Genomic DNA, 144179 nt, shown 5'->3' with positions numbered 1-144179 from the left:
CCAGTGCTGCCGCCTCATCTGCTGGACTACTGCTGGTGAGACACACACACACACACACACACACACAGCAGCAGCAGCAAATCAAAATTAATTTATATACTGTAGCACATTTAAAAGAACTGAAGTGTATATATATATATATATATATATATATATATATATATATATATATATATATATATATATATATATATATTATATATATATATTTTTTTTTTTGCATTATACCAGGTTGTAGGACTTATGCTAATATACATTAACCGTAGAAAGGAGAGATGCATTATACCAGGTTGTAGGACTTATGCTAATTTCCACCTGTAGTCCCTGGGCAGGCTAATGACAAATAGATACACATGTTAATAATACATTTACCCCAAAACAGCATTAAAATTACCACATTTAATTTAAATAATTCATGCTAATAATTCATAAAAACTAACTTGAAGTGCTAGAAACACATGAAATCTAGAAGTTAAATTCTGAAATTCTGTTTCTCTCTATTTATTCCTTTATTTATTTTAATAAATGATGATTTATTTTGCTTAACAATGGGGGCCTTTAAAGGAAAAGGGTTCAAATCCACTGAGCTACAAATGTCTTCAATAAGAAAAACTTACAAAATGAAATTTTATCTACATAAAAATAAAATAAAATAAAATAAAATAAAATAAAATAAAATAAAATAAAATAAAATAAAATAAAATAAAATAAAATAAAAAGACACAAGCAGCAACCTGTTTCAACCACTACTGATAAAATTTGGTTGAGTAGAATTAAACTGAGTTGGATTTGGTCCACTAAAACTTTTTAGTTTGGCCACTAATAAAAATGATTACTGATATTATTATTAATGCATTAACAGGATTTTTAAATTAAAGTGCTAAACTAAAAAATCATATTTCTTGTTTTTATTGTTTTTTTTTTATTCGTAAATAATAATTATTATTCAACATTGTAAAAAACAAAAAGCTAAAAAAAAAACATATATAACATATACACACACACACATGCACACACACACACACAAAAAAAAAAAAAAACACACACACACACACACACACACACACATCTTCAATAAACAACAAAAAAAGAATAAAATAATGCAGGATGAAGTCATAAATAAAAATTAAAGGGATTAAAAACTGTTTACTATATATTAAAGGAATTTAAAAACTGTTTACTATATATGTGTGTGTGTATATATATATATATATATATATATATATATATATATATATATATATCACACACATACAGTATCATTCAGGTAATAAATCCCAACCTCACGAGTGTCAAAATGTAGAAAATGTTTAAAAAAAGGTCTTTAGATCAGTGATTAAAACAGTGTAGATGAAACACATCCTGTGTGAATGCTGCCCTAATTTCACTCATTTAATGTTTTTAGCGCACCGATGCCGTACCTCATTGGAATTCACTCCAGCCTGGCAGAGGTACGACGTTTCCCTCTTCCCATGGTTTTCTTTCACACCAGCCCTTTGTCACACAAACACTCACATTACAGTTTGTTCTGTGTGTTTGCATGCGGCAGAGAGTGAGGAGTCGCGCACTTGAGGACGTGGTCATACTGAACGTGGACACCAACACCCTGGAGTCGCCCCATGAGGACCTGAAAAAGATCCCGGCCGACGTGGTGAGATACTTTTCCTCCTCACAGATCTCTGACACTCAAAGGATGAAGGTTTATGGCGAACTCTGTTGCTGCAGGGTGGCGGGACTGAAGGTCAGGCTGAAGAGACAGGCGGCGTCGTCGGCCGGGTCAGGGGTCGCGCACAGCTTCCTCCGAGCGCAGGCTCTGCTGTTCGGAGGATACAGAGATGCCTTACAGTCGCCTGACGTGAGTGACACACATCCACATTAAAAAACATTACCTTGAGTTTTCTAAATGCTTACTGCAGTGCTCCTCTCTCGTATGTTGAAGGAAGGGCCGGTCGTGTTCTCCACTGAGTTGTTTCTGAGTCATAAGTCTCAAAGCATGCAGGAGTTTCTGGAGAGCGCGGTTCACCTGCAGTGTTTCAAAGAGGTAACTGCAACATCAGCCGTTTTCTTGAGGCAAGACGCTACAGGCCGTTGTTTTCATGCAATTTCAGTGTCTTCTTTCAGACCAGTGGGGAAAAAAAATTTAAATAAATCCAAAATACATATTTACTTTTTTCTGTTTGCATATGGAGACTTAAAATAAAGTACATATATTTAAAGGCTGTTTTCTCAAAATAAGTCAGAAACATAGTGAATTTTTTAATGTTTAAAAAGTTATTAAAAGTGATATGGAAAATCCTTTAATATGTCAACAAAATGAAACAAGAATTCTGTGCCTGGATTTATCGAATGTTCATATTTCTGTTCTGGAAATATATGCAAATTAGCACATTAAATTAGTGCCTTATTTGTACTGTCAAACGATTAATCGCGATTAATCAAAACCAAAATAAAAAGTTTTTGTTTACATAATATATGTGTGTGCACTGTGTAGATTTATGTATATATAAATACACATGCATGTATATATTTAAGAATTTTTTTATATATATGAAATATTTATTATATGTTTGTATATATACACACACACACACAAATGTATGTTTGTGTATTAATATATACATAATAAATACACACATATATTATGTAAACAAAAACTTTTATTTTGGTTGTAATTAATCACAATTAATCGTTTGACAGCACTATTAAACATTAAAAAAAAAACTTGTAATACAAAACAATTGTCTAAATGTACTGTGATTGATTAACTGGAGAAGTATGGTGAACTATATTAGTTAATTCCTCCTATGTTTTGGAAGAGTATACCAAAAATCATTTACTCACCATCATGTCATTCCAAACCCACATGGCTTCCTATTTCCTGTGTAGCTTTTTTTCCCCCCATGGAGATGTTTTGAAGAATGTTCATGCTGCTCTTTTGCTCTGAATGAGGTCTGAGGATGTTGAGCTGCAAATCTAGCACCATTAAAGCTTTAAAACGCACCCAAATGTACCTCAAGTGTTCTAAAGTCTTAAGATCGCTTTTGTGAAGAAAGCATTTGCAACTTGAGCATCCACATATTCCAGTTACACATGATTGGTCACAAAGTATGCATCAAACCAATCTTGAATATAGAAGAGCAAATGGCATTTGAGTTTTACAATGGAGGACAAAATAATAAGAGAAAAATATATTTAAACAGACTTAAATGTGTAACTATGACATGATCCATAGTATCTTCCATTATAATCTCATTTTGTTCTCAGTTTATTGACGGCCGGCTGAAAATGCTGAACCAGGGCAAAGAGCCGGATGATGTGTTTGAGGAGGAGGTGCTTCAGTGTGGAGCTTCATCCGGTGTGTTTTTACGTTCATCACAGAATTAGACTTGTTTGTTCGTTTGCTCATTTTAACATCCCTTCTGCTTGTGATTCCTCTCAGGTAGCTCTAAATTGCGTCGGCAATTGGTGGGAAACTTAAAGGTACGTTTTACTCGTACAGGAGCTATAAACAAGATGTGGTTCTGGCAGACAACCATACTACTCTTACCACATCTGCAGTATGCATACAGTGCACACTATTTTCAGTATACACTGATTACATGTATGATCTAGTACAGTAATGTTCAGTTTACAGCAGAGCATGCTTGACCTTCCATTTCTGCTCTGGCAATTAAACTAGAATAAACAAACTTGGATTAAAAAAAAAAGCCACTTTCTCTTCCCACAGAAAGGGGGAAAAAAAAAAAAAAAAAAAAAAAAAAAAAAAAAAAAAAAAAAAAAAAAAAGCCACTTTCTCTTCCCACAGAAAGGGGGTGGAGCCCTGATCGTGACATGGAAGTCTACAGCTAACAAAGCAGTGAGTATTTATACACTGCTGTTCAAAACTTTAGAGGCGCAAAATGTTTTTGAAAGAAGTCTCTTTTGCTCACCAAGGCTGCATTTATTTGATCAAAAATACAGTAAAATAACGTGAAATATTACAGTTTAAAATAACTATTTTCTATGTGACTATATGTTACAATGTAATTCATTGCTGTGATCAAAGCTGAATTTTCAGCATCATTACAGAAATCCTTTTAATTGGCTGATTTGGTGCTCATGTTGAAAATTTCAAAAGAACAACATTTAATTTAACTCTTTTTAATTTGATTTGACATTATAAATGTCAATTACTGTCAATTTTGGTCAATTTAATGCATCCTTGCTAAATAAAAGTACTAATTTCTTAAAAAAAAAAAAAAAAAAAACATTTGAAGGGTAGTTTATGTGTATCATGTTAATTTAAAATGTGCTGTTTTGCATTATTAAATATTACATATTCTCCATATGGTTTCCATTTTTCAGACCAAATATCATAGCAAATTTGGGCTGAAAAACCTCCTGTCATCAAAGGTGAGTTTATATTTCTTAAGCAGCATATGGTTCCTCTGTGTGTACAAAATATGTGGTTTGTGTGCATATTCAATGTTTGGATTTTCCCTTTCAGGACCAAACTGCACCTCATATGCTACAGAGGGGCGGGTCTGTGTGTGGAACGCACACGTATCGCCTCATCCAATCGGATTGTCTTCAGAACCGTCTACCAATCACACAGCACTTTGGCAGGGTGAGTGACACCTGAAGGCATCCAAACTAAGCTAGACACACACACACAAAAAGTTATAAAGCTAATATACTGCAAGTTATCGGTCAAAAGTTTGGAGTATCTTCTGCTCACCAAGGCTGCATTTATTTGATCAAAAAATACAGTAAAATCAGCAATATTGTGGAATATTCAAATAACTGTTTTTCTATGTGAATATATTGTAAAATGTCATTTATTTCTGTGATCTAAGCATCATTACTCCAGAAATCATTCCTATATGTTGATTTGCTGCTCAAGAAACATTTCTGATTATCATCAATGTTGAAAACAGCCGTGCTACTTTATATGTTTGTGGAAACTGTGATGCATTTTATTGTTCTTAAATGAATAAAAAGATCAAAAGAACAGAAATTATTTAAAATAGAAATCGTTTGTAGCATTGTGTCTTTACTGTCACTTTTGATCAGTTTAATGCATCCCTGTTGAATAAAATGATTAATTTCTCTCTTTTTTTATCTTACTAATGTGTCTACACTAATACTAAACTAATGTTTATAATTCCTGGCTCCATCTTGTGTTCAACCACAGTACAGCACATTAACTTAACTTTTAACTTTTTAAAATATGGTTTATTTGTTTTTCTACACTCTCTATGCTGCTTTGTTTCTCAGTCTCGACCACGGCGGCCGACACAGAAGAATCCCAGCCTCCAGGGAAATGAGCAACAGACAGAGGACGACAACACCAGCTATGAGGACAGGTGAGATGAGAGGACACAGATGCATGGACGCTTTGCCGCTTCATGTGTGTTTTACAATGCATTTCCCTTCCCAGTGTAACAGAAGATCTTCAGCAGTGCTCTGCCAGCAACGACTTACAGGAAGATGATGATCTTTCTCTGTTGGCCGACCCGGAGGAGATGGACCTGCTCGGAGAGATCTTCGACACGCTGAGTGCCCAGAGCTCCAGAGAGCCGGGTTTACTGTACAGCACACGCAGCCTTGACCTCTTCAGCTCCGACAGCAGTGAATTCATCTCACATGTAAGGCCTAGATCCTCTCACACATTATATCTAAACGGTGTCTGACTTAACCTGCAACAAACAGCTCCATTCAGTCTTTAACACTGGCATCACAGTCAGAAGGTATTTTTTATGGTATGGTATTTATTATAACAGTGGAATATTTTTTCACATGCGATTTTTGATATAAATTAGCTTTAATGATAGTAAATAGTAAAATTTATTCTGATTAGAAAAAATGTAAAAATGTACTAAATGGCATGTATGTATCACAATGGAAAATGGGCCATTTATTTTTAATGATCCATTTCTGCTTGATTTAATTTTTTTTTAATTGATGCATTTTTACACTTTGAACTTCTAATTGAGTAGATCATTACACTGAAAAAAGAATGTACAGCCACACACGCAATTATTTCATGGTAAACTTTCAAAAACAGTACCTATAAAAAAAATAAATAAATAACCCTCAAACTTCTGCTATAATTGCCAAGACATGTAGGAAGTACTAAAATAAAGTGAATTTCAAATTAATAAAAACTATATTATCGCATAAATTATTTTTTTTTAATTTTTTTTTTTTTTTTTGGGGGGGGGGGGGGAAAAAAAGTAATATCATTATACTAAAATAAGACTGAAAAATAAATAACCCATGTGGCCTCATATTACTGCTTACTTTAAAGTCCGACTTTTATTTCCAACAATTGTTTTTTTTTTTTTTTTTCGTAAAAGTTGAAAAAGTAAGTGCAACATTAAATTGCTATAGGGCTACATATTTATGGTGAACTGAGAAAATAAAATGGCTTTGTTGCATGAAAATAACATAAACAAAAAAATCAAGTGATTAAGTGTTGTGTCAGCCTTACCTGACTGCTGTTGATTTTTTAAAACTTGACATGTTGCAGAAATAGTCCAGCACCGGGAACTTGTTGGTGGGAAAAGTTCACACACTCTCACCATTTCATTTCTTTTTCAGAGGAGTCTGACCAACCCAAGTCAGGAGAGTCTAAGTGCCTCGTTTGGAAACAGTGGCAGTCTTGTGAGCTGGGAGGAGGAGCTAGAGGAGGGGCCTGGTGGTGAGGGGGAGGAGCCTGCCGTCCTGACTGACAGGCCAGAAAATGAGCTTAACGAACTAGAGAAGGACTTGACCGAGCTAGGGGTAAATCTGTGTTCAGATCTACAAGTTCTAGAAGAGGCTTTACTGGATCCCCAAGAGGGTTCTCAAGAGGTGCAAGAGGACAGCCGGTCGAAAAATGATGGACAAATGAACGGAACAATGGAGGAAAGCTTGGAAACCGAGACAGTAATTGAAGAGAGTACAGAGACGCAACCTGACAAAGAAGAAGAACGTCAGAAAGAGCATAACACGACAAATGTCTTGGGCTCAAACGGACCTACAAATGAAGGAATCACCTCTGCTGTTTCTCTCAATGTAAAGATAGACACAAGAGAAGAGCCAGATAAGAAGAGCGTTGAACCTCCATCACCGAATGTTTTGTCTACCGTAGCTCTGTTCCAGTCCAAGTCCTTGACTGACACTTCTGGTTCCCGAGGGTTGGATAAATCTGTAAAATCTCCCATAAGCACCCACAAAATCAATGTGGGACCAATGACAGGCCTGCAGACTGAAGAACAAAGTACAAAATCGCCCATTTCGTCAACTCCAGAAGAGCAAACCCAGGCTCCCATTAAGGTCTCAGAGCTGAAGAAGAGATTTGAACATTAGACCATCATAAATCAAGCATATTGAAGCAAAACAATGTTCAAGAACTAAAAATGACTTTTTTTTTAGATTGTCAATTACAAGTCTACATGAAACAACATTTGCACCCTATTTTGATTCTTGTGAAGCAACACTGCAGAGTCAAACGAGATAAAATTATCCATTGGGTTTTTAGTGGATTGTGGAAGGTTGGCGTTCCATACTGAACTTTGTGTTTGTGGAAGGATATTTGTCTCATGTATCTGTTGGTTAAAACTCAATACCGACATCAGTCAGTAAAGTCGATTCAAAGGCAGTGCAAGTTATTACAAATTGGATTTTTATTTTTTCCTTTGGAATAATGTACCCTGAATGTGCATTAAAGTAAATCAGGTCAATTTTAACTTTCACTGAACTGATAAAAGCACCAATTCTGCCCAATAAAGAAAGTTCAGCCTTTTTATCCAAATATCTATAATCATTAATAAAAATCTTATCAGAGAGTGCAAAGCACCGGCTGCTAACTCTGAGCAAACACTGACACAGTCAAAACCAAAAACTCTTAAATGACACGCTTTGAACAGTTCACAAAACTGAGGACAAAGCTGTTAATTCACAGATGCATTTTAATTAATCATCCACAGTTACACAGTCACTTCATCACATTATGATCAACGTCATTCTGAATATTGATGTGTTACAGACATTACAGAAATGCAAACCTAATACAAAACAACATTTGGCAAAGTGCAATATATAGTTCTCTCTCTCTACCTTAGAAAAAACTGAAACATAATGTTCGCTTTTGGACATTTAAAGTATTCGATATGATAATGGTAAACTGTTTTGAAGGTAAAGCTGCCATGTCTCCTTCACGAAGACTCTCAGGTGAGTAAACTTAAAGTACAGATAAAGTAAACAAAGTCAAACTGGTTTGGCCGTCCATCTAAATCTTCTGGTTTCTATTCTTATGATTACTTATGCACTTGCCAGTGTCTTCAGATGTCCCAAGTGTGACAGCAAAACATCTTAAGGCATACTTAAATTGATTTATCGACTTTAATAGTGCATTATGATATGAAAGTATTCTCACATCTCAGTCAAAAGCGTCAAATAAATACCCACCACTTCAAACGATCTCCATCCATGAGCCTCACTTGTTTGCCATGACTGCACACATGAGTGGACTCCACATAAATATCGATATGAAGTTGTAATGAGAGTTCTGTTTAGGTTTACCTGATCAACTTAAACAGTGGTGTGGTTTCAGCATCTTTTGAATGAGGGCTGCATTCAGATCAGTCTCTCCTCTTTGGGCAGTGGAAGAGCAAGACCAGGTCTCTCGGCTCCGTGGTTCTTGGCTTGTTTCCGCTCTTCCGAGCTGGGTTGGTATGATCCCTCCATCTGCCGCTTCTTACGGAGAACGCACGAGAACAGAACCAGGGCCAGAGCCAGAAGGAACAACACCGGCATGCACAGGCCCGATGCGCTCACCGAACTCATGATGCTCCACACACACGTGAAAACAAACACAGACTGAGAATATCTGTGTAAGAGTGTTCTAAGGGTGTGTCCGTTCAAGAGAGGCAAAGTACCTGGTAAGTAGTGACTACACAGTGGTCATCCTTTTACATTTTGGAAGGGAACTTTAACCTAGTGGAGGAGGAAGATAAAAGCGGGACGTGAATTCCTACAGTACACAAACACATTCAGAGATGAGAAGATAATTTCGAATGAGTCTGCTGTTCGGCTGTGGACTGATGGGGTTAATTATTAGTCTGGGAGAACAACACTGACCTACAACTACAAGGAAATCCACAAAAACACTTTGAAGTGAACTCACCCTCGAGTCGTTCCAAAGCCAAATGAGTTTCAGTAAATGAATTAAACTGGTGTCTTTTCCTCAACTATTTATGACTTTTAAAAAGACCTGGAATAGAGCTCATGATGTTATGGACTAATGTTGCTTTTGTGTCCTTTTAAAGTTAGAAACCTTCAGTGCTCAATCATTTTAACAAGTACAACTCTTCTAAATAAGTCAGACGAATAGAATTCTGAGAGTTCAGATGCAAAAGCCTCCAAGCGCCATCTGAAATTTTCATCTAAAATTAGCATTTTTGTAAGGCTCCTATATTTATGTTCAATTATTTCACTATAATGGCAGAGAAAATGACCTGCGCATTGCCATTAAAGTAAAATTATTGAACCTAAGCATAGGAGCCTGATAAAAATGCTAATTTAAATGAATATTTCAGAGAGAACTCTTCATATACTACATACACTGCCCTATATTGAAGTAGCCTTCCTGATACCTGGTTTTATAAGGGACTTTCGTTGATCTACTCTTCAGAAATGATTTGACTTCGATGTAAATAATTACTGTTTTTGGAGAGCCAGTTGTAAGCATGCAGCGGTTGGGTGGGAGTGAGGTGCGCTTTATCTGAGGTGAATCAGTCAGTCACGGAATGCCGGTGGCGGAGCCGGTTTGACGAGCTGTTTTCAAAACACCCAGAGACGAACAAATATCCGATTGAAAGAGAAACGTAGCTCACCTGAGAAACTGCTGTGATATCCGCGAAGGACCCGCTGTTGTTGTTATTTTGAATCCCAAACAATCAAGACCTCCGCGTCCAAGCGCAGAGCGTGAGGAAGTTTCGTTTGACCCGCGCGTTCATGACTACAGCTCTCTCACCTGCGGCCGGAAGCGCGTCAGCTCGCTCTACCTGTTCCACTCACCAAACTCAGTGAAACGCGCTCAACAATCTCAGCGCCCCCTTTTTTCCCCCAAAACGCGCGCGTTCACGCGTGACCTTATCCCTGCCTTAAACTGCCTACATGACTGTCAAGAGTTCCACAATAATAATAATAATAATAATAATAATAAAAATTTAAAAAAATTGTAGCTACATGGCAAATTGTGTTAAATAAAAATAAACTTAAGCCACAGCCTCTCCCCATTTAATTTAAATTTAAAAATGGCTAACATATAGTACATTTTAATTATGTTTAAATTGCTTGTCTATAGCACCGTAAAATTATCAAAAAATGTCCGTAGCTGTAAACCTTTTTTTATTATTATTATTATTATCAAAATATAGTTAATTCCAAAATTTATATCAAATTTGATAACTTTATAAAAATATATATAAAGGCCCGTAGCCAGGGTTTTAAAGTCATCAAATTCTATATATATATATATATATATATATATATATATATATATATATATATATATATATATATATATATAGCACACATAATACTATTGGCCCGTAGCCAGGGTTTTAAAGTCATCAAATTCACAGCACCCTCTTGTAGCCATAGGAGACAAAATTTTCTCCCCCTAACTGAAATGATGACTTTTAAATTTGAACATAACAAATACTATTAATAATATTTAAGTAGAAAATTTAGTTTTAAAGCCATTTTAAGAGCCGTAATATTTGCATTTTAAGAGGAGCTGTTTGAAGGCCAAATATTTGGGAAACAATTTAAAACTATGTCAGTGGGCAGTATATTATTTGTCAATACCAGCTCTCTGCTTTGATTGATAGCATTTTCATTTTCATATTTGTCAGTGAAGAAAATAAACAAATGGTCAACTGATATTGATGTGTTTTATGAATCATTTTATTAAACAAGTCACTTTACTGAAGGCTACCAGGAAAGCTACGTAATTAAACGTAATAGATTCACAATATGTGCAGATTCATCATTAATCATATGCCTGATATATGATGAAAACGGCTTCTTTAATGTTGTGTTTTTGTTTCTTCACATTGACAATTACGAATCACACTGAATCACGTCAATTCAAATGGCGAAAAAGTCAATACTATATTATGCAATTATTTCACAAGGGGTGTCCAAACCTGCTCCTGGAGGGCCATTGTCCTGTAGAGTCCAGCTCAAACCCCAAATAAACACACCCGAACAGCTAATCAAGGTCTTACTAGGTATACTAGAAACTAACAGGCAGGTGTGTTGAGCTAAATGGGCCCCACAATGATTGCAGATTGGTAATAATAGTCTAATATAACCTATTAATCAAAGTTTTTGCAGTTTTCTTTTTTTTTTTTTTTTTTTTGCTCTAAGTTGTAATGGACTATTTTGTATTAGCGAAACCATTAAACTAATCTAAGAGATACTTTAATAATGTCATAAAATGAAAAATAAATTAAACTAAATGTCAATATCATTATCATCATAGCTAAATACATTTCTTAAGGGTTATACAAATCCTCATAAGAGTGTTTATTTTGTGATAATGACCAGCTGACTGTGCTTACATGCAGAACCTGATTTTATCAAGTGCGACATGTTCTTGGATCAACATTGTGTTGACCCTGGAACAACATTGTGATAAACCAATCGAATTTAAAGAACCAGTTTATAGTTTTTGTGAAGTTTAGGCTTGCAATCAGTGTTTGGTTCTTGTACATCAGAGGCATTAATCTATCATTTCCTCTGATTTTAGGGAATACTCATGTTCAAAGTTAGGTTTAGGTGTAGGGATATGGTCAAGACTAAATTTTGGGATTAAAATGTTGTTCCAGGGTCAAACAATATGTTGACCTAGGAACACACACAAAATCAGGATGTGCAACTGTGCATTATGTTGCAGGAGGAATGTGGGAATTTTAAAATGTTGCATTTTTTTAATCAAATAAAAATATATAAATATTATATCAAAGTTTTAGATGTATAAATGCTACAGACGTTTGTTAAAGATGTTTTACAAAATGTGTTACAACACTCCCCTCACATTCTCACTGAAGCAGCCTGAGACTTGAAAGACACAAAGTAGTAAATATGAATTCTAGGTTAAAGATGATTTTGTTAGTCAAGTTAAAATAAAGTTAAAATAAAACAAATCTCATTCCACTGCATCTTACATCTTTGGCATATTTTCATGAAAATATACTGTTCAATAGTTCTCTGGACCCCTAGAAGATCAATAGAGCAGTTGCCAATTTACCAAAGGTTGAATTTACACAGCAAGAGTAATCATTTACGGGAAATCAGAATTGCACTGCCATTAACTCTTCAAGCTCTTTATAAGTCTCCTGTCTGATAAACAAATCTGCAGCATGTATGCTGAAAGGAAGAAGCACATTGTATTTTTTAAGGTGCATTTCAGACATACAGTTGACATTTTGTTCGATAAGTATTTTCAGTTGGGATTTTTATTATTTTGGGACTTTTGAGATGCAGACTAACACATCTTCAGTTAAAAGAGACAGTTATGCCTGTAGTTCAGTATGTTTGCGAAATGCAACCATAATAGTTTGGATATGTCATTTCTTGGGTTTTTGTGTATATGTGATGCATCATAATTTATGGTTTTCCCTCACACAAATTATAAATGCAATATTTTCTAATTTGGGAAATTCCACAAAAAATGTTCAAGATCCTCCCCTTCCCAAACGTGTTGCCTAATCATCATGATGTGACGAGGTGTGCAGGAGAGAGAGCGTGCAGTTTGGACTCTGAGGGAGCTGGAGGCGGGTATAAATCTGAGCTGCTGCAGCTTCACAGACGCTCACAGGAAGAGACACACAGACAGTCAGGATGGAGGTGAAGCTGCTGTTTCTGACTCTTGTTCTGCTCTCCTCACCGCTCCTCACACTATGTGACCCGCTGTGAGTATCACACACACTGTTTTTCATGGATTCACTGACAGATCTGTTCTCAAATGCTCTGATTCGATCTCCTCAGGTATGTTCTGTCAGCTCCTAATCTGCTGAGGGTGGGTTCCTCAGAGAACGTGTTTGTGGAGGCTCAGGATTACTCTGGAGGAGACCTGATCGTGAAGATCATAGTTAAGAACCACCCAAAAAAAGACAAGGAGATACTGTCTCAATCAGTGACACTGACTGCAGCCAACAATTTCCAAATCCTTAAAGACATAAAGGTGACGCCACCTTGACATACTTTTTGCTTGTGTAGGTGTATGTGTGATGCATCATGTACAGTTTGACAACCTAGTTTGTAAAATGCCTTTTCATTTTTTTTTTTTTTTTTTTTTTTTTAATTGGCAGAGGACTAATTCATTTTCTGTCATTTAGATTCCTGATGATCAGAACTACTTCTCTGATGATCCTCTGGAGAAGCAGTATGTGTATCTACAAGCTCATTTTCCATCCGTCATTCTGGAGAAAGTGGTCCTGCTCTCATTCCAGTCTGGATATATATTTGTCCAAACAGACAAACCCATCTACACACCTGCTAGCACAGGTACCATCAAGTGCTTAAAATGTGATAAATATAGAGTGTACAGAACTTTAAATTTGTTACATCAGCGTGACATCATAAAGCAATTAAAATCACATCTGGAATGTCAGTGGCCTCTGGGTCATTCCACAAAATGGATGTATTTGCTTTTTAAAAAGGTGGTTTTTATTTTTTTTATTTTTAAACTGAAATTTGTTCAGAAAAAAAAGGTCTTTAAGTGACTATAAATTGCATTGTGTGTCAAATCGTCTGAAGCTAAGTAAAAAAAAAAAATAAAAATAAAAAAAAAGGAGTGTATTATATTTTAGAATATGAGATATGACTTTAGACTGTTGTAGCTATTACAACCGTCATTTCATGACGACAGACGCAACGCGATACTGTCATTATTTTTACCCCCTCTAGAGGCCGCTTAACTTTAAAACGTAAATATAGGTCGTAATAAGGTGCTTGCACAAACGACCTATATGGTCGTTTTTTGTTGGAGGACAGGCTCTTTATTTATTTATTTATTTATTTTTTATTTAAATAATGCTTTTATTTACATATAGCAAGGAGAAGTTGCAAAAACGGGGCCGCCAACAGGCCAAAAATCCCCTGGTGAAGAATATGGTTTTTTTTTTATTTTTTTTTTTTTTTATTTATTTATGATTATGTTGCTTCGAGGGCTATAATAATGCATAGTAAAAATTGGTGTGAACTATTTATGGTTTCACTCTAAAACATTTAACAAAAATTATAATATATTAAACTTTCAAACAAAGTATTTCAGTTTCTGCTTTGTCATCTATTGCAGTTCAGTACAGGATTTTCTCTCTGACGCCCAACCTGGAACCACTCAGTCAGTCTGGAATCACAGTGGAAATCATGGTACACACTGTTATTTCACACACACTCACACTCATTCATAACATTTCAGCTGTTCATGATTATTTATGTGTTTCTGAAAATCCACAAGGCATCACAGTTTCATCAGAGAAGATATTTCCAGTGAAAGGCATGAAGTCTGGAAAATATGCCATTCCTGAGATGGCCAGGTGTGTAAAACACTGTCAGGACTGAAGCTACTGAATCTGAGTGAAACAACAAAACTTCATTTGTATCTGTCTATTGTGTCTGCTTCAGGACAGTATCTAATAATAAATCAATAAACGGCAGGAAATCCCTAGCTGTTCATGGTCTGTTATCACATGTTTTAATGTCATGAACGCAGACATGTGCATGATTCTGGATGTGTTCTTTTTGTTTCAGTCCAGGGATCTGGAAGGTGGTCACACTGTTCTCAAACACTCCTCAGAAGACATTTACTGCAGACTTTGAGGTCAAAGAATATGGTAAGACCTGTGTCTACAAACACTTGTTGTGTAAGAATATGATAACAAGTCAAAGAATGCATTTACTTATTTGTGTGTCTGGTTTGGTTTTAGTGCTTCCAACATTTGAAGTGAAATTAAAGCCCAGTAAGTCATTCTTCTACGTGCATGATGAGAGTCTGACAGTCGACATTGAAGCCAAGTAAGACAAAATATGTTCTGCTGCATTGTTTTGAAAATTATATTTTGTCCCATATTTCTTTTTCTTTTTTTTTTCTTTTCAAAAAGCCTAATAAAAGGTAGCCAAGCTCATTGTAGAACAAAATTACCATCCAATCACAACTAATTATTGATTAACTTGCAGTTAGGTTGGGTAGAATATACACTGTAAAAAATGATCTGGTCAAAAAGTTATGATAACTTATATTTGTCATTAAATCAGACATAATTTATGAACCAATTTAGGTTCATAAATTACTTCAATGAATCACAAATTCCAGGTGCTTGAATGAACTTGCAATTTTAAATTGAGTGGGGTACAAGTCTTTGAACAAGTTCGCTATTGGTAAGTGTCTGTAGTGTTACCCTCATAGTGTAAGCTCACACACAACCCTTCTATTTATCTTAGCCTCATCATATAACCCACACCCAACTGAAGTTTGGTACCAAAAAAAGTATTGATTGCAAGTTTGAGATGATTGCATGATTGAAGTGATTATGTATAGCTTGTATTGGCTTAACATTGGTTTTAATGATAAAAAAAAGTTTTGTACTCAAATTTGTATGTTTTTTATAATTAAGTTAAAACAAGACATTATTTTAGATCATCTTAACTTGATACCCTAATTCAAAGACATTACCTAATTGAAATTACTAAGTTGAACCCACTAATGGGCAGAGGTGGGACTTTCAAGTCACATGCAAGTCTTCAAGTCATATCCCAAGTCCTCAAAGAGTTAAAGTTAATGAGATAATTAAGTGACTAATTAAATGATGATTGTGCATTAGTGATGAACACTAGAGGTGTGCGATACCGCTAGATTTGGTATCGATCCGATACCAAGTAAATACAGGGCCAGTATCGCTGATATCGATACCAATACCGATACTTTTTAATAATTAAGGTGGATGCGTCTTCAACCTAAATCTAAATGAATTTTCATGACTTTTAATTTGTTTTTGTGATTTGCATTTTGGGTTATTAATCAGTACTACAAAAGCTTTTGTTCAGAAACAACTTTTGGTTACTTCTGTTTTATTTAAATAAACAAAGTTACAAAATGATTACTTCACAAATATAAAAAATGTAAAAACAAATTCTCTTTTCAAGTAGCATGTTAACAAAAAATGTTTCTCCTCTTTAGTGCACTTCTTTTCAGGATTTTTTTCTTAAATAAAGTCACAAAGTTTTACTTCACAATAAATATAAAAAATGTAAAACAAATTCTCCTTGTAATACGATATAATGAGAACAAAATAACGTTTCTCCTCTTTACTGCACTTCTTTTCAGGATTTAAAAAAAAAATGCCAACCAGCTTTACGCACAGCAGCAACCATGTTGGCACCATTGTCTGTTACTACAGCCTGAATCTTTTCTGAAATGCTCCATTCTCCATTCTTTTATATTGATAAAATAATAAATAATAAAAATAATTAAGTCTGGTGCACATCTACGTGTAGTTTAAATATAGAAACTAGTATCCCTTTCACAGCTAACACAAAAAGGCTAATTATATTCAAATATCAAATATGACCTACATTATATTCAGTATATTTGTTTCAGTTCCAGTAAATGTATTCATTTAAATAACACGCTTCAATGGAACACATGTTTATTTTGCATGTATAGTGTGAACGGTCAAGTTGCAGCTTGGCAAACATATAGTGTGAGCACATAAATCCTGAGCTTTGGCTTGAAATCTCATGCGATTTAATTGTACAGCGAGAGCTGGCATTTAATTTTATTAGTTTTTTAATTTTATCAGTTCTCCTTGTGCCTGAATTGTCAAATACTTGCCCACCCGTCCCATATTCCACCATGAGTAATTTGGTCACCCTAGTTAGGTGTTATGAACTAGCAAACAAATGATATTAACAGCATTTATTAGTCATGGTTAATGTTAATTTCTGAATGTAATAATATAGTACAGTGCTCAAAAAAAATGAAGGGAACACTTGCACTTTTACAAGTTGCTTGAACCGAAATGTTTGTTAGCAGTGTGTGTACACAACCACCCTATAATGATAAAAATCCACCCAGTGTTTATTTTTTTTAATCTACTAATATCTTTACCCTTTTCTCAAATCGAGCTGATCTCAGATGCCTGTCTTTGTGAAATCACACAGACGGGGTCCTCCCACGATAGTTTGACTGACAGCAGCGTTTCGACACAGACTGGACTGGCACAGTGTTGCCAAGTCCGAGGTTTTCCCGTGGAATTGGGCTACTCTAACACTGTTGCTGTGGGATAATTTTCATGTCCACGGGTTGAAGCGACCCCAAAAACATGGTATTTCACCCTGGAATGTGACTTTTACCAGGGGACTCCAAAAAAAAAAAAAAATATTTTACCCTCCGGAATGTGTTTTTTACCGGGAGGCCGTCCCTGAAAAGTGATTGGGCTAGTTTTGGGCTAGATTTGAGTAGCAATTAGGCGGACTTTGCTGTGAAAACCTGTCAACCCTGGACTGGCTTCTCACCTTAGACCCACCCTGAGTGAGCTTTCATCAGTCCGCCATTGTTTCGACACTGGAGCAGGTGTAGACAAGAATGTCTCCTATACTGTAAAACCTGACAAGTCACAGTAACTCAAACCGTTTGAGTAAACAGATTGCCTTTACTTAAACCATGTAAGTTTTAAAACTTTGCAATTATGTAATCAAGTGATTAATTAAGTGCTGATTGAGCTTTACTGATCTCTAACATGGTTACTTCAAATGAAACAATAAATCAACATCTAAACCTTAGTTAATTCTCAATAAGATCTTCTGTAGACGTCTGACAGAAATAAAGTCAGTCTGGTTATTAATAAGTGGAGCTGGTGATGCTGTTTGTTAACAGCAGCTGTTCATCACTAAAGCTCAATCAGCACTTAATTAATCACTTGATTACATAATTGCAAAGTTTTAAAACTTACATGGTTTAAGTAAAGGCAATCTGTTTACTCAAACGGTTTGAGTTACTGTGACTTGTCAGGTTTTACAGTGCAGAAAAAGTGAGTATAAGGTTTTAATGAATCTTTGCAAATCGCCTTTACTAATAATGTGCTAATTAGACAGTTTCACGATGAATGCGGCTAAAGTAAACAGTCCCTCAGAGTGTGGCTCGGAAGAGAGGGGCGGAGTCAGCATAGCTCATTAACATTTAAAGAAAAATGCTACAAAATGGCTTGCTCTGAAAAGAGCTGTTTTGACAGGGTAAAAAGGGTGTTGTTTTACACTACCATTGAGATTTTAACCAAACTTTGCTACAGACTTTTCATTAAGATGCTAAAGAATCATATCAACTTGTGCAAAATGGGCATCCGATGATCCCTTAAAATCACACATTGGATCTTGATGAATGAAATATTCAAGCTGAAAACCTTTACAGTTCTTACATCATTAAGGGCTAAACGATGTGACGATGATCAATGGTAACCAAAATCTTCAACCCTATGAGGTCTGAATTTAAAACCACACCAAAAATTAAAGTAAAAAAAAAATAAATAAAAAAATAAAAAAATAAATTAAAGCATGAATTTCATCAAAGCAACGTAAGTCAGTAGCGTGTATGGCTCCCACGTGCCTGTATGCACTCACAACGTCTAGGCCTGCCTCATGCTACAAATAGTGAGAAGTACCCTAACAAAACACAAAACTAGAGACAAATCAGCCAGGAAGGGTAAGCAGAGAGCAATTGTCTGTTGTCATCACCTGCAAAACCATTCCATTTCAGGGGTTGCTGTTGCCTCTCCAGTGCACCTGTTGTCACTTTCATTTGCACGAAAGCAGGTGGAAATGATTCACAATCACTTATTCTTCCTAACTGGACAAATTTATATCTCTGGAGTTTAATCGACTTGGTGTTATACTGTGATTATTAAGTGTTCCCTTACTTTTTTGAGCAATGTATATAGTAATATATTATCCAGAATACATTAACTATGTTAACTTGTGTCAGGTAAACTGAATGTGCTTCATGTGGTAACATTTAAATTAACTGATTTTATTCAAGTCAGATATACACAATTATTTAAAATAGCTGAATCAAACAGACATCATTAGGTTACACCAACTGAAGTAAATTTGAACAAGTTCTGTTAGAAATATTCACCATTCAGTTTTACAGCAGAGATTGGATGTGCTTTTACAGGTACCTTTTTGGACAGAAGGTGGATGGAAATGCGTTTGTGATGTTTGGTGTGATGGAAGATGAGAAGAAAACAAGTATTCCTGCATCTCTGCAAAAAGTTCAGGTGAGAGACATTAAACATCTTACAAGTTTGGATCAAAATCATTTCTCCTCACCCAGAGGACAATTTAAGTGGTTAAATAGCTTTTTATTGTATCTTGTAGACTGATGTTGCTGTGTTTCTCATATATGAATAGATCATTAAAGGAGAGGGTACTGCAGAACTGACCAATCAGATGATCACTAAGACCTTTCCAAACATTAACCAGCTGGTTGGACGATCAATCTATGTTTCAGTCAGTCTATTAACAGAAAGTGGTAAGATTCAACAGATCTGTATGCACATGTTTACCATGTTTACCACGTGTGTGATTGTATGAGAAGATAATCGTGTGTTTCAGGCAGTGAAATGGTGGAAGCAGAAGGGAGAGGCATTCAGATTGTGACGTCACCGTACACCATCCACTTCAGAAAAACACCACAATTCTTCAAACCTGGGATGCCCTTCGACGTCTCGGTATAAAACATTGACTAGATAGTTGAGAACCTGAAAGGTTATAGGAACTGACAAACAATTCCATCAATATATTAACAGAGATCACTTTTTTTTTTATAAAAGGTATACGTAACAAATCCTGACCAGACGCCCGCTGTAAATGTGGAAGTGGAGGTCAATCCTGGAGGGCTCAGAGGTCAAACAAGAGCCAATGGCATTGCCAAGGTTACGGTCAACACTCCCGGAGGATCTCCAACACTGGCGATCACTGTAAGACCTGCCAAGATGTGGACAAGCTGTTTAATTATGTTTATTTATTGTCTGTGTAAATCAGCATGAATACTTTTTTTTTCTTTTTTTTTTTTTTTTTTCTCAGGCAAAGACCAAAGATCCAGAAATAAAAGATGAAAGGCAGCAGGCAGAGAAGAGGATGACGGCTCAGGCCTATATTCCCAAAGGCGGCTCCAACAACTATCTGCACATCGGCATTGATGCTGCAGAGCTTCAGATCAGTGATCCAATGAAAGTCAATCTGAACACTGGACAAAGTCCAGGAGTCAAAGATCAAGACTACACATACATGGTAAAGATAATGGTTATTTCTTATTAATCTGCACCACAAATGTATCAGTTAATTACATCAATTTGATTGCTACCACAGCTTGTTTGAAACCATACAAAGATGCTTAAGTTTATTTTTACTTGTCTGCTTCCTTTTCAGATCTTGAGTAAAGGTCAGATTGTAAAAGTAGACAGGTTTAAGAGGAAAGGACAATCACTAGTCACTCTGCCTGTGACTGTAACCAAAGACATGGTGCCATCCTTCCGCTTTGTGGCTTATTACCATGTGGGCCTTGAGGTGGTGTCTGATTCAGTCTGGGTTGATGTGAAGGACACGTGCATGGGAAAGGTGGGTTAGACATCACAAGATGCAGCTGATGTGCCAACTAGGTCTGTTTTTCTGACACACCATCTCTTGTTTTAATAACAGCTCCAGATTAAGGTGAAGAACAAGATGAATACCTATGGCACAGGAGATGAGGTCAAGCTGCAGATAACTGGAGATCCTGGAGCTAAAGTTGGTCTGGTGGTGGTTGACAAGGCTGTGCAAGTCCTTAACAAGAACAGACTCACTCAGACTCAGGTGACGGATCTTCTTCAGACTTCACAGTGCAACTTGACTTTTTTGGCCTAAAACAACGTAACTGATGTCTTTTTTGCACCTCTAGATCTGGGACGTCATAGAGAAGCATGACACCGGCTGTACAGCAGGAGGTGGGAAGGACAGTATGGGGGTTTTCACTGATGCAGGTCTGATGTTTGAGTCCAGCACTGCAGGAGGAACCAACACCAGAACAAGTATTTATTATAATAATAATAATAATAATAATTACTATTACTACAATTATTTTCTTTTACTAAATTATTTATTTATATTCATTAATTATTTAAACATGTTTTAACTGGAAAAAAAGATTCCGAAGGGTTATTGTCCTTCAGCTAAGGCATTTATAATCCCATTAACTGAATAACTTTGGCTCTAAATCTGAGGTGTCATATGTGTAAAATCCTCAGTCTTACTCTAGTAAGGTTTTTTGTATTTTGTCCTGTTGTTTCTATTGTCTTTGGTCATATCTTGACCTTCATATCATGACTTTCCTGTTGTTTGCCTCCCCATGCCTAATTCCTTTGTTTTGGAATATAATTGATGAAGTTTACTAAATAGATCATATTGCTCTTATATTCTTTAAGATCTCCCAAGTATTTATTACTATTATTATTATTATTATTATTATTATTATTATTATTATTATTATTATTACAAAAAATGAACTAATTTAAATGAATTGTCCTCTAGTGCCCGAGTGTCCTAAAACTTCAAAGAGAAAACGAAGAGCAGAGAGTCTGCTGCAGATCACTAGTACACTGGGTGAGAAGCTAGATTTTACTCCGATTTTTTGGGGATCCCCGTAGTTCTCCTACTCACCTCATTGTTCTACATGAACATTGTCTTCTCAGCTGGTAAATACACTGGTGAACTGAAGCAGTGTTGTGTTGATGGGATGAGGGATAATAAACTCGGCTACACCTGTGAACGAAGAGCCACGTACATCGTCGACGGAGAAGCATGTGCCAAGGCCTTTGTGGACTGCTGCAACAAGATTAAAGATCGCAAGAACACGGAGACTGAAGAGGAGGAAATGCTTCTGGCTCGCAGTAAGTATATGGACTGATGGCTCCGCTAGCTTGTGCTGTCCTGTCAGAAGCTATCAATGCATGAACTAAATTGAAAATGCAGCATCCCATTCCCACTTGAACTTGCACGATGTTAAAACGACAAGGATCCGGTGGCAGTAATTGACACTGATATTTTGAGGCTTGGGTACTTTGGAAAGTAGGATAATACTGAAAGTGGAAAGTCATCAGAGAGAATAATGATACAGTTTATATGATTAGATTATCTGATGTGTTTTTCCACTGTTTTTTTTTTCTTTCACAACAGGTGATGATGATGATGACTATTACACCGAATCTGAAGAGATTGTGTCACGTACACAGTTCCCTGAGAGTTGGCTTTGGGAGGAGATTGATCTATGCGACAAATGGTGAGTAGGAGACATTCAGACAAGTCTTAGACAAGTCACTGGCAGTGAATAAACATCCTGATTACAGTTGACTTAAGTTGATGACTTCCTCATGCATCGTTTCTCAATTATCTTTGATATTATGAATTTTATTTTTAGCTCAACAACATGAAATGACATCCATTAATGTCAAGATGTTAATAGGAAAGCAGTAGTGGTATACAACAGTATTTAATGTGCTTATATTTAGAAAACATCTGAATCTTGTCCCTTGTAAGACATGATGCCTCCAGGCTGCCCAGCTTATGATTCTGTATTAGGCTGATATGAATTTAGATAGTAAACAAGTGTTATAACTGTAATTCAACAGTTTCTGTTATTACTGATATTTTCTCATATTCCATATTTGTAATTTCTCATATATATATCTCATATTTCAGTCCAACCCCAGCCACAGAAAAAGTGATCTACCTGAAACACTCTATCACTACCTGGGAGATCTTGGCTGTCAGTCTGTCACCAACACTTGGTAAGGAGAAGCTGCAAACCCAAAATACATGCTCTGAATAACAACAACATCATCATCATCATCACAGGAACTGCCACCATCATCATCATCACCCAGGAGCTGCTTCTTTAAATCCTTCTGTGTGTCTGTGTTCCTCCTCAAAGGCATCTGTGTGGCAGAACCTGAGGAGATGGTCGTTTTTAAACACCTTTTTATTGACCTCAAGATGCCTTACTCAGCTGTGCGCGGCGAACAACTGGAAATCAGGGCCATAATTCACAACTACACCCCAAATAAGCAGAAGGTAGAATACATTTAATATTAAAAATTCATTGTTTTTTTGCACATTATAGTCATGTGGATTGTAGTAAACACTTCTGCTGGAGTCAAATCATCTACTAATGATAGCATGCATGGATCCTGAGACTCATTTGAGGTTTTTGAGATGCTTGTGACTCAAACTGAAGAAATGTGTAGGATACTGTCCTGTGCTGAAACAGATATATATCCCATCATCACACATTTCATCTTGGATTTATTTCCTCTAGATATTTAAGTGATTTGAGTCACATTCTCCTGTTTTATCCAGGTGCGTGTGGAGTTCATGGAGACAGAAGATGTTTGCAGCTTTGCCAGTAAGAAAGGCAAATACAGAACGACAGTATCTGTTGAGAAAGACTCCAGCATATCCGTTTCATATGTGATTATTCCCATGACGCTGGGAAATCACATGATTGAGGTGAAAGCTTCAGCATATGATGCCATCTACACTGATGGAGTGAGAAAGCCGCTGAAAGTGGTGGTACGTCTGATGGGAAATTCTGACGCTTTTTATATTATTTGGTCATTTGTATCATTAGTAGGTGTTTGTTATTTTGAATAGATAAACTAGAGCATCACGGGTAGTTAACACTATCTCTCTCTCTCTCTCTTTCAGTCTGAGGGTGTGCTGATTCCATTACACAGAAAAAATGTGGAGCTCAATCCTGTTAAGAATGGTGAGATTTATTGTGAACCATAGAAACTTGCATCCAATCAATGTTATTATACTTTAAGTCAGTCAAGACAAAAGCATGTATGAATATCATTACAATGAACTCTTTTCTTGCTCAGTACTCAAAAACCAAAAAGCATACAAAATGTGATCAGCATGTGACTCATGACTCTTCCTCCATCTTGATGTTCTTCTCTATTCCTTGAACAGGGGAAAAACCTATAGTTCTTAAATCGGACATACCAGTTGATCGGGTTCCAGACACACCTGCTAACACGTACATCTCAATTACCGGTAAGGAAAAAGACTATTTCAGTGAATGAGTGATATATTTTTTATTTATTTTTTTAGTTGTTTTGTTTAAGAAGAGGTAAAGTCTATATCTATAATCATAATGTCTATTTTTCCATGTCCACGACAAATTTGTTGCATCCGTACTTCATGCTGGGGCTGGTTTCAAATAACTGTAATCACTGTTTCTTTTAAGATTTTTATCACTTGGTCACGGCATTTGCCTCATCTGTTTGAGTTTGGACTTAATTCACAGGGTTTTGCATTGGCCAAATATAATATATATATGTATATATATATATATATATATACAGGTGCTGGTCATATAATTAGAATATCATCAAAAAGTTGATTTATTTCACTAATTCCATTCAAAAAGTCAAACTTGTATATTATATTCATTCATTACACACAGACTGATATCTTTCAAATGTTTATTTATTTTAATTTTGATGATTATAACTGACAGCTAAGGAAAATCCCAAATTCAGTATCTCAGAAAATTAGAATATTGTGAAAAGGTTCAATATTGAAGACACCTGGTGCCACACTCTAATCAGTTAATTAACTCAAAACACCTGCAAAGGCCTTTAAATGTTCTCTCAGTCTACAGTCGTGGCCAAAAGAGAATTACATAAATATTAGTTTTCAAAAAGTTTGCTGCTAAACTGCTTTTAGATCTTTGTTTCAGTTGTTTCTGTGATGTACGGAAATATAATTACAAGCACTTCATACGTTTCAAAGGCTTTTATCGACAATTACATGACATTTATGCAAAGAGTCAGTATTTGCAGTGTTGGCCCTTCTTTTTCAGGACCTCTGCAATTCGACTGGGCATGCTCTCAATCAACTTCTGGGCCAAATCCTGACTGATAGCAACCCATTCTTTCATAATAACTTCTTGGAGTTTGTCAGAATTAGTGGGTTTTTGTTTGTCCACCCGCCTCTTGAGGATTGACCACAAGTTCTCAATGGGATTCAGATCTGGGGAGTTTCCAGGCAATGGACCCAAAATTTCAACATTCTGGTCCCCGAGCCACTTAGTTATCATTTTTGCCTTATGGCACAGTGCTCCATCGTGCTTGAAAATGCATTGTTCTTCACCAAACTGTTGTTGGGTTGTTGGAAGAAGTTGCTGTTGGAGGGTGTTTTGGTACCATTCTTTATTCATGGCTGTGTTTTTTGGGCAGAATTGTGAGTGAGCCCACTCCTTTGGATGAGAAGCAACCCCACACATGAATGGTGTCAGAATGCTTTACTGTTGGCATGACACAGGACTGATGGTAGCGCTCACCTTTTCTTCTCCGGACAAGCCTTTTTCCAGATGCCCCAAACAATCGGAAAGGGGCTTCATCGGAGAATATGACTTTGCCCCAGTCCTCAGCAGTCCATTCACTATACTTTCTGCAGAAGATCAATCTGTCCCTGATGTTTTTTTTGGAGAGAAGTGGCTTCTTTGCTGCCCTTCTTGACACCAGGCCATCTTCCAAAAGTCTTCGCCTCACTGTGCGTGCAGATGCGCTCACACCTGCCTGCTGCCATTCCTGAGCAAGCTCTGCACTGGTGGCACTCCGATCCCGCAGCTGAATCCTCTTTAGGAGACGATCCTGGCGCTTGCTGGACTTTTTGGAAGCCCTGAAGCCTTCTTTACAAGAATTGAACCTCTTTCCTTGAAGTTCTTGATGAACCTATAAATTGTTGATTTAGGTGCAATCTTAGTAGCCACAATATCCTTGCCTGTGAAGCCATTTTTATGCAACACAATGATGGCTGCACGCGTTTCTTTGCAGGTCACCATGGTTAACAATGGAAGAACAATGATTTCAAGCATCACCCTCCTTTTAACATGTCAAGTCTGCCATTCTAACCCAATCAGCCTGACATAATGATCTCCAGCCTTGTGCTCGTCAACATTCTCACCTGAGTTAACAAGATGATTACTGAAATGATCTCAGCAGGTCCTTTAATGACAGCAATGAAATGCAGTGGAAAGGTTTTTTTTGGATTAAGTTAATTTTCATGGCAAAGAAGGACTATGCAATTCATCTGATAACTCTTCATAACATTCTGGAGTATATGCAAATTGCTATTATAAAAACTTAAGCAGCAACTTTTCCAATTTCCAATATTTATGTAATTCTCAAAACTTTTGGCCACGACTGTAGTTCTGTAGGCTACACAATCATGGGGAAGACTGCTGACTTGACACTTGTCCAAAAGACGACCACTGACACATTGCACAACGAGGGCAAGACACAAAAGGTCATTGCAAAAGAGGCTGGCTGTTCACAGAGCTCTGTGTCCAAGCACATTAATAGAGAGGCGAAGGGAAGGAAAAGATGTGATAGAAAAAGTGTACAAGCAATAGAGATAACCACGCCCTGGAGAGGATTGTGAAACAAAACCCATTCAAAAATGTGGGGGAGAGTGGACTGCAGCTGGAGTCAGTGCTTCAAGAACCACTATGCACAGACGTATGCAAGACATGGGTTTCAGCTGTCACATTCCTTGTGTCAAGCCACTCTTGAACACAGACAGCGTCAGAAGTGTCTTGCTTCAAAAAGGACTGGACTGCTGCTGAGTAGTCCAAAGTTATGTTCTCTGATGGAAGTAAATTTTGCATTTCCTTTGGAAATCAGGGTCCCAGAGTCTGGAGGAAGAGAGGAGAGGCACACAATCCATGTTGCTTGAGGTCCAGTGTAAAGTTTTCACAGTCAGTGATGGTTTGGGGTGCCATGTCATCTGCTGGTGTTGGTCGACTGTGTTTTCTGAGGTCCAAGGTCAATGCAGCCGTATACCAGGAAGTTTTAGAGCACTTTATGCTTCCTGCTGCTGACCAACTTTATGGAGATGCAGATTTCATTTACCAACAGGACTTGGCACCTGCACACAGTGCCAAAGCTACCAGTACCTGGTTTAAGCACCATGGTATCCCTGTCTTAATTGGCCAGCAAACTCGTCTGACCTTAACCCCATAGAAAATTTATGGGGTATTGGGAAGAGGAAGATGCGATATGCCAGACCCAAGAATGCTGAAGCCCACTACCAGAACAACCTGGGCTCTCATAACATCTGAGCAGTGCCACAGACTGATCGACTCCATGCCACGCTGCATTGCTACAGTAATTCAGGCAAAAGGAGCCCCAACTAAGTATTGGGTGCTGTACATGCTCATACATTTCATGTTCGTAGTTTTCAGTTGGCCAAGATTTCTAAAAATCCTTTCTTTGTATTGGCATTAAATAATATTCTAATTTTCTGAGATACTGCATTTGGGATTTTCCTTAGTTGTCAGTTATAATCATCAAAATTAAAAGAAATAAACATGCTAAATATATCAGTCTGTGTGGAATTTGTGAAATAAATTAACTTTTTGATGATATTCTAATTATATGACCAGCACCTGTATATATATATATTTTATTTGGCTAATGAATCTTTGACTCTGAGTACTTTTTGTTAACACAACCTCTGATTAAAAATGTAAATAATATGAAGCAACGGTTCCCTAGTTTTCTTGCATTGATTACAAATCATGCTGATTCATATGCATCGATCTTGAAATATGAATCGTATTTTTTATTTTTTTTCCATTAAGGTAGCGTACCTCGTTCATCACATATCGCTGTAGCAGCTGATAAGGACAGAACTCTGATTAACATGGAAAAGATACCTTTTATTGCGTGTCGTGGTTAGGACACGATGTCTGATGTCTCTTCAGGATGACCAGTGACCATTCAGATTCCCACGCTCTAGTGTCGAGTCAAACCAGCTCAAGCTGAATACTCAGTCTGCGTTCATTCTTTTACCTCTCCAGGTGAAGAGATCGCTCAGACAGTTGAGCAGGCCATCAGTGGAGACTTCATGGGTCGCCTTATTATCCAGCCCAATGGATGTGGAGAGCAGATCATGATCGGTATGACTCTACCTGTCATTGCCACTCATTATCTGGACAGCACCAGTCAGTGGGAGACTGTTGGCATGGAGCGCCGAAATGAAGCCATCAACCATATCAAAACAGGTGATTTGGAATAAAATCTTAACATGCTCTCAGAGATGCTCTCTAGAAAACTTTCGATCAAAAACTGATAATAAACAATACATTATTTATTTTTTGTTTAAAGGTTATCAGCGGCAGCTGGGTTACCGTAAATCAGATGGATCCTATGCTGCATGGAAAGACAGGCCGAGCAGCACATGGTATTTTAATTTCAATCAAAGTTATTTGTTTCATTTTCATTGCCAGTGATTCCCTGTGATAATGTATTATTATCATTTTTAAGATTATTGGTAGCAAGTTATTACTTGTCACTCATTTGGATTTGTTTCTCTCTGTTAAAGGCTTACAGCATATGTGGCCAAAGTCTTCTCCATGGCCAATGACTTTGCTACTATAGAGAAAAATGTGCTCTGCAGCGCCCTCAAGTGGCTGGTTCTGCACAAGCAACTGCCTGATGGCTCCTTTAAAGAGGAATCAGCTGTAATTCATGGAGAGATGGTGGTAAGTTGAATGTGACTATGACAGACTGTATTTAAACTCGTCTGGAGTACAGGAGAACAGGAATGTAAGCTAGCAGTAGAACTACATTAAATAATTACCCTTTGCACATCTGTAAGATACAGAGCCCCTAAGGGGACATGGTGATGTGAGGAAAATATACATTTTAGTGTTTCTGCATTTGCAAGTATTGCACTCCCCTGAGAAACATTGTGTTCTCTCTCAAAACTATTTAATTACACAGCAAAATCCCCAGTGTTAATTTAACACTCTGAGTGTGGACTCATATAAACACCGAAGTAGTGTTAAAAGTAACACTGAAGCAGTGTTAAAGTTAATGAGATAATTAAGAAGTTAATTGAGTTATGATTAAGCATTATTGAAGACACCTGATGTTAACAAGCAGAATCACAAACGAGAAAAATCACAATTTGTGTATCACCATTATAGTGTTCAGTGTTTGCTTTAGCTGGGATCTTGACCCTTGACTTTTTAACATTAAATTTTGTTTGGCTGATATAACTGAGTTATAACAGACAGATAAGCCGAAAGTGAAAGTCATTAGGTGGTGATGATTATGTTTTAATGTAATCATTATGTGACTTGAATCACTGAACCCATTCAGAGTCTTTTCTCTGAGTTATAGTTCCTTGATTGAATATAACAACTTTTGATGCCACAGTGAAAAAGTCTGTACCTGCTATACATTTTGTAAGGGTCCCTTGCAAACTGTTCTGATTTCTTTTTCAAGATTAAATATTTTAGGCACACACAGACATCAAGAATCAGTGTATGAATCTCAACAACGGGGACAAACAGCAAATTCAGATAAACAGATCAACTCTGAACATCACAAAACTAAATACTGATGAGTTTTTATTGGCTATAACATGCTTTTTTGATGGTCACCATTGTTGTGATGCTCACGCTGATTCTTGATGTCTGTGTGTCTAAATAAAAATTTATTTATTTATTATGCAGCTGAAACTTTTAAAAGCATCTGTCTGATTAGGCCAAAATGCAAGGTCTTGTATTTTTCATTTAACTTATGTAATAAATAAAGACAATCCAACTCAAGTATTCAGACCAAAAACACAACCAACAACACATGATCACATTTCCTCTGGTTTGTCTGTCTGTTATAACTCGAGACACCCCTCGCTTCAGACTGTAGCGCGGTGACGTCACGTACGTACGTCATGTATGTGTTTACCGCGCATGCGCAAAGTGACGTAAGGTATGTCTATAGCGCGCATGCCTGCGCATGCTCATTAACGTGGTGACAGCGCATGCGTATGTAATTTGCATTGCGTGATGACGTTAGTTGTTTTCGCATTAAAATGCATGCGCATTAAAAGAATACTCCAATAAAATGTTAAAGTATTAAAGAACATTAAGGTGTAAAAAAAAGACGGGAAAAACAACAGTAAAATATAATACAGCAAACAGCACATATCCATTATTTTAACCATGTTTCATCTGAGGTAAAATTATACGGAATTACAGAGTTTATTCTGTGTAGTATTTTATTTACAATATATTAACATTCTGTTGCACTTTACTTCACTATGTATATTGTAATATTACACTTTAATCGCACCTCATATACGTCTTATTGAGCTATTCAAGAGTAAAACAGATGAAAATCAGTCATCAGCTCCAGTGGTGCAGCTGGTGAAACGTGTGTTGTTTACAATTTGATGTTCGAGTGTTCCTTTTGACTAAGCTTTTTTCCCTCCTTTTTCAAATTTCAAATCACATCAGAAAAGCATGTATTTTCAATAAAAATGAAGTAAATAATCAAAAAGTTGTGAGGGAGGGCTTTATTGTCCCAATAAGGTGGCATCCATATAATAATTTGAATTAAAATGATAATTTACACTCAATAAGTTATTATTGCATACTGTTTTATAATGTACTACAATACTGAGGTGCAGATACTTGCCACTATTTGCAAATAAGTTGCAACCTGGAACTAAGGTTGTATTGTGCAGAAAATGCACTCCAGTTCACGACACCTAATTTACATAAAAGAACAAACGATATTAAAGCAATATTAAATCATTTTGAAGAAAGTCAGAAGAGCCATACAACGAAAAGATTTTAAATGTATTTTTAAATATATTATAGGATGGTGTTAGAAAAAGTGTTATCTGCTTTGTCTGTAAAGTGATTTGATTTATTACCAGCATTAACATCAACTAAATTAATAAAGTTTGTCAAGTCAAAATTTAGGTTGGCTTGGCTCGAGAAAGTATAGCCTGAAAGTTTGATGTTTTTTCAATGTGAAAATTTTACAGTTGAGGGCAATTTTTTTAATTAGATTAGATTTAACTTTATTGTCATTGCACATGTAAGGTACAAGGCAACAAAATGCAGTTAGCATCTAACCAGAAGTGCAGTAAGCAGTAAGTACAGGATATACAGTGTCTGCAATATGTTACAAATGTACAATAAATAAACAAATAAGGCAGTATTATGGACATAATTTACAGATTTTAAATACTATCAGCATGATATACAGATAGATGTACTATGAACATACTATACGGATGGATTATGTAAAAGTGTATGTACACTATAGGCAGAAACTATGAACTTATGAACATAATTTACACTAGTGCAATGGACAGTAAAGTGCATAGAAAATATTCCAGTGTGCAAATGGATTATTCAGTGTTTCTGGATGAACAGACAGTAGTGCAAGTAATAGCATGTTTACTGTTCTTTGTTTGTAAATCAGATGTAGTGATGAGGAGGGTGAGGAGTGTGTGTGTTTGGTGTGTGTGTGTTTGGGGGGGGGGTTGTTGGAGGGCAGAGTTCAGTAAGGAGACAGCTGTAGGGAAAAAGCTGTTCCTGAATCTGCTGGTCATTGTCCTGAGGCTCCTGAATCGCCTCCGAGAGAGCAGGAGATTAAACAGTCCATGGTCAGGGTGAGAGGAGTCCTTAAGAATGCTGCGAGCTCGACGTAGACAGCGTTTTCTCTGGATGTCCTCAATAGCAGGAATACCAGACTGTAATACAACTGGTCAGGATGCTCTCGATCGCACACCTCTCGAAGTTCACCACGACTGAGCAGTTCCCATACCAGACTGTAATACAACTGGTCAGGATGCTCTCGATCGCACACCGGTAGAAGTTCACCAGGATGGCTGAAGACAGCTGGTTCTTCTTCAGTGTCCTGAGGAAGAAGAGACGCTGGTGAGCCTGTGAGCCTCTGATACAGTCTATCAGAGAGAAAAAAAACAGAAAGTTGAGAGGAGACAGACAGAAAGATGAAAAGAGACAGACACTCAAATACTTTTTACAGTACTCACTACATGGTAAGGAGTTAAAGAACTATCTAGCCACATGAAGTGGGGCTCTTCTCTGAATTTTTTCTCACTGACAGTGTCCCTAAAAAGTCATATGAAGTCACATGAAGGTAAATTTAAGAGGTAACACTTTACAATAAGGTTTCATTGGTAAACACTAGTTAATGTATTAATTAACATGAACTAACAATGAACAATACATTTGTTACAGTATCTATTAATCTTTGATAATGTTAGTTAATGATAAAGATTACAAATATACTAAAAAAAGTTTTTTTTTTATTATTTTTTTTTTTTTGAAATCCATGCAACCATCAGTGGCATAACTTACATTAATAAAGTCTTTCTGCTCTTTTTTAAGACATCTTTAAGGCTCATTTTAGGCGAAATAAGACTTTTAAAGACCCTTTAAAGAGCAGCAGAATGCCAGAATCCCTATCACTTCGAATAATATTTCACAAAACATATCATAAATGTTTGAAATCACACACATTTGAAATGACACGCTCTATGATTATGACTAAAGCATCCTTACAATTAAAAGCCATTAACACAAACTCACATTTTTTAAGAAAACAAAAGTAATTAAATGTTTTTTGACTTTACTGCCACCGAATCTCAAAATCCACCACACCTTACGAACATCCGGAAGTGAATGAACCTGGATATGCGCATTAATGCCAGTCAGTACGGCACGCACGTGTATTTATGGTAAATATATAAACGTGACGTCACCACGTTACTGCGCATGCATTTTATAGGCATACCTTACGTCACTTTGCGCATGCACAGTAAACACATACGTGACGTACATACATGACGTCACCGCGCTACAGTCTGCAGCGAGGATTACTTGGATAACTCAGTTATCACAGCCACACAAAACCTAAAGTTAACCACTTAAGGGTCAAGATCCCAACTAAAGCAAATACTGACCACTATAATGGTGACACACAAATTTGTGATTGTATTCTTTGGTGATTCTGCTTGTTAAAATCAGGTGTCTTCAATAATAGTCAATCATCACTCAATCAAACACCTAATTATCTCATTAACTTTAACACTGCTTCAGTGTTACTTTTAACACTACTTCGGTGTTTATATGAGTCCACACTCAGAATGTTAAATTAACACTGGGGATTTTGCTGTGTACCCTGAAAAAACATTGCAAAAGTATTGCGAGTGACGCTAAAGTTTCTCAGGGGAATGCAAAGGTTTTACAAGTGACCTTAAAGTTAGGAAAAACCAAAGTTTGTTGAGTAAATGTAAAGTTTCTTGGAGGAACAAAACAGTTTTACGAGTGGATACAAATTTACATTTTGCAAACAAATATAAAGTTTCTCAGGGGAACGCAAATGCTTGAGGGGCAAACAAAGTTTCTTGTTGGGGGAGCAAATATTAAGAGCAAAAGCAAAGCTTCTTAGGGAATCACAATAATTCGACAAGCAAGCGTAAAGTTTCTCGGAGCAATGAGTGAGTAAACACAAAGTTTCTTTAGGGAACTTAAAAGTTTTGCGGGAGATTTAAATATTTTTTTTTTTCTCTTATGAATTATGAACCAAAGCACGATACATTTGCAATACCTATACTGTCACTATCTCACAATATTTTATAGTCCTGCAGTCCTGGAAAAATATTTTAGCAAGTTTTTTTAGCAAGCTTTGTTGATTTCATAATAATAATAATAATACACACACATTTTATTCTATTCTGTTTATTTGTGCTTTAATCCAGGGTGATGTACGTGGCAAAGATGCCGATGCCTCTCTGACGGCTTTTGTCGTGATTGCCATGCAAGAGGCCAGAGAGATCTGTGGTGAATCAGTTGGTGTAAGAACACCTCTTACATCATTGTGTTTGCCAGAACTATTTATAATGAACAGTTGCTTTTTACACCCTTCCTTTGGGTTTAATCCTTAACACACACTTTTATAGAGTCTGCATGAAAGTATCAGGAAGGCTGTTGTCTTCTTGGAAGGTCGAGTTCCACAACTGACCAATCCTTACGCTGTTGCGATGACGTCGTACGCCATGGCCAATGAGAACAAACTCAATAAAGACATCTTGATGAAATACTCCTCACAACATGAAGGTCAGTCAAGTCAACAAGGCATCAAGAAGAGTTGGGTTTTGTACAACATTCAACAGTACTCACCAAAGTGTAAATAATGGAAGAATTACAGATGTTTTGTGGTGTAATGTTTGATCCTGTTTCTATTACTGTGTTGTGTTTGAAACAGCCGGTCGGTCCTGGACTGTCCCTGGACAGCATTATCACTCACTAGAGGCGACGGCTTATGCTGTGCTGGCGCTTGTGAAGGAGAAAGACTTTGATAAAGCAGGAGAAGCAGTGCACTGGCTGAACAGACAACAGTCTCACTATGGAGGATCTGGCACCACACAGGTACACTAACACCTCATCATTTGACTGATAGACAGCATAACAAGTGCAGGACTGACACTGCAGGACAGGATTTGAATGCTTTTCTGTCTTTTCTAGGCGACCATCATGGTGTTCCAGGCTGTGGCAGAGTATCGCACGCAGGTGAAGGACCGACAAAACTTCAATCTGGACGTGGAGCTGTCTGTGGCAGGAAGAAGCAAACCTGTCAGATATACTATCAAAAAAGAGAATGCACATCTTACACGATCAGACAGGGTGAGGAGTAACACATCTACTAGATTCAAACTGTTTGTGCGTTATTTGTGTTTTTTTGTTGGATTATGGTAGTTTAATTGCTTATCATCCATCATTTTTAATTGTCTACAATGTCAATAGTCTTGCATTTGGTCAGTGAAATTTTCAGGTATCTCTATTATATCATGGACTTGATTCTGATGACTCAAGTATGTCTGCATTCATTCAACAGGTGGACATAAACAAGGAGTTCAATGTAACTGCTAAAGGAACTGGAACAGCCACTCTCTCAGTGAGTGTTCATGAGCATTTATACAGTCAACAGCAAGATTAAAGCATATAACATCTAATCTGAGAGGCGCTGCTGTTTTCAGGTTCTGACGCTGTACTACGCCAGACCTGTTGAGAAGAAATCTGACTGTACTTTCTTTGATCTGACTGTTAAAATGGAGAAAGACAATGAAGGTTCATGAAAGTTCATGCCCTTTCTGTGGCATTTTCCATACATTCAGAGCTAAAATAAAACCTCCATAACACTTCATTATGTGTTGGTTGTTAGTTTTGATTATTACCATGTTTTTTTTTTTTCTTTTAGCAAATCAAGGAGCCATTGAAACGTACAAGATAACTATGGATTTCTAGTATGTTAACACATATTCTAATAAGTTTATTGTTATGCCAAGAACTATTTTATTTTTCATTTATCAGCATGTGATTATTTTGGCTGTTTTCTCACTTGCACTGGTTAATTGTTTTTTTCACTGATTAACTGGTCAGTGCCCAAGTTTGACCCCACCTCACTTTTCCACATTGGCTGTATGTTCTCACAAAGAATCAAATCGCTATACACAGCTGGTCACCATTGTAACTAAATAATGTCTCCGACAGAGATTCCAGTTTCAGTGCGTTCTGACACAGAGGCAACTCGCTTTACAGAGACGAGTTTATTCAGAGATGAGCAGCACTGCTTTACTACTATATGATAATTTGGAAGTCAAATGCATTCGGGTTCTAACCAAAAGATCTAGTGTGAAAACAGCTTTAAACACAGACAGAGTAGATGGAGCAAAACTACAAAACCAGCAAGACCTGTCATTAAAATCTGCTCTTGATCTCCATCTTCACAGCTACAAAAGTGATAAAACCGATGCCACCATGACTATTCTGGACATTGGCATACCGACTGGATTTACTGTGGAGAACAGAGATCTGGAAGAGGTATTGTGATGATAAACTGATGCAGTGATGCCTCACATCTGTATAGCATTGAGTAAATTACATCAATCTAGAACGTCCTAGAAGCAAACCTTAAATATAAGGCCCATCTGACATTGTCTATCAAAAATACTCTGGCGTCACTAGCTTTTTTAATCTAAACAGCTTTCGCTAACGCAGTTCTTTAGCATTACATCAGCCTGTTAAAGGAATAGTTCATCCAAAACTTAAAATTACCCCATTACTTACTCATCCTCAAGCCATCCTAGGTGTATATGACTTTCTTCTTTTAGACAAATCCAATCGGAGTTATATTAAAAATTGTCCTGGCTCTTCCAAGCTGTTTAATGGTAGTGAATGGGTGTTTTTTGTCAATAGGCCAAAGCACATTCATTCATATAAAAAGTGTCCCACACACAAATAAAGGCCTTCAATGCATTTTTGTAAGAAAAATTGTTACATTTTCTAAACGGAAATCTCCAGTTTCCTCTAACTGTTGTACGCGCGTTCACAATAGAACGTCTTTCTGGCAGATGACGTAGGACATAGTGTAAGGTCTGGTGATAAGTGAAAAGAAGTACAAAACAAAGATTTGTAGAGAACAATATCGGAGGATTTTGATATACGCCGAGAGGAGACTGATTTTCCTTTGCTCCTGTAAACAAACGTCGGTTCTCGCGAGACTAGAATATTCTCACTGGACTTTACGTTACTCCTACGTCCTGCATCATTCGCTGGAATGAGCGTGCATACGACGGTCAGCGGAAGCTAGAGACTACAGTTTAAAAGTTTTAAATATGGATATTTTCTTACAAAAACACATTGATTCTCTACAGGAGTCCTTTATTCACTTTATTTGGATTAACATCAAACTGACTTGAGCTCAATAACAACACTGTTGTGTTCTGTAGAAATACATCTGAGTTTAACTTTTTTAATGAATTTTGCAACTTTGACAGTTGAACTGCATTGAAACAACACTGTACTGAATTGAGCAGAATCATGACACTAGAGCTGCTTTACAGCTGAAATTTTGTTTCGTAATTCATGAACATTTTAACCCTGTTTTCTTGGTTTAATGTGAAGCTGCTTTGAAACAATTTGTGTTGTATGAAGCACTATTTAAAAAACTGTGACTTGATTGTGCATGCAATCTAATAATCACTTACAGTACAAGCAGGTAATAAAGCATTTTGATCATATCGTGTATTCATTTGTGTCTTGTTTCTTTGCCCTCAGTTGTCCAGAGGGAAGGAGCGATACATTCAGAAATTTGAGATGGACAAAGTGCTCTCAGAGCGAGGATCCCTCATCCTCTACTTAGATAAGGTATTTCTATAATATATTTATATTTCTATAAAATATGTTGAATTCTTGCTTCTGATTGGCTGACAAAGTGCTCATTAATATCCAATTACTGTACAGCCATAAGGTTCCATGTCACTGTATGTTCACATTTTGTACAGTGTGGCCAACATATTATAGTCTTATAACCACAAGAGAAAGTACATATGTAACATATAGCTTATGGCTGTAACAAATGTACATTTTATTTTGTTTTATATCAGCTATGCCACAATATCTTCGCAGTGTAAATGCAGCTATAGATTTTTTTTTTTTTTCCTAATTACTTGTTTCTTGTGCAGATGTTAACATAGACAGTTTCCAGTGTGCGATATGACATGTAGCCTAATCATAAATTTGCTTTTGTTTTCTGTTTTTTTTTTTTTCAGGTTTTGCGTAAAGAGCCACAAAGACTTGCCTTCAGAATGCATAAGATGCTTAATGTGGGTGTGCTACAACCTGCTGCAGTTACAATATATGAATATTACTCACCCAGTAAGCATTTGGTTTATGCACGCACGCACGCACGCACGCACGCACGCACGCACGCACGCAACGCACACACACACACACACACACACACACACACACACACACACACACACACACACACACACACACACGGTGAACGTGATTTCACCAAGTACAACATATTCCTGGAACAACATTCCAATCAGCCAATCAGAATTGAGATATAACTTTTTAGGAAATATCTGTTTTAGGCTTACCATAAGGGTTAGGTACTTCTACACTCTTGTTAATTAGCTATCATTTCACACTGATTTTAGTAATAAATTATGGGTAGGGTTAGGTTTAATAAATAAATCCAATTCTTCATGCCTCTGACCCGTACATATTTTGCATAATAACATCTTCAACGACTTCAACAACTCAAAAATAGTTTCTGTTTTTTTCTTGAATTTCCTATCCTGCACTAAGTCCATTCAATGATTTACTCATCTGCCACAATAATGCCTTTGCACAAAATTCTTCTTTTCACTCAACTCACTAAATATAAATAACAAAAATCATAATAATGTAAAATAGCAATATATAAACAACAAATCATTTAATGGTAAATAGAGCAGAAATTACAAATACAAGTATGAAACAATTATAAATTACAGTGCCATTTATTATAAACAACTTGAATTACAAATGGCATGTCTGTACTAGTTAACGTGAAACTGAAACTTGCGGTGTGTGTGAAATGCGCTACAAATAACCATGGGCTCATGCACTTTGCACGTTTTGTGTGCTTGACATTAATTGCATTACATAAATCACTTCAGAATAGATGACAAAGTAATTTATATTCCAGAACTGATTGATTAATTAATTTTGATTAATTAGTTAACAATGTCTGTTTTGTGTGTGTTTTATAGATGCACGCTGTACAAAGTTCTTCCACCCTGAAAGGGCAGATGGTGCGATATCCAGACTGTGTAAGGGAGACCTGTGCCAGTGTGCAGAAGGTATTTTCAGCCACAAATTATTGTTTATAAAATAAATAATTTTATTTGGTCCCCTGCAGTCCACTAATGTTCGCATGCAAAAACAGTCCTAAATGTCGTAATTAAACAGTCTGGCCTTTAATGTGCTCAACAGAGACTGCTGAGGTTGAACTGAAATCATCTATAATACCAGATTTAACCCTTGAAGAAATTCTGGTTTATTTTATTCTTAAATGTGAATGAGGAAAAATAAACAAATTTGTCTGTGATTACAAGTGTGTATGTGTGTGCATGAACATTATTAACTTCTCTGAACACAGAAAACTGCAGTTACCAGAAGAAAAACCATATCGGAGATGAAGAGCGTTTCAATAGAGCCTGTGAAGCTGGAATGGATTATGGTAAACGCATTCGTTCTGTGTGTTGATTCATGTTCATGACTCTCATACTTCCAGGAATTAAGATTCACTAGGGTAGGGATAGTTCACCCAAAAATGAAAATTACCCCATAATTTACTCACTCTGAAGCCATCCTAGGTGTATAAAAAATTGCCTTTTCTCTTCCAAGCTTTATAATATAGTGAAGTGAAGTGAAGTGAAGTGACATACAGCCAAGTATGGTGACCCATACTCAGAACTCCTGCTCTGCATTTAACCCATCCAAAGTGCACACACACAGCAGTGAACACACTCACACCGTGAACACACACCCAGAGCAGTTTAATAAAGTAATATAATATAATAAAGAAACACATCATATTTAAAAAGTTATAACCACTTTTCTGTAGCTTGTGCTAACTGTAACTGTCGTACACGGAAGTTGTTTGGGCGGATGACGTAGGATGTATGCAAATTACATTTTCAAGTGAGAAGAGAGAACAAAACAAAACGCTGGTCATGAATTACGAAAGTACAAAATGATCATTAATAAACAAAAATACAAAATTACGATATAAAAATAAAGTAGACAGGATTTCAATACAAAATAAAGAAACCTTTTCTCCATTGCTAAAGTAAGAAAGCTTTGCTTCCTTTGCTCCTGTAAACTAATGTTGGTTGGTTCTTGTGAGTCCTCCTGCCCACTGCCATTATAAAGCTTGAAAGAGCCAGGACAGTTTTTAATACAACTCCAATTGGATTCATCTGAAAGGAGAAAGTCTACACCTAGGATGGCTTGAGGGTGAGTAAATCATGGGCTAATTTTCTTTTTTGGGTGAAATACACAATTAAATAAACAGTTGTTTGTTGCTGGTGGGATGCAATAGAAAAGTTTTATACATTGCTCTTTTTATAGTGACTATGTTAAGCAACAATAATTCCAAGCACATAAAGGTTGTTTTGCTCTGCAACAACATAAGGGAATAAATTATGACAATTTTGGGTGACCTATTCCTTTAACCCTTGTGCAAATGCAATAAAAAAAGTTTGACCTGAGCCTTTTAGGTCTACATGCAGATAACAATATAATGTTTTTGTCAGTTTATAAAGTCAAAGTGGTTGGAATGGATCTGAAACAGGACGCAGACATCTATGACCTGGAGGTGGAGCAGGTGCTGAAAGAAGGTACAGTTCATTATTATTCCATTATACAGTACATGCTCTACAGAAAGCTAAATTGCATTGTGGCAGAATTGTTTCCTAAACACTGTTCTGCCCAATAATCACTAATTTGAATGTAAACGGAAAACATATACCACTCTTCCAACTTCCAAAAACCAAACAATATAGGAAAAAGACAAAACGTACAACACCATACCCAATCATCTGCAGAACCTTCGACCTGCCAGATCTCGGGGGAAGGTAGGTGTCCACTGTGTTTCTTCAAGAGAGCAGGATTTACTTCAGAGAGAACTGGATGTAGTAAAGTAGGCAGAACGACACTGAAAGTTGGAGGGGTGTGTTTAAGGATGTTATGCTCAAGCCCAAGAGAACGTCTGTCAATTAAGAGGGGAAGTGCATTTTTAGATTTGGATTAAAGATTACGAAGGCAAACAATGTTTTTTTTTTTTTTGTTTTTTTTTTGTGAATTGACTTGCACGAACGAATATGTAATTGTATATAAATGTAACAGTGTGCTCTATCAAAATAATTATAGTCAATGTTTGGTTATATATACTTTAAAAGATACCCTGTACAGTTACAGAAACTGACTTGTATGCACATCTTTTATTTTGAATATATATATATGATAATCATATACATATAATATATATATATATATATATATATATATATATATATTTATTTATATATCATAGTAGTGTTCGACTGATATATCTTGGCATTTTTTAAAGTTATTGGCATTGGCCAATACTTTTTTTTTTTCTCTTTGGCCAATATGTTGGACTTTTATTTTGATGGTCAATGCCTGTTTTTTTTTTTATTATTATTATTTTATTATTGCAAGATAAATACAGCAGTTGTCAAAAAATGGTGTAGGCTAAATGTTTTTCAAAATGTACAAAACCGACATGAATATGATTTTAAAATGCATTTTAATTTTTAAACATTTTATTTTGACCCTTACACTGTACATGATGTGTAGCTAAGTTTGTCATTTTGTATGTTTTGTCTTCACTCTTCTGTTGTTTTTAGCCTGCAGTACATCTTTGGAGAGCAGACCTGGATTGAATACTGGCCTACAAGAAAGGAAAGCCAAACTCAAGAACACAGGGACCGATACATCGGCATCTCTGATCTCCAGAACAGTCTTCTCAAAGAAGGATGTGCTACATAATCATACAACCAACATTTGTTGATTACAGAAAATTACATTTCATCTCTTGCAATCTTTCCATTAATCTTCATAGTATTGTTTTATCCAAAATACAGTTGTAATTATATATACATATATATAAAATACTAACTGAATAAAAATGTTACATTTTCATTTTGGAGTGACTGGCAAAATCATTCATTATTTTCTTGCCATTCTGAATTACAAATCCAACATTATCATTTTTGTGCAATACTTTTGAAACCGTATCTCTGTTTAACAATCATAAAATACATTGCAGGAAGAATTATAGTATGTTCCAGGGGTTTACTTTTAGTATAATAATAACAATAATAATAATAAAAAAATGTCTTTAAAACTAAAGGAGTGTTTGTTCAACATTGACAAAATCAAATACATGAGAAGCTAGGTCAGACCAAAATTGCTTGGATATAGAGCAATATTTTTATTTAGTTATTTATTTATTTATTTATTCATTTGCCAGGGTCTTCTCTGCTTGTTTGAGAACATGAGCTGTTAATGTCCAAATATTAAGAAATATTAGAATAGACAGGAAATATTGTGTCAAATTTTAAAATGTGTTTCCTTTGGCTTATTGGAAAAACAATATTTCCCAGGTAAAAGCCAGGTTCTTTTCCAGTGTGTATCATCAAACAAGGACCTCTAGTAGAACGTTCCTCCTGAAGAAATTTTCCTTTTAAAATGAACACTTTGGCACACATGCCTACTGTTACATTTCTTATCTAACAGATCAATACCTTCCAAGAGTAAAACAGATTGTGTAGTAACTGTACTCTTTGGATAAAATATAGAATGGCTTTTAACAAGGTGAATTAATCCAGGTGAAATTGCTTTAACCACCATATTAAACTTTTTTGGAGGAATCTGGAAACTATGGTATGTCATAAATTGCTCATAAGACAGAATATTTCCTTAGTCATTAAATAAGCAAAGCTAAGCACACAATATTATTTTGAAATCATCTGGGGAAAAATAATGATTTATTTCTGACAGTAATATTCCTGTTATTCCATAAGAATGTTCTAAGGGATGAAAAACTGTGAACATAGCATTATTCTTCACATAGTAAACAAGCTTTCAAGTGACGAGACACTGCTGATGAAATTTGGACAAAGCTATAGCTTAGAGGGTAGATGGTTACATTTCAAAATAAAGGAAAGACTACCAATTTTGTCAAAAATGTGGTTGGGGATAAAATTCCAATTGGACTTTGGGTTAGCTAGAAATATTTTAAGCCAATTAATAAAATAATAATAATAATAATTAATCTGAAAGAGATTTTGTCTTTCCATTTCATTTTTCAAGTGCAAAGAATAAGGGTCGCAGCCTCAGCAGAATGGTGTAGAAAACTGTATCTTCCAAAATGTTTCATCCACATCTCCAGAATGTGTTTCTTGGAGAAAAAAATAAAGAAATCAAATCACTTCTCTTACACACACAAAAAAAAAATAGAACTAAACACGCAACCTAATAAGAGTTCAAATCAACCTTGAGTGCCTATATATCGCATTGTTTGTCAATCACAGTTCCGATCAAAACATCCAAATCAAACATCCAAAAAGAAGTGCTTCCTCCCATCAAATAACATGAATGAGAAACAGAATGAAGCCTGCTGACATTTCCGTCACTTTCTTCTGGATCTCTTCCCTCTTGTCGCTTGTTTTTTTTGGCCAACGGTTTCTGCGGCATCTCAGGAATGGGGGAAACTATAGCCTCTGTATCAAAGTTTTGAACTATGTCATAACACATTGACGAATCATTCTCATTAGCCAGATCCATGATTGTGAAGTTAGCAGTACTGAGTTCGGCACATTCACTTTTGCTCATGCCGGGAACACTCTGCGATGTTATGTTTAAACATTGCTTTCTTCACTTCTTACATTTACCCATATAAATCAGATTCCATAGAAGCCTGTGCTGTAAAAGTGTCATCGGTGATAATAAAGTAAGAAAAAAAGTCATGCCAGATAAATTGTATCATCACATCACCTAGAGGCCCACACTTACATGGCCGACTGTAACGCTGCCATCTTGATATGTATGTAGGCTATGTCATCTTTGACATACATCATGCAATACAACAGTGAGTTGAAAACTGTTTTTTTTTTTTCAGTTTTCACTCAAAATATGTATCATTTTTGTGCAATGTTTGACTCAAGTGTTGAAATAGTAAGAAAAGCAGGCAAATTAACTTACCTTATTTTAAATCTATTGTGCTTTAAATTTAACTGTTAAAATTGTTTACAGCTTAAAGGGATACTCCACCCCAAAATTAAAATTTTGTCATTATTCACTTACCCCCATGTCATTCCAAACCCGTAAAAGCTTTGTTCATCTTCAGAACACAATTGAAGATATTTTGGATGAAAACCTGGAGGCTTGAGACTGTCCCATAGACTGCCAAATAAATAACAGTGTCAAGGTCCAGAAAAGGTATGAAAGTCATCGTCAGAATACTCCATCTGCCATCAGACGTGCAATCTGGGTTATATAAAGCGACGGGAACACTTTTTGTAAGCGAAGAAAACAAAAATAAGTAACTAATATTTTTCAACAATTCCTTTGTCAACAGTCTCCTCTGTGTCTCTCCATATCACCGTATACTGCGTATGCTCTTCTGTATCATCCGCGCCACAAGGATCCGCTCTTTTCTTTCAAATCAAAGCTAAATAGATGTAGAAACAGTGCATCCTTGTGGTCTGGATGATACAGTCACAGGCCTCTCGGTTTTCATCCAAAATATCTTCAATTGTGTTCCATAGACGAACGAAGCTTTTACGGGTTTGGAACGACATGCTAAATAATTCTGAATCTGAAACTATTTTTTTTTCTCCAGTATGATTTAGTTGATTTCAGGCTTTCGCAAAGGTTGTTCAACATGCATTTTAGAATTTGTAAAACTGCTAAACTGTTCAATACTCCTCTGTATGCTGTTCAACGACTGAGGTATCAGTTGGATGAGGACATTTGGACATTTGAGCATATGGATGATCACCATCTATATGTTTGCATGAGCTTCATTTAGTAATTTATAATTGCCATAAATGCAGTAAAGCAGTTTCAATTCTCATGTGTCTAAGTTTTGGTCAGTAGTTCCCATGTCCCTGGAGGTCCTCCAACAGTGCATAGTTCCAGAACCAACGTTTTGGCAGGAGTGTGGTAAAGAAACAAGACTTATTAGAAGTTAGTGTAACATTGGAAACAGGCCCGGCGCCAGGACGCACGACTTGGGGGGGCTTTTATATTTCTGGGGGTGGGGGGGGGGGCTTAGCTCTCCTAAGTCTGAGTTTCAAGTGAACGCTCAATATACATTATTGGTGGCTCCCACATTTGAACTCAATGTTACAGCCAAGGAGACCATTTATAAACTCTCTGCCTGTCCTGTCATGTCCAAGGAGGCCATCCACGAACTCTCTGGCTGTCCTGCCATGTCCAAGGAGGCCATCCACGAACTCTCTGGCTGTCCTGCCATGTCCAAGGAGGCCATCCACAACTCTCTGGCTGTCCTGCCATGTCCAAGGAGGCCATCCACGAACTCTCTGGCTGTCCTGCCATGTCCAAGGAGGCCATCCACAAACTCTCTGGCTGTCCTGTCACGGCCATGGAGGCCATCCACAAACTCTCTGCCTGTCCTGTCATGGCCAAGGAGGCCATCCACAAACTCTCTGCCTGTCCTGCCATGTCCAAGGAGGCCATCCACGAACTCTCTGGCTGTCCTGTCACGGCCAAGGAGGCCATCCACGAACTCACTGCCTGTCCTGTCACAGCCAAGGAGGCCGTCCACGAACTCTCTGCCTGTCCTGTCACCGCCAAGGTGGCCGTCTACAAACTCACTGCCTGTCCTGTCATGGCCATGGAGGCCGCTCATGAACTCACTGCCTGTCCTGCCACGGCCATGGAGGCAGCTCATGAACTCACTGCCTGTCCTGCCACGGCCTTGGAGGCCACTCATTAACTCACTGTCTGTCCTGTCATGGCCACGAAGGCCATTCAAGAACCCTCTGCTGTCTCTGTCACAGCCAAGTGGTCCATACATGTCTCTGCTCCACCATGGCTCCCTACTCTGCCAGCTCCAACATGTCTCCATACTGCTCTGGATCTGCTCCACGGCCCAGGTCCCCCTCTGCTCCATTGTCTGTCACTGCTTCATGGCCCAGGTCCCCCTCTGCTCCATTGTCTGTCACTGCTTCATGGCCCAGGTCCCCCTCTGCTCCATTGTCTGTCACTGCTCCACGGCCCAGGTCCCCCTCTCTGCTCCATTGTCTGTCACTGCTCCACGGCCCAGGTCCCCCTCTGCTCCATTGTCTGTCAAAGCTTCATGGCCCAGGTCCCCCTCTGCTCCATTGTCTGTCACTGCTCCACGGCCCAGGCCCCCTCTGCTCCATTGTCTGTCACTGCTCCACGGCCCAGGTCCCCCTCTGCTCCATTGTCTGTCTCTGCTCCACAGTCTAGACCTGCCTCTGTTTCTTGGGCCTGGCCCTCCCCCTGTTCCGCCTTCGCTCCTCCACCCTCCTGGACTTTTTGGATTTTGTTTGTTTGGGCATCTGGAGCTGCCCTTAGAGGGGAGGATATGTAATGTCTGTTTTGGGGTTTTGTTTCATGATCTTGTTTTCATGTCTTTTATTTTGTAGTTTGATTGATTTGCTGTTTGTGTCAAGCTTCCCTTGCCCTCTTGTATTCCTGCTATTGGTTTCTCTGTCCAATGTGTCATGTTCACGTGACCCTCATTGTCTGTATAAGTAGCCATGTCTTTGCCATTGTCTCTTGTCATGTATTAATGTTTTAACCTGCTGTCGGTGAGTCTAGTCTGTTCATGCCACATCAAGTCTGGTTTAGTCAAGTCTGTTCAAGTCAAGTCTTCGTTTCCTGTTTGGATCACTGTAAATAAACTGTACTTGGGTTCATCGCTACGCTCGCCCCGGTCACACGCATCCACCATGTTTGAAGTTTTTAATGACTTTTATTGTTGTTTGTAGTTCTGAACCGAATCATTCCTAAAGGTGCAATGGATTGTGGGTAAAATTATGCATTAGAGTGTACACAGATCCACACTTCAAAAATCAACCTGAAATAGTATACCATCCAGGGACTTTTGGCATACTCTTTTCAACATACTATGCTTTGGGACACACTTATTCTAATCTGACATTCTATTTTGGATGCACAGTATTAATATTGGGATGCAGGGTAAGAAGCAATTTTACTAAAGATGCTGCAAAGTAAATACCAATGATGATCATAATAACCAATGTCCATCACAAATATGCAGACTGATATCTTAAATTTTTTTTTTTATTATTATTATTATTCTTTTAACTATAATTTGGATTTCAAGTCTGTGAGTCTCTACTAATGAGCAGGTGACCTGAATCAGGTGTGTTTGATTAAGGAGACATGCAAAATGTGCAGTGATGGGGGTCCTCCAGGAATGTGGTTGAGATCCACTGCCCTATCGGACAGAGTCTTGAACAGAAGAGGTGTATTCAACCTAGACGTGGTGCTGCACAGACAGAACAGTCTTTGACATCCAAGTACCGCAAGAGCAATTCGAAAGTAGAATCTGCTCTCTAATCGCTCTTGCGATACTTTGATGTTAAACACCAATCAGTCTGCATTACGACGCTTTGAGACAAAATGTCCTTACTGCGTTTCTGGGCCTTGAACATTTCAGTTGCATTGCTGTTTATGCAGAGTGAGAAAGCTCTCGGATTTCACCAAAAATATCTTAATTTGTGTTCTGAAGATGAACGAAGGTCTTATGGGTTTGTAACAACATGAGGGTGAGTGATTAATGATGACATTGATGCAAAATCATTGATGATCCAGTTTCCATTTGACTGATCACAGATTCCACTTTTTTGGCTTTTCTGGCTGCCAACATGGGCAAAAAAATTATATATATATATATAATATATATATATATAAATCTGCATTCGCTATATGAATATAAAATATACATTAAACCATGGTGTGAGTCTACAGAGTTTGAACATGAGGGGAACGTCTAGATTTTCCTGTCTGATAATGAAACCGCTTCCTGTGCAAGTTTAGCACTATTTAAAAAACAAGGTACACTTCCTGAGAGACCACAGCTCATCTGTGGACACATACTGCAAGACATAAGAAAAAATAATGGAGTCTGAGAATATTAATGTACACAGAAATGTTAATAACACATCTGGACCACAAACACAGAGTCACCGCCAAACTGACGGAAACACTCAAAAGCACAGTAAGCAGAAAGTTTAATCTGATGCAGAGATAGTGGTGCTAATGTTTGAGCAACTGAAAATTGTTAGATAATTTAATATAACTGTTTAGATCATTTGAATAGCTGTTTTCAAAGAACAATGTGTTTATGTTTCTGCTTTTATATTTAAAGTATTAACAGAATATTTTTCTTGGTTGTACATTTTACTGTATAGGCCTAGCATTTCTAGAAGCTTTGTCATTATAAGAGCACACTTTTAAAAAGCACTGTTGGTTACTTACAAAAGGTCAATTTTGAAATGTTAACAATCATAATAATCTAATAATAGTTAGTGAATTTTCATTAATTAATATTTGTGTGCTTTGGTCCTGTTTGTCAGGAGGAAGTAGATGTTTGGTGTTGATCACAGTGTTTTTCCAGATTATTTGTGTTCTTCTGCTGATCAACAACATAGTGCTGCACATCACCATCAGAACAGAGAGAGACCTGAGAAAGAGTTACAAGAACACAGTTGAAGAGTTCAATCAAACCATCAACAGTTTACAGGACAATTACACTGATCTAATGATTGAAAAACACCAACTTCAGAACAACTTCAACTCTTTGAGTCAGAAGAACCTGGAAACCAGAGTCAAAGATCTCACTGCTGAGAAAAAACAGTTACAGAGAGATTTTGACATTTTGAATAAAAAGGGCACAGTTTTTTTATTCATGTCCACTGAGTTGAGCTGGTCTGACAGCAGACAGTACTGCAGGGATCGTGGTGCTGATCTGGTCATTATCAACACTGAAGAGAAGCAGGTGAGTTTGTGTGAGTGTCTGTTAATGAATGAGAGCAATTACACTGATTTCTGTTTTATACACACACAGAGGTTCATATCTTCATTAGTCAGTGAGAGAGTGTGGATTGGTTTGTCTGACAGAGAGCAGGAGGGCAACATGAAATGGGTGGATAATTCAACACTGAAACAAGGGTAAGTGCTAAAAAAAAAATTGCTGTTTATTCATTTGTTTTAGTCTTTCTGAATATCATTGTAACTTCCTTCAAGTAAGGGTGACCACAAAAAACGAGTCATCCTAAATGTCAAAAAAAAAAAAATCATACAAATAAACCAATATAACAAAATAAATACAAACAAAACACATTATATAACAAATTACTTCCTCAAAAATTAGGTTATTAATAGCCAGCCAACCCTCCATAACCCCCAATACAATCCCAGCTTCACCCCACAAAGTAATCCAAGAAAAAAAAAAAGGAAATTAGATAAACACCCTTCAATTCCTACTACATGTAACACACAAAACAAAACCCTCATGCAAATAAATAATTCATGTGTTTTTCACTGCAAACATAACCCTCATGCAAATAAATAATTCATGTGTTTTAAAGCTTCAACATGTATAAAGGGTAAAAAGGTTGGCTGGCAACACTAGGCTGGGAAGATATACAACAACAACAAAAAAAAACAAACAAACAAATTCAAAAAACAAAACACTCTGCTAGCCAGTCTGGTTCACAACAATAATCAAATCTTAATTGGTGCTGGAGGCATACAGCGCACACACGCAAGGACCAGCTAGCTGAGGAAATGCAACATAAACACTGGAGGAACAGCAATCAACTAAACCTGAAAAACAAAAACACACACAAAACACAATATTCAGAAGAAAATAACCCCAATACTTAATTTTCATTTTAATCCCTTTTAAAATAATAATAAATGCAACACATTAACAAATCCTATATAAAACCTATTATCTGCAACATCGGCATCAATCCCAAACTACTTTCCAAAGGTTTTCCAGATCAAAGAAGAATGAATGTGACCAACGGCAAACAAATCCACGATGTTTACATCTACCTTAAAAACAAACACCCTACTTTAATAAAACAAGGCTTTGTTAGCAAAACAACCAATGTTCGTTTTGCATACCTGCTCACCATGTGCACAATCAAAACACAGAGGTACTACATGTACAAAGGACAGTACAATAGGTGTCTGCATTAAGAACAGAATAACATAAAAGCTGCAAGCAGCGATGAAAGGGCCCTTGCACCCGGGCTCACCACCACACGGTGGCCATAGGAGATCGGTGAACGTTGGACCATATGCTTTTAAAATGGTAAATATTTGTGCCAAATTTCCTGCTGCCAACAGGTGGCGCTATGATTATATTTGAATATCGGCATGTAAATGTCTTCAGGCCAGGACTTTTACCAAACATGCAAAGTTTCGGACAGATCAGACATTGCATGATTAAAGTTTAAAACAAGTAATTTCTTGTCACCAGCAGGTGGCGGTATGATTATAACTGAAGTATTGGCCTTAAGATCTGTTGAGACCAGGAATCTTATCAGACATGTGAAGTTTAGGGAAGATCAGACATTTCATGTTTAAGTTAGTTTAAAATAAGCCATTTCCTGTTGCCAGCAGGTGGCGCTATAATTATAATTGAATATTGGCCTTTAGATGCATTCAGGCCAGGACTCTTATAAATTATGTGAAGTTTGGGGCAGATTGGGCATTGTACGCATGAGTTACAACAAATTCCTGTTTGATAGTATTAATAGCATGCTTTAGCACTTAGTAAGTGTTGCTAGCATGTTTGAGAATATTTCTAGCATGTTTAGCACACAATGACATATTTTACTGTGTTGCTAATAGTGCATACCAGTGTAAAAGATATCACTTCCTTTTGCCAGTAGGTGGCGCTATAACTATAACCAAATATGAACATGTACATGTCTTCAGGCCAGGACTCTAATCAAACTTGTGAAGTTTGGGGCGGATCGGACATTGCTTACCTGAGTTACAACAACTTCCTGTTTCATAGTATTGATAGCATCCTTTAGCACATAGTAAGTGTTGCTAGCATGTTTTAGCATGCTTCTAGAATTTTGACAGCCTATTTAACACTTGTTGATGCTTTTTATTATTTGCAAGGAGTCCATAACAGTCTTAAACATGCCACTTCCTGTTGCCAGCAGGTGGCGCTATGACTATAATCGAATTTGGGCATGTTGATGTGTTCAGGACAGGACTCTTGTTCAACTTGTTCAATTTGGGGCAGATTGGACACTGTATGCATGAATTACAGTAACTTCCTGTTTCACTGCATTAATAGGATGCTTTAGCATTTATAGGGTCCTCACACCATCGGTGCTTGGGCCCTAATAATAAGAATAATCCTTAGGGGAACATCGGTGCTCGGGCCCTAATAAAAAGCTTTGAGAGTATGAAACCAAACTACAAACATTCACTTAGCCTACCTATTCACCCAGACCATGTCCATGCACAAACGAACATGGAAGCACTACCAGACAGCACGCTTCCACACAAAAAGATCCAAACACTGGCTGCATCCGAAAACTTATCAGGCAATGTATCAGGCAATGACTTTGCAGGCAGCGTTTTTGCACGAAGGCACCTCACGAAACTGATTTTGGACAGGCTTCTGAGGCAGTGTAACGGTTAAATGATCTACAGCTAAATATAGAGAGCTTTGGTGATAACTAAGTGGATATTTAATTACTGCAATATTAATTTCTCGCTAGAAATTACATCAAAAGTGGAAAAATTTGATCAAAAACAAACATTTACACACAAGGCAGTGAAGGATACATCTATGCTGCCTTCAAAAATCGGCCAGATGAAGGCATCTCAGGAGACAGGAACTGAAGCTAACACTGAATTCGGACGTGCCTTGATGCCTTCCTACCTTGGAATGCGTCCTTAGAAGGCAGCATTTTTCAGTTTTCGGATGCAGCCACTGTCTCCAGGCCTCTTCTCCTTCTTTTTTTCTTTTTAATGGCGGTTGGCAAACCCACTTAAAAGGTGCATTTCCGCCACCTACTGGACTGGAGTGTGGAGCATTACGGATATTGGTAAAAACAGATTGAAAAAAAAAAAACCATTACACAAGAATTTAATTATTTTATATGCTTCATTATGTCATTTTCAAATTCTATTTATTAAACCTATGTCTCCAGGCCTCCTTTCAGATGCCTGCTTAAAAACTCAAACCAGTTACATGGCCACGCCCTCTACTACTAGCCACCTCCCCAGCTACAACATTATAAAATCACCTTCAGAAAACAACAGAAAAGAAAACTTAAAGACATTTTAAATACTATAAATTCTATTAAGAAAACTCTTATTTTCTCTTTTAATTTTTTTAGTTCTGTTCCAGCTTCTGTACTACTTTAGTTTACTCTCGAAACATGCTATTATACTGAGTATTGTTGATTCATAAATTTGTGCTCCTGAAAAACTGATCCGCTGATGCATGTTGTTCAGGTTTTGGCTCAAAGGTGAACCAAACAACTCCGGTGGAAATGAGGACTGTATTGAACTGAATTATTATAGAGAGAAGATGGAATTATCACCGCTGAACAACTGGAATGATCTGCTATGCTCTGAGAAGAAAAGGGGGATTTGTGAGAAATAGGGTTCAACCCATCTTGTTGTTTTGCTTCTGTTATCTAAATTAATCATTCTTATTGCACACACATAAGTTCTGATTGTGGTCCCTGCCTAAAAAAAAAAAAAAAAATCAGCTGATCTGAAATTTGTTAGAAGGATATTGTCAAAGCGTCATTATTTTCTTATTGCTATAATAATCTTTGTTTCTCATGGCGTGAATTCAGTACACAAAACCTCTGATGTGTTCATGTTTTGCTCCATCTTAAGCAGCTCTATATTAATATGATCTTATTCTAGCTGTGATCATGAGTCTCATTTGTTGGTCTGAAGTGTTGAGGAGACAATCACAGTAAACTACAGAAGTCTAAAGTGTCTAGATTACTCTGATTCACCCTCTTATTCTGATATTGAGTGTCTTTTGAGGTAAATTGCTTTCTGTTTGAATAAAATGTTCAATTACTATCATTACCAGAGTAAACTGTGCATTTTTGTTTTCATTTCACAGCTTTATTGCTCTGTTTCATTCAGTCCAGCAGGAAGCAGCAGAGAGCAGGTTTATCAGACTGAACTGATCAGAGAGGAAGAGAAACATCAGAGCCAGCATTTTATTTCTACCAATTTATGGGTATTTTTTATCTTTCAAAAAAAATTCCCCAAAAAACCTTTTGACACCAAAGTACTTTCATAATTGACCATTAATGAATGAAAACTATATACTATTTTGGCTTAAATCAGCCCTGAGGATAAAAATCAAGTAAAAAAGCATTGAGACTGAAGAAACCATTTCACAAAGCTGAGTGGGCCCCCAATGAGGCCAACTGTGTGCCCATAACATGCCCACAAGTATGTACACAGTGTGGGCTGGGTGTGGGCACAGTGGGGAGAGTGTGGGTACAGTGGGGAGAGTGTGGGTACAGTGTGGGCTGGGTGTGGGGACAGTGGGGAGAGTGTGGGTACAGTGTGGGCTGGGTGTGAGGACAGTGGGGAGAGTGTGGGTACAGTGTGGGCTGGGTGTGAGGACAGTGGGGAGAGTGTGGGTACAGTGTGGGCTGGGTGTGAGGACAGTGGGGAGAGTGTGGGTACAGTGTGGGCTGGGTGTGGGGACAGTGGGGGAGAGTGTGGGTACAGTGGGGAGAGTGTGGGTACACTGTGGGCTGGGTGTGGGGACAGAGTAGGGAGAGCGTCGGTACAGTGTGGGCTGGGTGTGGGCACAGTGGGGAGAGTGTGGGCACAGTGGGGAGAGTGTGGGTACAGTGTGGGCTGGGTGTGGGCACAGTGGGGAGAGTGTGGGCACAGTGGGGAGAGTGTGGGTACAGTGTGGGCTGGGTGTGAGGACAGTGGGGAGAGTGTGGGAATACTGTGGGCCAAAAGTATGCCCTCTATTTGTCCTAAGTAGCATCCCAGCTGAAAATGTGTACCTAGGACCCCAGCAGAGAGATTTAATGTATTTTATTTCAGTTGATTTCATCTAAGGCTGTGTCTGAAGTCAGTTGTAGTTCTTGTGTTTCTCTTTTCTTCAGCAATTCTGTTTGTAAACAGCAGGTGTTCATCACTAATTCACAATTATCACTCAATTAATCACTTAATTACTTAATTGCAAAGTACCTGTATATCTTCTTTCAGTGAACTCAACTGAATTAAGTTCAGAGTACTCATAACTGTTAGTTTTAAAACTTAAATGGTTTAAGGATTCAGTTGCCTCAAACGGTTTGAGTAAACTTAACTTGTCAGGTTTTTAAGGATATCTGTTTACTCAAACGGTTTGAGTTAAGTTACTTGTCGGGTTTTACAGTGTATGTAATAGCTTGTAGTTGCATGTTTCAATACATTTTAGACCTTCTCTATTTGCATAATAAGAGCAAACTATTTAATAAATGGTTGAAATTGTCAATTTAGTACATGACTGGTAATGGACCAAATGGTTTAGGTTAATAGGCAATTACTTTGAGTGACACAATTTTAGCACTCAAGTTAACTGTTAACAGTAACTGCTATGCAAGTGCATTTGAGCACATTTATCTCAAACTGACAAAAACTGTTGACATTTCAACTACTGGGCGCTTCTTAATATCCTAAATGATGCTTCCTCGCACCTTCATCCTTCAGCAAGAAATGGACAGAAGAATGTGGAAATAAGCAACTGAAGTCTTGCACTGGTGGGTTTGTTTTGCCATGTCACCCTTAGTTTGAAGACTAGTCTAGACAAAGTGTGTTGTGAAACTGGGTTGCGGACATGCAGTTGTCTTAACCAATGCTTTTCAATTAAATGGTGTTGCACAACATAAATACACACCAATAGTTGCTCTTCTGCTCGATCATACTCCAGTTTCTCTATCCGAGTTACTCAACAGTTTGTTCTGTGGACGATAATGTCTTGAAATGAGGCGGGACATAGATGAATGATAAAAGTCGAAACAGTGCTCCGCTTCTACTAATGTTGCTAATGCAGCCAGATGATGAACACGATGCATGTGGACATAGTGACGCTGACTGCCGTCGTTCTTTGCTTCCCTTTGCTCACAATATGTGCCCCACTGTAAGTACATTCATTTTTTTTAAACCTCCAAAAATGTGGTTTCTTAAATTCATGAAAATGCTCTTTCTGATAGACAAATGTAAATCTTAAGTATTGATCTCCTCAGGTATGTTCTGTCGGCTCCTAATCTGCTGAGGGTGGGTTCCTCAGAGAACGTGTTTGTGGAGGCTCAGGATTACTCTGGAGGAGACCTGAACGTGAGGATCATAGTTAAGAATCATCCAAAGAAGAACGTGGAGATACTGTCTAAATCAGTGACACTGACTGCAGCCAACAATTTCCAGATCCTTACAGATATAAAGGTGAGAGTGCAGTAATTACAGTGCAGTTATGTCTCATTTATTTTATTAACAGTTATAACTGACTGGTTATCTGTTCTACAGATCCCTGATGATCAGAACTTCTTCTCTGATGATCCTCTGGAGAAGCAGTATGTGTATCTACAAGCTCAGTTTTCATCCGTCACTCTGGAGAAAGTGGTCATGCTCTCATTCCAGTCTGGATATATATTTGTACAAACAGACAAACCCATCTACACACCTGCTAGCACAGGTACCATTTAGGTTTATTTTAGGCATGGGTCACAATGCTTTTTAATTGGCTTATAAAATTAAAGTCTTTTAAAATGGTTTTAAAAAATTGTGTTGTTACATTCAGTGCTTTAATACTGGATATTCTAAATAAGTCCTTTTCATTATAGAGAGGATGCAGAAAACGTGATATATTTCTCAGCTGTGTAAAAATGATTTTTAAAGAAGACGTTTGCTGTCACCATGCAGTCGCATCATGACAATAGGATACATGCATAATGTTTTACATAAAATAAAGCTGTAGTGCACATAGTAATATTTGATGTAACATTATTATTATTATTATTTTTTCCAGTTAATTACAGGATCTTTTCCTTAACTCCTGATCAACACCCATTTGATGGAACCTCCATCTCGGTTGATATCATGGTATGGAAATAAATGTTGTATATTCAAGCATAGATGAAATTAATGATGCTCTGAAAGGAATTTTTACCAAAGCAGAAATTAAAGGCACCATTGGAGAAGCACAATTTAAAAAAAAAAAGAAATCATTTCTGAAAATTACTTTTTTTGGGGGGGAAAATATTTTCAGCTGGAAAAAAATTGGTGCATCACTACATTAAATAACTAAACCAGCTTGTATGCTGTAACAAGCACCAGAATTATCCCATCACTGGTGAAAAAAAAAAGAAACTTATTTTTTACTGTTTAACGAATCCTCAAGGCATCACACTGGACAGAGATCAATTCCAGCCAAGGCAAGGCATCAGGACCAAAAACTTTGCATTACCTGAACTTGCCAGGTTTGTTTATTGTTGAAGTGCACCATTCAGTCATAATGCAGGTGTTCTCTTTTAGTAAGACGGTTGTGTTTTCTGCACATTCTGTTTTGAAGCTTTGGGGTTTGGAAGTTGATCGCAAAGTACACAAACACACCACAAAAGAACTTCACCACTGAATTTGAAGTTATGGAATATGGTATGTTTACTGCCTCCTCTGGAGAACAAATGATGTTGGTAAAGTTGTAGGAAATACTGAAGAATGGCTGAAATTTGTTGTATTTTTTTGTAGTGCTGCCGAGCTTTGAAGTAACCTTAAATCCACGCAAACCATTCTTTTATGTGAATGAGGACTCTCTGACAGTAGACATATCAGCTAAGTATGAGAAATTATATTTTTCTGTTTGAGTGTGCATACTACTCCAATTAAGTACTCTGAAGTAGTCTAGTTTTTTTATTGCATATGACATATGTACTGTCTGTTCCTGTGACCTCACTGGTTATTTAAAGATTTATTACAAGGGATGTTCTCAAATGTTTGATATGTATATTTGTTTCTTTAGGTACCTGTTTGGTAATAAGGTGAGAGGAACTGCATTTGTGGTGTTTGGTGTGATAGACAATGAGAAGAAGATCAGTATTGCTGCTTCACTGCAAAGGGTTCAGGTAAGTTAAGACAGAGATGTGCTTTATAACTTTATTAATTATAATCCCACATAATGCACAACTTCATTTGGAGACAAAAGGCATTGCTTGCATGTTTGTGGTTCAACATAACTGCTGTTTCATTGTGAATTGTATGCCTTTTTGTTTTGCTTAAGCAACAGACATGAGATGTACAATTCATATCGCAATCCTAATGTTATTGCAAAAGAGGGGGTGTAATCAGTGTTTTACAGTCCTACAGAAAAATACCAAAAAAAAAAAAAAAACTATTTAAAAAAATGTAGTAAAAATATTCTTATTGAATATAAAATGTATAAATTGTATTTATTAATTTTATAAAAAAGAAAAATTATAATGTAATTGCAGGGGGTTTATTACCACAATTTTACAGTTATTGTGTAAAAATAATAAAAATAAGAAGAAGAAGAAGAAAAAAAATATTTTTATCTAAAAGTAATTTTATAAAAATATAACTTTATAAAATGGTTTTAAAAAAATTACAATATTACTTTATAAAATAGCAAATACTACTGTACAGGGAGTACAGTATTTTGCCATTTGACTCTCTGTAGATAATTGATGGAGAAGGAGAGGCAGCGCTGACAAGACAAATGATCAAGGGGAACTTCCCAGAAGTCCAGCAGCTAGTTGGGAAATCCCTCTACATTTCAGCCAGTGTTTTAACAGAAACTGGTAAGAACCAGACTGACCTGAGAGTCTGTGTGATGGGTTGAGAGTTGGATTTTAGCTTGAGAGTTGCTGGAAGGTTTTTATATTTTACCAGCTCAAAACGATTTTGTCTAAAGTTGATTTCACCTCAGAAAAGACCTGATGACTGTGTTTGTGTGCGTGTTTCAGGCAGTGAAATGGTAGAAGCCCATAAGAAAGGCATTCAGATTGTGACGTCACCATACACCATTCTCTTCAAAAGAACACCACACTTCTTCAAACCTGGAATGCCTTTTGATGTCTCGGTATGAAAAAAATCACTAAACATTTAAGAATGGGATCATACTCACCTCTACTGAGCTCCGATACACAGTGATATTGGTTATATACGATGATATTCTTTTTAATTTCTTATTAAGGTCTACATAACAAATCCTGACCAAACACCTGCTAGAAATGTGGAAGTGGAGGTCAATCCTGGAGCGGTCAGAGGTCAAACAAGAGCCAATGGCATTGCGAAAGTTACTGTCAACACTCCGGGAGGATCTTCAACACTGGAGATCACAGTAAGACCTTAGCATAAATGAAACATCTCAAAGTCTTGGTCGCTTTTTGAAATTTTGCAAACCAAAAAAATCAATATGTTTATGTCCAGGCAAAGACCAAAGATCCACAATTAAGAGATGATCAGCAGCAGGCAGTGAGGAAGATGATGGCTCAGGCCTACAAGCCCAAATCCGGCTCCAACAACTACCTGCACATCGGCATTGATGCTGCAGAGCTGCAGATTGGTGATCAAATGAAAGTCAATCTGAATCTAGGAAACAGCCCTGGAGTGAAAAATCAGGATTTCACCTATATGGTGAGGAACACATGACACATTCATCGCTCATGCGCTACTTTGTGCATCCTAGTTGTTTGATAAAAATGGTGCTTTTTTACCTCCTATTTAGGGATGAATTAATGTACAAATTGTATTCATACTTCTGCAAGCACTATGAACATTTTTTTGAAAACCTACACCAATTCTGGAGTGTGACTGCCTAAGCATATCACCTACAAACTGGGATCCTGACCATTGACCATGAACCATTTTGTCAGACTGTTGGGCAACGTGAGAAAATCGAACATGCTGTCCTGTCTGTCTCTAATAGTGTTAAAAGTTCATCATTTTAGCACAGCATTTTTTTTGTCCTTTTTGTGGAATAGATATTAAGTTTATCAGAGTTTTATTGATTTATATAAATTAAGTTACAATAATTATATGTGTGCCAGTCAAATGCCACTCTTGTTTTTTTAAAACAAATTATAATTTATTAGTTAAAATATATTTTAATCAGGGGCCAAGCATCGAAGGTAATCATTAATCTTCTTCTTCTTCTTCATAGAACCATATGGTAAAAAGTTGTGAAATGCTTGGCCCAAGCTGATTCAATTGCAAGCTATGGCATAATTTTCTGCCATTTGAATCTTCAGAAAACCCCACTTTTTCGGAGTCCTCCTAGACCATTTGTCCAATTTTACCAAAAATATAACCACATCATCCTCAAACCATGCCAACAACAAATTTTGTTGATTAGTCAAACCATTCTCAAATAACACACAAACAAATTTAACAAAGAGTGAAAATGGATGTAAAGTTGTGTCTCTGCAAAGCTTTACTGTATTCAGACCAAACTTGGTGTGTGTTATAATGTTCCCTGCACAGTTTTGGCATAGCGTCACCTAGTGGTCAGAAGATATGTAAAATGTTTAGATTTGCTTATAACTTAATAAAGACTAGTGTCTTTAGAGTCGGAGAAACATACCAAGTCGAATGGTACTCAATTTTCCCATGCTGGCCATTTTGGGCATCTGCCATTTTGAAGTTTTGGGGCAAAAAAACTATAATGCAATTTCAAAACATGCAAATAACTTTTGATTAGTTTTGCCTATTGTCATGGAACTGGAAGATTCATTGGATCATCCCAAGAACATTGATTATACCAAGTAAGCCATTATCTATCGGCCGAATTTACTGTCGAATTTCTTTGAAAACCTACTATGTGAAAACTAAAAGCTTTCTTATATTAACATCAAACTTTATTTTGTAGCAATATCACATTACACTGACCACAGCAAATAAATTTGGTAAGAGTGCCACATATTGGTCAAAATGATAAACCATTAAATCATATTCTTAGTGACTGCATTGATGATTTTTCAGCCATTTTGACTAAAATCATCATGTCTTTAATTACTCATTGCTGCAGTTGGTCTGATGCTCCCTGCTATGCTTATAGCTCCTTGTTTTGGCTCTGTTGTGCTTGGCTCCTTAACTGCTGTTTTGTAGTTTATTTTTTATATATTGAATTGTACCTAATTATGTTTTCAAATGTGTAGCTGGCTATGTCATTATAGTATAAAAACCATTAAAAAATAACGTAAAATTTCAACTAATTGCTAACATTTCTCATTTTCATTTAGTTTACTCTGTACTAAAGTAACTAAAACTGAAATAAAAATGAACAAAACTATATAGATGAGAAAAACAAATAAAATGACTTTCTAAAACAGTGAATATAAAAAAATCTATTCGTGTAATTCATCCTGCCTGTATTTGTCATTATTCCCACAGATCTTGAGTAAAGGTCAGATTGTTCAAGTGAAAAGGTTTAAGATGACAGGACAATCTCTAGTGACTCTGTCTCTGCCGGTAACCAAAGACATGATGCCGTCCTTCCGCTTTGTGGCTTATTACCATGTGGACTCGCCTGAGGTGGTGTCTGATTCAGTCTGGGTCGATGTGAAGGACACGTGCATGGGAACGGTGAGTGAACCCAGAAACCATGAGCATGATGAGTGCCTGTAGAAACCATCAGCATTTATGAGCATGTTCTTACTGCTTTTAATCGCAGCTCAAAGTCGAGGTAAAGGACCCGGCACAATATGGCCCAAGAGATCAGCTCAGCTTGAAAATCACTGGAGACCCTGGAGCTAAAGTCGGGCTGGTCGCTGTAGATAAGGGTGTCTATGTCCTTAATGACAAGAACAGACTGACTCAGACTAAGGTAATTAACCTCACATATAATAGCCTCAGTAGTTTCAGACTTAAAATGACCTGGTCTCTTGTTGCTCTAGATCTGGGACGTCATAGAGAAGCATGACACCGGCTGTACGGCAGGATGTGGGAGGGACAGTATGGGGGTTTTCACTGATGCAGGTCTGATGTTTGAGTCAAATACTGCAGGGGGAACCAACACCAGAACAAGTACTTGAACAGTAGATTTAGCTGGAATTGAAGTGTCAGTGTTGTCATGCTCTGCATTCCCAAGCACATCTTTCATGTTCTTGTAGATATCGAGTGTCCTGTCCCATCAAAGAGAAAACGCAGAGCACAGAGTCTTCTGCAGGTCACCAATACATTGGGTAAGGCAGCTGTTTATGAAACTATTTATCAAATTGCAAAGGCTGCGATTTAATTCTGTTATATTTCATGTTCTTTTACAAATGAGCAGCTCATGATCCGGTGTTTTCAGCGTCTCAGCTCACATTAAATGCTGCTCCATATAAACTCATCTCTGCATCTGCTCTGAGTCTGGGTTGCTTGTAACATGCACCAACCATCAGCCCAAAGTTTTGATGAGAAGCGCTTATCAACAAAAGAGAAGCCTTTAAGGGCTTTCTGCAGTTTTGCATCAAAATAAGTTTAATGTTTGCAAAAGAAGAAATTCATTTTTATTTTTGAGTAATAATAATAATTATTATTATCATTTTAAAGCCTTTTTATTTTATAGCCATAACAAAATGTGTGCCAAGTAGTGCAGCCCTACATTTTTTAAAATCTTTTAAATTTTTATCAGAAAAATCACAATTAGATTTTTCTCCTAAGTCATGCAGCCCTTTTTATGCTGTTCCTCTCCTTCTGTCCTCGTTGTTTCTACACTATCACTGTCTTCTCAGCTGGTCAGTACTCCGGTGATCTGAAGAAGTGCTGTGTGGACGGACTTCAAGATAATTATCTCGGTTATACGTGTGAACGGCGGACTTTATTCATCAACGATGGAGATGAATGTGTTGAGGCCTTCCTGCACTGCTGCAGGGAGATGCAGCGCCACATAGTTGACTTCGCAGAGGAAGAGTTTTTACTGGCCCGCAGTGAGATTTTAGCCTCATTTGCAAAATACATTCTCACAGCTCTCAAACACAGGGATTTCAGCAAGAGAATTATCCACCTACTTACTCTCAAATGCTTCTTTATTGCTATTTCAAGTTAAATGGCATTTTCACATTATGATAATATAGAAACAGTTGTAAAGTTTGAGAGTGCTTGTGGGTTAATTAGAGCTACAATGATCACAGATTCTCATTTTATTACATATCAACAGAGAATAAACTTATCAATAGTGTGATTTCAGATTAATTGCTTTAATATCATATCACTTGGACTCGCATCTAATACTTTACTATAGCTTAAATTTGAAGTAATGCTATTATATATATATATATATATATATATATATATATGTATATATATGTATGTATGTATGTATATGTTTTTGAAAGAAGGCACGCTGAGACTTCTTAATGTGATGCTTCTTTTAGAGACTGCAGTTCTCTGCAAATACACACATACACAAGGAACACGAAAACAGCTTGAACAGTATGAAGACTGGCGTAAAACAGTAATATTGTGAAATATTATTACAATTTAAAATAACTGGTTTCTATGTGAATATTTTGTAAACTGTGATTTATTTCTGTGATGTGCAGCTGAATTTTCAGCATCATTACTCCAGTCTTCAGCATCACATGATCCTTCAGAAATCATTCTAATATGCTGATTTGCTGCTCAAGAAACATTTCTGATTCTGTTGAAAACAGTTGTGCTGCCGAATATTTTTGTGTAAACCGTGATCAATTTTATTTTTAAGGATTCTTTGGTAAATAGTTATTTGAAACATACATATTTTGTGAAAATGTAACTGTTTTTACTATCACATTTGATCTAGTTAATGCGCCCATACTGAATTTATTTAAAAAAAAAAAAAAAAAAAAAAAAAAAAAACACTTGTAAACCTTTGAATAGTAGTGAATACTAGTTTGTTTCTTGTTCAGGTGAAGAAGATGATTTTGATGAGGAACTAGGTGAAGTGATGGTACGCACACAGTTTCCTGAAAGCTGGCTTTGGGAGGAGATCGATCTTCCTCCCTGCCCACAAAACCAGTTGTGGTGAGAAAATGTTTTATGATATTTTCATTTACAAATAAATCAAAAACTTTTTGTGGGAACCAAGATGTTGTTGTTTCAACAAGTTGGCAATATTGGACACAGTTTTATCAGCTATAAATATGAATTTTGAAGTGAAGATGAAAACTATAGTGGCGGTGGGCAAAAAAGTGTCTGCATTAATATTTGTTTGAAAAATCTTGGAGGGACTGGCTGTAGATGTTGAAGAGATTTGACCATGACAGTGTCTTGGTTTGTGTCTAGCACTGAAACATCCACCTTAAGAACTGGAATATTCCTTAAAGACTCCATCACAACCTGGCAGATCACAGCCATCAGCCTGTCCAAGACCCTTGGTAAAATGCCACTCTTGTTCATTTGTTATATAATATTATTTGTTGCTTTTTGACGCTCCCTTTGTTTCCCTGCAGGAATGTGTGTGGCTGATCCTTTTGAGATCCCTGTTAAGAAAGATTTTTTTATCAGTCTGAAGATGCCTTATTCAGCGGTGCGCAATGAACAACTGGAAATAAAGGCTGTTCTTCACAATTACGGCAATCAGAAGCTGAAAGTATGTGCAGTTTACTGGCATGGTACATTGTACTAATCCTGTAAAAGCTACTGTAGCATATTCACAAATCCTCTAAATGATCGACATTATCAAAACTTTGCTGCTGAAGCTGTCGCACACAATCTACTACATGCCTTCTGTTGTCTGATTGAGAGTTTAGACTGTTATAGTAAGTAAAAGGCCTTTTAGCATAATTGTAAAAATGTCAACCTTAAGCTTGTGCTTTACACATCTTTAGTGATTTTTTTTTTTTTTTTTTTTTTTTTTTTTTTTTTTGTAAATGTAAGAATATCTTTGATATTATTAGTAGTATATCAAGATGAACATTTACTGGACTGAAGCAACTCAGGTTTACTTGATAATCCAGATCATTCTTTAGAAAAATTGCAAAAATAAAAAAATCTCTTTAGAAAAACTTTTTTTTCAAAAAAATCCCACAAAAAAAAATATATCATTGCATTATATGTTTTCAAACTACAGAGCTTTGATCATAAAACTAAGCATTTAATTATGATCTTAAGATGTATTAATGGGAGATATAGAGGGACAGCTGTTATTAATATGATTTTATGTAAGTATCTGCTATACTGTTATAAAGATTTCATTGATTTACAATACGAGCCTCAGAATTGCATCTTACTTTTTGCTTATATAAATATCAGCAGCTTCAGCAAATTTCATATTTTTCCTCAGTTTCAGCCTCTGTATAAAACTGAGTTTTTTTTTTTTTCATGCTTTATGAGGTTAAACTGTACAGCAGTGGACTTCACTGTACTTTTTTTTTTTTTTACAGACGGTTCAAATTAGATTTAAGACATCAGAGGGTATTTGCAGCAGTGCCAGCAAAAAACAGAAAGGCAGGATAACTGTTTCTGTTGGCCCCATGTCCTCCATAGCCATCCCTCTCATCATCATCCCCATGGAGCTGAAAGAGCAGTGGATCGAAGCTGAAGCATACAGCTCGAATCGCAATGACGCAATTAGAAAGAATCTGAAGGTGGTGGTGAGTCTGCCTTATCAATATTTAGAGGAAGGCTCTGGTGATTTTTTTGTAATATCCTCATTTGTAAGTCGCTTTGGATAAAAGCGTCTGCTAAATGACTAAATGTAAAATGTAATGTAAATGTGATTTCTGCAGGAATCATTCATGAACTATCCTCAGTCACTTTATTTTTAGATTTTCAATACATCCAGTAAAATTCATTTGTGTCCATCTTTCTTTCAGCCTGAAGGTGTGCTAACCGAAGTCCGGGAGAGAATTGTGGAGATCAACCCATCCCAGCATCCAGGTGCAGCTTCTTTAGAAACCCTGAATATGCAGTGAAAATGTTTGCAAATGACAACTGAAATCCTCTTCAAACACCCTATGTCCTCATGACTGAACAGGCGGCTCGCAGATCGTGCATATGAGGAGTGACATCCCAAGCCGAAAGGTTCCAAACACACCTGCTTCCACAGTGATCACAGTGATAGGTGAAAATCTCATTGCACTGTTCTCCTCTGAGGCATATAGGGCCCTATGGAATTCCATTTGTGTTTTTTTTCCCCCAAATTCCTTTTTTTTTTTTTTTTTTGTCCATTTTAATTTTAGTAATCGAAATTTAATTTTAGTAATCAAAAAGCTTGTCTAATTTATTGATATAATGAAGCTTTACTTAAAGTTTAACCAAAATGACATTTTAGAGCCTTATGAAATCCCCCCCCCCCCCCCCCCCCCCCCCACACACACACAAGTACCTTTAAGTAATCAAAAAGCATGTCTAATCAATATAACAAATTTAATAATGTTTACAAGAAATTCTGAATTCAGAAATTCTCTGTTGTCTATATTAACTGTTCTGGATGTATGATTTAGTACATTTTTTTTTTTTAAATAAATAATTGTGGTAAACAAAGGAGGAGTAAAATATTAACAATTTAATTAACCTTTTAAAATGTAATCAAACAAAAATGTTTGGAAATACCTTTTTTTTTTCCTCTCTTTTTTGACAAAGTGCTACAGTTAGGAAAACCATGGAAGAATTTTTTTGAATTGTAGTTCTTTAAAAAAAAAAAAAAAAAAAAATATATATATATATATATATATATATATATATATATATATATATATAATTATTATTATTATTGTTGTTGTTGTTTTTGTTATTCTGAGAAGTACATTCTACCGTACAATAGTAATAAATTTCTGTCTGTTTCTTTAGGTTAAACCAAACTTTTATTTTGAAAGGGTTTTTTGAGTTTCTGTGTGTAACTAAAGATGGTTTTTATCAGTTGAAATGGTGAAATGCTTGTGATGTGACATTCCGTGTTATACTTTAAATTACATTTTCTGTGTCTTGATTCCACAATTACACCCATGTTATGGAAATCATAGGGCCCTTGGTATATCATTTCATACACCAACCAGACCGGTGTCAATATGACGTAAAAACCCAATCACAGTCAATTACCTTCCATGTTTGCAGGTGAGGAGATAACACGCACAGTTGAGCAGGCCATCAGTGGAAATTTTATGGGTGAGCTCCTTGTCCAGCCCAGTGGATGTGGAGAGCAGAACATGATCCGTATGACTCTACCTCTCATTGCCACTCATTACCTGGACAGCACAAAGCAGTGGGAGGCTATTGGCATGGAGCGCCGTAATGAAGCCGTCAACCATATCAAAACAGGTCAGCTGACCGCCCTCAGCATCACCTTAATATCAATGTTCTCCCAGTGGTTAAATTGAGTGCAGAGTGTCCACTGCTGTCATTAATTTGTTGTTCTGGTAGGCTATCAGCAGGAGTTGAAGTTCCGTAAAGCTGATGGGTCATACAGTAGCTGGTTACACGTACCGAGTAGCACATGGTGAGATAATGCGGATTATTTACAGATAATGATTGTTTTTCTTTCTTGCACGTTTCGTGTTTTAATCAATTTGGTCTCCTCTTTTGCCTCTATTTACAGGCTGACAGCATATGTGGCTAAAGTGTTCGCGATGGCCAGTGATCTGATTGTCATAGAGGAGAATGTGATCTGCAGCGCTCTCAACTGGCTGGCCACAAATAAACAGCTGCCAGACGGCACATTTAAAGAAGATGCCCCTGTGTATCAGAGTGAGATGGTTGTAAGTTAATTTTTTTTTTTTTCAAAATTCCCCAAAATATCAAGCACAGCCCTCAGATCCATTGCGCTCTGGTGAGTCCCAGCTTGTGTTACTTTCTAGGTCCTGTTCCCCTCTATCTTCTCCCATTGTTTCATACTGTCCTATCAAAATAAAGGTGAAAAAGCCCATAAATATCTTCACTCAGGAACAAGTAACTGGAAGTTATGTCAAGAAAACATGTCCACATTTTAAAGATTTATACCTGAGGCTTTTCAGAATAAGGGGTTGCACAGAAAAGTCGACTTGTTGACTTTAATGCTCTGCTATGACCGGGGGTGCACATACGTTTTTCAGCCTCGTTCTCAAAAGAGCACCTGGAGATAGTAAACTTTAAAATATGTCCTCCGCAACCTCCGCGAAGTCTCATTCCTGCTCTCAGGGAACTGAGGTTATGATAGTAAATGGAGACGTTCCCTTTCAAGCTTTTACAAGACATTGCGGCAATTTCTCCACTTACGATAATCAATCCTGCCATGAAAGAGGCTACAAGCAGCCTGAACAAGTTACACCCTCAGCACACACACATAATTCCCATAACCAATAGTGGCATTTGTTAGGTTGGCTCTCAGCTGAAAGGTGGAGATGAGCCAATGAGCGTCTAAAGCCCAGGTACACTAAATTTGCATATCTGGCCACTGAGAACAGGGCAGAAGCAACAACAACGAGGGCGAAGGCAAGAAGCAGTGAAGTTTTGAGTGATTGAGTGATAGCTTCTTCATAGCAATGGATGCTAAAGGCTCGAATGGTGGCTGTGAAAGGGCTCTTAACACCATTTCTAGGTCCCAGGGTGGGACGGAAGGAGAACGTTGACACACAGTCCTAGGTACTCCAAGTGATGAAGCAGCGTGTCTATATGGCTGACTAGCATGTCCCGTGAATGAGCTAAAATCAGCCAATCATCCAGTTAGTTGAGAATGCACATCCCGCTCACTCTGAGGGGGGAAAGTGCTGCATCCATGCACTTCGAGAAAGTGTGTGGGGCTAAAGCCAGCCCAAATGATAGAACAGACTAATGGTACACCATGCCCTCAAAAGCAAACCTCATAAAGCATCTGTGATGTGGTGCTATCTGAATGTGAAAGTGTGCGTCATTTAAATCCATGGACGCAAACTAATACCCAGGGCAAATTTGCACCAGGATCTGTTTCAGTGTTATCATCCTGAACGGATGCTTGCAAAGCACTCTGTTGATAGGCCTGAGATCTAGGATTGGGCAAAGTCCCCCATCTCTCTTGGGTACCACAAAATAGCGGCTGTGAAACCCACTCTCCAGCTCGCTCGGAGGGAAAGCTGGCGGCAGTGGGCCTCACCCCAAACAAACCATGAGCCACGTTGCAGCAAGTCGGAAGAACACGGGCCGGCAGGTCCACGCAATGCCCGCAGTCGGACTGGTGATCTGGCTGTTCGATAGGTCTCAGGCAGGGCTTGCAGAACAAAGCCATTGTTCAGGTTGAAGTAAAGCAGAAGACTCTGACGTAATTGTTGCGTGCACCGCATTTTATTCTGCCTCTCCAGCATGTCAGTATTTGCATTTGATTTGCTTACTTCATGACAATTGGTCAGTCAATTAGACTGGCATGAGCCAATAGGACTTCAGGAAAGGTTGAAAGGGAAGGAGATCCCATAAGCGGAGAAACCTCCACGATGTCTCGTGAAAGCTCGAAAGGGAATGGCAGCGGATAGCCTAGATCTGTGATTTCAGTTTGAATAGAAATCTTATACAGTATTACAGTTTGTCTATTTAAAATTGTAATTGTGCATTATCATCTGTCAACCATGTCTGTATACAATTAAGTGGTTTGAACTTATTTACACAGTGCATTTTTTTTTATTTTGGTTGCACATGCACACCTGCGTACCACTTATGTGCACCCCTGGCTATGATGCTTTAAAGACGCAGTCGGTTATAATGATAGCTAGTGGTTGTAATGGATACTGCAGCCTAAATTCAAAATATTGTTCCCTATCTGTCGGTCACTACGAGTTATGTCGAACGACATATGGGGTCTCACTTGGGAGGCCAATCATCTCTGAGTTTAAGAGAAAACTCCAATGAAAATTGGCTAGTGGATTTAACATACCTGAGCCACTCCCCGTGAGCATCTGGTTGGCGGTACAGTGCGAACAGCGGTGTCCCTTTCAGCGATCCCCCTGGGCGTTTCAACTAAAAGAGCAGATTTCCTAAAAGAGCAAATCACGGACGATTTGCGTCTTTTTAAAGACGCCGTTTCGTCCGTGTCCTTCTGGATGCGGTCGTTTCCTGTTCTCTGACAACGACCCCGAGCATTGTCTTCCATGTCTGGGCATTCAGCACGCTGAAGACACATTCGTGGATGGTTCATGGACGCACTGCGTGTGTGACCATGGCAACGCTGCAATCTCGTCTCTCCTTTCTTAAAGGGAAAGGAGCAGACCCCTCTGTCACTACCCGTTCTGGTTTCTCTGCCACGAGCAGAGGACCGCCGGCTAGTGCTCTGGGAGATTTGAAGGTGACAGTGAGAGCTTCTCCGCCGGGCCACGCCCCACGGACCTCTTACCCCTTCCGCAGTGTTTGTCCTGTGTGGCTGCTGGGTGATTCTGTTGGGCTGTCTTACGGCAGTCCCAGCGGGTCATTCAGTTTGCCGCCGGGGATCAGATGTCGATTGCAGCATCAGGGATGGGCTATTGACCTCTGTGGATGAAGAATCGGCGGGGCTGCCCCCCTCGGGTGTTGTTGCCACTGCCGAATTGGACCCAGAGTTGACAGCCGTGCTTGCCCGGGCAGCTGTAAGCATCAGAATGGAGGTGAATACACCGCCCAGCCCTGAGTGCTCATGGCTGTTCGATTGGTTCTCGGTGTAGAGCGCGGCTCACAACCGCGTTTTGCTCTGGTTCCTTTCTTCCAGGATGCGCATGGGGAAGTGATGTAGTCGTGGATGGCCCCTTTTTACAGCCAGAAGCCACTCGTTTCCTTCCTCCATCCTCACTACCCTCGATGGTGGGGCAGCTAGGGGGTGCGTCGACATTCCCCAGCAGGAGAGTGCGATTGCGTTGCACTTGTGTCCGCAAAACGCCGCCACTGGGCAGAGGTTGGCCCACTGGATAGTGAATGCCTTTGCCTTGGCGTACCATTCCCAAGGCGAGCCATGCCCCCTGGGGGTGAGGGCCCACTCCACACGGAATATGGCCTCCTCCTATGCGCTGGCGCATGGCGCCTCTCTGGCAGACATCTGTCGAGCTGCGGGCTGGGTGACACCTTATATCTTCGGTTTTACAACCTTCGTGTCATGCTTGCTGCGCCATTCCCCCTAACACGGGGGTGTGAGCACCTTTCTACTCCCAGTAGAGTTCCCTGGTTGGCGTACCCTGGTCGAGCATCCTCCAGCACCCTCGGTGGTCAGACTTGGCGGAGCAGTCTGCCGCCAGGCCCAGCACTGGTGTTAGCATGCCCGGAGTTCTGGTCAGCCCCTGTACTGGGCTAGGTGTCCATATGGATTGATTCCCTATGGGTAATCCCATATGTGTATTCTTCCACGGTAAGGTTTCCCTCTTGGCAAACCCATGTCTTCCCTTGACAGACCCACTCTGTCAGTCTCTTCTGGCAGCTGTTCGATCCCTACTCTAAGGTAGGACCTGCCTCAGAGACCCATTCCATATGTAGTACTGCCCCCTGGGTCAGTCCATATCAGTAGCGCCACATGTCACCTCCCTACGGGTAGGATGTGGTCTCCGTAGTGACCTTTTCCTAAGGCTCGCTTCCCCATTGTCTTGCCAAGCTGTAAGAAAAAATAGTGTTTGTTCATCTGCAATACATCTATAGGATGTTTCTTATCAGAGGTTAACCCTCTGGAGTCGATTAACGCGTATACGCGTTTTGGGGTATTTTCTCCTGATAACCCCGAAAAGAACTTAAATTACACTTTCAGTTTTGATCGTACAGATAAGTGCAATACATCAATCGAATCTGTAAAGGGTCTACTTTTTTTGTATACAGACATAATAACAACAAAACTTTGTGCACTTATAAAATAAAGATAACAAACAAGGAGTGCTGTCTGCAGCCTTTGTCTGCGCTGATCTTCAGATACAAATGCGTCATTAAAATGAACTGTAACTCAGTGAATACTCAACGAAGAGACGTGAGAGAGATATCTATAGAAAGCCTGACATGTCTACTTTTAAACACTAAACAAGTGCTGCTGAAAAACAAATATTCTGTGATAAAGTAATCCATATGAAAAAAAACCCGATGTCCGTTTTTCACGTCTCCCTTCATTATCTTCTAATGCGACCACGCCCCCGCGACGAGCACGCTTTTGAGATTCAAATGTTTCACTGAAGCGCGCGGCTTTTGAATACGCCCACACAACCAGAAGACAACGCAGTGAGACTGTTCTTCAAGTTTTTATTATTTTACTGTTTGCTTCGCGATGAGAGGAATAAGACATAATTCACCCCAAAAAGATGTGATGTGGTTGAGGATTTGAGATTTGGATTTCCTCAGAAAAAAGAATGAAGCACTTTATTCAGCAGAGTTCATAAACATGAGTAAGTCTCTTTTTATTTATTTATATACTTGTACTAGTTTTCACATAACGTGTAAACATTTTACTAGTTAGACTTTTTTCAAAGACATTTTCCAAACTATAATTCCTGACTAAATGTATAATCAAGTGAAATATTATGAAGTTTCAATAACAATATACACTACTATACCATTCAAAAGCTTGATGTAAATAATATAAATGTAACAATAAATGCAACTGTAACAAATGTAACAATCATTGCTGTTCTTTCAATTTATCCCCCCTAAAAAACCTAAAAAAAAATATTCTCAGCTCTTTTCAACATTAATAATAATAATAATAATAATAATAATAATAATAATGATAATAATGATAATAATAACATTAAATGTTTTTTTTTCTTTTTGTAGAAAATAAGATTGTTAAAAGGATTTCTGAAGGATTGTGTGACTGGAGTAATGATGCAAAAAAATTCAGTTTGAAAGTCAGCTTTGATTTTTCCTAATAAAACTGTTTAACTGCACTCACAAGTGAATATTAAATTATGTTGTGGGATAATTAAATATATTCTAAATAAACTACAAACATAAAATTATATAGATTTATTTTGTCCTCACATTCTTTCTTGTCCCTCTCAGTGACACAGCTGACTGAATGGCTCATTATGCAGCTCATTATGCAGGCCTTTGTCTTCTCAGGTGTGAATTCATGATAGTTGACGCCTACTCGCATATGACTTTTACCAACAAAAAGTGTCTTAGAAAATTTAAATCAATATATTGTTTTCTGTAAGTGTGTAAACAAGATGATTTTCACATCATTTAGAAAAAAAAAATTCTAGGCTACAAGCTCCAGTTCTCAAAATTCCTGGGAACCAATTTTCTGTATGTGTTTTATTGCCTTATTCAAGTGATTTAACATTTTTAGTTTTTCACTAACCACGCATAACATTTTTTTTCTCAAAAACACAATCATGTACATACATGCTGCTCACATATTATTATAGCCTAGTTTGTGCTGATTACAGTGAGATTAGACTTTAGCCATTTAGATATTTATAAGAAACTGAAAAAAGCACAAATGTCAGGGCATGACAAAACTTCTCCAGGCCCCAAAAATACCCTTAGACTCCAGAGGGTTAAACAGATATTTAGAAGATGTCTTAAAGATGTTTATCATTTAGAATGTATATAAAATTGACATCTTAAAGAAGTCTATCAGATGTTTGTACACAGCAGATGCTTTCCAGATCTTTAATGATATCTTGCAGACGTACGTGTGTTATCTGGGTTTCATTCACTTAAGATGTAATCGAGTGTGTTTATGTGAATACCGGTCAAAACTAACAATTTGACATCATTTTGTGTGTATTTCCTCGTTCATGTGCGACAAGGTGTGAAAGAGAACTGAATTCATTCTAAGAGCCGCTTTTCTGTATGCGTGATTCAGGTTTGTTCGCAGAGAAAACTGGATCGAGCTCCAGTTTGGGAGCTCCAAAACAGGGCTTGACTTCCTTACATTGACAGACAGACACATGACACATGTGAGCCCTGGAACCCCCTCTGTCACATAGAACAAAGCGTTACAGGTAAACGTTCCCACGCACTGCACTGGAATGCCTCGCAGGAGAGATCGCAGGGCATTCATGGTTAAATCTCAGTTAGAGAGGAGACCCGGAGCTTCATACATGGCCCCGTCTGTATGTCACCGACCATGAGCTCCAGTTTTCGTCTTAGAAAAAATAAGATGTTATGTATAGGAGCAATAGCCTTGTGAGCGGTGCTCTGACATATGCTGCAGATGTGCACAACGCCATACAAGTTCGAGTCTCGGATCAAGGTTCAGGCTTCTCAAGCCAACAACAAAGTGTTTTCACAAACTTTAGCCTCTAGTTGCAAATTGTGGCATGTTGCAAAGCATTTCAATCACTTGTGTTTTTATTAATGTCATCATTGATTTGTTGGCTCAACTTTAATCACTGAACTGTTGAGGTTGTTCAACCCCTAATCAGAATAAACATTTCAATTTAGTCTTTTGAAATTGGTGTATCCTAGAAACATACTTCAGTTTGCCAAACATTTGCACCTTTCTGACATCTGATAGATGAATACTTCAACACTTAACTGCCTGTGTATCAACAATCCTTGTCTGGTGTTCAAACACGGCTCACCCAGTTCTGGTGAAGCAGGAAGTTGGATAGACACCATTATCCCTGAACACCAGAACAACTTGCAAGTACAATATGTGAAATTATGCCAAACCATTGGCTGTTTCTTGCCTGCGTGTAGCACCCACAGCTCTGCATTTTTTCAGAAGCATCCTGACATTCTTGTTATATCATTATACATCTTATTGAGTATATATCAATTCTAGGGTAACGTACGTGGGAAAGATGCTGATGCCTCTCTAACTGCATTCGTCCTGATTGCCATGCAAGAGGGGAGCAAGATCTGTCCTGGATCTGTAAGTGTTATTCCTGGAAACAACTCTACAATACGCCATCTTCATCTGGAGCAGGTCTCACTCAGTCTCTTTCTCTCTCTCTTTCTCTCTCTCTATACTAGAATCTTCAAAGCAGTATGAAAAAAGCTGTTGATTACCTGCTGCTGAGAGTTCACAGTCTGAGAAGCACTTATGCTGTCGCTATGACTTCTTATGCTTTGGCCCATGTTGGAAAACTCAATAAAGACATCTTAAGGAGTTATTCCACCGAAAGCAAAGGTCAGTAATGTTACAGTCTGTGGAAAACTCAGTAAATGTCTAGTAGCATGGAAGGTAAGATTGAATACAGTTGAGGTCACTTCTCCATGGCAAAAGCTTGTGTTTTCCCAGATAATTGTACCAGGTTTTTTATAGTTAACTAAAACTGAAATAATAAATAAATATATATATAAAATAAAATAAATGAAATAAAATTCAGGCCTATATATAAAAACTTTCAGTTAGTTGTCAATGAAAACATCTTAAAGGGGTGGTTCACTGGATTTTTTTCTAGGCTTGATTGTGTTTATGGGGGGCAGTCTAACATGTGTTAATGCTTGTTTTTTTTAAGAAAAATATTTTTCACATAATACGCACTCATCATTTCCAGCTTTTATGAAGCCCCTTTCTCAGAAATACACAATGGGCTCAGATTTGTTAGCTAGCCCAGTGTGTTGTGATTGGCTAAACTGCCTCTAGTGCGCGTCTAATCGTCCCGCCCCTCACCTCAGTGCATGTGCTCCGGTTGTATTGTAAACCACGGCCGTAACGTTATGAAGCGACGAGAAGAGAGACACAGAGGAGAGGAATTGTTGAATAAAGTCATTATTTTTGTTTTCTTTGTGTACAAAAAGTATTCATCGTCACTTCATAACATTACGGTTGAATCACTGATGGCAGATGGACTATTCTGACGATGCTTTTCATACTTTCCTGGACCTTGACACTGTTATTTATTTGCCAGTCTATGGGACAGCCTACCGGTTTTCATCCAAAATATCTTAAATTGTGTTCCAAAGACGAACAAGCTTTTATGGGTTTGGAACGACATGGAGGTAAGTGAATAATGACAAATTTTTTATTTTGTATCCATTTAAGAACCACTGCTTTAGAACATTGATTTTGAGACATGTGAATCCATTAGAATCATTATCAGACAGAATCGCGATTCGAATATGAATAGATTTTTACATGCACCTCTAGTTTTCTCTTCCTCTTCTCTAAAGCCCCCTTTGCTGCATGTTCCCGGGGGCGGGGTTTATCTAGGTTTGTTACATCACAAACCCGGAAAGTAACTCATTGTAGTCCCTACGAGCCTTTTTTTAGGCATTAAACTGACAGTATTTTAAAACACCATCTCTGTTTGCATTGAACTTTCAGTGCCGCAACTTTGCAGGTATTGTTTATGCTCAAACAGCAACATTACACACTAACTAACGTTAAAAAAAGTGAAATCGCAATGAACCACCCCTTTAAATATATGTTTGATGTTTTATTGCAAATAACATAACTGCTTAAATAAAAAATGACAGTTGTCAGTGTGTTTTTTTTTTTTTTCCAACAAACTCTTTTGCTTATACCCACTTTTAGATGGACTATTTTGGCCAGTTCCTGGGCAGCACTATCACTCTCTAGAGGCCACAGGTTATGCAGTGCTGGCCCTGGTGATGGCAAAGGATTTCGAGAGTGCTGGACTCGCAGTGCGTTGGCTGGGAAAGCAACAAACTCGCTATGGGGGTTATGGCACAACACAGGTATTTAAAGAGACAAACAAATAAATAATGTGTACTGATTGATTTACATGCTTTACAATTTATATTTTCCTCCTCATTTTCTTCAATCCTCTGAGTTATATTTAACTCTTTCCCCGCCATTGATAGAATTTTCCAGGTTTCTGTGTTTTCACTGGAAGCGTTATTACGCATCTTCTAAAAGAGTACTAAATGTCTGTATCAAAACAAGCAGAAGTAGAAACAAGCGATCGCATGTGTAAGCAGATGCATATGTAAAATAACACGATCATCAAACATTAATCATTATATAAATCAAAACTGCCTAATGTTACCAAATGAAATGACAATCCAGCGTTATAGCACCATGCAAGCGTTGGATGTGTTGACGGAAGCGATCTATTCCATCTGTGTTTTGATCATCATTCTGAATCTGATCCAGACCTAGCCTTTAGCAAAAATTCAATTTTCTATTTGTTTTTGTTCAAATTATTTATATATATATATATATATTGTTCTTTCTTTTAACATATTGCATATTCAGATATTTATAGAACAAAATATACTGGGGGCCATGAAATTTTTGTGAAAATGGTCAAAAATGCTGGCTGTAGCTGGCAACCTTTTTTAAAAAACTGCTGGCGGGGAGAGAGTTAAGGGAATACTCCATTTTATTGATATACCAATGAAACATCACTTTAGAGGCTTATCTTCGCTTTTCAAAAACATCCATGGGGTGACATTTTCACCCTGATTGAGAAATGAATTGAATTTCTCAGTAAGAGTGAAATGCAAATGAGATTTTTGTGTATTTTGTGTTCCATTTCAGAAAATCGTACAGGTTTCAAATTTTCTGAATTTTCATGCAAAAAGTTTAGTGTCAAAAGTAATGGGAGTTGAATACAACAGCAGTGAGAGTGATGTCTTCATAAAAACAAAAATAAATAAATAAAATGAATAAAAAATAAAAGACAAACATGTCTAATTGGTCATGTCTTTTACCTTGATACTCTTGTCTAATTATCTGTCTGTTTAGGCAACGATCATGGTCTTCCAAGCCGTGGCCGAGTACCGCATTCAGGTTAAGAAGGCAGACATTAATTTGAACCTGGAGCTCGCTGTGCAGGAGAGAAAAGAGAAAACCAGAATCGCTATAAGATCATCCAACATTCACCTTTCTCGCTCAGACAAGGTCTGGAAATATGAATGAATGTTTGCACCATTAATGCTGAAAAATATAATTAAAATGATGTCCAATGCACATTTACACCATACACAGTCTAATTCACATGTTGTTTGCATTAACTGATTCGCTTTCTTTATCTGTCTGCTTCATGGACTGAATGGCACAGTTTGACATTACGAGGAGTTTCAATATCACCGCTCAAGGGGCTGGGGTGGCCATGCTCTCGGTGAGTATTCATGAACGCGCTCATGATGTCTTCACCAGCATGTTGTTCTGTGTTCAAGAGCTCCTGTCCTTTCCTCTCAGATCTTTTCTGTGTATTATGCTCTGCCTGAAGAGAAAGACTACGACTGTAATGCGTTTGATCTCAGTGTGCAGATGGAGAAAGCGTCTGCAGGTAGGATTCATCATCAGGAGAGTGAGACAAGAGTGTAATTCAAACGGATTTGTTGTAAAATAAGGTTAAATTATGATGTTATATTTTTGTATGTAGTATCCTATGATGGAGCCTCTTAAAACAAACATAACAACACAAAACACATATGAATAAACAAACACTTCAATACAACAAGCAAAAATATAATACAAACAACAAATAAATCATTAATACACTGTAAAAAAAAGTCTGTAGTTTTTACAAAATAATTTTGGCAGCTGTGGTTGCCAGAATACTTTTGTAAAAAATACAGAAAAACTGTAAACACAATTACGGCCAAAAAATGTAAATTTTACAGTACACTGTAAAAAAAAAAAAGTCTGTAGTTTTTACAAAATAATTTTGGCAGCTGTGGTTGCCAGAATACTTTTGTAAAAAATACAGAAAAAACTGTAAACACAATTACGGCCAAAAAACTGTAAATTTTTACAGTATAAAACTGTTATTTACAAACAAGAAAATTTGAATGTAAACCAGTAAATTCAACAACGCACACTGCTATTAAAATCTGTTTTGTACCTTTAACATACTGACAACCACCATAATAATGCAGGTGGTAAAAGAGAAAGCCACATGAAGAATCGAAGTTCATCACAAGTAGCTTTGCCACAAGCAGAAGTTTATATTAATATATAGAAGGTGCACAAAAGTCATTCATGCAAACACAAAACACCATCATGGTGACACACGATACTTAAACAATTCAATAAACTTTCATTAAACAGCAGAAGATGTAACATAAAGCCCAAATGTACAACTGATAACAAAAAACTATTAAAAAACATGATTATTTAAACAAAATACTTTCAAATGTGGAGCGTCACACAGGGAATTCTGGGAATATCAGTTTACAGTTTTTGACTGTAAATTATACATTGATTTGTTCTTTTTTTTATTTCTAAAAACTGTAAAATTAACAGCATTTTACTGTAAAATTACATGAAATGTCTGGTTAGATCTTTTACAGTTTTTCCCTGTATATAGTACAGGAACTTACTGTTAACCTATTAACACTTTTTTTTTTTAGCGTTTTTACAAAATTGTACAGTTAAAATTACACTTATTTTTTACAGTGTACAATATGCTACAAACAAATAGCCTAAATTATAAAAACAAATATTATTATAATTGTAGCCATACTGTATTTATATATATATAGATGGGCAACCTCTCAGGTTCACAATTATTTTTATTTTTTTGTGGAAAAAAAAAAATGTATTACCTCAATTTGCATCGTTTCATCAATCATGCTAAAATTAGTCTACAGCATAAACTTGTAAAGTGACATACATACTTTATTTGTATTTTTAAAAACAACAGACTAAAACTTTAGTTTTTACAATATTTGCATGTCAAATTAACAAAATTGTTTTGTTATGAGTATTACAGTATTTCTCTGTTTTTGATACCAATAATTTGTAATTTTAACAAATAATTTTGATTACAATCACATATTGTTATTGTAAATATAACAAAATATTATGTTTAATAGTTTACAAAATTCCACTGTGAATTAAACAAAAAAAATATGTTTTGGGGTTTACAATACTTTTCTGTATGGATTTTACATAGGGGGAGTCGGGGCCTAATGGTTAGAGAGTCGGACTCCCAATCGAAGGGTTGTGAGTTCGAGTCTCGGGCCGGCAGGAATTGTGGGTGGGGGGAGTGCATGTACAGTTCTCTCTCCACCTTCAATACCACGACTTAGGTGCCCTGAGCAAGGCATCGAACCCCCAACTGCTCCCCGGGCACCGCAGCATAAAAATGGCTGCCCACTGCTCCGGGTGTGTGTTCACAGTGTGTGTGTGTGTTCACTGCTCTGTGTGTGTGCACTTCGGATGGGTTAAATGCAGAGCACTAATTCTGAGTATGGGTCACCATACTTGGCTGAATGTCACGTCACTTTTTAGATAGATTTTCTGTAAATTTCACGGTCATTTTTTACAGTGTAGACTATTAAATCATTTTTGTCCTCTGCAGTTTCAAAGACCCGTTAAGAAGCTCAACCATGTCTATTTTGGATATCGGCCTGCTGACAGGGTTCAAGGTGGATGAACATGATCTTTCAAAGGTAAATAAATGGCATCAAGGATTGTGAAAGTTCAGAAAATCATAAATAAAATCGAACACGTTCACTTGAATTAAATTAAATTAACATAATGGGCATTTGATACTCTGTTTTTCTCTTACGATTTGGCCAACAGCTATCCAGTGGTAAGGATAAGTACATCCAGAGCTTTGAGTTGAATAAGGAGCTGTCAGAGCGAGGATCTCTTATCATCTACATAGATAAGGTACACTGCCATTATTCCCATTTTTGCATGTTGTGAATATGCTATGATTTTTTTTTTCCTTTACTATGAGCAGTTTGGTGAATTGCTGTTTGGTGTAGTGATTGCTCATGATAATAACCTTGTACTTAATATGTCTTATTAGGTTTCTAATAAAGAGAAGGAAAGGGTTGTCTTCAGAATGCACAAGATCAATGAAGTGGGAATGCTGCAGCCCGCTGGAGTCACTGTGTACGAGTACAACGCTCCAGGTGTGTGATGTTACAGTTGCCAACAAATATTAATCTAGAGGACTAGAAAAGAAATGCATCTATTTCATAAACAAATATTCACATTTAAGCAGTAGATTATGTGATAAATCACTGTCAGTTACAAAAAAAACAACTCAAAATTGTGCTTGTGTTCCACTGAAATAAAAAGTAAGTTGCACAGATAGAAAAATTAATATTGGCGCTATTCCCTTATGCAAACAGCTGCGCTTATGTAAGAACACAAATCCATAGGATTGACCATTTTGACACATTGTGTAGGACAGATTCTACTGACATGTTTAATCTAACCTGCATATTTTGACAGATAAGCGTTGTGTGAAGTTTTACCATCCTCAAAAGAAGGATGGATCGCTGAACAGACTCTGCCATAAGGACCTGTGCCAGTGTGCTGAAGGTTTGTACACTTTAAATGCAAGATGAATATACAACATACTTAAAAAGTATAATTTTATGAAGTCCCCATTAGAAAAATGAATGAAATATCCTAACAGAGAACTGCAGTTTGCAAAAAAATGGACGTCTAGATGAGATTAAGCGTGATGATAAGGCCTGTGAACCTGGAGTGGAATACGGTAAATACCCTGAATTCTTGTTGTGTGTGTGATTAAATTATTGTACCAGTAGAGAATATTAGATCACATCTTGTACAATAGCTTTCCCTTTCAGGACTGTCTTGTTTTCCTAAATGAAGACCCAGTAAGGCTAATTTCTTGCCAGTGGAGCTGTTATGTACAGTAGATGATAGTGATGCATGATAAATATCGGCCGATTAATTAATTAATGCGCATCTCATCAGTAAAGCCGGTTCTCTAATCACGTTCATTATCAGCGTTGATTTGCGAAATTCTGTCTCTATGTGAAATCATGCACCTGATGGAATTTACCGCTGATTAGAGAACCGGCTTTACTGACGAGATGCACATTAATTATCTGCAGATATTGATCGTGCACCCCTAGTAGATGATCATGTAATGCATTTGTCTTGCAGTTTATAAAACCAGGATGTTGGAAATGAGTTTCTCATTGCATGCCGACATCTATAACATGACAATTGAGCAAGTGCTGAAGGAAGGTATGGGTTGCCATTTTCTTTCTGATTTAATGTGGCAGTAGCAAAAGCTAGACATGAAAGATGCCGTTTAATCTGTGAATCATGAATCTGGATTATGACTGGTCCATTGCACTGGCTTTATCTTTTGTCTGTGTTTGTTTTTAGGCTCTGATACAAATGTGGAAGGAAATATGAGATCGTTCTTGGCTCATCCTTTCTGTAGAGATCTTCTGAAATTTGAAAAAGGCAAGACGTACCTGATCATGGGCCAAACCAAAACCCTTCCAAGGATTGGCGGAATGTACGGCATTCAGAATAGATTATGTGGAAATTGGCTGATCTTGTAGTTTGGTGCATTTTGAGTAGAACTCTTATTATATATCTGCTGTACGGATGCTACTAATGAAAAACATTCTCACTCTTTTCAATCATCTCAGGTTGAGGTACCACTTGGGCGAGGACACGTGGATTGAATACTGGCCAACAGACAAGGAGGGCCAGACATCAGAATATAAAGCAAAGTATAATGGCATCACCAAACTGGCCACCAATCTCATCCAATTTGGATGCACCACTTAAAGATTTTCATGAGCTTAAAATTCATTTACTGATCTAGATGATCATTACAGCCACAACTTTGCTTTTAATTCTAGTATGTTGTCAGCTTTATAAACATTTGCTTACTTTTTGTTTTAAGGTTCTTGCTGTATGCTCAGTTCACTCTAATGAGTTCAGCCTAAGGTCTGTCAAGTGAAATTGAATTTGTGAATTTCAAGCCATTTGTCAAATAAAATTAGCAAACATGAAACAGTCTTTATTTTGTATCCTTTCTGAATACCAAAGAAAAATAATCTATTTACAAAACCTTTCCAGAGGAAAAAAAGCAAGGAAACCTAAGCAGATTACAGCAGTGATACTGTACAGTATATGAGACCATAATCAGACGATATAAATGCATTTAACAGGTAGATCATGCACTATAATAAGGAGTAGATGGATCAAGGTAAGTGCCAACAAAATGTCAAAGAGTGAGGTGACAGACCTCTTAGGACCACGTTTCTGCTTTCACCTGGTTGATTTTTTTTTTTTTTAAAGGCAGTTCGTTTATTTCAACCTACAATATTTACATGGTTATATTCAAAGCTAACTTGGATTTTTTCTAGATGCTTTATTGTCCCAACAAGGTGGCATCCATTTATTAATTTGAATTAAAATAAAAATTTACACTCTAAGTTATTATTGCATACTGTTTTACAATATACTACAATATGGAGGTGCAGATAATTGCCACTATTTGCAATAAGTTGTAAAATTTACAGTGTAAATAGAATCTAGGCTATATATTTATAATAATAAATCAAGAAAGACAACAGCTTAAATAAACCCAGCTGAAACTGAAAAGTTTTCCAGCCTGGACTGATCAATAGAAGAGCAGCAGATTTACCAAAGGTTACATTTGCACAACAGGTCATTTACGGGAAATCTCACCACAGTGAACTCTGTTCTTTACCACAAACAACTTCACCACATTCTCGTTTTCTGATCAAAGTAAACCAATAGATTGACAGCGAAGTTAGTTTTATGAATTTAAAGCCAGTTCTCACAAAGAACGAAAAATATAACAATGATAACTCTATTAGTATAATTGGCATAATTCAAATCGCATGAAGTAAAATCGGAATGTTTGGCAGCCCTGAGTTCAGGTAAAAGTACGTTCGTGATTCGAGTCTGTACAAACATGAAAACAGTCAGACACAAACAGACAAAGATGGAGGTGAAGCTGCTGTTTCTGACTGTTGTTCTTCTCTCTTCGCCGCTCCTCACACTATGCGACCCACTGTGAGTATCAAACCAACGTTTTTTTTATTTATAGGTTATTCATTTATGTGTTTATTAGCCTATTAGTTAAGGTTGGGGATGCTAGCTTAGTACCTATAAGTTTAGAGGTTCAGTCACACAAATGTCTGTTTTGTATGGCAGTGGTTTTGTATATTGGTTTAAGACACCAACAACAAAGTTAATTTCCAGTGGGGCATGTTGTCACGTGTTTTATTAGAATTTGATTTTATTATTATTCTTATTATTTATTTATTTTATATGTGATTTAAATGTAATTAAATTAAATGTAATTGATATTTATTTTTGTATGTCACCTTTTGCATTTCTGCTGTTTCATGAAGTTTGAGTTTTATTCGATTGTTTATATATTGCTTGAACAGATTCCACTGTGACAACTTACTCCACATACTGTGACAGCTCTCTGCTATCAGGGCCGGGTTACCTCTTATCGTGATATCGGCAAAACAATTAAGACATTAGATTAAATTACCTTTTAAGCCACCTGTGATCAGACTACAGTTACTTTTTAATTGATTACATAATTGCTTATTATTTCCACAATAGCAATAAATAATTCAGAATTCATTGATTTCTTCTAATTCTTCTTTTCCATCTTTTAAGTTTCCCTTTCTAAAATAGCCCACTGCTTGTATCGACTCTGGATGTCTTCCAGTTCACAGAAAACTGAGAGGCCACAGAGCATTTGACCACTGGGTTTACAAAAAATCATTTCAGTATTAGGAAGAGTATTCTCAGCATTTCAAAATTGCATCAACTATTGATGAACACAAATTCATTTTTATTTGAATTGTCACTCAGTGGGTTATTCAACCATGTATTACTGTCTACACAAACATTACTATGTCTGTTACTACTTTTAATGTGTCAAACACATTAAAATGCAGAAATTCACATTATTTCTTATTTATATGTAATGCAGGGATTCCCAAACTTTTACTGTCAGCCAAACCTCTTTCACCTAATGTATTTAATTGAAGTACCCCCTGAGGTTTTAAAATAAATATTTTAATTATCACATTTGCATGCTCATAGTTCTCTGATGTTGGTTATTTATCACATGACATGCAGGTAAACAAATAAAATATTTATTAAATTTATCTCACATTTTTATTATGTAATTAATGATTAGCTTTTCATTAAACTCACAAACCCTCTGCAGTTCCTTTACAAACCCCGGTTTGGGAAACCTTGACGTAATGTTTAATGCACTTCATGTTGTTAATAACAACAAATAGAATATATTTTCTTTCACTTTATGGTACAAGACTATGCTATTTAAATCAATGTGATAAACAGGTTAGGTAAACAGTAATCTAAAAAGCACATAACTATATAGAGTTTTTGTCATGTAATTTGCAACAGTGTTAGTAATTTGTGTAATGTAACTTGGAATTAGTAACGGATTACAATTCTCATGTAATCTACCCAGTTCTGGTTGTCACAAATAGTTAACATGTATTCAATATTGTTTGGTGTAACTTTTTTTTTTTTTTTACTTTCAAAAAAAAAAAAAAAAAAAAACAATAAAAAAAAAAATACTACCATGCAAACCAGCATCCAGAACATTCTTATACAGGATTTATGGCTGTTTGACTTGATCTCCTCAGGTATGTTCTGTCGGCTCCTAATCTGCTGAGGGTGGGTTCCTCAGAGAACGTGTTTGTGGAGGCTCAGGATTACTCTGGAGGAGACCTGAACGTGAGGATCATAGTTAAGAATCATCCAAAGAAGAACGTGGAGATACTGTCTAAATCAGTGACACTGACTGCAGCCAACAATTTCCAGATCCTTACAGATATGAAGGTGATGCCACTTTGATATACTTTGTCCTTATGTAAGCATATGTGTGTGATTCTTCAGAGGGCAAACTTCATATTAGTACAATCTGCAATTTTATTTACAATTAATTTGTTTTTATGCATGGTGTAGATCTTATTATTGTTTACTGTTGTTCAGATTCCAAGTGATAGGCAATATTTCTCTGACGATCCTCTGGAGAAGCAGTATGTGTATCTACAAGCTCAGTTTCCATCCTTCACTCTGGAGAAAGTGGTCATGCTCTCATTCCAGTCTGGATATATATTTGTCCAAACAGACAAACCCATCTACACACCTGCTAGCACAGGTATGAGATTAATTGGACCTCAATATTAGATGCCTCTTTTGAATGTCATGAAGGAAAGCACAAAAAAAAAAAAAAAGTATTCCATGAATTATCATTTATCCTTTCTGCAGTTCAGTACAGGATCTTCTCACTGACCTCTGGCCTGAAACCATTTGAACATGCTGGAATATCAGTAGAAATCATGGTACTCAAAAAAAAAATCACTAAAATACATATTTAAACAAAATAAGTAAAAAGCATGATTAACAATTAGTATATTTTTATTGAAGATCCTCAAGGTATCACAACTATGAGAGAAACCATATTTCCACAGCAAGGGATTAGATCAGGAAAATATGCCGTACCTCAGCCTGCCAGGTGCGAGAAAACTGAGACCTGATGTAACTAGACACAAGTTAACTGACTGGATTATCACTCGATTTATCATTCGCAGCTTTGTTTTGACGTGATTAATGTGTTTGTATTTGTAGTCCTGGGATCTGGAAGGTGGTCACAAGATTCACAAACACACCACAAAAGAATTACACTGCTGACTTTGAAGTCAAAGAATATGGTACTGTATGAGCTTTATATTTATTATATTTTGTGTTGTATATGACAAATACTGCATGTAAACAGTTGTGCCAAAAATCTAATACCACTTCTCAAAATACAGGTATTTTGCAGGTTTTTTTTTTCATGTAATATCAACACATGAAAATTTTGCAGTTTTTCACTATGCGTGTTTGTTTTTATAGTGCTTCCCACTTATGAAGTCACATTATCACTCAGTCAATCATTCTTCTGTGTAAAGGATGCTAGTCTGACAGTTAGCATTGAAGCAAAGTAAGGCAATTATGTTTTGTCACTTGATCTATTTCAGTATGCTTTATAATTATGTCCAAGTCTCAATACCTGTTTCATTTTTTAGATACCTTCATAGAAACAATGTGAACGGACACGCGTTTGTGGTGTTCGGTGTGATGGAAGATGAGAGGAAAACAAGTATTCCTTCTTCTCTTCAAAGAGTTCAGGTGAGCTTCATAACAAGCACAAACTGATGAGCTGATGTGTTAGTAAGTGATTCAGACTGAGATTGGCATTTGCATTAACCACAGATAACAGACGGAGAAGGTAATGCCAAGCTAACAAAGGAAATGATACTTCAGACCTTCCCAGACATCAACCAACTTGTTGGACGATCGATTTACATTTCAGTCAGTGTTTTATCAGATACTGGTAAGAGACTGCACACCAGAATGCAAGAGTCTACTGCTACTATCACTGTGTGTTAAAAATGCAGCACATAGCGTGAGGTGCTAAAAAACAACCCCAATTGCCAAACTAATGTTGTAATTTTATATGATTTATTTGATATTGAGCTTAAATATTATATTAGGTTTTAATATTATACAATTCTAGTCAGATTTTTTTTCGATGTATTTCAGGCAGTGAAATGGTGGAAGCTCAAAGGAGAGGCATTCAGATTGTGACATCACCGTACACCATCCACTTTAAAAAAACACCACAATTCTTCAAACCTGGGATGCCGTTTGATGTCTCGGTACGAAACTTTTCTGTTCTTTCAAAAAATAATAAGCAGTCTGTATTCATTATGCAGTTGATGAAAATACCTTAACTGAACTGCCGTTTATGTCGAGGTTCTATCCATATACACTTTATTGTCCAGTTGAACTTTGCCATGCCATATCTTGGAAAATCCAACTTTTCCCACTTGTACTTCTGACTTTCTGGTGCCGTTCATGTGCTTTCAACTCTAAATATGATCTATCCAACATGATTTGAATGCACCACTAAATGGCATTTAGAAACAGTTAATCAGGTCTAGCAAAACATAGCTGATGTACTCAAATTAATCATTTAATTCCGTTTTCATAGGTTTATATAACAGACCCTGACCAGATGCCTGCTGAAAACATTGAAGTGGAGGTAAATCCAGGAGCAGTCAGAGGTCGAACGAGAGCCAATGGTATTGCGAAGCTTACCGTCAATTCTTACGAAGGATCTTCCACACTGGAGATCACTGTAAGTTGATGTGTGTCAGGCTTACTGAAAAAAAACTCTTCTTAAACCAACCTAAGAATTCCTTCCTGTCATATGTGGTTTAAGCCAGCCTAGCTGGTCTCCTAGCCTGGTCAAACTGATCTTGACTGCTTAAATCCAATCTTTAGCACTGAACGAAACAGACCACTTCAGACATCTTTGTTGACATTTTTCTTCATTTTCCAGCATATAATAGTATCACATCAAGAATTAAAATCTGTTCACTTCCAGGTACAAACCAAACAACCAAAATTAGATGACGACCAGCAGGCAGTGAGGAAGATGACGGCTCAGGCCTATAAAACCAAAGGTGGCTCTAACAACTACCTGCACATCGGCATTGATGCTGCAGAGCTTCAGATCAGTGATCAAATGAAAGTCAATCTGAACCTGGGAAGAAGTCCAGGAGTCAGAGATCAAGATTTCACATACATGGTGAGTGACAGCCCTTTTTCAGCCCGATTGAAATCGTCTAGCATTATTCTGTTAGCAATGCCACATTCTAGCAATGCTTTTGATCACAAGCAATTACAAAAAGTGTTTTTTATTTTTTAATGGAAAGGTGAATTATGTGAATATTAGGGCTGGAATTAATTTATTTAATGTGATTAATTGATCAATAATAAAAAAATAAAAAAGTAAATCTTTTTATTTTATTTTTGACACGCTGTGTTTTTCAAAACTACTGCTACTAGATCCAAGATTTTTATTTGTCACATATACAGTTATATAGAGAATATATAACCAGCAGTGACATGTAAATAAGGTCCACACCATGGACTGTGCAATTTGTTATAAAGTATACAACAATAAACAAAACAAGAAAGTGCTGTGTGCAGTGACAATGTCAAGTAGGCTATATTGGATATTCTGAGTGGACTATTAAGTGAAGTCTTGTTGATGTTAAGAGACTTGAGTTTAGGAGCCTGATGGCCTGAGGGAAGAAGCTCCTCCTAAGTCTCTCAGTTTTGGCCATCAGTCTACGGAAGCGCTTACCAGATGGCAGCAGGATGAATAAACATTTCTTGATTATTTTAGCAGCTATGTTTTTTCAGCATCTGAGGTAGATTTCCTGCAGAGAGGGGAAAGCAGCCCCTAATTAACCACACAATTCTCTGCAGGGTTTTGCAGTCTTGATTGGATCTGTTCCCATAACATACTGATATACAGTACACTGATTTAAAATGCTTTCTATGGACCCTGAATAGAGTTTTCAGGATTTCTGGTGAAACCCTGCATTTCCTCAGCTGTCGCAGATGGTACAGTCTTTATTCACCTGAGAGTACCTCTACTACTGTAAATTTTGCACTGTGTCTAAAAAAACAGCACTAATGTCAAGGGAGAATGTCTTCTATTTTTTTCTCACATTTTCAGATCTTGAGTAAAGGTCACATTGTTCAAGCAGACAGGTTTAAACGAAGAGGACAATCTCTAGTGACTCTGTCTCTACCTGTAACCAAAGACATGGTGCCGTCCTTCCGCTTTGTGGCTTATTATCATGTGGGCTCGTCTGAGGTGGTGTCTGATTCAGTCTGGGTCGATGTAAAGGACACGTGCATGGGAACGGTGGGTCAATCACTTATTATTTTTAATCTCTCAGACATTGAGAATTGAAACTTTGCTTTAAAAATGGCTTGATTGGAAATTTGGGGCATCAGAAGTTCCTCAACAAAGTGTTTCTTGTGTTTCACAGCTGAAGGTTCAGGTGAAGGAGCCTCGACCGATCTATGAGCCAGGAGAAAGCTTCAGCTTGCAGATAACTGGAGATCCTGGAGCTAAAGTTGGTCTGATGGCAGTGGATAAAGCTGTGCACGGACTGAACCAGAACAGACTCACTCAGACAAAGGTGAAGGACATTCATCAGCATCTCAACAGTCACTGAACACTTGAGACTGGTTTATAAATGGTTTCTTGTTGCTCTAGATCTGGGACGTCATAGAGAAGCATGACACCGGCTGTACAGCAGGAGGTGGGAGGGACAGTATGGGGGTTTTCACAGATGCAGGTCTGATGTTTGAGTCAAACACTGCAGGAGGAACCAACACCAGAACAGGTATGTGTGTATTTATTATATGAAATATATATTTCCCTATGTGTCACCTCAGAGTAAAAAATAATAGGTAATTGTGAAGTCTAAATATTTATATATTTGAGTCTTCAGATTGTAATTTTAATCTTCTTGAACTCAAAGTATCCCATTTTTTAAACATCCTGTAGTGCCTGAGTGTCTTGTATCTTTAAAGAGAAGAAGAAGAGCGAGTCTTCAGCGTGTCACAACTATACTGGGTGAGGAACTTTTCTTTTTATTTGACAGACAGTGAAAGGAAATGATTTGGAGAGAGAGGATAATTGAATGGCTCCAGGGCTCGTTCTTCAGCTGTTCTTCTCCATCTGTCCTCACTGTTCTACACCAGGGCTGGGAAACTTCGGAGAGCCACTGTCCTGCAGAGTTTAGCTCCCTAATCAAACACACCTGACTGTAGCTTTTTAGTGATCTTGAAGACATTGATTAGCTGGTTGATGTGTGTTTGATTAAAGGTTGGAGCTAAACTCTGCAGGACAGTGGCCCTCCAGGACCGAAGAGCCCTGTTCTACACTAACATTGTTTTCTCAGCTGCTCAGTACTCTGGTGATCTGAGGAAGTGCTGTGTGGACGGCATGAGGGATAATAAACTCGGCTACACGTGTGAACGTCGAGCCATGTACATCGTAGATGGACACAACTGTGTCCAGGCCTTCCTGCACTGCTGCCATGACGTGGAGGCTCATAGTATGGAAGCTGGAGAGGAGGAGATGATTCTAGCTCGCAGTACGTTTCTTAAAGTCATTCAGCTGGTTGTCAAACAAATGATCTCTGTTTCCTCATGCTAACAACCCCATTTTCTTGTCTACACAATGCATATAAAATGGCAATAAAATTGGAAAGATTTTTTTTTTTTTTTTTGATGCAGAAAAAAAGTAAAAAGTTTTAAGTATGTTAGCAAAAATTGCTTAAATGTGTTTGCACAAAAGGAACATTATGTGACAGTTAAATGGATGCAGTGAACATCAGGTGCAATGCATGCAGTCATTATTGAGATTATTACATGTTTTGTATTAAATATCTCACTTTTAAGTTTTTATTTAATACAAAATGAAAATTTAAATAAATGTTATCTAGTTGCTTCCAACATAGGACCATTGTTAATAGTGTGGTCCATTTTATGCACAGAAATTGAATCTGTGCACTTTTAAACGTTGTTTTCTTAATGTATACAATGAAGAATTTACAGATTTCCTACAGAAACTCTCAAGGATTGTTGACGGATGAGTAAATAAACAAGCTTCACATCCACATATGAACCTCTTAACTGACTTTTCAGTGGAATATTTGTAAACGTAATAAAAAGGAAGAAAAATGGAAATATAAAAAGTGAACAACTTATAGAGTAGTTTGAGCTAATTGCAAACAGGTCAGGTGAACTTGTTTTTTCTGTCCTTTTCTTTACTTGACTCATGTCAAATTTATCTCCTAGTTTCTCACAGTATTTTTTGGTTAACTTGTACAGGTGAGGATAGCGACTATTATGAGAATTTTGATGAAATCACATCACGTACACAGTTCCCTGAGAGCTGGCTTTGGGCAGAGGAGATTCTGCCGGTCTGCCCAGAAAAAAACAAGTTATGGTGAGCTTGAGACAAACATTATAGATAGAGCCAAGTCTGAGTGATTTCAAACTTCTTCAGTCTTCTTTAGTTGTATTAATGCTTTTCTATTCCCTCATGTCTCAGTGGAACAATGTCGATCACAAGAGACAGAATCTACCTGAAAGAATCAATCACTACCTGGCAAATCTTTGCTGTCAGTCTGTCGAAAACACACGGTATTTATGTTTGGATGAAGTACACTTATATAGTATACCTTTTATAGACCTTCAGCATTATGCTAAAGTCTTTCTCCAAAGGCATCTGTGTGGCGGATCCATACGAGATGATCGTTTATAAGAGGTTCTTCATTGACCTGAAGGTGCCATACTCAGCTATTCGCAATGAACAACTACAAATCAGGGCCATCCTGCACAACTACACCAAGAAGAAAATTAGGGTGAGCAATCACAGTCAGTTTTTCCTCAATAAACACCCTAAGACGGTGTCAGGCACCTTATTAATTTCAGGGTAAATGGGCCAATGAGCCAAATTAAAGCTGTTTTAATCATACACTGTCCAAGTTGACAGGTTTACATGGTTGTTTGCCAGTACAGCAAGCACTTTGAGGATGATCCAGATGCTAAATTGTCCAAAATGTGTTTTGTTTGTTTGTTTGTTTGTTTTTTTTGAGATTTTACAATTGCCTGTTGGTCTCTCTATCAGGCACGGCTGGAGTTCATGGAAACTGAACATATTTGTAGCTCTGCCAGTAAAAAGGGCATGTACCAGACTGAAGTGGAGGTCGAGTCCATGTCCTCCAGGTCCATCCCGCATGTGATTATTCCCCTGGAGTTGGGCAATCACTGGATTGAGGTGAAGGCAGCAGCGTATGACTCCGTTTACACTGATGGAGTGAAGAAGATCCTGAAGGTGGTGGTGAGTGTAAAGTTCCCGTCAACCCATTGATGAAATAACAGAACTGACTGCATTATTTGACATAAATGTATTATAAACATTAATAACAACAGCAAATCTCTACTTAACCAAAAAAGTCCCATCACAAAGAAAAGTGGATCAAAAAGTAATCCGAATCTACTTTTAAGGTATAGAATGCTACAATGGAGTGCTAGATGTGACCTGCCTAATTTTGTGGACAAAAATTATTTTGTGGCATGAATTTTTATTTTTTTATTTTTTGCACAAAGAAAGACAAAACGCAGTTTCACTACATCCTTTTTTTTTTTTTTTTTTTTGATAACAGAAAATGCATATTAATGCATATTGATTTGCTAAATCACACAAAAATGCATGTACAAAATTAGGCATGTCACAGTTTGGCCCTTTCAAAAATATCAAAATAATTCATAAAATTAAAAAGTAAAATAAAATGCAGGCCTAGTTGTGAACTTGCATTCTTGATGGACTCATAGTATTTATATTTGTCTATGTGCATTTTGAATCTTGTGGTAATTTATGAAGTATTTAAGAATTACACAGTATATTGTTTTGTTTTGAATGAATTACTGAAAAACTTAACTTCTCATTTACCATCATTAAAGGAGCTGGACTTCATTATATAACTGATATCTGCTAATCAAATCTATGTTTCAGTCTGAGGGTGTGCTCACTAAGGTACAGGAGGCAAATGTTGAGCTCAATCCCGCTAAAATAGGTAAGAGTTCTAAATAATATAGTTTCTCCTGCAGAATATCCAAAAACAATATATACAAACCAAATCAACCTGAACCTGTGCGACAGGTGGAGTACAACAAGTGTCTGTCAGGAGTAGCAAACCAGACACTCAGGTCCCCAACACACCTGCTAACACATACATCACAGTGACCAGTAAGCAGTCATCAATACGCTCATTTATTCTGCTTGTCCATCCGATTGTCCAGTCCTGACTGCTCTCTATTACTCCAGGTCAGGAGTTCAGTAAGTTGATCGAGCAGGCCATCAGTGGAGACATAATGGGGCGGTTTATTGTTCAGCCTCGAGGTAATGGAGAGGAGAACATGATCGGTATGACTCTACCTCTCATTGCCACTCATTATCTGGACAGCACCAATCAGTGGGAGACTGTTGGCATGGATCGACGTAATGAAGCCGTCAACCATATCAACACAGGTCAGCTGATCCCTTAGAAACACAGTATTGTTGTGTTGATGGGTCAAACGCAATGAAGTCATATGCTGTTTACTGTATTGTTCTTGTCAGGTTATCAGCGACAGCTAACTTACCGTAAACCAGACGGGACCTTTGCTGCCTTGATGAACATGCCTAGCAGCACATGGTGAAAGACAGTTCTAAAGAGATGTGGTCACATTAGCTAACTTTTGCGGGCAAAACGGTAGATGCCATTTAGAATTTAACATGGATGAAATGAGGCTGTGAGGGATAGACCTAAGGCCCGTCCCCACTAATGCCGAGTTCACACTGCACAATTTTAGCCCCGATTTCCAAATTATCAAATACATGATCTGAAAGAATTGCCGACGCCCATTAAATATTTGGCATTCTAAATATCTGGACCAGGCTGTCAGCGATTCAAAATCCTGCTGTGTGAAATGAGTTCTGATTGAAAAATACATTGGCAATGACCTACAGCCAAAGATACAGGGCAGCGGGAAGTTTAGGGAGGAGTTATTTTCTTATTACTTCTCAGGTTCGTTTGGTTGTGAATTGTAGTTTGCAGACCAGACAGAGTTTTCGGCGATTCTTCCTATTGTAAAGTCATGCAGTATGTAACCTCCTGACGCCGATCCAACGTGCAATGTGAACACAGCAGCAACTGAATGCTACTCAAGATAGTTGTGCAATGTGAAAACATGTGAACCGATGACTTTGAAAATCATGCAGTGTGAACTCAGCAAAAGGATAATAACTACAACGATAATGATTCAGGCATAGTTTTCAAAAAAAGTACTAAATGTAAAAGAATAGCAATGTCCACACCACAGCCATAACAATAATGCTACAGAGGGACAATATTGGTGGAATCCCTTTCAGAACGATTTTTCCCCCAGCTAATAAACGATAAAAACACTGACAGCCAATCAGAATCCACTTTAAATAGCTTGAGCATTTAACGGGCAAATGACATAACTGCATAACTGATCATTTTTCCAACTCAGTGATTCTGTTTATTTATTCATTTATAATTTTTTTTCAGACATGTTGGTATTATATCTTTCACTTGGATGTTATAAGCTGCACTGAGTAAATACAGCTGGATAAAACAGAAACTGTGTCCGTCTTCAATACAGGATGCAAAGCAACAAAATGTGATCATTTTAAAGGCGGTGATTCTTTTCTATACCCACTGTATGAAGGACAGCTCAAACAGAAGTCACTTTCAAACTAAGCTTTCTGTTTGTTAATGTGTCCAATTGAAGTGAGCAGCATGAACCCGTTGTCAAATCTCACTGTGGAAATCATTCGCCTTCACGCGTGACAGGATTTTGCCAGTGAAAGTTCACTGAATGTGACCGCGCCTTGAGAAAGATTACTACCGTATTTATCTGCTCAGTTGTATTTATACATTGCTTCTTACACTTACCTTCTCTTCCCGTCCCATCCTTCTGTCAAAGGCTGACAGCATATGTGGCTAAAGTATTCGTGATGGCCAGTGATCTGATTGTCACAGAGAATTACGTGATCTGCAGCGCCCTCACGTGGCTGGCCACAAAAAAACAGCTGCCAGACGGCACATTTAAAGAAGATGCACCTGTTATACATCAGGAGATGCTTGTAAGCCACGTTTGGATAGATAATTTTCATTTCATGGGACGATTTTTCTATTACTAACACTGTTTTAATACCAGTCATTAAATCCTCTACAGCCACTTTCAAAAAGAAATTCTGAAGTTAAATAGAAAAAGTTGCATTTATTTATTTTTTTTAAACAGCCATGCTACCTCTACTAATAATGTTAACTTATTAATACATAATTACTAACTTTTAATTATTCTACTTCTAGTGAATTATATCTTACAATAATTAATTTCTTATGAACTCAAGCTATACAGTTGTCAAATTCTGCAAAAGGTGTAATAATTATCTCTATTTATGAAAGAAAAATGCAGTGTGCAATGCAAATGGGTTGGACATTTTATCCCATAAATTATTATATTAGTTATTTTTGGGATCAAATTATTTCCACCACAGAAGGCTGAGAACACATTACTAGAAATTGTGGTGGAAATGTTTCAGTGACAAAATTATTCTGTGTTTCTTCTATGTCCACTGCTGAACCATATTAGACAAATTAAATAAACAAGTAGCATGTGAAAAAGTGCGTTCAGTGGTTTAAGCGTGCCAGTAGTTGAAGAAACAATCAATAATTTACAATCATTTATTTTAATTAATAACAATTTTAAAGAATTTTGAGAAACTGGAAGACATTAAGGTCAATATACTGTTAAAATAAAATCCCGTAGTAGAGTTTTACTAACAATTGTTATTCAGTTTGGGATCTTGTTCCTTTTCATATGTTTGTCTCATTTATTTATGTGAATACCAGGGTAATGTACACGAGAAAGATGATGATGCCTCTCTAACTGCATTCGTCCTGATTTCCATGCAAGAGGGGAGCAAGATCTGTGCTGGATCTGTAAGTGTTATTCCTGAAAACAGCTCTACGATACGCCATCTTCATCTCGAGCAGGTCTCACTCAGTCTCTCTCTGTATACTAGAATCTTGAAAGCAGTATGAAAAAAGCTGTTGATTATCTGCTGCTGAGAGTTCACAGCCTGACCAGCACTTATGCTGTCGCTATGACTTCTTACGCTTTGGCCAATGCTGGAAAACTCAATAAAGACATCTTGAAGAGTCATTCCATCCAGAACGAAGGTCAGTAACATTGCAGTCAGCTCGACAGCTCAATATAATTAAGCACATAAAAATATTGTCTGATTGACATGTAAAACAACCAACCACAGTTCACTTCCTACATTTGTGGGTAATTTATGTTGTTATAATCAGGTGGAACAGTTTGTGTTTTGAGTTGTAAGTGAAGAAAACTGAAACTAATACTAAAATTCAAAAGTATTCTGCAATAACCAACCTGGAATGTATCACACTAGAACGTCTAAAAGTAATCTTTTTAATGTTCCTAGCAGGGTTGTTATTGTTAAAACAATTATTGAAACAAAAAATTTTAATAAAGCTGAAATTAGTTAAGGGATAATTAACAGCTAGCTGTGCATTAAATGATTTTAATGCACGACGTGGAGACCCGAGGCAACTTTGCGTAGAGTGGTTGCTACTGTGGTGTGCATTAAAATCGATTAATGCACACCTAGCCATGCATTATCCCACTTATACCATGGGCATTTGCCAGCACTGACAGGTTAAATCCGTTAATGATGTTTGGAGTGCAATATTTGACCTGAAGGGTAAAAATTATGGTTATTTTTGTGTATGTTTGTGTGCATCAATTTAATCAGTGCATTAATATAAAAGGGTGATTAAACTGATTGGAACTACCCTTTAATACATACCTGCCAGCCAATCAGAATTGAGTATTCAGACAGACAATGGTATAAAATAAAGTAAAATAAAGTAAAATAAAATAAAATATTATAAACTAGGGCTGGGCGATAAATCGATTTTATCGATTAACTCGAATGTGTAGTTTACATCGGTTTGTTTTAATGAAAATCAGTTTTCTTTTTAATATCCACCGACGCTCCACTCAGGGCTCCCGTAGTTCAGATTGGGCTCAACCCTCCCCCCGCGTGTTTGCCATATAGAGACATGCTGCCGAGCAGAGTATGTTTCTCTGGAGCGCGGAGTGGAGCGGTGTGATTTTGACTGGAGCGAGGAGCGGATTTTTTAAAAGTCAGAGCGTCGTGGTTTTCACTCGCTCCAAGAGCGCTCATCCACTGCTCCATCATGAGTACAATTCATGCCAACAGCCCGTAATATAACTGCATATTTAGCAATAATTCACATGTTAAACATATTTAGCTATAGCTTGAAACAGATGGATCTCTCAAATCAGAAGATCATAATGACAGGAATAACCGAGCGGGAAGTTATAGGCTAGTTCTCAAGGAGTTTGTCTGTTCCTTTTACTGAATATTTTCGGCTTAAAGCATGATTTAAAAAGATACAGCACATTCACACGCAATCACTTTCGCAATAATGCATTCAAACAAATGTAATCTTACAGTGCTACTTCATCTGTATCTGATTTTGAATGATTTTGAAATCTGTAAGAAATGCATCGATCTGTAGATAAAATAACTGACGAAAATGAACTTCTATGTTCATCACAAACAAAATTTGCACAGCAGAAAGCAGCAATTATACCTTTTAATGCTGACAATGTTAAAAATACTGAAATATTTAAGAAAAAAACAGTTTGCACACAATAGCCTAAGCCACTTTGAAACTCTACTGTTATTTTATTTATTTTTTATTTTAATATAGGCTACGTTATGAACATAACATTTCAAACATACTGAAATACTTTAGCCATTTAGTGAAGGCGGAGCAGTGTTTCTGGTATCAGTGAGCGCGGAGTGGAGCTGGGGCGGAGTGATTATTAAATGCTCGGAGCGAGGAGGGAAATAGTTGCCGCTCCACTCCACTCACCTACTCTGCTACCAAGTGAGACAGATGTTTTGCCCTACAAAATGAACAAGACCGCGGCAGCACAAGCACAGCATATCCGCCAAAAAGCAACCTGCAGCAATGCTCATTGCACGGCTCACCAAGCTTTACTTTTGTGGCTCGCATGGCAGTAAATAATATGATGATATGATCATGCAGTCAATACAGATATTTAATAAAAACATTAAAGACAAGCAGGGCTGTAACATAACCCATTAAAAAAATGCATGCAATGTCTACACCGGGCATGAGTGGTGCGATCCGACAGAAGACAATTAGACAGTGTCTGCTCTATTTACAAATAATTTATATAAGAAAAAAATGACTCACTGCGTAGTTGCCAGTTTTAATCTTAACAGCTCTTAACGCCGATTGGATGGTTAGATGCATCATGGGCTAGTATTACATTTAAAAATAAATAAATAAATAAATAAAGGTCTTTCCAGCATTAAAGGGATAGTTCACCCAAAAATCAAAATTATGTCATTAATGACTCACCCTCATGTCGTTCCAAACCCATGAGACCTCCGTTCATCTTCGGAACACAGTATAAGATATTTTAGATTTAGTCCGAGAGCTTTCTGTCCCTCCATTGAGAACGATGTACGGTATACTGTCCACGTCCAGAAAGGTAATAAAAACATCATCAAAGTAGTCCATGTGACATCAGAGGGTCCATTAGAATTTTTTGAAGCATCGAAAATACATTTTGGTCCAAAAAATAAACTCAAAAACTACGACTTTTATTCAGCATTGACTTCTCTCCCGGGTCTGTTATGAGCGCGTTCACCTCACATCCGGTTCGCGAAACGAATCACTCGATGTAACGGATCTTCTCTTGAACCAGTTCACCAAATCGAACTGAATCGTTTGAAACGGTTCACGTCAACAATAAGCATTAATCCACAAATGACTTAAGCTGTTAACTTTTTTAACATGGCTGACACTCCCTCTGAGTTCAAATAAACCAATATCCCGGAGTAATTAATGACATAATTTTGATTTTTGGGTGAACTATCCCTTTAAGGTAATAACGTTACTGCTTTTTTTTTTTTCTTTTATCATCCTCTCAGTTATAAATTTGACTGGTAAATAATAAATAAAGAATTATATTAAAACTTGTTTTGAACAATTTCTTTGTCATTTGAATATTGCAGGGGGGCAAAAAAATTTAAATCGTTAATCGGATTTTTGGTGAAAAAATCTGGGATTTTTTTTTAGGCCATATCGCCCTGCCCTATTATAAACTTATTTCAGTTAACTTCCAAAGCCACATTTCACATTTTTGCATTAGTTTAAAATTAAAACAAACTTGATAAAATTTGCTAAAAAATAAAAATAAATAAAAACTTAAACTGAAATAAAAATAAAATTAGCTTAAATAGTAATATTAAACAAAAACTAATAAAAATAACAAAACCACATAGCAAAACTTAAATGTAACAATTAACTAAAATGTTAAATTAAATTAAATTGAAATGTGTGTGTGTGTGTGTGTGTGTGTATATATATATATATATATATTATATATATATATTATATATATATATATATATATATATATATATATATTCAAATGCTTTGAACAACTTTATAGCTGTATTTATTTATTTATTTATTTGTAGCTGTATTTATTAAATTTTTGTGTTTGTGTCTTTAAATTTAATATATTTATGTACTGTATGTGTGTGCAGAATGTTGTTTTTCTCCTAAATTAAGGTGAACACACACAATGACAAAATTTCACTGAACAATTTCACAAAATAATAAATATTTATTATTAACAGTTAAATCTAGCTAAACATAAAGTAAAATTAAAAATCCAAATAAGTGTAAAAAATTGAGTAGTGACATCAGAATGATTATAACCCTGTACCCACATCATCTTTTTCTTTAAACAGCGGGCACATTCTGGAGGGTTCCTGGAGCACATCATCACTCTCTAGAGGCCACAGGTTATGCGCTTCTTGCTCTGGTGAAAGTGAAGGATTTCCAGAGCGCCGGAGCGGTGGTGCGCTGGCTGAGAGCACAGAGAACAACATACGGAGGCCATGGAAGCACACAGGTGAAGATCATTAACACTTCAATAATGAATCAACCTCCTGACTACTATAACTTAGTGATGATTGCCTAATGATAAACGAATCAATGTTGTCTGTTCTTCCTAGGCGAGCATCATCGTTTTCCAGGCTGTGGCTGAATATCGCATGGAAGCGAAGAAGCAGGACGTGAATCTGAACGTTGAACTCTCGGTGGAGGGAAGGAAAACTCACAACAAATGGACTTTCACTAGTTCCAACAACCATGTGACACGTTCAGACAAGGTGAAAGAGCAAATGAACACACGTGCATGTTATTTGTTGTGCATCTCACATCATGTCAGATATAATTAAAGTCAAATGTTTCACGTCAGGTCAAACTGACACAGAAATTCAATGTCACTGCTCATGGCAACGGACTGGCCACTCTCTCGGTGAGGATTCATGAACACTCACCAGTGTTATAAATATCATATAAAATACATTTTAAAATCAAAATGAGTAAATGTAATCAATCTAATTCTATCTGGACGTCCTCTCAGGTGTTTTCTTTGTATTATGCTCTGCCTGAAGAGAGAGAAAACGACTGTAATGCGTTTGATCTCAGTGTGCGGATGAAGAAAGAGCATGGCGGTAGGATACATCATTACCCTTCATGTGTGCATGCAACTCTCAAGTTTGGGGTTAGAAAGATTTATTTATTTATTTATTTTGAAGAAATGAATAATTCTATCCATCAAGGATGCATTAAATTTAACACAAGTGACTGTAAAGACATTTATAATGTGCAACTACACTATTCTTTTGAACTTTCTTCATCAAAGAATACTGAAAAAGAGAATGCAGCTGTTTCCACAAAAATCTGAAGCATGAAGAATTTCACAATGTTGCTATTTTTTATTGTTTATTTATTTATTTTTTATTTTTTTTGCAAATAAATGGAGCCTTGGTGAGCAGTAGATACTTTTTTTTTCTCAGAAACATTAAAAATCTTGGTGACCCCAAACTTTTTCTTTAGTCAATGCATTTGTCCATAAGGACCTCGGTAATTAATAACGATTAACATTGTTATATCTTTCTGCATGCAGTGTCACATCCAGGCGCCATTGAAAGTTACCTGTTCACGATTGAAACCTAGTGGGTAGAAAACTCATTTGCATTTCATTCATCCGGATGTTCAGCTAATTGTGAGAATGTATTGATGATATATTAGATCATGCCGCATCTTATATTTAGTTTTTATCCATCTGTGCAGTTTCAAGAGCTCGGAGAGAGATGCTTCCATGACTGTTGTGGATGTCGGACTGCTGACAGGGTTTAAAGTGGATGAAAATGATCTTTCAAAGGTAAAAATGCTCAGTGATTGTAAAAAGTTGACTGCGTACACAACACCTGAAACTGAAAGTAAGCCTCATGTGATGCTAAAATCCAAATTCATCTGCACATTTTTATGGGGGAACTCGTGGCCTAGTTGTTAGAGAGTTTGACTCATAACCCTAAGGTTGTGGGTTCGAGTCTCGGACCGGCAATACCACGACTGAGGTGCCCTTGAGCAAGGCACCAAACCCCCAACTGCTCCCCGGGTGCCGCAGCATAAATGATACCCGCTGCTGTGTGTGTGTGTTCACTGCTGTGTGTGTGCGCGCACACTTTGGATGGGTTAAATGCAGAGCACAAATTCTGAGTATGGGTCACTTGGCTGTATGTCACGTCACTTTATATTGTAGATAATTCTCAATTTTGACTTGTATCCTTTTGGTTGTCGTATTTTCATGTTCTGATTTATTTCCATCAGTTATCTAAAGGGAAAGAAAAGTACATTGAGAGATTTGAGATGAACACGGAGCTTTCTGAGCGCGGATCGCTAATCATTTTCTTGAATAAGGTAAACTGGCTCACAATATATAGCACAACACACATATATCCAAAAATAAAAAAAAAACACATAAAAAAAAAAAAAAAAACAACACTAAAAATAAAGGCAAAACAAAACAACCATTAAAAAATCATCAAGCACTGTACATGTATCATATCACTAATAATATAACAATGGGACACCAGCACACTTTGAACTGAATTTTAAATCAGTGCACATACTTTCATTTCTGTAATTTCATTCATACATTTTATTTAATGATATCTTTTAAGGACTTGTTCAATAACTGGTAGAAAATGTACAACACCACTGAATGAAAGTATGAGAACGAGAGGCCTTATTTAGTGTAATTATCATTATTGTTTAATTTCACTTTGAAATGATCAAAAATGTGTTTCTGTTATTATAAAAGCAATTTGTTCCAGTTTGTCTTCATAAATGATTGAGTTTCTCAATGTGCTCAATGGTAAAAACCACTTAACTTTCAGTGAACTTATAATGTACAATGTAAATTCATAGTAATTGTGTCTCATTAGGTTTCTTATAAAGAGAGGGAAAGGATTGCCTTCAGAATGCACAAGATCAATGAAGTGGGAATGCTGCAGCCCGCCGGAGTCACTGTGTACGAGTACAACGCTCCAGGTGTGTGATGGACAAGAAAACAGGATGTTTTTACAGCGTGCAATGAAAATCTTGTGCATAATGCATTTCCTGGAAAGCTGCTTTGAAACCGTGTGTATTGGGAAAAGCGCTTACAAATAAATTTGAATTGAATTAATCTACAGTAACGTGTGTATCTCCACAGATGATCGTTGTGTGAAGTTCTACCATCCTCGTAAGAAAGACGGAGCGCTGAACAGACTCTGCCATGAGGACCTGTGCCAGTGTGCTGAAGGTGCGTACAGATATAAAGTGAATGTGAAATAACGTTTTCAAGCAGGAGTGAAATCAAACAAGTTTGTGTGTTTTGCATGTGTCTGTATTTGCAGAGAACTGCAGTCTCCAAAAGAAGCATGACATTAAGGAGTCTCAGCGTGCCTATAAGGCCTGTGCGCCTGGGGTGGAGTACGGTAAACACACCGCTGTCTGTCTGCGTGTAAATGTGTCTGTGTGGATTCTTAGAGCTGGGATTTATACGCTATAACTTACTTCTTTGTAGTTTATAAGACCAGAGTGGTGGGAATGGAGCTATCACTGCAAGCAGACATCTACAACATGACCATTGAACAAGTGCTGAAAGAAGGTAAGATGCAAAAGTTGGAAATATTCAGCAGTCATTTTTTCGTAAATACAGTAATAATATAAAATATGAACATTTTACATAACTGTTTATTATTCTATCTGAATATATGTTAAAATATCATTTATTGCTGTGATCAAAGCTGAATTTTCAGCATCATTACTCCAGTCTTCAGTGTCACATGATCCTTCAGAAATCATTCTTATATGCTGATTCGCTGCTCAAGGAAAACATTTTTATTATTACCAATGTTGAAAACAGTTGTTCTCTGTCATAATTTTTGTGGAAATTAATACATTTCATTTTTGGGATTCTTTGCTGAATAGAATATGAGGAATGAATAAGCATGAATTTGAAGTTGTAAAGTAAATAATGCTGCTTCTGCATGGTTTTCAGGCACTGAAGCAGATGTGGAAGGAAAGATCAGGTCTTTCTTGGCTCATCCTTATTGTAGAGAGTTTCTGGACTTCCAAGAAGGCAAAACCTACCTGATCATGGGCCAAACCACATCACTTCCAAGGATTGGTGGAAGGTAGGAGCTTCATGAACATAATGAGGACGATTTCACACTTTACATACAAGTGCGATTCCAGTTCACTCCAAACCACAATATGTTCATGTCATCCCTGAGCTTTCACATCAGCTCGTGAGCTTTGAACTCTCTCTCTCTCACCCACCCCCACACACACACACACACACACACACACACACACACACACACACACACACACACAAAGCACAACAAACACACACACACAGTATGGGTGATCTTCATGTGTTTCTTTGGGTTTTTCTAGGCTGAGGTACAGCCTGGGTGAGGACACCTGGATTGAATACTGGCCCACACAAGAGGAGGCCCAAACCCCAAAATACAGAGACAAGCACATCGGCATCAAAGCACTTGCTGATGAGCTCTACACCTCTGGATGCACTACTTAATGATCCTGATGTGATGCTGTGATGACCCATGGAATCTGTAATTCAATCCAAAAACTTTGCTTGATTTTTATTCCCTTTTCTGGTAACACTTGTGTTAACCCTAAAGGCCCATTCATAGTTCACTATCACAGTTTTTACTCCAGTGAACGTTTCATCAAAGTAAGTTTATCATTTAGTGAAGTTTTGGCTTAAAAAAAAATCTCAGTGCTAGGTAGATTATTTACAAATTGTAGTCCGTTACTGATTACAAATTACAAAATTATGGATACAAAATCTGGATTGATAGGGGATAAGGCAAAATCTGGATTTACACTAATTGCAGGATTCCCCAACTGGGGTTTTTTTGAGAGAGAGAATTCCCTTTTTATTATCAATATGATGAAATGCATTAAACATACATTGCAGGATTCCCCAACTGGGGTTTGTGGGGAAAAAAATAAATAAAAATAAAACTGCAGGGTGTTGATGAAAAGATAATAATTAATGAAATCATAAAAAAAAGTCAAATCAAAATTAATTTAAATGTAAATGTCAGTGTGACCATTAACCAGAATCAGAGAACCATGAATGTACAAATATGCTGTTAAGTTAAATGAAATCTAAAACTACCTTTACCACACTACTGCAGTCAGTTTGCATGCATGTGTGGATTAAATGGCATGAATTTGTGCAGTCTGATGTGTTTTTAAGACAAAGACCTTCCAAAGACCATAGCAATGCATGGTTAAATGACTGATTGAGTGATAATACAAATACTAATTTAAATGTGTCCATTTTCTGTGCAATCATAGCTAGATAAGTATTAGTAGTGTGTGTAATTACACAAAAACTGGAAGACTGTCCAGATGTAAGTGGGTTCATTTAGAAAAGAAAAAAAAAAAAAAAGGAGAAGAATTGGCCTGAATTAGTTATGAATAACTCACTGCTTTTGTGTGAATAAAACAAACTAAAATGTAATTGTGTAATCCATAAAAAAAGCATTTTAATACAGTCTAATTAGCCTACAAGTACTTAATTATTTGGAATCTGATTATGTATCCAGATTACATGTAATCAGTTGCTACACTGAAAATGCTACTGAACATTTCTACTGTTACTGCTCCGGAAATAAAAAAGGTTCATTTATCATGTAAAACACTCAATAGTAAATACACATATTTGTAACATTATTGAATTGCAAAAAGAAACAGTATTTTTGCTCTAATCTGACTTACAAAACATGCTAGAGTAAATACACATTTTTGTAACATTAAAAAAAACATTTTTCATTATCATTTTGAAGTTAATTCAGCTGAACTGTAAAATGTGTTAAGATTATTTGTTTTTAGTTTTCACATCATTGCAAAACAGCGGCTCGGTGGATGATTGTGAAAGACAGAATGACTGCATCAGCGTCTGAACCTTCAGAGCCTGGAAATGGAAAATGACGTGGGATATTTATTCTAATCATTACTGTACATCAGGCCGCTGACGGTGAAAGAAACCTGTTGCATTACAACCACCAATGCCAACTCGAGTGATTGAGAAATTGTGGCTTTTAGCTTCAGGTTCACAATGACTTTGCAGACACCTGCAGAAAACGACAAGTTCTAAAGCAGGGAGCTGGATGGACATCAATAAGCGCAATCCTTCTTTTCACAATAAAAACAGTATTTACTAATTGAATTTATTTATTTATTTAAAAGCACATGATTCCATTCCAGCGTGATGCTGCTGTGATGCTCTGAACTGGACAGAGAAGATGTCACAACTTTATCACACAGGAATCTAGTCCTCTGCTGAATCATAGCGCAGGTTCCTCCACCTATCTTACCCAATAACTGACAGCGTGGAGGATGAGGATGAGAATATATTGTGAATAAGCGTCTGATAGTTCAGAGACAGTCAGGGACAGACAGGCACGATGCGCGTGGACTCGCTGTGGCTGGCGGCTGTTGCCGTTTCATTACCTGTCCTCTCACTCTGTGACCCCCTGTGAGTATCACAACACACACACACACACACACACTAGGACTGCACACGCTTGACTGATTTGAAGTTCCTCCTGATTTTAAACACCTTCTCTGATATTGCGTGTGTGTGTGTGTGTGTACTTGTATAATTTATTTTTAATAACTAATTTAATATCACTATTAATAAATGAAATGTTATATTAAAATATATTAATATTAATACACTATTAATATATTTATTTTAACATTAACATAACTATATCATTTATATCTCTTAAAGGTGATATTTTGTATGTGTGGTGATAAATAGCTGAATTATTTATTCATTGCTAGGAAAAGGCAAAAGGTTAAGGAAAAAATAAATAAATAAAATAAAAATATTAAGTAAGTGCAATTATTAAAATGATTTACTATTCAAACCAATATATTAATAGTAATATTAAAACAAGAAATGAATAATATTAATACAATATCAATATTAATGTCATGTTACAATATATTAATTTTTACGTTAATATAGTACTATACATCATTTATAGCGCTTGCATGTGATAAGGATGGTGTGTGTTGGACAGATAAATACATGTTGGACAGCCTTCGTTTTTTAGTAAATAAATCTAGTGCCATATCTTTTGTTAAGACACGTTCCTCCTAAATGAATATTTTTTTTGTTGTTGTTGTTTTCAGTTACATTCTCTCGGCGCCCAATATACTGAAGGTGGGGTCCCCAGAGAAAGTGTTCGTGGAGGCGCAGGACTATTCTGGAGCCAGTCTGAATGTTAAAATCTCAGTGAGAAGCCCTAAGGATAACCGTGAAGTGACGAGTGCTTCAGTTACTCTGACACCCGCCAAGAACTACCAGGATCTGGTCGAGATAAAGGTCAGGCGCTCCACTCACATCAAATGTTTCTGGGAGCAGGTTGTCAAAAATGTTTGAATGCAGATGTGTTTCTTACTGTGTTAGCAAAATGAATGCTATTTGGTGTGTTTCGGCATGTTTTTTTCCCTCAGTTGTCAGTGTATTATGTGTCTGTAGGTACCCAGTAATGCGTTTTCCTTTGAGAAAGGAGTGCAGCAATATGCCGTCCTGCAAGCCCAGTTTCCACAGAAGCTGATGGAGAAAAAGGTCATGGTGATCTTTCAGTCTGGACACATAGTTTTACAGACCGACAAGACCATCTACACTCCAGACAGCACAGGTGTGCTAATATTTGCTGCGCTGAATCATAGTTTGCGCTCCAAATTTGTCTCCTAACGCTTGTCTTCTCCCTGTAGTTTATTACCGGGTGTTTTCACTGAGTCCAGGCATGACACAGCCTGTGGAAAGTGGAGTCAGAGTGGAGATCTTGGTAAATGTGTCCTCAGTCTGTGTATGAAAGTACAGTGAGGTGCAAAACATGAGACTGCAAAACACCAGATTTTTGTCTATTTGTGAAAACTTTTGTACTCCACAGTATTGTACGTGCACGTCTTGTGAATGTGTTTAGCTGTTTGTGTTCACATTTTAATGCGTATCTATAAATGTTTCAACATCTTTAATGTTGGCAGACACCTGATGGCATCAGCCTTGAGAGCAAATCTGTTTATCCCGGTGGAGGAATGGTGTCAGGAACCTTCAGCCTGACGGATCCAGCCAGGTGAGGACGAGTGAACGACCTGTTTGAATACTTCAGATGGATTGGAGATACTTAAAATTAAAACCTAATATTGTTCAGTCACTTTCCAAATATACAGCACAAATGATCATCCCATCTTTGGGATTGTATTTGAAATTTTATTTTAAACGTCCTTTTGCAATGAAAAATATTCAATGTGTTATTTAAACAAACATATTTTACCATTAGAAGGAGCTCATTTTAATCACACCAAATGTTTTTTTTTTTTTTTTTTTTTAGAATACAAATATATAATATAATATAATATAATATAATATAATATATAATATAATATAATATAATATAATATAATATAATATAAGGGGCAGTTGTGGCCTAATGATTAGAGAGTCGGACTCGTAACCCATAGGTTGCAGGTTCGAGACTCATATTGGCAGGGTTTGTAGGTGGGGGGATTTTATGTACAATGCTCTCTCCCTTCTTCAATAGCATAGCACCGAACAGCCAACTGCTCCCCAGGTGCTGCAGCAAAAAATGGGTTCCCACTGCTCCAGGTGTGTGTTCACTTTGGATGGGTTAAATGCAGAGCATTAATTACAAGTATGGGTCACCATACTTGGCCACATGTCACATCACTTCACTTTATTATAATCCACAAAAAAAAGTAGAAAAAAAAAAAACTTTTTCAACAAATGGTGCTTTTTCATATTATATTATTTTTCATATTATATTATATTATATTGTAAATTACCTCATCTTTCAATAATGTTGTGAAATGATATATAAAATAATGTATTTTTTAACAACAACAACAAAAAAAATTGTATTTAATATTTGCTAGAAAAATAAGAAAAAACTAAATGACAGTTCAATTCAGACAAAGGTAGCAAAAAATACATTATAGTCCTCATGTTTTATAATATAATATAATATAAGCAGCGATTATGGGGGTGCAAGCTCTTTAAGGCATTTAAGCACATATGAAAAAAGACATTAAATATTATTTAGCAAGGCTGTAACCACCTAAATCAATGATTTAAAAAAAGCATTTTTGAAAATCCAGATAATTTACCATAGAAATATATAATTTTTATTTATTTTTATATATAATTTTTTATTTTATTTTTAATTTTTAATATATAATTTTTAATATTTATGACTTATAGCGCCACCTCTGGTCCTATTTCCATAAAACCTTGCATGCTTGTTTAGAGTCACCTGTCACATGTGCTCCTCTATTTTTTTGTGAAGGTTTGAGTTTTTGTTTAGGCTTCATAGGCTTTTGAGTACATTTGGACATGCCCATTTTCTAAAGGACCCTATTATAGCTACCCAAAGGGTAAATTTCCACTCGTTTTTTTTTTTTTTTTTTTTTTTTTTTACTGACCTAGCAGGTCCAGAGAATTGTACTGCAGTGTTTTGTTTTCTGTTATCTCTCAATAAGATTGTGAAATGACAAATAATGACCTGGTGTCCAAATAGCCCAGGCCTGTGGAAACTTGTGGCGTGGCACCAGAACAGCCCACAGAAGAACTTCTCCAGTGAGTTTGAAGTCAAAGAATATGGTAAGTGTCTCTGCGAGCTGTTGCGAAACAACATTTCACAAAGATACACCCATCTTCAATCCACTGATATCAACTCAGATTCTTCCTTCTCCTCCTGCAGTCCTGCCCAGCTTCGCAGTCTCTTTGAGTCCACAGAAAGCCTTCTTCTATGTGAATGATGACAGTCTAACGGTCGATATTGTAGCCAAGTACAGTCCTTTTTTTTGTATTATGGCTATATGCATGTTTCTAACTGAATAGCTAGCACATATAGATACAGCAGCATTTCTTAATAAATGTTCAGAATATATTAGCTATCAGTGTATTTATAAGTGTGTATCCTGAAGGTATTTGTTTGGAGAGGCAGTCAATGGTCATGGATTTGTTGTATTTGGTGTGGTGACTGAAGATAAAGGGAGAATAAGTATACCGGGCTCCTTACAGAGAGTGAAGGTACTACACACACACACAAACACGTCATGCATCCATAAAAACACCAGACTGGCATCAGATTTTACGATTATTTACCCCATTTATGAAAAAAACATTTTGAACAACCATTTTTTTAAAATGGAAAAGGAAACCCAAATTTGGCCCTCATGAACACCGTAAACCCACAAAAACATTTTATGTGTTCATTATACCACACACACAAAGAATAATGAGTCTAATGAGATAGAATAATGAGATTGTCCCATATGTGGAGAAAAAGTTGACATACACCAACAATCACACAGATCTGATCAGACACAAGCTATTGGTTCTGTGTTGAATGTCAGATCTGGGATGGAAGTGGAACAGCAGAGCTGAGAAGAAAACACATCCTACAGTCCTTCCCAAACATCATGCAACTTGTCGGCAAGTCGCTGTACATTACAGTGAGCGTGTTAACCGAGTCTGGTAAGAACTACACAAAGTCTGGTGAACAAAATTGACAATTTTTAGGCCTTGAAAACATGCAGCTTGCATGTGTTTATTTTATATTTATAACACACTTGTTTCACACACAGAAAAATTGTAAAAACACAAAAAAAACATTCAGATTGTGACGTCACCATACACCATCCACTTCAGAAGAACACCACACTTCTTTAAACCTGGGATGCCCTTCGACGTTTCGGTAGGAAACATTGACCAGAAGCAAAAAACATAGTGGGAATATTGGGATTTATTGTTTGCTCTAAATGATGCTTCCTTCATTCTATATGTTCTGGCCTGGTTTTGCATAAAGGTCTACATAACAAATCCTGACCAAACACCTGCTGAGAATGTGGAAGTGGAAGTCAATCCTGGAGGGGTCAGAGGTCAAACAAGAGCCAATGGCATTGCGAAGGTTACGGTCAACACTCCGGGAGGATCTTCTACACTAGAGATCATTGTAAGACCTGCCATCATAACAGCACTGATGTTTCACTGGTGATCTAGTGCAGAATAGATCAGTTAACAGATGTTGAACAAGCAGTGTAGCATATTGTTCACAACACATCAGAAAACAATGTATTTATTCTTTCCAGGCAAAGACCAAAGATCCACAATTAAGTGATGAACAGCAGGCAGTGAGGAAGATGACGGCTCAGGCCTACGAGACCAAAGGTGGCTCCAACAACTACCTGCACATCGGTATCGGGGCAGCAGAGCTTCAGATCGGTGATTCACTGAAAGTCAGTCTGAACTTGGGAAGAAGTCCAGGAGTGAGAGATCAAGACTTCACATACATGGTGAGTGACAGTCATACCATGATTCAAGAAGAGATGTTATTAAGTATGCAACCTGTGGAATCTTATGTGGTTTGTAAGATGTTGTAAATGTATTCTCATCTGCCTCATTTTCAGATCTTAAGTAAAGGTCAGATTGTAAAAGCAGACAGGTTCAAGAGGAAAGGACAATCTCTAGTGGCTCTGTCTCTGACTGTAACCAAAGACATGGTGCCGTCCTTCCGCTTTGTGGCTTATTACCTTGTGGGCTCGTCTGAGGTGGTGTCTGATTCAGTCTGGGTCGATGTGAAGGACACGTGCATGGGAACGGTAATTTAGCCCTGGTGACACAACACTACGAATTAATCTTAGTTTGTTCTTTTTTTTTTTATTTAATTACTTTGATCTCCCAGCTTAAAGTGCAAGTTCACGATCCAGACACTGTCTATGAGCCCGGTAAAGACTTTGGCCTGAGAATAACAGGAGATCCTGGGGCCAAAGTTGGGTTGGTGGCTGTGGATAAGGGTGTTTATGTTCTGAACAACAAGAACAGAATAACTCAAACAAAGGTTTGTAGATCTGAAATGAATCTTTCCATTATAACTGAAAAGAGGTAACATTCTCTTGCCTTTTTTCTATTTGACTTATTTGTTTTCCCAACAGATCTGGGATGTTGTTGAGTCACATGACATTGGCTGCACAGCAGGAAGTGGAAAGGACAGTATGGAAGTTTTCAGCGATGCTGGCCTGCTGTTTGAGTCCAGCTCTGCTGGAGGCACTGGCGTCAGAACAAGTACTTGCATAATTTTTTTTCGGAAATGTTCAAAAAGATCCATGTACAGACTTTTAGAACCTGTCGATGAATGAATCTTAGTAAATCTCAATCTAAAGTGAGTAAATTGACATGGTTCTTTTCCAGATGCTGAATGCCAATCTTCATCGCAAAGAAAAAGACGAGACCTTATCCTTATAGATGTCATTAAGTCTCTAAGTAAGAAAGATGCAAGCTGTTTCATTCAATCAATTGATTGATTGATCAAGGTATAGCTAAAAAGTGGTTACAGATATGATGATGTATTCTATCCAACTTTTTACCACCAAGGGCAGACCCCATACTTCCCATGGATTCTTTGGGCATGTCCCAAGGTTTGGCATTAGGTTTCATTAGAGAATAATAGCTAAGAAACTGCCATCTTTGGCAAATATGTGGGTAGAATTTGACCAGCACTGTATCAAGTTAGTTTGACAAATTTGAGGATGGTATGAAGAAAGCTCTAGGATGAGTTTAAGGGACATGGCATGTCCTGAGGAATGAGAGGGGAAGGATTTTCTAGAGCTCATGGTTAAAACATTAAAAGTAGAATTGCAAGTGCAACTTTGAGCTGCTGATGGCACTGCTGAGCATTTGAGACCTTAAATTTGGCCTGATAGATGTTGGAACTGCCTGCAATTAGTGTGCAATATTTCACAACATTTTCAGATAGAGTTCTAAACGTTCTTACGATTCATGGCCTCCCAGCCAGAGACAAAGATATTGCCAAGAAAACTAACAGAAACAATAGGTGCTTATGACCATTATAAAGCACCATAAAAGTTTTTGTGCATTGTATTCCAATTATTCTGAAACCATTCAGTCGATTAATGTGAGGGACAGATGATCATTCAAGTTGTTAAATTAAAGTTCCTGGTTTGGTTTAGTTTGGTTACGAACTCTCTCCTATACATTTAAAAGAAACATCTTTTAATTTTATAATATAGAATTATTTTTCTTGATTTGTATAATCAAAGTAATTTGTATTTGCTTTTTTTATTAACATTTTACCAGATCTGGCTAGACTTGCGTTCACTTTTTTTTCTCCACTAAATGTTTAGATTTTTATAAAATTATAAGCTTCAGATTTTTTTCTAGAATAAATTTTGTCAAATGATCCACTAACCTAGTTTATAATATGTTGTTCCTATCTTCTAGTTTATATCATATTATTGTTTTCCTTTATAATGAAATTGTATTTAGTGGATTGTGGATAGCACATAAAAGAGTTATCACTGGATATTCTGCAGTGATCAAGAAACAAAACAGCACTGGTATCGGCCGATTCTCAGAATTTTGCTATAGAAATTGAATTGATTCTGGAAAAAAATTATATCAGTGCATCCCCACTTGGCACCAAACAATGACAATTCAGACTAACCAAATTTGCTATAATCTTAGATTTTTGTAATTTCTTATTGTTTCAGCTGTTATAGCTTTATAAAGCTTTTTATCAGTCTTGTTCTCTCTGTCCGTTTTTCCTCTTTTATGTGATCTACCTCCAGTTATCAAATATTCTGGCCTCGGGAGAGAATGCTGTTTGGATGGACTGAAATATTTCGATGTTTTGGGTTATTCCTGTCATGATCGGGCATCTTTCATTAATGATGGAGAGGAGTGCAAACAGGCTTTCCTGCACTGCTGCACTGTGATAACCATCCATCGCAAAAATAATCTGGACCACGGTAAGAACATTCTCAATAATAGTATACAAATTTCAATTTAAATCCACTGCAAATTCACTTGGAGTCAGATCTTGCTTCAGGTGTGTCTTGAGCAGGGTAATTTACCCCATAGGTGTTACGAGTGTTTGACTTTTATAACCTTTCAATGAATGAATCTTAGTAACTTCACTATTGATGCTGGTGTTTTTTCAGATGCTGAATTTTTACCACCAAGAAAAAGACGAAAAGTACCCATAACAGATTTCCAGCAGTCTCTAAGTAAGAAAAATGCAAACTGTCCAAATCAACAACAAAAAGATCAGACCCCATATTTCCCATGGATTCTTGGAGGAGTGGTTCTCAAACTTATTTATCCAATTTTTATATATGGGGCAGATAAAGTATCCATATTCCCAGCATTTTAACCATGTGGTTCTCAAACTTTTTTTGAGTACATCACCCCTATCAAAAACAAAACGAGTACTGGACCCCTATCATAACTTAGACCATCACAATCATTCATATAATCATAAACAACAATACACCAAAAAAATACCAACAATACAACAAAAAAAAAACAAAACTCCAAATAATCACACACTATAAAAAAGGCATATCTGGAATATGTGGGTAGCATTTGACCAGCACTGAATCAAGATAGTTTGACACAAATTTGAAGATGGTACAAAGAAAGCTCTAGAATGAGTTTGAGGAACTTGGCGTGTCCTGAGGAGTGAGAGGGCAAGGATTTTCTAGACCTCGTGGTCAAAACATTAGAGGAAGAATTGCAAGTGCAACTTAGCATTTGAGACAGAGACCTTAAATGTGGCTTGATAAAGGTTTTGCTTGCAAGGACTTTAATTTGCTGGAGTTTATTGCTGTTTCTAAACAACGCAGCACTCGCTATGTGGTGTCTGTTAGATCATGACACTAGAGTATTCACATGCACCATTCCAGGAATTTAAAATTGTGAAGGAAAAAAGACTCATTAACTAATGCATAGGTATCATACACCATGTATCCACGTCTTGTCTTTGAGCTATGAATCTAGTTCTCTCATTTCTATCATATTTTGTTGCCCAATTAAAAGCTGCACTATGCATTTAAAAGAAAAATCTATTAACTATATTTTCAAAAAAAAAAAAAAATCATGACTACAAATAATAATTTCTATTTGTTCTTAACATTTTACCAGTGACTTCGCTCACTCTTTTTTTCCCACTAATTGTTTTCACTAAATATATAGATTTTTATAAAATTACACACTCAAGATGTTTATTTTTTTCTAGAATTACTTTTGCTGCTGAATTATCCACTAACCTAGTTTATAATATCTATTTATTCACATCTTCTAGTTTATAAAATCTTTTCTCCTTTATAATGAAATAGTGTGTTAAGACATAAAAGAGTGATCAACATCAAGAAACAAAACCACACCAGTATCAGTATCGACTGATACTCAGAATTTTGGTTTCGAAACAGAAATGATATTGGTGCATCCCTACTCACCACCAAACAATGACAATTCAGACTAACCAAATTTCCTGTAATCTTAGGTTTGAAACATTTTTGTAACTTTTTATTGTTACAGCTTCTATAGCTTTATAAAGCTTTGTATCTGTCCTGTCCTCTCTGTCTGTTTTCTCTCTCTCTCTCTCTCTCTCTCTCTCTCTCTCTTTCTCTCTCTCTCTCTCTCTCTCTCTCTCTCTTTTATGTGATCTACCTCCAGTGAGCAAATACTCTGGCATTGAGAAAGAATGCTGTTCGGATGGACTGGTGAAGATGAATGATTTGAGATACACCTGTCAGTATCGGGCATCTTACATTTTGGATGGACATGAGTGCATACGTGCTTTCCTGCACTGCTGCACTGAGATGACCACCTATCTCGAAGAGCCAGATGAAGAAGAGATTCTACCCCGCAGTAAGAGCATTCTCAATAATAGTATACAAATTTCAATTTAAACTCACTCTTGCAGATGTGCTTGGAGTCAAATCGTGCTTCAGGTGTGTCTTGAGTAGGGTCATTTACCCCAGAGATGTTACAAGTTTTGGTTCTACAATTGCAGAAACGGTTTCAGTTGGAAAAATACTTTGTAAAAAGACTTGGTTCTGTGTAAATATCTCAACCACTCATTCACCCCCAGGTGAAAGCGAGGATTTTGTGAACTCTGATGACATTGTTACACGTACGCTTTTCCCTGAAAGTTGGCTTTGGGAGGAAGTGGTGTTGCCCAAATGTTCGTCACTGAACCACCAGTGGTGAGTTTGACTTAGAGTTTCCAACAGTTAGTGCTCAGCCAGTGATGTTTTAGTAAAAGATGATCTCTCTTTTAGTCAGACAACCACCTTACCCAGGGATGGACTCAAGCTGAAAGACTCCATAACTACCTGGGAAATTACAGCCATCAGCTTGTCCAGCACTCATGGTACAGAGTCTTGTTGCAAACAAAATTCATATTAAAGGAATAATTAGAGCCATTTCCAATCTGGTGTATTGAATTTGTGGCATGCTGTTGATTACCCCAGACAATAATTTCATTGCATCACTGTACTGTTCGCTCTCACTGGAATAGTAATGCTCTAGGCCTGCAGAACATGCTTTCTATAAGAAGTTGCTGTCTTTTTTTCTCTACAAAGGTATCTGTGTGGCAGATGTCCAGGAGATGACAGTGGTGAAGAACTTCTTTATTGACCTAAAGCTTCCATATTCAGCCGTCCGCAACGAGCAAATTGAAATCAAGGCTATTATCCACAACTTGTACAGCAGAAAAGTAAAGGTCAGGTTGGAAGAATGATTTACCATGGCAGACCTTACCGGACAGGTGCCCTCAGCATAACCACAGAATCAGCCTTCCTTTCTTAATATGGAATATGTGTTTTTTTATTTGTTCTTGTAGGTACGTGTGGAGCTGATGGAAACCAAAGACATCTGCAGCCCGGCTAGCAAGAGAGGAAAGTTCTATACCACTGTGACAGTAGATGCTAAATCATCATACTCTGTACCATTTGTCCTCATCCCGTTAGCTTTGGGACGCCATGCCATTGAAGTGAAGGCAGCTGCTGCAGGACGTGGGAGCGATGGCGTGAAGAAAGATCTTCTGGTGGTGGTAAGAAAATGAAACCTTCTTAATCAAATAGCAAGACAATTCATTGCAGAGTGTAGTTTTAGCATAATGTGAACAGAACCTGACAGATGACATAAAGAAATGAACTGGCATACATTCCTCACAACTTTCCTCTAGGTTTAAAGACATCTTGCTGATTTCTAAGAATTCACGCATGAATCTGAACTATATAGCACACACCCTTTGTTCTCTCTCTCACTCATTCTTCCCTTCATTTCTTTAGTCTGAAGGCGTTTTGACCAAACTTAATGAAAATCTACAATTACGTCCTTCTAAGAAAAGTAAGTGGATTCCAACAAAACACATGCACACAAAGAAATTGTCTTTTCAAGGGATAGTCCACCCCAAAATAATGATTCTGTCATCATTTACTGACCTTCGTGTTGTTCAAGAACTGCATGACTTTTTTGATGACAGAATTTATTTTTGGGTTGAATATCCCAGTTAGTAGCCTCAGGAACTAAAAGTCAAGGACATGTTTTACCTTTATTAAAGCAATAAGCCCCAAGAAGCCGTGGTATACAGTGAATTTATAACAGCTAAGAGGCGTTGTTAGGCGCGATGCATAGCAGACAATGTAGTTCCTCAGAAACAGTTGTGGTTCCAACAAAGTGGTTGCCGAGCAACACACAGAAGTTAATCAAAGGTGTATGTTTGTAGTGGAACTATCCGTTTAATAAAATGGCATTTTACTTCATGTTTTGGAGTTGTTGGAAGTGTTTTCTTCAGATTCATTGTTTTATGAATATTACAAGCCTTGTGACCTTTGTCTTGAACACTGGTTCATTTCTGCCCCTGCTGTTAAGCGTGTCTCTCCTGGCCTCGGTCAGATACTAAATCAAAGCCACACCAGTCATCGAAATTCATGTCCTGCATGCACAAATGAGAGTGAAGTACGATTGCAGGGTTTTTGTGTTTCTGGAACAGGTGGTGAACATGTGGAGGTTATCAAGAGCCTTATACTGAGGGACCAGGCACCCAACACACCTGCAAAAACATATGTATCAGCAATAGGTGACTCTTCAAACATCTGCTGTAAGTTTGTAAAATAAAAATAGGCCTTGTTTTACCAGTATGTCAATCTCTTGTGCACAGGAGATATAATCAGTATAACAATAGAGAAGGCTATTAGCGGCCAGGCCATGGGTTCCCTGATTTTCCAGCCTGGTGGCTGTGGGGAGCAGAACATGATTGGCTTAACGATGCCCGTCATTGCAACGCATTACTTGGACAAAACCAGTCAGTGGCACACCGTGAGCACTGGGCTTAGGCAGACAGCAGTTACGTACATCACAAGAGGTAAACTGAACACTGCAAAGTCAACTATTCTGCTCCTAAGCTTTTGTTTCGTAGAGTATGCCCATCTTATTGTGTTGATGAACAGGTTACAATCAACAGCTGGCATATCGTAAAAATGATGGGTCCTATGCTGCATGGATTGGTCGTCCAAGCAGCACCTGGTAACTAATATATTTCTCAATAGTTCTGCTTGGTCGGTAAGAACTGTTAATCAGGAATCAAGACTCAGTTTTTGTTTTCTTTTTTCTCATAAAGGTTGACAGCATATGTTGCTAAAGTATTTGCCATGGCCAGTAACATCGTAAACATAGACCAGAATGTGATCTGCTCTGCTCTCCAGTGGCTCATAATGAACAAGCAGTTACCTGATGGTGTTTTCAGAGAAGATGCCCCTGTAATACATGGAGAGATGACTGTGAGTGAGACCTGTTTCAAACCGAAGGGACAGTTCACAACAAAATGAAAAAAAAAAAAAACACTCATCTTTTACTCACCTTCAAGTCATTCTTAACCTGAACGACTTTCTTTCTTCACTGAATCACTAATGGAAAAATTCAAGTCATACTTTAAAAGTGCCAAAAAGTAGTCTGTACAACATATGTGCTATGTTTCTCTTAAGCCCATAAGAGATTTGTTTAAGGAATAAACTCAAATTCAAGATATTTACTATAAATTTCACAACATCATGGCATTTTGATGCAGCAACTTTGAAGAGGTACTCTTATATCTATACATGGGGCAAAAATGACACATACAAAAAAAGTTTTCAAACTGCTATTGCCAATGTTGAAATAATCCCGCTGCTTGAGTTAGAGATAATTATTACCTGCAAGCATTCATTTCACATTTCAATATTTCACAAATAAACCTGAGTGTGATCACACTTACCATCTGCAGGTGAAAGAAAGCGGGGCCCAATGTGACAAAATACTATGAGCGGTAATAATTATGACAAAATAAACATTCAAAGCTATTCTACCAGCTAGCAAACAGGCCAAACCCAAGTAACTGTTTTCCAAACAACCTCTTTTTATTCAGCGTTGCACTGAAACTGGTGGAGATAGATGGGGCTCGTCCTTTGTGGTTCTTCTGTTTTGCTTTGTTGCTAAGTTTGAGTCTCCACCTACACAGAAGTCACTGCCAAATATCATCCAGAAAGCTTGTTAGTGGTCAGTGCTGCCAATTGACGTAGGGACATTTCATAGTTGCCGGAAGTTTACGTGGTGGAATTCAATATTGCTCCGGTTCCCATTGAAACGAATGGGTTTCACCCACAAAATTGTTGGTAAATGTGACCACAACTTTACTTGTACCTTTAATTATTTCTGATATCACTATTTCATCACTGTGCACAGGGGAACGTACATGGGGGGGATTCACAAGCATCCATGACGGCTTTTGTGCTCATCGCCCTGCAGGAGGGGAGGGGCATTTGTGCCAGCCAAATCTCAGTGAGTCCTGCAAGGCTTTGAGTTAATATGCAACCCTTGAAAAAGCTAATGTTTCTAGTTTTCATTTTTTATTATTATTATATTTTTATGCCACTCAATGTAATTTATTCTCTTATATCAACTCTTTTTTGTTTTTATTCCTCTTTAGAGTCTTGACAGTGGCATAAATAAAGCCACTGTGTACCTCAAATCTCATTTACATGGTCTGACAAATCCTTACGCAGTGGCTATGGCATCTTATGCTCTTGCCAGTGGAAATGCACTTGACAAACAAGTCCTGTTGAGAAAAGCCTCTGCAGGTAAAGATACAGCCATCTCTTTAGACTTCATGTGAAGTGTTAATTTTACCCGTTCAGAAAAGTGTGCTTTGTCTGTTAAATGTTCAACTATTTCAGACAGCATTAACATTTATTTTGTTTTACCTGCCTAGATATTTAGGTACTAAATAATTAAGACAGATGCATAACAACATCACATTTCCATTTTTTTTTTCAAAAGTAACGAAGACAAAGATAAGCTTACAGTATAAGGGAATGCATGATGATTGGCATGAACAAATCAACACAATCTAAAACTAAAAGTATAAAATCTAATTATTTTTTCTCATCTGTTCTCCATAAACCAAAAGCAAAGATGCTTTGGAACAATCTGTATGGTGAAAAGTGCTATGCAAATAAAAGTGAACTTAATTAATTTCATACAGATGGAAGTCACTGGCCTGTCCCCGGAAGCAGTAGCTTTACTTTAGAGGCTTCGGCCTATGCGCTTCTGGCCCTTGTAAAAGCTCAAGACTTCCAAAATGCAGCTCCCATTGTAAACTGGCTCAACAACCAGAGGCAGTACAACGGAGGATATGGCACGACTCAGGTTTGTGTACATCCAACAAGCACATCTGCATTGAATTTCTGTCCATGTGTTTAATATGCAACATTTAAGAAAAGACCATAAACAATTTAAGACCAAAAAAGTGAAGCCTACACATAAAAAACTGTTTAAACTTGTCTCCTCCATTCCAGGCCACCATCATGGTGTTCCAGGCTGTAGCTGAGTACAGGATTCAAGTGAAAGACATAAAGCAGTTAGACCTGGAGATGACAATCCGAGTGGAAGGCAGCCAGCAGCCGATTGTGTGGAACTTCAACAAAGAAAACTCTCATCTCACACAAACAGAAAAGGTGAGTTTGTTCTGAAAGCTGACACTGGAAAACATTTTAATGTCATCAAAAGGGTTGTTAATAATATGAATAAATTTCCATTTATTTCGTATAGTCAGATATAAATTACCATTCAGGGCTTGACAATAAGGACCCCACGATGGCCCGGGGGCCAAACTGAAAGACATATGGGACAGCTGATGGAATTGACATTGCCACGAAAGTTTATCATTTGCATGTCTAGTCAATTTTAACATTCAACACTTTATACATTCAAGAACAGGAAGACGTAAAAAACTCTTTTGTGTCTTCTTGCGCTTGAATGAATGCATACTGAATTTGAAACCAAATCCTCTATTTATGCATTTATTTATGTTACACATTCTAGCTTTAGTATAAATACAGGAAGTCACTGGAGTCATTTTGGTTTAAGATGAAACTTGTATTTTAACTGTAATATTGAGCAGTAACATTTAATATTTTTGTCAAGATGAATAATTGTACTGTATATATGCATTTATTTTGTATTTTATCAACAGATTCAGTCTAACAGGCAGATCACCATCAGTGCCAAGGGTTCTGGAGAGGCCTCTGTAACTGTGAGTGACTGAAGAAAGCAATAATCAGAGATAAATGCTGAAAAAATAAATACATCGGAGCTTAGATACTGTCTTTGTGTTCTGTCCTCTGCAGGTTGTGACTGAGTACTATGCAAAACCAAAAGAAAGCAAAAGCACTTGCAAGAACTTTGAGCTTGCTTTGGCTTTTGAAAGGGAAAATAAAGGTTACTTTTTATTAAAATTTGCTGATCATAAATACAGTATATTTTTTATTGAAGTAATTTATTAATTCTAATAATTTCATGCTTCTCTGTCACTGGTGTCAGGAAAATGAAGCCCTCTTTTATTATTATTATTATTTTATTTTATTATATTTTATTATTATTATTATTATTATTTAACTTTTGCTTACAGTACAAAATGTTGTAATTATTTAATTTAAAGAAAAAATTTTCATGAAAATAATCTTGATGATCCTAAAATTGGCTACATTTTCTTGATGCAAAACAAAATATGTTCAAACAAAAGTTTGCTTATTTTTGGGTGAAATATCCCTTACTGGTTTTGTAATATTTGCCCATTACTATCTTGTGTCCATTAACATTTATTCATTTGGCACATTAATTATCCAAATCAACTAACAAATACAGAAAGATAACAGGAAATTTGTCTTTCTTTCTTTTTTTTTTAGTAACATATCAAGGAGCAACTGAGAGTTACAAACTTGTTATAAATACCAGGTGTGCAAATACATGCCATTTTCATCACATTTCTGCACTAATCAACTGAATATCAAAGTTAAAATTCTTCAGTTCTACGTTATGATATCTTAGTACAGTGAATAATCCTTGAAAATGATCAAATGTATTACTATGTTTAGTTTGACCAAAATTATGTCCACTCCAAGGTTTTGGCAAGAATTATAGTACTTTATGATGTTCTATAACAGCTGTGTATATTTTTATTATTATTATTACTTTTTTTCTATTTTTTTAATTTATTTTTTTCTCAGTGTTATAAAAATATTCTCTCCTGTCCCAGTATAATCAGATGGAGGGAGAGTTTAGGAGATCTGTCTGAAACCCTTATTTTTGCAGTGCTGGCAGTGCTATAGAAAGCTGATGTTTGCTTTGATGACTCCACAGATATCTGTCTGCTGACAGAGACGCCACCATGTCTATATTGGATATATCATTACTGACAGGATTTGTTGTGGATGAGAATGATCTTAAGGCGGTATGAATCACATTTACATTATTCACATTGTCATTGCTTTTTAATTGCAGTGTGCATATAGTGTTAGTCCCAACAAATTTCTGAAATTTCTCTTTCTGTTATATTTCAAGTAACTTTCAATCACAACTAAATCTATTATAATATGGCATTTTATAACTATTGCAATCATAACATTTTTGTATATGAAAACATACTTTAACGTGAAGGAAGATTGTGTCAATATGTTTTTTTTTTTTTTTTTTTTTTTTCTCTGACATGATTTAATTTTTTGCTTGATTTTCTCACAATTTCCAATTTCCATGAGTGTCACAGTGGCCACATTGTCAAACTCTCCAGTACTAACTTTTTGTTTCTGTGTTTGTAGCTGTCAACTGGACATGACAGGATGATTGAGAAATTTGAGATGAACAAGCAGCTTTCAGAGCGAGGATCCCTCATCATCTACCTGGACAAGGTCTCTGTGTCAGTTTTACAGTAAAAAATACTAATGTGAAAGTTTTGTAATGTCTAAAAAAAAGTTTTTTTAGGCTTGCTAAGTGAGGCTATCATCAAGTTGACTAACTACTATAATTAGTAATTATTTTGAGAATGACTACATAAATTCTATTAATATTGTCTATTGTTTTTAAAAGGATTTTGGGTGACACAAGTAAATCTGCAAGCCATTGGATTTGGTCATTCAAACATTTAAATACATTTTAGCATTTATGTATAGTAAATGTATAGATTAACTCTCAATGTACCATTTAAGTGGGTTTACTAAGATTAAATAGATACGCAGCAAGCGCATTTGCCATTAGGTTGTCATTAGTGATGGGAATTCCGGATCTTTCCAGGGATTCTGATCATTTGGCTCAGCTCAGCAAGAAGAACCTGCTCTTTAGGCTCCCAAAGGGCTTTTTATTTAGTACCACTTCTGGCTTTTATGTTTCAGCCAAATTTGTCAATGTTTTGATCGATGTCTGGTATGTGCGCACAAATATAATTCAATTATTCAAATTAATTAAACTAAACCATTCAAAACTATAAAATGCCACGTAATATCAGTTTTGTTAAATCACATTATAGTTCAAATTTACACAGTTCAAATTCAAATACTTTTGGCATATTTATTACTGAAATACCATAATTTAAAATCACTTTTGGTAAAAAAAAAAAAAAAAAAAAAAAAAAAAAAAACGAATTTATGTAAACACATAAAATACTAGCTCATAGACTAGTTGGGATAGCAACCAGATACACTGCAGGCAAATTACTTGTTTGTGCTGTCTATAAACACGGAGCAATAGAATGCACTATTAATATATATATATATCTATATATATATATATATATATATATATATATATATATATATATATATATATATATATAGTGCATTCTATTGCTCCGTGTTTTATTTATATTATTTATATTTATTTTATATTATGTTTTATTTATATTTATTTATATTATATGTTTTTATTTTATATATATATATATATATATATATATATATATATATATATATATATATATATATATATATATATATATATATATATATATATGCAGTGTATACACACACACACACACACACACTTTTATATTTATATGCAAGATAGTAGTACGGGTATTAGCTCTGGTTTGACGCTAGGTGATGCTATTGGGTAATTTTTGCTACACAATAACACAAGGCAATTTTATTCTAAACCTTTTTTTTTCCTTTTCTTTTTTCTTTTTTAATGCAACTGAAAAATCCCTTCTAAAAGTCCTCCCACATGCCTACTATAAGGTGTCTGCTGTTTGCATTTCCATTCTCTGCAGATTTCTCATACCAGGGAAGATAGGATTTCATTCAGGCTGCACAGAATAATGAATGGAGGCTTCCTTCAACCAGCAGCAGTCACTGTATATGAATACTACTCTATAGGTATGAAGCTGATGTGCATTGAAAATGTGTCGTGCTGGTTTAAGCAATCACACTTACAATGAGACAGGCCAAACTCTTTTATTAACAAAAATTCCTTAAGGCTGATTTATACTTCTGCGTCAACGTGCAATTACACATGCTAGTCTGCAGTGTCCATGGGTATGTTGCTGGTGTAACCAAAAGTTGTATAATAAATGATAAGACACTTGTTCTTTGCTTTGTTTATTTTAAATAAGAAGGTATAACATTAAAGTATATTGAAGTGCAAAAAACATACACAAAACTCAAATACATATGGAGGCAACAAGTATTATCATCCAAGGTAAAGGTATTTAAAAGTACATCTACTGAATCATTATTAAACAACTTATTATTTTTGAATTATCATTGTAATTTAAACAAATTAATTTATTACATACACTGAAAAATTCACAGTGATCCACTGACATTTTACTCCTTATAATTATGATTGTTTTGACATTATTTTCACAGTTGTCTACTTTAATATCTCTGATGCTGCAGCACAATGAATGCTGTGTGACCCATGTGGTGTCATTCTTCCATGTTTAGAAAATCGCTGTTTGAGGTTTTATCATCCAACCCGGAAGGAAGGAGCTCTTCAGAAAATCTGTAAGAATGATGTCTGTCAGTGTGCCGAAGGTAGTATATTTAATTGTAAAAATAATTCTTAAAAACTGCCAAGACATACAAAGTTACACTGTTAATCTACAGCAGGTTAATTTCTCTCTCCATTGCTAAAACAGAAAACTGCAGTCTTCAAAAGAAGGAGAAAATTCTTGAGGCTCACCGTAATAAGAAAGCTTGTGAACCTAAAATAAATTATGGTAATTTATTATGTGTGTGTGTGTGTGTGCGTGCATGTTTTGGTGCGATAAGTGAGAATGTTTTCATTTTTTTATAATTATATAATTATTTGTTAATGTGGCAATCAGTAAGATACTACATCAATCTAATCCTTTTTACAGTTTATAAAGCTGTTGTTTTGAAAGAACAGGAGGATGCCTTAACAGTCAATTACGATATGAGGATTGAACTTGCCCTCAAAACAGGTATATCTCCTCACTCCAACCACAGTATGTAAACAATTGTAAATTCTGTCATTTTAATGTTCTGCTTATTTCAGCAGTCAGATGTAAAGTGATTTACAGATGTTCTGCTGATAACTTTTATAAGTTTAATCCATACAAAACAAGCTAATCACGTCTGGTCTTAATGATCTTTATCTTATCAGACACTTGTGATTTTTATTTGTTATGTTGTATGAGTACTAACTCAGTGCCTCAGAGGAAGGGGGAGAAATCCAAACATGTCACATGTCATGAATAAATTTGTGTAGGTCCAGAAATCGACGTGGAGGGCAAGCAGCGCACGTTCTCCTTACAGATCTCTTGCAAAGAAGCTTTGGATCTGAAGCAAGGTGAGAGCTATCTGGTCATGGGCCAGGCTGATGATGTCCAACTAGACGGCAGAATGTAAGTGCATTTGAACTGAGATCCAAAGTGTGTGTGTCCTGATCTGTGTATGTGCATCTGTATTAATAAGAGAGCTTGAAATATGAAATACTTTTTGAATGATCAAATGTATACAAACTGTTTTTTTTTTTTTTTTTTTTTATAAATACAATTATATTTACTGCTTACATGCTGGTATGGTGCAGGATTAACTTTGAAACATTTTTCACACAGAAATTGCTAGAAATAAAAGACGTTGAATAAATTTTTTGAAGTAGAAAGACTGAAGTAGTATTTTCTTGTAAAACACTCCAGTAACCTTTTAATTTACAACTTTGAATCATTCTTTACAGTGCTGTAAAACTGATAACACTGACTTTTGCAAATATGCCTCATTCTATAATAAACCTCTTTTGCCCATTTACACTTTAGTTTGTCATGTAAGCCCCTCTTTAACCTGCACTTCCTCTGATGTCTTCTCAGCGGTCAGTATGCTCTGGGTGAGAGGACATGGTTGGAGTTTTGGCCCAGCTTGGAGCAGAGCAAGACTAGCACTGAACTCAGAGAAAAATACAACGGCATGTTGAGTCTCCAGCAGGATCTGCGCTTTGGTTGCAACTAATTATTCAAATGCCAGACTATTGCTTTGAGATGCTCATTGACAAAAAGAAATGTTATAAAAAAAAAAAAAAAAAAAAAATTGTGTCGCTTCATTTTCAACTTTAAATGTATGTTAAACATGAGTTTTGAGTTAATTTTGACTTTTTTAGTAATTATCCTGTTACTCAGCAATTAATTATATTCCTAAGCATGACTTGTTTACACCCCAACATTCCAAAAGCAGTGTTATGAAGCACGCATGTCTAAGCAAATATCCATAATAAATATGGTCAAGCAAGGTCATCTGTTCTGATCATCCCCTTATTCACTATCCGAAACAACAAACTTTTAGAAGGTACTGATTTATAATTGATGTGCAAATGCAATTTTTTAACATTATAATTGATTAAATACTTTATACTTCAGAGTAACCTTGCTGTGCAAGTTCAGTTTTCCAACATTTCAAGTTCAGCAGGATGTAAAATTAAAATCAAATAAATGTAAGCAAAATAGCATCCTTCTTCTTGGAAAGAAATGTGCATTTGAGTATAGCGCAGCACATCAGACTGTAGTTCATCACCTCTTAGTGACACTGAGCACAAATAATAGAAAGGTCAGAATGGACTGTGTGGAATGAGTGCACAAGCAGTAAGTTTATTTTTGCTGTTTTTTTTTCTGCAAAATAAAGGGAAGTTTCTGCAAAATAACAGAGGGTGGAAATTCCATTAAGCCAACATATTTGACATCAGCACATTTTTCTTGTGAAGCTGTACAGTTTATCAAAGTTCTCTTTCTTGACAGTCAGCAGTATGTAAATTCTAGGGGAGGATCTCTATACTGCAGTCATCCTCCAAAAGTCCAGTGTTGGCTCCAGCTCCTGAGTCCACTCCAGTGTCGGCTCTAGCCCCTGAGTCCGCTCCAACGTCAGCTCCAGCCCCTGAGTCCACTCTGGAGTCGGCTCCAGCCCCTGAGTCTGCTCCATTGTTGGCTCCAGCCCCTAAGTCCACTCCAGTGTCGGCTCCAGCCCCTGAGTCCGCTCCAGTGTCTGCTCCAGCCCCCGAGTCCACTCCAGTGTCGGCTCCAGCCCCTGAGTCTGCTCCATTGTTGGCTCCAGCCCCTGAGTCCGCTCCAGCGTCAGCTCCAGCCCCTGAGTCCACTCTGGAGTCGGCTCCAGCCTCTGAGTCTGCTCCATTGTTGGCTCCAGCCCCTAAGTCCACTCCAGTGTCGGCTCCAGCCCCTGAGTCCACTCCAGTGTCAGCTCCAGCCCCTGAGTCCACTCCAGAGTCTGCTCCATTGTTGTTACAGATGTTCTGCTGATAACTTTTATAAGTTTAATCCATACAAAACAAGCTAATCACGTCTGGTCTTAATGATCTTTATCTTATCAGACACTTGTGATTTTTATTTGTTATGTTGTATGAGTACTAACTCAGTGCCTCAGAGGAAGGGAGAGAAATCCAAACATGTCACATGTCATGAATAAATTTGTGTAGGTCCAAAAATCGACGTGGAGGGCAAGCAGCGCACTTTCTCCTTACAGATCTCTTGCAAAGAAGCTTTGGATCTGAAGCAAGGTGAGAGCTATCTGGTCATGGGCCAGGCTGATGATGTCCAACTAGACAGCAGAATGTAAGTGCATTTGAACTGAGATCCAAAGTGTGTGTGTCCTGATCTGTGTATGTGAATCTGTATTAATAAGAGAGCTTGAAATAAGAAACCTTTTGAATGGTCAAAAGTATACAATCCGTCTCTTTTAAATACAATTACATTTACAGCTTACATGCTGGTTTGGTGTAGGATTAACACCATAACACCATTTGAAACATTTTTTACTGAGAAATTGCTAGAAAATGTTACAATTAATTAAAAAGACATTGAATTAAAAAGTTTTTATAATAGAAAGACTGAAGTAGTATTTTCTTGTAAAACATACTCCATTACCCTTTTAATTTACAACTTTGAATCATTCTTTACAGTGCTGTAAAGCAGATAAAACTGACTTTTGCAAATATGCCTCATTCTATAATAAACCTCTTTTGCCCGTTTACACTTTAGTTTGTCATGTAAGCCCCTCTTTAACCTGAACTTCCTCTGATGTCTTCTCAGCCGTCAGTATGCTCTGGGTGAGAGGACATGGTTGGAGTTTTGGCCCAGCTTGGAGCACAGCAAGACTAGCACTGAACTCAGAGAAAAATACAACGGCATGTTGAGTCTCCAGCAGGATCTATGCTTTGGACAAAATGAAATGTTATAAAATAGAAAAATCAGTGTCGCTTCATTTTCAACTTTAAATGTATGTTAAACATGAGTTATGTGTAAATGTTGACTTGATTTTTTAGTAATTATTCTGTTACTCAGAGATTAATTAATGTACTGTATATCTTAGCATGACTTGTTTACACACCACCATTCCAAAAGCAGTTTTGTGAAACATGCATGTCTAAGCAAATATAAATAATAAATATGGTCAAGCAAGATAAACTGTTCTGATCATCCCCTTATTCACTATCCAAAACAACAAACTTTTAGAAGGTACTGATTTATAATTGATGTGCAAATGCGATTTTTGAACTCAGTTTATAATTGATTAAATACTTTTTATTTCAGAGTAACCTTGCTATGCAAGTTCAATTTTCCAACAGTTCAAGTTCAGCAGGATGTAAAATTAAAATCAAATAAATGTAAGCAAAATAGCATCCTCCATCTTGGAAAGAAATGTGCATTTGAGTATAGCGCAGCACATCAGACTGTAGTTCATCACCTCTTAGTGACACTGAGCACAAATAATACTGTTTTTTCTTCACAAGAAAAAGGGGGAAGTTTCTGCAAAATAAAGGGGGTGGGGGAATTCCATTAAGCCAACATGTTTAACATCAGCACATTTTTGTTGTGAAGCTGTACAGTTTATCAAAGTTTTATTTCTTGACAGTCAACAGTATGTAAATTCTAGGGGAGGATCTCTATATGTATGCCTTCACTCATCCCAAAAATCTTAAATTGTGTTCCGAAGACGAAGGAAGCTTTTACGGGTTTGGAACGACATGGGGGAAAGTGAATAATGACAAAATTTCCATTTTGCGATGGAGTATCCCTTTAATAAGAGAGCTTGAAATATGAAACTTTTTGAATGGCCAAATGTATGCAAATCATCTCTTTTAAATACAATTATATTTACTGCTTACATGTTGGTATGTTGTAGTGTTAACTTTGAAACATTTTTCACAGAGAAATTGCTAGAAAAAACTTTAAGACATTGAATCAAAAAGTTTTTTAGTAGAAATACTGAAGTAGTATTTTCTTGTAAAACACTCCACACAGTAAAACCCCCAGTGTTAAATTAACACTCACAATGTTTATATAATCCACACTCAGAGTGTTAAAAAAGTGACAATAAAGCAGTGCTAAAGTTAAAGAGCTAATTAGATTAGGAATTGAGTGTTGATTGAGCATTATTGAAGAACATCTGCTGTTAACAAACTAAATCACTGACAGAAAGAGAAACAAGAACAGAGCAGAAATACAAGAACTACAACTGACTTCAGCCACAGCCTTAGATGAAAACAGCACAAGATAGAAGAAGACATTAAATCTCTCAAGATCTCGGCAGAGGATGATTAAACAACTCCACAAACAGCACCACCAGCTTCACGCATCACTAACAGGATTGATTTTAGATGTTGATGTTTTAGTTTTGTTATCAATTAAGTTACCATTATCGAGGTCAGTGTTTGCTTAAGTTGAGCTCTTGACACTTGACTTTAGAACACTAGAATGTTTTTGGTTGCAATAACTGTGTGCTTGTTTGCACATGTTTGTTATGGCACAAAAAAAATGAGAAAAAAAGATTGATTAGGAGTTGTATGTTTCAAAAATATATTTTCAGCATAAAATGGCTTGTTCAACTGATCCTTTAATTTTGTTATTGATCTATGGAATATATAACATTTAGTATTTGACAGTTTTAAGATTAATCTGAAAGACGTTTTTAATTTTCTTTATGAACAGATTTCAAGAATCAGCTTATGAATCTCAACAATGGTGACAATCAACATAACGCTCCATGTTGCAGTGCATTCTGGGAGCACCAATCAAATATGTTTATTGTCACCATTGTTGAGCTTCATACACTGATTATTGATGTGTGTATGATAATGCAGTTTAAAACTTCTTGCACTGATTTACTTTTAAAAGTCTTTCAGATTAATCAAACTGTTTGATCAAGCTTTGTATTTCATGTGATCACTTATTAAAAAAAAAAATTAAACCAATCAGTAATTATGCTATGGACAAAACTAACAAATGCTACTAAACGCTGATGACTTTTCTTATTGAAACATAAACAGCAACACCCGACTACCATAACAAACACGTGCAAACAAGCACACAGTTATGACAAGCCAAATAATCTAATGTTTCAAAGTCAAGGGTCAAGAGCTCAACTAAAGAAAACACTGACCTCTATAATGGTAACTTCAAACAAAACTAAAACATCAACATCTAAAGTCAATCTTGTTAACAATGCGTGAAGCTGGTGATGCTGTTTGTGGAGTTGTTTAATCATCCTCTGCCGAGATCTTGAGAGATTTAATGTCTTCTATCTTGTGTTGATTTCATCTATGGCTGTGGCTGAAGTCAGTTGTAGTTCTTGTATTTCTGCTCGTCTGCTCGCCACAGCAGGTGTTCTTCAATAATGCTCAATCATCACTCAGTTACTAAACTAATTATCTCATTAACTTTAACACTGCTTCAGTGTTACTTTTTTAACACTGAGTGTGGATTATATAAACACTGTTGGTGTTAATTTAACACTGGGGGTTTTACTGTGCATTAACCTTTTTATTTACAACTTTGAATCATTATTTACAGTGCTGTAAAGCCAATAACACTGACTTTTGCAAATATCCCATATTTATAACAAACCTCTTTTGCCCGTTTACACTTTAGTTTGTCATGTAAGCCCTCTCAGCCGTCAGTATGCTCTGGGTGAGAGGACATGGTTGGAGTTTTGGCCCAGCTTGGAGCACAGCAAGACTAGCACTGAACTCAGAGAAAAATACAACGGCATGTTGAGTCTCCAGCAGGATCTGCGCTTTGGCTGCAGCTAATTAGTCAAATGTCAGACTGTTGCTTTGAGATGCTCATTGACAAAATGAAATGTTATAAAACAGAAAAATCTGTGTCGCTTCATTTTCAACTTTAAATGTATGTTAAATGTGAGTTATGAGTTGCTTTTGACTGTTGCTTTTTTAGTAATTATCCTGTTACTCAGCGATTAATTAATATATATCTAAGCATGGCTTGTTTACACCCCAACATTCCAAAAGCAGTGGTGTGAAATATCCATAATAAAAACGAGCAAGATCATCTGTTCTAATCATCCCCTCATTCACTATCCAAAACAAACTTTTAGAATGTACTGATTTATTATTGATGTGAAAATGCAATTTTGAACTCAGTTTATAACTGATAAAATAATTTTTACTTCAAGTTCAAAAAAAGCAAAATAGCATCCTTCTTCTTGGAAAGAAATGTGCATTTGAGTATAGCGCAGCACATCAGACTGTAGTTCATCACCTCTTAGTGACACTGAGCACAAATAATACAGGAATATAAAGGTCAGATTGGACATGCACATACTGTTAGTGCATTTTGGCTGTTTCTGCAAAATATAGGGAAGTTTCTGCAAAATAAGGGCGGGGGGGGGGTATTACATTTAGCCAACATGTTTGACATCAGTCACATTTTTGTTGTAAAGCTGTACGGTTCATCAAAGTTTGCATTCTTGACAGTCAGCAGTATATAATTCTAGGGAAGGTTCTCTATATTTATGCCTGCACTCATCGTCCAAAAGTCCAAAGCTGAGGTGAAGTGATCATGGAACTAGCGAGTGTTTATATAAATGAAAACAACGAGACCTGCAGCAAGTACAATGAGATGGGACTGGACAGAGATGAAGATATTGATGCAAATAAGGACCGAAAAATCAGCCAGATTGAAGCAAGAGCTCAAAACAGTAAGACATTCAGTGAGATGCAGAAGTCATGTGTTTATTTTGAATGGTATAGTTGTTTTCTGCATAAGTTCTTCATTTTTACAACTGGACTTTGAGATCTATTTATGCGATACAAAACATATTTCTTAAAAGCCTAACTATTTCAACAAGAAAATTGATTACAATTTTTATTTGAATTTTGATGTTTTCCTGTTTGGCAGGAGGTTTGTCAGTAGGAAGTAAGTGTGCTGTGTTGAGCACTGTGTGCCTTGGCCTCACATGCATTTTGGTGGCTGTCATTGTAGTATTGCATATCAAGCTCAAGGCAGAGAGAGAAGAACAAGCTATACACATGTTACAATCCACTTCAAGAGATCAAACGGAGAAAGACCAGTTACGAAACAGCTTCAACTCTTTGAGTCAGAAGAACCTGGAGCTGGAGACCAGAGTCAATGATCTCACTGCTGAGAAAAACCAGTTTGAGACCAGAGTCAATGATCTCACTGCTGAGAAAAACCAGTTTGAGACCAGAGTCAATCATATAACAGATTACGAGATCCAACTTCAGAGTAACTTCAACTCTTTGAGTCAGAAGAAACTGGAGCTGGAGACCAGTCTCAGTGATCTTACTACTAAGAAAGGCCAGTTGGAGACAAGAATCAAAGATCTCACTGCTGAGAAAAGCCAGTTGCAGAGCAACTTCAACTTTTTGAGTCAGAAGAAACTGGAGCTTGAGACCAGAGTCAATGATCTCACTGCTGAGAAAAGCCAGTTTCAGAGTAACTTCAACTCTTTGAGTCAGAAGAAACTGGAGCTGGAGACCAGAGTCAATGACCTTACTACTAAGAAAGGCCAGTTGGAGACCATAATTAAAGATCTCACTGCAGAGAAAAGCCAGTTACAGACCAACTTCAACTCTTTGAGTCAGAAGAAACTGGAGCTAGAGACCAGAGTCAATGACCTTACTACTAAGAAAGGCCAGTTGGAGACCAGAGTCAAAGATCTCACTGCTGAGAGAAGCCAGTTACAGAGCAACTTCAACTCTTTGAGTCAGAAGAAACTGGAGCTAGAGACCAGAGTCATTGATCTTACTACTAAGAAAGGCCAGCTGGAGACCAGAATCGAAGATCTCACTGCTGAGAAAAGCCAGTTACAGACCAACTTCAACTCTTCTAGTCAGAAGAAACTGGAGCTAGAGACCAGAGTCATTGATCTTACTACTAAGAAAGGCCAGTTGGAGACCAGAGTCAAAGATCTCACTGCTGAGAAAAGCCAGTTACAGAGCAACTTCAGCTCTCTGAGTCAGAAGAACCTGGAGTTAGAAAGCAGAATCAGGTCTCTGAGTGAAGAAGAATCTAAACAGAGTCAGTACAAATCTGTTTTTGTTGTAGGTTTTATATATATATATATATATATATATATATATATATATATAGATGGATAGATCACTTTTACTGCATGTATATTGTTTTGAAAAGTGTTTGTGTAAAAATCTGTGTGGTTCAGGTTGTTTTTTTATGTCCACTGAGTTGAGCTGGTCTAACAGCAGACAGTACTGCAGGGATCGTGGTGGTGATCTGGTCATTATCAACACTGAAGAGAAGCAGGTGAGTTTGTGTGAGTGTCTGTTAATGAATGAGAGAATCACACTTATTCCTGTTTTTCTTCACACAGAGGTTCATATATTCATTAATCAGTGAGAGAGTGTGGATCGGTCTGTCTGACACAGAGAATGAGGGCATCATGAAATGGGTGGATAATTCAACACTGAAACAAGGGTAAGAGCTAAACATCACTGTGTTTGATTGACTTTTTGGTTCTCATTATAAAAATGAGGCTATCACAACCTTCAGAAAACAGGTGAAGACAAAACTCTTCCTCCAATTATACTGTGAGTATTGTTGATTCATAAATTTGTGTTCCTGAAAATCTAAACATTTGATACACGTTTTTCAGGTTTTGGCTCAAAGGTCAGCCAAATAACCAAAATGAAAATCAGAACTGTATTGAATTGAATTATAATAGAGAGAAGACGGGATGGACACCGCTGAACAGCTGGAATGATTTTTCATGCTCAGATAAGAAGAAAGGGTTTTGTGAGAAACAGGGTTCATTCCATATATAATTATATATAATGTAATCATTCTTATTGTGAATTCACGATTTCTGATTTTAAGTTCCTGCCTTTTAAAACACTGTCAGCTGATATGAGTGTTTTAGATGGAAAATATGAAATTGTCATTCATTATTTATTGCTATAATAATCTTCTGTTTCTCATGATGTGAATTTGGGTGATCTGGGACACAAAACCTCTGATGTGTTCATGTTTTCCTCCATCACAAGCAGCTCTATATTAATATCATCTTAACCATAAAATGTACATCTGTCATAAAGCCAGAGAGAAATGCTGCATGGCTAGAAACCGCTGATCAGCTGAATGTGCAAGAAGCAACCATGTCAAAATTTTTTCAGATATCTTTTAAACAAATCTTGTGCACAACAAATATATTACATACACTCTAAAAAATGCTGGGTTAAATATAACCCAGTGCTGGGTTAAAAAGGGACCAACCCAGCGGTTGGGTTGTTTTGACCCAGCAGTTGGGTTATTTTGACCAGAGGTGGGTAGTCCAGGGGTCAGAAAGTAAAAGTCCTGCCATATTTTTGCTCCATCCATGATCTCAGCAGCTGATTTCACCAGAGGAGGAACCAAGTCATTCCTTTCAAGTCACAAACAAGTCTCAAGTCAAATCCCAAGTCCTCAAAGAGTTAAAGTTAATGAGATAAATAAGTGATTAATTAAATGATGATTGTGCATTAATGATGAACACATGCTGTTATTGGAAATTACAGAGGATCAGATGTTGATGTTTTATTGGTTAAAATGATGCCACCATCATGGAGATCAGTGTTTGATTTACTTGTGCTCTTGACCCTTGACTTGTTGCACTAGATCTTTCTCTCTGTAGAAATGCATGTGGTGTTTTACAATGATGAGATATTTGCTGTTTATATGTGATGAAACGAGCCTCATGAAATGGCCTGATTTCATTTAAAATAACTTGCTTCCATTTATATGATCAGGTTTTGCATTAAGAACTATGTGAAACTACAAAACACTGTTGTTCTAAAATACATAGTGAATTAATTAAAAAAAAAGTGTGTGTGTGTGTGTATAATACACCAAAAAAACAAACTACTATACTATTTAGACACAGAGAGACATCAAGAACCAGTATACCAATCTCAACAATGGTGACAATCAACAAAATGCTTCACGATGCAATGAATGCTGGGTAACACCATAGTAAAAACTCCCATCATGCACTGCAGTATGAAAAATTATTGTCACCACTGTTGAGGATAGTATGATAAATGTTCATAGCTAAATTCCTGAGCTGACATAGCTTTTTTTTTTTTTATTCAATATTGACACATTAAGGTGGCATTTGTTTAAATAGTTTTTTTTTTTTTTTTTTGTAGTTCTACAGTACCTGAACAATAAACCAAAGAGAGAGAGCGCTTTATGATGTTTATTTACCATGAGTTATTAGCAGAAATCACAAGTTACTCTGCTACTTCAAGCTTTTGATTCAGCAATGCACAAATGTTTGCTGTGAAACAATATTGTAACTGCTTAGAAACCAACTACTTTGAGTTATTAAAAGGGTCAAGAGACTAATTAAAGCAAACCTTGACCACAGTTATGGTGGCATCTTGTGTGCTTTTAAAAAAAGAAATAAATCAGTATATTTCATCCAAGGCTGTGCCTGGAGTCAGTTGTAGTTCTTGTGTTTCTCTTTTCTTCTGTTAAGTTGATTGTTAACAGCAGGTGTTCATCACTAATGCACAATCTTCATTTAATTAGTCACTTAATTATCTCATTAACTTTAACTCTTTGAGGACTTGGGATCTGACTCGAGACTCGTTTGTGATGTGAAAGGAATGACTTGGTTCTCCTCTGGTTAAAACAGCTTGCTGAGTTCACGGGTGGAATAAACATATGGCAGGACTTTTACTTTCTGACCCCTGGACTTTATACCTCTGCCAACTGCTGGGTCAAAACAACCCAACTGTTGGGTTGGTCCCTTTTTAACCCAGCGTTGGGTTATATTTAACCCAGCATTTTTTAGAGTGTACAATCGTTGTAGCCTATATTTTCATTTATTTGATTTATCAAGTTGCATTTTCTGTATACTTTTATTTCTGGACTGAAAATAGTCAAATAATTGTATGTGAGAGATCAGTATCATTGCGTTCCTATTGGTCAGTGTTAGAGGAGCTCAGCTTAGCCTGACAGTTAGCCTGCCCCACACCAGGTTAGTCTCCCAGCATAAATTGCCACATTGACTGAGCTTGGTCTATGTTAAATTTGCATTATGGAACCAAGTCTTTTGACAATGATCCAAACTACCCGAAATAACCCTGGCTTATTTTGTTAAACTTGTTTTATGAAACAGGTCTCTAAATTATTTGGCTCTTCTTTGAACCAAAACCTGAATATCATGCATCAAATGTAAAATTAGTACAGAAAATGTGAAGGTAGAGAAAAGTAAAGTTCTGTTTTGCTAAAAAAAAATTGATTGTGGTGTTTGTGGAAGAGTTGTGACTTGAGGATGTTGAGTTGATTATAGCAATAAGAAAACAATGACTATTTTACAATTTCCTTTCATAAGAATATCCACTACATTATATATTATAGAATATTGTCTATTATAGAATGTTATAAAACAAAAAATAAAGAGGAATAATGCAGACACAATAAGAATGAAGATAATAGAAGCAAAACCATTGTAGCGTGTGGACCAATCAGACACCATAATTTCTTATATTCAACAAATAATCCCTAACACCCCTCACGCACCCAACCAACAAGCCAACTATGAGGGTCTATGGACGCTTCCCCGAAATGCAACTAACACCTCAAAAAGGCAGAACAGACCTCTGGTTTCATGGCAACCAAAGACAAATCATCAGAAAACACCCTTATAACCTCACAAATGAATTTTTGCAAAGCAGAGGGAACTCATTTAACCCATAGGAAAGACACATAATGCCCATAGAAATGGACTGTTCTCTAATTAATTCATAGACAAACCTTTCTTTGAATGAACACACACAACCTCAGGTCATCATGTGCATTATTACTGTTCTTGTATATTGTCTTTTTTTTGTATTGTATACTGTTTTAGGCATGCTTATGATCAGGGGTGCACATATTTTTTTCAGCCTGGTTCCTGGAGATTTGGTTTGGTTCTCACACAGCGCATGGTGTGACCCATAAAATATAACTATAAAAAATTAATTCATAATAATGACAATATTATTGCAATTTATTTAGTATATACACTCACCTAAAGGATTATTAGGAACACCTGTTCAATTTCTCATTAATGCAATTATCTAATCAACCAATCACATGGCAGTTGCTTCAATGCATTTAGGGGTGTGGTCCTGGTCAAGACAATCTCCTGAACTCCAAACTGAATGTCAGAATGGGAAAGAAAGGTGATTTAAGCAATTTTTGAGTGTGGCATGGTTGTTGGTGCCAGACGGGCCGGTCTGAGTATTTCACAATCTGCTCAGTTACTAGGATTTTCACGCACAACCATTTCTAGGGTTTACAAAGAATGGTGTGAAAAGGGAAAAACATCCAGTATGCGGCAGTCCTGTGGGCGAAAATGCCTTGTTGATGCTAGAGGTCAAAGGAGAATGGGCCGACTGATTCAAGCTGATAGAAGAGCAACATTGACTGAAATAACCACTCGTTACAACCGAGGTATGCAGCAAAGCATTTGTGAAGCCACAACACACACAACCTTGAGGCGAATGGGCTACAACAGCAGAAGACCCCAACCGGGTACCACTCATCTCCACTACAAATAGGAAAAAGAGGCTACAATTTGCACAAGCTCACCAAAATTGGACAGTTGAAGACTGGAAAAATGTTGCCTGGTCTGATGAGTCTCGATTTCTGTTGAGACATTCAGATGGTAGAGTCAGAACTTTGGCGTAAACAGAATGAGAACATGGATCCATCATGCCTTGTTACCACTGTGCAGGCTGGTGGTGTAATGGTGTGGGGGATGTTTTCTTGGCACAGTTTTTGGCCACTTAGTGCCAATTGGGCATCGTTTAAATGCCACGGCCTACCTGAGCATTGTTTCTGACCATGTCCATCCCTTTATGACCACCATGTACCCATCCTCTGATGGCTACTTCCAGCAGGATAATGCACCATGTCACAAACAATGAATCATTTCAGATTGGTTTCTTGAACATGACAATGAGTTCACTGTACTAAAATGGCCCCCACAGTCACCAGATCTCAACCCAATAGAGCATCTTTGGGATGTGGTGGAACGGGAGCTTTGTGCCCTGGATGTGCATCTCACAAATCTCCATCAACTGCAAGATGCTGTCCTATCAATATGGGCCAACATTTCTAAAGAATGCTTTCAGTACCTTGTTGAATCAATGCCACGTAGAATTAAGGCAGTTCTGAAGGCGAAAGGGGGTCAAACACAGTATTAGTATGGTGTTCCTACACTGTAAAACCTGACAAGTCACAGTAACTCAAACCGTTTGAGTAAACAGATTGCCTTTACTTAAACCATGTAAGTTTTAAAACTTTGCAATCATGTTATCAAGTGATTAATTAAGTGCTGATTGAGCATTAGTGATGAACAGCTGCTGTTAACAAACAGCATCACCAGCTCCACTTATTAATAACCAGACTGACTTTATTTCTGTCAGACGTCTACAGAAGATCTGATCGAGAATTAACTAAGATTTAGATGTTGACTTATTGTTTCATTTGAAGTAACCATGTTAGAGATCAGTGTTTGCTTTAGTTGGGCTCTTGACCCTTGATTTCTGTCTTAGATTATTTTTTTTTTGGACGTTGTAACCATGTGTTTTTGAAACATGTTTGTTATAACTCCAAAAACCCAGAGAAAATATGATCAGGTATTGGTCGTTATACAGCATATTGGTGATGATAATCATCAATTATGGAGCTGTTCAGAGTCCAAAATCTTACTAAATAAGTGTTCTATAGTTAGTTCAGTTGATTACAATGAAAGCCATTCATAAAGTCAGTAGTTCTTTCATAATCAGTTACTATAAAGGACTTTCCAAACAGTTTGGTCTTCTATGGTGTCAATTAGTCACACACAGACATCAATAATCAGAATATGAACCTCAACAATGGTTACGAAAAAAAAAAAAAAAAACATGCTGCAATGCATGCTGGGCACTATTGTAGCACAAAACTCATCCATGGCTCCCAGCATGCTCTGCTGCATTGTTTTTTTTTTGTTTTTTTTTATGGTCACCATTGTTGAGGTTCATATGCTGATTATTGATGTCTGTGTGTGACTAAGTGACACCACAGAAAACCAAACTGTTTGGAAAGTTCTTCATATTAACTGATTATCACAGAACCACTGGCTCTTAGAATCACTTTTACTGTAATCAATCCAACTAATTACACAACACCTGTTTCATCAGATATTAGACTCCAAACAGTTCAATAATCAATGATTATCATCACCAATATACAGTATAACAACCAACATCTAGGTACAGGTTAGATAACAAAAAAATGCTAACCTGAATGCACTGTAAGCTGCTTTGGATAAAAGCAGCTTCTAAGAGTGTGAGTGTGTGTATAACACCTGATGATATTTTCTCTGGGCTTTTGAGTTACAACAAATGGTTACAACAACCAAAGAAAAAATTAAGACAGAAATCAAGGGTCAAGAGCCCAACTAAAGCAAACACTGATCTCTAACATGGTTATTTTAAATGAAACAATAAATCAACATCTAAACCTTAGTTAATTCTCAATCAGATCTTCTGTAGACGTCTGACAGAAATAAAGTCAGTCTGGTTATTAATAAGTGGAGCGGGTGATGCTGTCTGTGGGGTTATTTAATCAGATCTTGAGAGATTTAATGTATTTTATTTCAGTTTATTTTTATCTAAGGCTGTGTCTGAAGTCAGTTGTAGTTTCTTGTGTTTCTCTTTTCTTCAGCAATTCTGTTTGTTAACAGCAGCTGTTCATCAATAATTCACAATTATCACTCAATTAATCACTTAATTATTTAATTGCAATGTATATCTTCTTTCAGTGAACTCAACTGAATTAAGTTCAGAGTACTCACAACTATTAGTTTTAAAACTTAAAAGGTTTAAGGCAATCGGTTTCCTCAAAACAGTTTGAGTTAACATAACTTGTCAGGTTTTAGTGAGGCTGTGTCTGAAGTCAGTTGTAGTTCCTTTCTCTCTTTTCTTCAGTAATTCTGTTTGTTAACAGCAGGTGTTTCATCACTAATGCTCAATTATCACTCAATTAATCACTTAATTACTTAATTGCAATGTATATCTTCTTTCAGTGAACTCAACTGAATTAAGTTCAGAGTACTCACAACTATTAAGTTTTAAAACTTAAATGGTTTAAGGCAATCGGTTTCCTCCTCAAACGGTTTTTGTAAACCCAACTTGTCATGTTTTTAAGGATATTTGTTTACACAAAAGGGTTTGAGTAACGTTGCTTGTCGGGTTTTTACAGTGTGTTAGTTTTAAAACTTAAAAGGTTTAAGGCAATCGGTTTCCTCAAACGGTTTGAGTAAACCTACCTTGTCAGGTTTTTAAGGATATCTGTTTACTCAAACGGTTTGAGTTAAGTTACTTGTCGTAATATACTTCCTAATAATCCTTAAGGTGAGTAAGCAATTAACATGAAATTTTTAAATCTTAAGTAACTCTTACTTTCTCTATTCTTGCAATATTCAAGTGCTCATGTCCCTGAGTAATATCTGCATCCACCGAAGTCTGAAGAGAACACAATAGTAGACAGCAATCCATATGAGAGAGAGGTCTGGTGTGGAGGGTGGATCTGGAACTGACTTCTGTACAGTTTGTCACATCTCTTGATTATCTGTCTTCACAAACTGCCCTGAAATACAATTCAAACATTAACAATGTTTGTTATAGATGTAACGGAAGGCTCTTACATTCATAATGCTAATTTTGGCCTCTACAGCTAATTTTGGAAATATAGTTGATATCAGTAATATGCAGAATGCACGATACAAGGAAGTGGTCAGTAACATCATCACTTTGAGAAATGATATCTATATCAGTAAGGCTACTTTAAGAAAAAATAAAATGAATAAATTCTATTCAAATTTATTCAAATTAAGTTATGAAAAATAATAAGTTGTGTTATGCATTCAAATAGTTAGACATGCTAAAACACAGAATTTGGTAACAATAATAATAATAATAATAAAAATAAATAAAACATTTCATAGGGCCCTAAACATGTATTTTTTTTTTTTTTTTTAACTTTTAATAAATTGATGTGAAAATGTATTAAAAAGGAGTTGAGAAAAATTAAATGTGGAAAATTTTTATTTTTTTATTAAAGTGGAAATCAGTTTACTAAATAAAAACTTGACTGACTGCTACTTTAAAGGGATATTATTTGTGTTGTTTATTATTTATATGTATACTATAAAATTTTGTGCAATTAAGCCACGTTAAGCATTCCAGCTGAATGAAAAGAATCGGCTCAATAATGGTCACAAAATGGGTATCGGAGAAGATACCAATTTAATATATTAATTTAATATAAATAGATGATACTTTATAAAGTTTAAATAAATAAATGAATTCACTGTCTGACAAACAAACTAAAAAAAAAAATAAATCGACATGAAATAAATTTCATTAATACCAACAAAATAAACAAATTACAGGTATATCCTTTCAGAATCATCACTGGCCGGGAGAAATAAAAGTTTCTCGATTTCTTCACTTTAAAATAATGAGGAACAGCATATTTTCCTGAAATAAAAGGGAGGAAAAGTCTATGCTTTGCAATGTAGTAAAGAAAATTAAAGTTTCATAAAAATTGAAATGGCACACAGCAGACATTAGCCTACTGCAGATAATTATACGTAACAATAATTGTCTTGTCATGCTATATAAATTAAAACAATACTTTCTCATACACTGATGATATGAAAATCAAATTTACAAAAATTATTTAATTCATAATTCATTCTTCTATCCGAAGACCTGATCCTCCCTCTGTGGATAATAAACCCAATTAATTTATTAAATGGTTGTTCGTCTGTTAGCCTAAAGATCAGTTTAATTTAACAAAACAATCATTTCAGGGACATTGCGAGTTACAGGTTAATGTTTTATTTTTTTCTTCTGTGCATTATAATGAAGGCTTTGTAAAACTGCACAGTGGTTTTTAGCTTTTTAAACAACATACTCCATCCTACACTAGTTACGCACACATTTCCTATCATGTATGTCTATGAAAGATGATCGAACCAATCAGAGTAGGTATGGGGTGGGGCGCCACGTGCAGACCCGCCCCAGATGCAGCCCCGCCTCGATCTGCAGCCTGCAGCCGGGTGCTTCTCTCTGAGACGAGACTGCTGTGACGTAAGTGTTCTGCGGTTCTGCAGTTAGATGTATCTCAATTAAACACACCTGATCCAACTAATCCAAGTAGGGCTCACTGCAGCCTGCGGTGGACGTCCAACCCCGCCCACATCCAAGTGTGACGTCAGAAGTCACGCCCATCCCCGACACAACCCCGCCCACGTCCAAGTGTGACGTCAGAAGTCACACACATCCCCGACACAACTCCGCCCACGTCCAAGTGTGACGTAAACCAAAGCCACGCCCATATCAAATACGTCACCTCATGTGATTTCCCCATCCCCGTACCTGGAAACCCGGAAGTATGTTGAAGCAATTTATGGAAGTTTATGGGATCTAAATAAAATTATATTGTCCTTCGTTTTACTAATACACGTTTTCTTATTTTTGTAAAGGGTGTCTAGGCTAAAATGGCATCACTTAAATCTAATATATATTTAATACGTCTGATATACGGAGCTTATTTCGTCATCACAACAGCTCCTAAAACGCTTATGTTGATTAAAGTAGGCTAATTGTCAATTAAAACTTTTAAACCTTACCTTGTTCATTTATGTAATGAGATAAATTCACATTATTAAAAAATTATTTTGACCTACCCAAGGCAAAATTGAAATGCATCAAATTTAAAGGGGACAATTAGATTTTGGTATTGTAAAAGTATGCAAATTTATTGTAAAAGTTGGTATTGTATAATTGTCATTTAATTTTCTAAAGGTTTATTCCACTTATCATAAAGTGTTAACTTTTGAATGATAGAATCAACAGTTCCATATATGCAGTAGGCTACACATACTTAGGCTGAATAAAGATTCTATTGATAGATTATCTAAGTAACATGACACTGACCTTCAGGCCTTGTTCATCACAACTTGATATGAAACATGTCCAGGTCCTCCACATACTTAAAGATGAATGAAAAAGGCATCCATTGTTTCATTGGGTATTTTTATATTTATTATTTTACAAAAATAATTACATGTACAATTTAACAAAAAAAAAAAAATAATAATAATAATAATAATAATATACACCACCAGTCAAAAGATTTTGAACAGTAAGATTTTATTATTTTTTAATGTCTCTTCTGCTCACCAAGCCAGCATTTATTTAATCCAAAACACAGCAAAAACAGTAATGTTAAATATTTTTACAATTTAAAAGAACTGCTTTCTATTTGAATGTATTTTAAAATGCAGTTTATTCCTGTGATCAAAGCTGAATTTTCTTCATCATTACTCCAGTCTTCAGTGTATTAACATAATAATAATAATAATAATAATAATAATAATAATAATAATAATAATAATAATAAAATGTTTTTTGAGCATCAAATCAGCATATCAGAATGATTTCTGAAGGATCATGTGACTGGAGTAAGTCACCCTTGAAATCACAGGATAACATTTCATTTAATAGAAATATAGAAAATTGTTATTTTAAATAGCAAAAATATTATACAAATATTTTAAAATTGGACTGTTTTTGCTGTACTTCCGATTAAATAAATGCAGGCTTGATGAGCAGAAGATATTTCTTTAAAAACATAAAAAAAATCTCACTGTTCAAAAACTTTTGACTGGTTGTGTTTAACAAAAGATGTGCTCCAAATATTATAAAGTCTGAGCAGCTGAATGAACAGCTGAATGATCAGATAAACAGTTCTTGACATGCAGTACACACACAAACATACATAGACTACACAGAGAGACTCCTTGCTTCAATATATCCTCCGATTCTCCCTCCAGGTAGTCTTTGATGGCATTCTGTTGATTTTTACTGTCCATCTGGAGAAAGGCAGGCCCTGTCACCTCCCCACAGAATAACCCACGATGACTCTGTACCACGCTGAACCAATGTCCCTTACAAACTTCCACTTTATGTCCTCTTGGCGCTCCTGTTAAAAATAGAGAATACATACGTGTTGGGGGTATATGTGTCCACTAAAAATTATTTACCTCATCATTCTACATAACAATATTTATGATTTTAAACCACAAAAATGAATCAATATCTAAAGAAATGCTCTCACCATACCTCCATGCACCACTGCATGACTTATGTGGTCCTTCAAGTGAACTGTAACAAGTAATTTTCTTTACTGGTGAAACTGCAGCAGGGACCCCTTAACCCGGGAGAACTGCTCTGCATCAGGCTTGGACTGAAAATGTGTAGAATGCTGTAAAACATGACAAACAAACATTAGGTGATCTTTTCGTTAATATAGAAGAATACAAAGATAATTTGTGACATACACAGAGTTATCCAGCAAGACATTGTGAAATGATGCGGTTGCCCAACCAAGTTACTGTGCATGGGTACTGTGATCAGAGTATATCATTAACAGAGGTCATATGTATGTGAGTGTTATGTGTGTGTGAGTGTTTTGTGTGTGTGTGTGTGTGTGTGTGTGTGTGTGTGTGTGTGTGTGTGTGAGTGTTTGTGTGTGTGTGTGTGTGTGTGTGTGTGTGTGTGTGTGTGTGTGTGTGTGTGTGTGTGTGTGTGTGTGTGTGTGTGTGTGTGTGTGTGTGTGTGTGTGTGTGTGTGTGTGTGTGTGTGTGTGTGTGTGTGTGTGGTGTGTGTGTGTGTGTGTGTGTGTGTGTGTGTGTGTGTGTGTGTGTGTGTGTGTGTGTGTGTGTGTGTGTGTGTGTGTGTGTGTGTGTGTGTGTGTGTGTGTGTGTGTGTGTGTGTGTGTGTGTGTGTGTGTGTGTGTGTGTGTGTGTGTGTGTGTGTGTGTGTGTGTGTGTGTGTGGTGTGTGTGTGTGGTGGGGTCAGGTAAGTACATATGTGTGAGAGGGATGAAGTGTGTGTGTCTGAGTGGGTGAGATGAGTGTTATGTGTGGGGGGAAGGGTATAAAAATATTGCAAATTGATTCATAATTGATTTTATGTTGTAAGACTTGTGCCTTCTATCTATCTATCTATCTATCTATCTATCTATCTATCTATCTATCTATCTATCTATCTATCTATCTATCTATCTATCTATCTATCTATCTGTCTCTCTATCTATCTACACATGTATGTATGTATGTATATATGTATGTATTTGTGTGTGTGTGTACGCATGCATGCCACGAATACATACATACATATATACATACATGTGTGGATAGATAGACCCCCCCCCAACATAAAAACACTCATCTCACCCCCCACCCCCACCCCCAAACACACACACACGTCACTCGTGACAATCACACAAACACACAC

The 144179-nt window shown here is 36.9% G+C and overlaps 5 protein-coding genes, 1 long non-coding RNA gene and 1 pseudogene across 8 annotated transcripts in view; 6 read left to right on the top strand and 1 right to left on the bottom strand.

The window, feature by feature from the left end:
* The window catches only part of LOC109059062 (DENN domain-containing protein 1B-like), a 14047-nt gene extending 6276 nt beyond the window's left edge, over nucleotides 1–7771 (top strand). The window contains 13 exon segments of the mRNA XM_042764550.1: nucleotides 1–35; nucleotides 1406–1451; nucleotides 1550–1651; nucleotides 1727–1855; nucleotides 1940–2041; nucleotides 3265–3355; nucleotides 3440–3480; nucleotides 3806–3856; nucleotides 4345–4392; nucleotides 4487–4606; nucleotides 5257–5345; nucleotides 5420–5627; nucleotides 6583–7771. The exon segment at nucleotides 1–35 is cut by the window's left edge and continues 66 nt beyond it. Of these exon segments, the coding sequence (XP_042620484.1) occupies nucleotides 1–35; nucleotides 1406–1451; nucleotides 1550–1651; nucleotides 1727–1855; nucleotides 1940–2041; nucleotides 3265–3355; nucleotides 3440–3480; nucleotides 3806–3856; nucleotides 4345–4392; nucleotides 4487–4606; nucleotides 5257–5345; nucleotides 5420–5627; nucleotides 6583–7332 (1812 nt within the window). The 3' untranslated portion in view covers nucleotides 7333–7771.
* Nucleotides 7772–7916: 145 nt separating this feature from the next.
* On the bottom strand, nucleotides 7917–10084 carry LOC122146335. Its single transcript, XR_006160921.1, has 2 exons — nucleotides 9861–10084; nucleotides 7917–8961 (listed from the first exon to the last, which is right to left on the bottom strand). It is a non-coding gene; the product is annotated as an uncharacterized LOC122146335 (long non-coding RNA).
* Nucleotides 10085–12798: 2714 nt separating this feature from the next.
* LOC109059061 (complement C3-like) lies at nucleotides 12799–41476 on the top strand. 2 transcript variants are annotated; one of them, XM_042764266.1, is made up of 41 exons: nucleotides 12860–12950; nucleotides 13027–13222; nucleotides 13377–13545; nucleotides 14339–14412; nucleotides 14491–14579; nucleotides 14794–14876; nucleotides 14970–15057; nucleotides 19211–19313; nucleotides 19447–19567; nucleotides 19651–19766; nucleotides 19869–20015; nucleotides 20122–20328; nucleotides 20467–20655; nucleotides 20737–20889; nucleotides 20975–21104; nucleotides 21604–21675; nucleotides 21765–21962; nucleotides 22249–22351; nucleotides 22771–22859; nucleotides 23003–23142; nucleotides 23428–23640; nucleotides 23776–23836; nucleotides 24043–24126; nucleotides 27941–28144; nucleotides 28248–28323; nucleotides 28465–28624; nucleotides 33670–33765; nucleotides 33871–34027; nucleotides 34176–34339; nucleotides 34436–34594; nucleotides 34806–34865; nucleotides 34948–35038; nucleotides 35169–35214; nucleotides 35701–35791; nucleotides 37028–37117; nucleotides 37522–37627; nucleotides 38518–38607; nucleotides 38907–38987; nucleotides 40066–40155; nucleotides 40254–40386; nucleotides 41182–41476. In XM_042764266.1, the coding sequence occupies exons 1-41, from the start codon at nucleotides 12880–12882 to the stop codon at nucleotides 41321–41323; spliced, it is 4932 nt and encodes a 1643-aa protein (XP_042620200.1). In that variant the 5' UTR covers nucleotides 12860–12879; the 3' UTR covers nucleotides 41324–41476. The 2 variants fall into 2 exon arrangements, with proteins under 2 accessions (XP_042620191.1, XP_042620200.1); XM_042764257.1 differs by lacking the exon at nucleotides 41182–41476 and having other exon boundaries at nucleotides 12799–12950; nucleotides 40066–40257.
* Nucleotides 41477–47844: 6368 nt separating this feature from the next.
* On the top strand, nucleotides 47845–52093 carry LOC109070592 (CD209 antigen-like protein E). Its single transcript, XM_042764534.1, has 3 exons — nucleotides 47845–48356; nucleotides 48426–48529; nucleotides 51857–52093. The coding sequence occupies exons 1-3, from the start codon at nucleotides 48120–48122 to the stop codon at nucleotides 52005–52007; spliced, it is 492 nt and encodes a 163-aa protein (XP_042620468.1). The 5' UTR covers nucleotides 47845–48119; the 3' UTR covers nucleotides 52008–52093.
* A 2283-nt stretch (nucleotides 52094–54376) lies between these two features.
* On the top strand, nucleotides 54377–102685 carry LOC109074247 (complement C3-like). Of its 2 annotated transcripts, none has more exons than XM_042764232.1 (41): nucleotides 54377–54518; nucleotides 54625–54820; nucleotides 54902–55070; nucleotides 84138–84211; nucleotides 84296–84384; nucleotides 84498–84580; nucleotides 84765–84852; nucleotides 84938–85040; nucleotides 85125–85245; nucleotides 85455–85570; nucleotides 85906–86052; nucleotides 86302–86505; nucleotides 87445–87636; nucleotides 87764–87916; nucleotides 87994–88123; nucleotides 88288–88356; nucleotides 88685–88879; nucleotides 89619–89736; nucleotides 89842–89933; nucleotides 90015–90154; nucleotides 90421–90633; nucleotides 91309–91369; nucleotides 91456–91542; nucleotides 91621–91824; nucleotides 91915–91990; nucleotides 93288–93447; nucleotides 94220–94309; nucleotides 94393–94549; nucleotides 98218–98381; nucleotides 98485–98640; nucleotides 98730–98789; nucleotides 98898–98988; nucleotides 99444–99492; nucleotides 99611–99701; nucleotides 100151–100240; nucleotides 100768–100873; nucleotides 101037–101126; nucleotides 101221–101301; nucleotides 101391–101474; nucleotides 101868–102003; nucleotides 102269–102685. In XM_042764232.1, the coding sequence occupies exons 1-41, from the start codon at nucleotides 54436–54438 to the stop codon at nucleotides 102408–102410; spliced, it is 4950 nt and encodes a 1649-aa protein (XP_042620166.1). In that variant the 5' UTR covers nucleotides 54377–54435; the 3' UTR covers nucleotides 102411–102685. The 2 variants fall into 2 exon arrangements, with proteins under 2 accessions (XP_042620166.1, XP_042620156.1); XM_042764222.1 differs by lacking the exons at nucleotides 54377–54518; nucleotides 54625–54820; nucleotides 54902–55070 and adding exons at nucleotides 81533–81881; nucleotides 83510–83705; nucleotides 83859–84027.
* A 950-nt stretch (nucleotides 102686–103635) lies between these two features.
* LOC109074233 lies at nucleotides 103636–124806 on the top strand (annotated as a pseudogene).
* Nucleotides 124807–130250: 5444 nt separating this feature from the next.
* On the top strand, nucleotides 130251–139674 carry LOC122146678 (C-type lectin domain family 4 member M-like). Its single transcript, XM_042766996.1, has 5 exons — nucleotides 130251–130516; nucleotides 130717–131859; nucleotides 132002–132102; nucleotides 132170–132273; nucleotides 139297–139674. The coding sequence occupies exons 1-5, from the start codon at nucleotides 130378–130380 to the stop codon at nucleotides 139313–139315; spliced, it is 1506 nt and encodes a 501-aa protein (XP_042622930.1). The 5' UTR covers nucleotides 130251–130377; the 3' UTR covers nucleotides 139316–139674.
* Nucleotides 139675–144179: the final 4505 nt, after the last annotated feature.

This window comes from Cyprinus carpio, chromosome A1, assembly GCF_018340385.1.
Source record: "Cyprinus carpio isolate SPL01 chromosome A1, ASM1834038v1, whole genome shotgun sequence".
Taxonomy (NCBI): domain Eukaryota; kingdom Metazoa; phylum Chordata; class Actinopteri; order Cypriniformes; family Cyprinidae; genus Cyprinus; species Cyprinus carpio.
Note: the sequence above shows the minus strand (reverse complement) of the source record. Positions and strands in the feature narration are given on the sequence as shown.

Bases quoted from the DNA above. Each gene is read 5' to 3' on its own strand.
- LOC122146678 (XM_042766996.1), top strand. From the start codon at position 130,378: ATGGAACTAGCGAGTGTTTATATAAATGAAAACAACGAGACCTGCAGC. The intron at 131,860-132,001 runs GTCAGTACAAAT...TGTGTGGTTCAG, and splicing joins TGAAGAAGAATCTAAACAGA to GTTGTTTTTTTATGTCCACT. The intron at 132,103-132,169 runs GTGAGTTTGTGT...TTCTTCACACAG, and splicing joins TCAACACTGAAGAGAAGCAG to AGGTTCATATATTCATTAAT.
- LOC109070592 (XM_042764534.1), top strand. From the start codon at position 48,120: ATGATTGAAAAACACCAACTTCAGAACAACTTCAACTCTTTGAGTCAG. The intron at 48,357-48,425 runs GTGAGTTTGTGT...ATACACACACAG, and splicing joins TCAACACTGAAGAGAAGCAG to AGGTTCATATCTTCATTAGT. The intron at 48,530-51,856 runs GTAAGTGCTAAA...CATGTTGTTCAG, and splicing joins AATTCAACACTGAAACAAGG to GTTTTGGCTCAAAGGTGAAC.
- LOC109074247 (XM_042764222.1), top strand. From the start codon at position 81,781: ATGAAAACAGTCAGACACAAACAGACAAAGATGGAGGTGAAGCTGCTG. The intron at 91,991-93,287 runs GTGAAAGACAGT...CTTCTGTCAAAG, and splicing joins AACATGCCTAGCAGCACATG to GCTGACAGCATATGTGGCTA. The intron at 102,004-102,268 runs GTAGGAGCTTCA...GGGTTTTTCTAG, and splicing joins CTTCCAAGGATTGGTGGAAG to GCTGAGGTACAGCCTGGGTG.
- LOC109059061 (XM_042764266.1), top strand. From the start codon at position 12,880: ATGGAGGTGAAGCTGCTGTTTCTGACTCTTGTTCTGCTCTCCTCACCG. The intron at 19,767-19,868 runs GTATAAAACATT...TTTTTATAAAAG, and splicing joins GGATGCCCTTCGACGTCTCG to GTATACGTAACAAATCCTGA. The intron at 35,215-35,700 runs GTATGTTAACAC...CCATCTTCACAG, and splicing joins AAGATAACTATGGATTTCTA to CTACAAAAGTGATAAAACCG.